This window comes from Pinus tabuliformis, chromosome 4_1, assembly GCF_031772625.1.
Source record: "Pinus tabuliformis cultivar Carrire ecotype Pingquan chromosome 4_1, CPIR1, whole genome shotgun sequence".
In the NCBI taxonomy this organism is placed as follows: domain Eukaryota; kingdom Viridiplantae; phylum Streptophyta; class Pinopsida; order Pinales; family Pinaceae; genus Pinus; species Pinus tabuliformis.
In genome coordinates this window covers 758376475-758520653 of record NC_142303.1, presented here as the reverse complement: position 1 = coordinate 758520653, position 144179 = coordinate 758376475, and the positions used below count along the sequence as shown (strand labels likewise).

Genomic DNA, 144179 nt, shown 5'->3' with positions numbered 1-144179 from the left:
CAATCTTGTTCAATGATTCTCCAATGTACTCATTTTGTGAGATGAATATGTACGTTGGATTTTGAGTCACTTCAATGCCCAAGTAGTATTGGATATGTCCTAAATTTATCATCTCAAATCCTATGTTCAACTCTTTCTTTATGGATGCAATATAACTTTGATTGTTCGTTGTTATCGATAGATAATCAACATATTTTATAAGATATACAATAGTTTTTCCAACTTCCTTGAAAAATAGATTTTCATCATCGAGATTAAAGTGCTTGAAATTAAATTTCAAAAGATGCCTAGTTAGATTGTCATACCAAGCTCGTAATGCATGTTTTAGGCCATATAAGGATTTGATGAGTTTACATATATTATATTCTTGTCCCTTGAAAAAAAAACCTTCTAGTTGAGACATGAATATATTTTATTTCAATTACCCATTCAAAAAAGTAGTTTTCACATCCATTTGATCAACTTTACATCCATTATGTGTTTCCAAGATAAATAGAGTACAAATGGTAGCCTATTTTTTGTGGGGGAAAAGGTCTCCTCATAACTAATACCTTCTTTCTGTGAAAATCCTTTTTCCACAAGCCTTTATTTTTTCTAGTCAAAAGAGCCATCTAATTTGTAATTGTTCTTGAAGACCCACTTGCATCCAATTGGTTTAGTTTTGAATGGAGGGTCCACCAACTTCCATGTCCCACTCTTGATGAGAGCATCATACTCCTTCTGCGTGGCTTCCTTCCACTCACCATTATAAGTAGCTTCTTCAAAGGAAGTTGGTTCAAAGATATTATATAAATTTAATTCACTTGAAACATGAAACATCCATATCATCAACATCATCTAGATCTAAATTATCTACATCACATCCATCTTGTCTAGTGGAACTTCTAGTTCTTTTCTTTCTGACCTCATTAGGATGAACACTTCCAAGTGTCTTTATGAGCTACTTTGGTGGAACATTTTGAGATGGTATAGGTTTCTCCACTAATTGAGATGGTTCTACATCAATGTTCAACCTCTAAATCCTCTATATCATATCATCCAATTGAATTTCTTGTTCCGATGAATTGGTCAAAACTTCTTCATCAAAGGGAGATGGTGCTTCAAAAGGAGATTCTAGAGATAGATCTAAGATAGCCCCCCCCTTCAAAATATGGAATCTCATAATAAAATTTGTGATATGTCTTTACATGAGTGAAACTATCTAGATGATCTTGTTTTTGTTGAACGTTTGTTTTCATTCTTAGACGATTAAAAGGAAATCAAATATCTAGAAAGATTGAGCTTCTTGTTTACCTCATTTCAAATATTATAGTCCCTTATGGTATTTGAATACCGAAAGAAGACACACTTTCAACTCCTCACATCAAGATTATTTATTTTCTCCTTAGGAATCAAAGCATTGTAAGTGGAACCAAATACCTTGAGATGTCACACCAAAGAAATGTAGCCATACCACATCTCATAAGGAGTATTATTTCCAAAAGAGATGAGCACTTCTTTTTCACATAGATTACACATAGGCTTGTATCCCAAAACATAAACCTTACATTGTTGAAAAATATTATTGAAGATACCATGTTCAAAATTCACATATTCATTATTTCTTCTACACAATTTTGCTTAGGATTGCATGGAAAATTGGTTTGATTCTTTATCCCTTGTTATCAAATATATATTTCAAACTCATTTGAAGTATATTCCCCTCCATTATCAATATTGAAAAGTTCCAATATGAGTTTTAGATTCATTTTCAATCCATTGATGAAAATTGTTGGATGTTTCAAATACATGAGATTTCTCTTTCAATAGATAAACCCAACACATCCTAGTGTAGTCATCTATAAAATTCTATTTCCAAATACATATGGAACATGCATGGGCCTAAAAAAATAAAGTCTATCAATTCTAGTTGGTCTTGAAGTGAAATCATGACATGGTTATTTGTTGTGTTTTCCAAGGATACCAGCCCCATATTGCTTCAAACTCTTTGGAATAGTAAGCAAAATAGAAACACCATTCTTTTCAACAAAAGAAGGATGCCATAATTAATGTGTCCAAATCTAGCATGCCATTAAAGACTAGATGAAAATGTACCTCCATCATGTTGAGAGAGGTATGTGGAATTTTATGCATGAGTAGATGTATCTTTCAACTTCATCTTTCATTCCCCATTCCTTTTATAAAAACCATGTTATTGGAAGCATTACTTATTTAAACATTTCCATCAAATATGAATATAGTGGCCTAGTTGTCGAATGGGAACAAGAGATAGAAACCTCCTTTTGTAGTTTTGGAAGATGGAACAAAATATGTAGAATAAAATCCAAGAATTTATTCAATTTAAGCATAATTGTGCCAATTCCCAAAGGTTTGAGACTTGATTTATCTGCAAAATGAAATATACCATCTACAATGTCATTTAAATGTTTAAAGAATTCTCTCTATAAGGTTATATGACCTATTGCACCTACGTCAAGTAGCGATGTATCTCTCCAAGGTGTGAAATATGTATTAATTAGCTCCAATATTACCATTGGGAACCATATAATGAATAATTTTTTGAATTGTTGATGTAGGGACGTTCACTTTATACCCCTTTCATTTGGTCCCGAACCTTGCAAAGTCCATCTTTATAATTTGAAGTGAAAATGATAAAAACAAAAATGCCTTAATTGTGCAATCAAAACCCCTGTCAAAGGTAAGGGTGAAAGCATGAAGATGAGTCACACTTTTGGGCCAAATGTGGCGATGAAATTTCAAGTTTTTCCTCTTTTATTGAATTGAAACCCTCAAAATTCATATAAGCACTGTGAATTTTTATTTGGAGTAAAAAGAAAAATTTTGGAAAAATATTTTTTTGTCCTAATGATATTTTTTGCAAAAATTGTCATATAATATGTCAATTTTCCATTAAATGAAATGCTTCTCCTTGCAATTTTTCACACATCTTAAAAGGTATGTGTGTGTTCACGTAGAATATATATATATATATATATATATATATATATATATATATATATATATATATATATATATATAAGAGCATGATATACAGAGAGAGATAATTTTTTATATTAAAATTTTATTTTTTTATGCAAAAATATATATTTTTATTATTTTTCAAACTTGGCAAAGCAATATTTCAATTGCATTTTGCAAACACTTTTTTTTTTTCCCGTGGAAAAAGTCGTAATTTTCATTATATAAAAGAAAATTACATTTTGCATATGCATAAGCATTACTGTAGTGAGGCATTGCCTGTACCAAAATTGTAAACTTGTAGTTCTCCAAACAGATGGAGCGATCAGAGATAAATCAAAAAAAGATAATGAAGCTGTCATCCTCTTCGCAGAGAGTGAGTAATATGTTCTGTTAAATATGTACATCTATACAAAAAATAAAGTAAACATCAAAAATAGAGCAGGAGCTGGTTTCCACATGCTGTTCATATGAGTTCTGGATCTATAAAGGGCCTGTGATAGTGCTGGTATACAACACCATCCAGTTCCTCGCAAATCAACCAGATGTCATCATCCCGGACCGCTGCTTCTTTGGATAGGTGGTCAGCAACGGTGTTCCGCTCCCTGTAAATATGGTGACAAGTAAATGAGTCAAATGATGTAATAAGTCTGTGAATCTCATCCAAAATATGCTTCAATGTATATGCATTGCAGATGTATTTTTTGTTGATCCAATTAACAACCAGTTTTGAATCCCCAAAAAGTTGTAAGTGTGTGCAATGTTTATGCAATGCAAATTGTATGAGATATTTGGCGGTCAAAAGCTCGGCGAAGTTGTTTGTTCCCCGGCCTAGTCCCATTTGTATTTTATAGGAGTGTGTGTCTGATATGTGTAGAATGGCTCCTCCTCCGCATCCCTGTTCCTGAGCTGAGCCGTCAAAGTAGGCCCATGGGAGGGAATGATCAATGGTTTCTGCCTCAACTCTCCTGATCTGGTTGTGTGCTGATTCTTCCGGGATCATCTGATATTCCGCGGATGCTCGGTTCAGGATGGAAGGCCAGTGGGGGGATTGGTTTTGAAAGATAATTTGATTCCTGGCGATCCAAATCGCCCAGCTTATCACCACTGGTATATTTCTTTCCTTACCGTTGTTTTCCTTCCACCAATTACTCCAAGCATCCTTTATGTTGTTCCCGTGCCATCTGCTAGATGAAGGGAGTGCTGCTAGGAAGCCGTTCCATAGCGCTAGAGTTGCTGGGCAATTTAGGAAGAGGTGGTCAGAATCCTCGTTGCTGTTCCTACAGAGGTGGCACCAAAAAGGCCCCGAGAAGGATCGCTTCATTAAATTCGCACCCGTCGGGACTTTGTTATTGAGAATGGACCACATTAGAAGCTTGGCTCGGGGGGCTGCTCTTAGTTTCCATAGAAGATTCCACCATGGCTCAATGACTGCAGGTTTGAGGGGATCCATAAGTACCAGATATCCGATTTTGGGGGAATAGTGCCCATTTTTTGCATAAGCCCAAATGAGCTCATCTCCCCCCTCCATTATTCTGACATGGGCCTCTGTTAGCACAGATATATATTGTCTCCATAGGTGCTGCCAGGGCAGGGGAATGTTAAGTGTAGCTCCAATTTTCTAGGCCCGTGTTGAATCTTGAAAATGTCATTCATTTCCATTACACTTTCACTATTATGTCCACTATATCACCTCCATTTCATTACTATGTCACCACATTCATCCCACTTTCATTATCATTGGGCCACGTTTATGTTTTTCCAATCTTTATTAATTCTAAGCCTTTTAAGTGAATTTGTGGTTAAAAATTAGAAAATAATGTGCATATGCTTATATCTAACAAATGGGTTGAGATTGTTGACATGTGTAAGTTTAAAGGAGGCTTCTAAAAGACCCTTATGTGGCACTCTAAGGCCAAATTCGAATTTGAGTGGAAAGAATCATGGGATCATGAGGATATGTGTCAAATCTCCTAATTGTATTGTAACTCTAAGAAGACATGTGTCTTATCAGTTCCTATTTTGATTAGGACTCTAGAGGTAGAGGGAGAGATTCATGGACTCTCATTAATGAGATGACTCTCATCTTTTTGTATAAATAGGAGATCTCTCTCCTTCATTTGTTAGCTTGGCTTGGCTTTTAGTTCTTTAGCTTGGAGTTTGTAGTTCTTCCTTGATGGCTTTTGAAAGCTTTGGAGAGCTTTGTTGTACTTTGTAATTTTGAAGAATTTGAATAAAGCTTTGATTTTCTCAACATGGAAGGAGATGTGAAGTAGATGTCATGGAGCATATTAGAATGTAAGGTAGAGTAGATTTCATTTTGTAATTTTGCTTTGATTTCATTATGTCATTTGATTGCTTTCAAGTTTGATAGTTTAGATTTTCCATTCATGCAATTTTAATTCATGTAAGTGTGTTCAACCGGTTGATCATAGATTAGTTTCTTTTCTTTACATGTTTTTGCATTAAATAGTGACATGAGATTTTCCTCTCTGCTGACTTTGCTTTTTTTTTGCTTTTCAATTTTAGTTATGCTTTGATTTCAGTTTTATTTACTTGCTTTGTTAGTTAGTTTAGATATCATATTGCTCATGTCATTTTCAGTTACCTCCTATAGCCGGAGTGAGTCGAATGGTGAGGGATTGAAGTATGAATGCGTAGTTTGATATTAGTTTATTTTTCTGCAAGTTAGATATTGAATTGCTCATGTCATTTTCAGTTACCTCCTATAGCCAGAGCGAGTCGAATGGTGAGGGATTAAAGTATGAATGCGTAGTTTGATATTAGTTTACTTTTCTGCAAGTTAGGTATTGAATTGCTCATGTCATTTTCAGTTACCTCCTATAGCCAGAGCGAGTCAAATGGTGAGGGATTAAATTATGAATGCATAGTTTGATATTAGTTTATTTTTTTGCAAGATAGTTATTGAATTGCTCATGTCATTTTCAGTTACCTCCTATAGCCAGAGCGAGTCGAATGGTGAGGGATTGAAGTATGAATGTGTAGTTTAATATTAGTTTTATTTTCGACAAATTAGATATCAGATTGTTCAAGTTGTTTACCGATAGCCAGAGCGAGTCGAATAGTGAGAGGTCAGAATATGAGTTGATGTAATGTGATTTTAGTTTACTTTCCTTGCAATTTTTTATTTGTTTGAGTGCAGGAGCTTAACTTTTATTTTCAGACAAGCAGCAGAGACAGTGATTTCATGATCAGTATTTCATCTCTTGTTTGATTGAAGTAGCTGCATATTTACACTTTTGTTTAAGTACTAATTCCATCAATAACATGTTTTGAGATCTTTTGAAGTGCTAAGTTTTGGAAGTTACCATTAGGGACATAGACCTTGTCTTGAAATCTCTATCCATACTTGTCCTTTAAAAGTATTCTTAAGACCTTAGAATATGATTTCCATTTACATTAGACACTTTAGGAAACCAACAAGAACAAAACCCCAAAAACAACATAAACTATAAAACAATGAAGTAAGAAAAATGTTAACTAAGCACATATGGTGCACCACACTTCATCAGTTTATGATACCCGGATTGATAATTTATGTAGAGCAATTTAATACGTTAAATTGACTAGACATTTTGGCGCCGTTGCCGAGGAAGTGTAATTAGGAGACCTTATTTCTTACATCTAAAAAAAATTAATAATTCTTGAGTATGCTCTCCTCCTGCACTTTGTGTGATCTGGAGGATCAGAAAAAGGATTGTTATGTAAAAAAAAATAAAATTAATTAATAATTCTTGAGTATGCTCTCCTCCTACACTTTGTGTGATCTGGAGGATCAGAAAATGAATTGTTATATTAAAAAAAAAGGGAGACAAAATAAACTTCATCATTTCAATTGATTAAAAAAAAAAAATGAAACCCAACTGCTTTGATAGGTTCAAATTGTCCAAAATTCACTGGTTATGGTTTGTAGTGGTCCTCAAAATACTATATCCTATTATAATAAGGTTTTACAACTTAGCTGCGGAAAGTGCCCTGATTCCGCAGCTAGTTGAGAATTCCGCAGTTGTTTCAAGGTTTAGCAGGTTACAGGCGTCCAATGAAGAAACCGACCACATGGGCATCTCCAGAATTGTCCCGACATGGATCCTATCCTAGTCACATAACCCAGACTGATAAAATATGAGCTTAAAACCTCAATCAAAGTCCTGTTTTTAACATGTTTTTCTTGAAGTCTTTGCTGCCTGAAATTGAAAATCATTAATTCTTCTTATAAAATTTTACAATTTTAGAGAAGAAAAAAAAAAAAGAAGGAAAAATAATCTATGACTATCTTGAATCCTAGCTTTCACTGTGGCTTCAACAAGAAAATCTGCATCCATGTTCAAGCTTTGGCCTGAAACAAACCTGCAACATAAAAAAAAAATGCACTGTATATGTGAAAAAAAAAAAGAAAAAAAAAAGGATCGAATGTTAAACGATTAGGTAACAATAAGAAGGTGAATGCAAATTTGTAGAATCCATGTTAACTCCATCAAGGGGCCACGACATTTCTTTTTAGAGGCTGAAATTTATTTCAGGTGGATTGAGCTCTTTGTTTGAGGACCGAATCGTGCATTTTTGGAGGTTGATTCCTGTAGGAGGCATTCATCATTTAGTGGCAGATTTCTGGAGTTGATTTCACCTTTGGATAGCTACATTATCAGTCAGAAACAAAGGGTTGAATTCTTAAAGGTAGCTTCTGGTGATCCATTAAATTATTGAGGCCGAGTAGTCATTTTTCTCCAAGGGCGAGAGCATGTAAGCTGATTACATTTGCTGACAGAAGGACATTTCTAAATATTGACTAAACATGAGGATAATAGATCAACGATTGGTTCATTCTTCTGTTTTCATATAACAAACCTGTGACTATTAGTCGCCCCAATTCTTCAACTCTTTCATTGCGCCTGTATAATACACATTACAAAAGAAAAAAATGTGTAATAGCTGAAAAACGTCAAATTTCAAATGCACGATTTGGCCAAACGAAGATGAATCTGAAAAAAAGAAAACATGGGTTTGTTTTCTAGTAGGGTCAATTAGATAACCCAGAAACCGTTTTAAGAAATTTGTGGCGGTCTGGGAGAAATACTCGGTTCTTTGGAGCGCATTTTTTCCTACCGCGAGAGAAAAAACGGAATTTCAATTGATGAACTGATAGTTTAATGTTTGATTTAATTCAGTTATCTGGGGTAGGCAATTCCAATTTGGGTATCAACTGTGCAGTGGCATTCAACTCCTGGTTACACGCCTCCATCCTTAATGAAATCATACTTCATCACACGCCTGTTAACAATAGTTCCAATTTAAGACGGCTCTCCATTACGTGAACTGGTTAGATACGGCTCTTCACAGCTGATTGATAGACATGACATGGAGTAGCATTCAATCTTGATTTTAATGTATAACGGATTCTCTCCTGACTCGTACTTCAGTTATGGCTGATAATATGTATTCAAAAAATAAAAATAAAATAAAATCACATAACTCTTCTCTTTATTTCCACGTTCCAAAATTTTAGCTTTAGTGTGATCTTATGGGAGTTGGCTATTTTACATATGCCACGGAGTGGAATGAATCCCATGCAGGTAAGTTGGTGTTGTTATTTTTCAGAAGTGTCATCTAATATTCCCGGGAATTATCTTAAACATGAGTTGTGGCTCAATACATGCATACCTGGATTCAAAACAACGTAATGTTGCAGCATGAAGCTGCACAAATAGTCCAGTCCTTGCTCAGGCCAGACAACGATGTTATTATCAAGCATGACCTTGGTATCCTTGATTATTTATCAGAATTTATCTGCTGTTTGTATGGGAAGCCCGGGGCTTATTGTGTAGTAACACTTGCATTTTCAGTTAAGAGAAGGGATCAATATCATTTTGGTTGGTTTTGTTTCAAATAAAAATCTCCTTTTTAAAGATGAATCACTTACTTTTAAGGTTGAAGAAACTCCACAGGAAAGTGCGGAAGAGATAAAAAACTATGCACAACGCAAGTATCCAAAATATGCGTAAAACTGATGGTTGGCTGTTCAGTCACTTTCCGCAGCTGGTTCAAATTTCCGCAGTTGTTTTGTTAAACTCTAGGTTGCAGGTGTCATTAAGCAAAACAAGCCACGTGGGTAGCTGGGGGAATGTCAGTACATGGATGGTGTCCTATTCATTTGATCCAATTCGATGAAAAAGACCCCGGTCAAAAGGAAGTCAAGTTGAGTGTTATCACTAAGTCGCCACACTGAGTCGCTGCATGTCAAGAAAAAATAATAATTTTGAATCAATGAAATGAATAAGTTATTTGCTCACTTTTCTGAAGGTATTGATTAATTTTGGACTGATGATGAAAGATGAATGGCTAACTTTGTATTCAAGATTTTTAGCTACAGAACTGTGCACATTCTGCAGCTAAAGTCCAATTCCGCAGCTGAAAAAAACCTCATTGTTCAAATCAGCCTAACTTTCTCATCCAAAATCAGATTTTGATGATTCAAGTACCGTTGGAAAGATCTACACAATGAGAAATCCATCATTAGAGTTTGAAATGGCAAATAATGAAATAAATTGCTGAAAGAAAGCAACATTCAACTTGGGGCACCAATTCCAAAGCAGGTATAAATTCTTTCGATCTTTGAGGACTTGTTTCATTAATACAAATTCTTTTTTTTTTTTGTGTATAAATATCATAACTATAGAGATTGATCACCTCTCTCCTTTGATAATCTTACATTCCATTGCAGAAGAAGTATTAGTTTTTTTGTAGGTTCTAGGAGGAAGGAAAAATGACTACAAGAGAATAGTGTCTCTCTGAGACACCAATTTGTTTCATAAAATGATGATCAGCAACAAAGAGGAAATATGCTGATGCAAAATCAAATCCAAACACTTGAAAAACTTTCAGATACTATTGTCTCCATCACATTCATACTTCATAATAAACCATTCACCTCATTTCACTCCATATTTTCCATTTACATTCACATACACTTTCCATCTCTTTTTCTCCATTCATAATCCACAAATAAAAGCAAGAGGCTCATTCACGTGCTTATTGCCCATTACCATTTCTGCTCTCCACTGCGATCTTCCATTTCTTGTCATTTTCATTTTCACAAAATAAGCCCTGCTTTAATACAAATTATTGAGTCCATAGTCCTTTGAGTCTAAGTTCTTTGTAAAAACACCTTGAGGCTTGCATGCCTTAATGGCAAGTCCTCATGCTGACAAACAATGGGAATACATTAATGTCCCTTGTTCATCAGATCTTCTAGGTGACTCGACTTTGGCAAATTCATTTGTACCTAGCAAGATGTGTTTGGGCATCTTGACTCTCATTGTCATCAATGGTGAGAGTTCTCATGTTGACTAGTGGCATCCATTAATGGCCACTAAGCCAACAATTTCCTACTATGTTCGACATCAGAACATCTTTTCACATAGTAGGAATTGTGCCAATGAGTTTTGAAGACATGAAGACTATTATTTTCAGCATTTTGGAACAGATTCAACAAGTTTTAGTAGAAGCAATAAAAAGTCATCTTATCTTTCTATCCATGACTCCTCTTGTTCAGCCACTTGAAGAAGAATATGATCAGAATTTTTCAGCCACCACATATACAACTCATCCATTCCAAAGGGTAAGTGAAGGTACGTCATTTTCTAACTTTTGACCATAGAATTCCATAAAAAGCTAGAATGATAATTGTTGGAAAAACATTTCTCTTCCTCATTTCATAAAATTGTCAATACCATCAGTTGGGGGGGGGGGGAATACATTCATCTTCATATTTTTCCACATCCATACCATACTCAGGAGCCCACATACTTCCAACATATATTAACTATTACATTGTTATTATGAGCATACAATGGCTTTTGAAAAATTGCTTAAAGGATAAATTGGATACAAACAAAATCATGGTTGTCACATAAGAACCAACCATTATGCAATCCAATAAAGATATACTTTGCAAAAAAATAAATCAAAATATCATTATGCAAAGTTCAAAGATCAAAATAGAATGCAACAACAAAAAAATTGGTTGTAACACAAGAACCAACCATGTTGCAATTCAAGTAAAACACTTTGCATAAATATGAAGTTATCAAATGATATCATGCAAAGTTAAGCCAAAGCTCAAGGATCAAAAGAGTTAATGTAATATATATTGCATGAGGACATGCAATAACTTCAGTTGGGGGGTATGTTGAGTCTTGAAAATGTCATTCATTTCTGTTACACTTTCACTATTATGTCCACTATATCACCTCCATTTCACTACTATGTCACCACATTCTTCCCACTTTCATTATCATTGGGCCACGTTTATGTTTTTCCAATCTTTATTAATTCTCAGCCTTTTAAGTGAATTTGTGGTTAAAAATTAGAAAATAATGTGTATATGCTTATACCTAACAAATGGGTTGAGATTGTTGACATGTGTAGGTTGAAAGGAGGCTTCTAGAAAACCCTTATGTGGCACTCTAAGGCCAAATTCGAATTTGAGTGGAAAGAATCATGGGATCATGAGGATATGTGTCAAATCTCCTAATTGTATTGTAACTCTAAGAAGACATGTGTCTTATCTGTTCCTATTTTGATTAGGACTCTAGAGGTAGAGGGAGAGATTCATGGCCTCTCATTAATGAAATGACTCTCATCTTTTTGTATAAATAGGAGATCTCTCTCCTTCATTTGTTAGCTTGGCTTGGCTTTTAGTTATTTAGCTTGGAGTTTGTAGTTCTTCCTTGATGGCTTTTGAAAGCTTTGGAGAGCTTTGTTGTACTTTGTAATTTTGAAGAATTTGAATAAAGCTTTGATGTTCTCAACATGGAAGGAGATGTGAAGTAGATGCCATGGAACATATTAGAATGTAAGGTAGAGTAGATTTCATTTTGTAATTTTGCTTTGATTTCATTATGTCATTTGATTGCTTTCAAGTTTGATAGTTTAGATTTTCCATTCATGCAATTTTAATTCATGTAAGTGTGTTCAACCGGTTGATCATAGATTAGTTTCTTTTCTTTACATGTTTTCGCATCAAATAGTGACATGAGATTTGCCTCTCTGCTGACTTTGTTTTTTTTGCTTTTCAATTTCAGTTATGCTTTGATTTCAGTTTTATTTACTTGCTTTATTAGTTAGTTTATATATCAGATTGCTCATGTCATTTTCAGTTACCTCCTGTAGCCAGAGCGAGTCAAATGGTGAGGGATTGAAGTATGAATACGTAGTTTGATATTAGTTTATTTTTCTGCAAGTTAGATATTGAATTGCTCATGTCATTTTCAGTTACCTCCTATAGCCAGAGCGAGTCGAATGGTGAGGGATTGAAGTATGAATGCGTAGTTTGATATTAGTTTATTTTTCTGCAAGTTAGGTATTGAATTGCTCATGTCATTTTCAGTTACCTCCTATAGCCAGAGCGAGTCGAATGGTGAGGGATTGAAGTATGAATGCATAGTTTGATATTAGTTTATTTTTCTGCAAGATAGTTATTGAATTGCTCATGTCATTTTCAGTTACCTCCTATAGCCAGAGCGAGTCGAATGGTGAGGGATTGAAGTATGAATGTGTAGTTTAATATTAGTTTTATTTTCTGCAAATTAGATATCAGATTGCTCAAGTTGTTTATGATTACCTCCGATAGCCAGAGCGAGTCGAATGGTGAGGGGTCAGAATATGAGTTGATGTAATGTGATTTTAGTTTACTTTCCTTGCAATTTTTTATTTGTTTGAGTGCAATAGCTTAACTTTTATTTTCAGACAAGCAGCAGAGACAGTGATTTCATGATCAATATTTCATCTTTTGTTTGATTGAAGTAGCTGCATATTTACACTTTTGTTTAAGTACTAATTCCATCAATAACATGTTTTGAGATCTTTTGAAGTGCTAAGTTTTGGAAGTTACCATTAGGGACATAGACCTTGTCTTGAAATCTCTATCCATACTTGTCCTTTAAAAGTATTCTTAAGACCTTAGAATAGGATTTCCATTTGCATTAGACACTTTAGGAAACCAACAAGAACAAAACCCCAAAAACAACATAAACTATAAAACAACGAAGTAAGAAAAAGGTTAACTAAGCACATATGGTGCACCACACTTCATCAGTTTACGATACCCGGATTGATAATTTATGTAGAGCAATTTAAGACGTTAAATTGACTAGATAGCCTGCTGAGACAAAAGGGATTTATCATTTTCCGCAATACGGCTTATGTGAGTAATAACTTGATTTAGTAAGTGTTGTCTCAGGTCCTCTGGTAGTCTGTGCATGTTGCCGCATCCTACTCAGGGATCCTCCCCTATACGAACCGAGGAGCCAGATCGAATTCTCCAAGTAAGGCCGCTTCTTATCAGGTCCATTGCCTTAGTTACCGCTTTCCAGATGATTGAGATGTTCCCATGATGCCCATGGCCTTGTCTGATCCAGTCAAGTGGACTTGTGGGTGAGATGTATTTAGCAGTGACCACCTTCGTCCAAAGACTGCAATTATTGAGGAGCTGCCAACCTAGCTTGGCTGCCAATGCTTTGGAGAAAGAATCTAATCTCTTTATTCCCCAGCCTCCCCATCTCTTTGGCAGTGCAAGGGTTTCCCATTTGGTCCAGGCAAAAATGCTGCCTGGTTGCTTCCCCTTCCATAGGAAGCAGCAACATATGCTTTGCAATCTGTTCAGTATGCCTCTGGGGATCCAAGCTAAGGTCATCTAGTAGACTGGAGTTGCCTCAAGTATAGCTTTTATCAGTACAAGTCTGCCTGCTCTGGAGAGATATTTGTGGTACCAAACATTCAAACGCTTTTCTACTTTGGATATGAGCCATACCCAGTCTGCAATCTTGTAGCCGAAGGGCTTCAGTCGGTAACCCAGATATTTTAGCCCTTCCTCAATGGAGTGAGTTGTAAAGGGGAATCTTCTAAGGGCAAATAGTGTTTCATTCTGAGAGCATCTTGTCAGGTGGATTTAGATTCATTCAGCACCATCCCCGTGGCTTTTTGGAAAATGCCCATGACCTGGTGAAGGGCAGTGAGGTCGCCAAGGCTTCCGCTGAGAAAAATGAGTACATCGTCCACAAAGAGTAAGTGTGTCAAAATAATTGAATCTGATATTTTGATGCCTTTTATCCTTCCCTGCCTATGTTCAGCTTCAACAAGGCGACTGAGGCCTTCCATAATAAGAAGAAAGAGGAGAGGGGACAAAGGGAAGCCCTGTCTGAGTCCCCTCTCAGCATGAAAGAAGGGGGATGCCGACCCATTGATAAGAACACTATAAGGAACATCGGTTATGCAGCTCATTATCCACTTTATGAAGGGGAAGGGAAAGCCCAAGTGAGTTAATAGGATGTGGAGGTAGAGCCAGTTTACCCTATCGAAGGCTTTCGATAGGTCTATCTTCAGAATCATTCCTTTCAATTTCCTGAGCTGCACCAAATGGAGAAGTTCCTGTGCAGTGCTTATCGCCTCATGGATCTGCCTATTGTGCAGGAAAGCAAATTGTTCCTGGGATATATGGAGGGATAGTATGGGCTTGATGCGATTGGCAATGATTTTGGCTATTATCTTGTATATGCAGTTGCACAGGGATATGGGTCTGAAGTCATCAAAGGATGTGGGCTTATCAGCTTTGGGGATGAGTGCAATGAAGGTAGACTTAAACCCACCCTAGATCCTTCCTCTGGTTCTGCTCTCCTCAACAAGTCTAAGGAGGTCCTCTCCCAGGATCTCAAAGAAGGCTAAATAAAATTCCACAGACCATTCGTCTGGCCCTGGGCTCTTATCTTTCTTTAGCCACTTTAGTGTATCTTCGAGCTCTTGTAATGAGACTTCCCTTAAGAGCTCCTGTTCCATCTCTTGATCTACGAACCCAGGGAACAACTGAGTGACCTGCATGACTTCAGCTAGAGTAGCAGTAGCAGGAGCCTTGTATATGTTTTGAAAATGTGTACATGCCAATGTAGCCAAATCTCTAAAAGATTGTACTGATCGTCCCTGAGAGTCTTGGAGATCCCATATAGTGTTAATGATTTTCCGGCCATTTGCAAATTTGTGGTAGAATTTAGTGTTGTCATCCCCTTCTTTTAACCAGATGGCCCGACTTCGAAGTCGCCAACTTTCATCTCTGTTTCTTAGGATTTGGTTCTCTTCAACAGTGCAGCTGTGTGTTTGTCCTTTTGTTCTTGGGTCATCCCACCACTTCCAGGATCTTCTTCAATGGTTATGATGTCGGCTTCCGCTTGTCTCAGGGACAGATCCTCCTCCTCCTTCTTCTTCTTGGCCCATGCCTTGGAGAGTTCCTTCAGCTCCTTCATATTATGGGCGAAGTTATGGCCAAAGTCCCCAGATGTGCCAGGGGAGTTGGCCTTCCAAAACTCTGTCACCAGTTTAATATATTTGTTATCCCGGAGCCAGGTAGCATTGAATTTATACGGGGCCTTCGGTTTGGCATTAATGTCCAGTATCTCAAGGTAAATAGGACGGTGGTCCGAAAGGCCACCCAAGCCCACCCATTGTCTAATTCTAGCTCCTCTACTGATCATGTCTTCCTTAGTGATGAATCTGTCCAGTCTTCGAGCCAAACATGCATCCCCTGTTCTGTTGTTCCTCCATGTGGGTTGCATCTTGGCTAAGGGGATGTCAATGAATTTATGAGACTCCAATAGGTTCCCAAAGAATTCAGACAGAGCGTCTACTTGGGCTTGATTTCCCCAAGATTCCGCATATCCCAGGGAGAAGTTGAGGTCACCCCCCAGAATGATATTCTCCTGTTGTAGAAGGGCAGAGTTAAACAAAGTTCTCCAGTATGCGGCTCTGTCCTGGCAGGGGCCGTAAACATTATAGATTCTGTATTCCATTTCAAGAGTAGGGGAGTAAATATCTGCAGCCAAGTATCCCCAACCATCCCAGACCCTCAGAGCTTTAAGGGAGCAGTTGTTTATGCCCAGGGTTAGTCCTCCCGATCTCCTTGTTGCATCAAGGGAGTGGAAAGTCCAGCCCGGGAGCCATGATTCAAGTAGATGAGAGATAGTGCTGGCGGGACCTAGAGTTTCTTGGAGAAAAATGATGTCTATCGGCTCAGAGGCAAACAGACATTTGAGGGCCAATTTCTTTTCCGGGCTGGCCACCCCACGACAATTGAAGGAAAGTATCTTCATGGAGGGGGGGCTGAGGGCCTTGCTCCGCTCTAAGGGCCCAATTGATAGTTTTCTATTTTCCTGTAGCAATTTCCTCCCCTGCCTGATGCTTAGCCTTGGAAAGGTGGGATGGGCAGCCACGGGACTTAGGAGGGGGAGGAGGGGATACCACCTCAAACCCAATAGTGTCGAGGCCCTGGGAGCGCATCCGAGAGCGAAGGGGATAACGAGGTTCGGGGAAGAGAAGGGAGGAGGCAGGGCCAAGAGGGCCTCCCGTAAGGGAGGGCTGGGGGAAGGAGTATATAGGGGGAGGTGGGGAAATAGTGTAGTGTTGCACCAAGGATGTCTGATAGAGCAACCAGGGGGGAATCGAGGAGGGAGGAGTTGGGAGGATACCCGAAGTTTCCATGGCCCAGGATTTTAGTGATAAGGATGGCAAATCAGGAATTATAAAAGATGAAATAGCAGAAGAGAGAGGTATATTTGACATACCTGTGGAGTGTGCATCCCCAATGGCCACCCTTGCTCTTGTTAAAGGTGGGGAGGGAGGCCAGAGAGGAGCTTTCTCCCGCTTCTTTCGTGAATCCTTCCCTTGTGTCTGCTTTGCTTCAACCGGGCCTTGAGGAGGCTACTCTTCCGATTCCACTGTGGAGGGTGGATTGTCCCGTGGGCGCTCTTCCTGCTCTTTGTTCTCCTCCAGGCTTCCTTTCTTGGTGATTAGGGGACAGTCCTTGTAAACGTGCCCAACCTTGTGACAGCGACGACATCTATATGGGATACCTTCATAGTCCAGTGGCTACTTCCTCGTGAATGATCTCCACTGGATAGTTATAAACTCCTGAAGTCTGCCCTAAGTATCCATATGCACCTGAATTCTGGAAAAAGCCATTTTTCCCGTGGACAGGTAGGATTTGTTTGATTCCATGTAAGTGCCAATAGAATCCCCAATGCGTCTAAAGATATCTTCAGACCAGAAGTGTAATGGGAGACCTGGGAGTCTTACCCATATCGGCCCAACTCCGAGTTGTTCAGTGTTCGGGTCAAACATCGGAGTCCAGCGTTTCAGAAGGACCGGGGCGTGCTCGAAATGCCAATAGGACGAGAGGACCCAATTTGTGTGGTCTGGTCTAGAGAAGCGGAGCACAAACCAGCCTTTCACAAAGGTCTGGACTGTGGGCAAGTCTGCGAGACGGTGACCCCAGACCTCCGATGTCCATGCTTTAATGTGGGCCGCAGTATAGTTTCGGCCCCGGACTCTACCAACCAGCACTCTGTCCGCAAAATCCATAGTATCCCCCAGCCGTATGTCTTCCTCGAGTCGGAGAAAAGTGTCAACCTCCTTTGTGCGAAAGCACTTGGTCTTCTTGCTGGCCCTAGCTTCGGCTTCAGTGGTACCTCCACGGTCAGGGGATCGCTCCTCTTCAGGGGGAAGCAGCAGGGGGGGTAAGTCGTCAGGGAGTGCACCGAATGAGGGGGGAGCGGAAGTGTAACTGCCAGAGAGGGGTGAGGTTGAGCTTGGCGTGATCTGGGGAGTCAAAATGGCAGAGTGAACAGGCGGACCGGAGGGTAAAACAGGTGGAGGAGAGTTAGGGGCGTGACCGGGGGAGGGGGATGGAGGGTTAGGGTTAAGGAAAAACCCTAGGGAGGATGGGGAAAGTGGGAGGGAGGAGAGGGACGACCGGCAGGATTAGTCAGTGATTCGAAGGACCAGAGAGGGGAGGGAGCCTGATGATAGCTTCATGCAGATCATTCCCAAACGATTGCGACCCATACTTAACAGAGCGCGGTGTGGTCCAGATAGAACCCTCCGCTAACGACTCCTCCGAATAGTCCACCAAGTCTAGGTCCATCGCTGTCTAGGGCGGGGAAACGCCAGCTGCCGGAGGTAACCGTCGGGGGAGGGAGCAGTATGTCGGCCAAAACGGCTGGTACCCAAGGTCATTCCCAAACCGTGATGCAGGTAAACGGCTGTTGTAAAACAAAAACCAAAGTAAAAAACCTCTGTTACGGAGTAGGGGTAATATATTATAATAGTGCCTGTTCCAATGTACGTGTGTGCAGCCGGTACAGACAGCTGCGTCGTCGGGTAGCAGCCACACAGGCCTACCCATAGCCTCCTATCCATAGCTCCATCAGGGTTTTCTCCTCAAACCCTCACCTCCATTCCATTTCTAGATCATTCTACATCCGCATTTTGCAGACACTTGTGTTCACGTAAGGTTATTTTAAACTATTTAAATAAATTGAAAAACAAAAAGTAGCCTTTTGAACAGGACTCCTAAACGAAGAAAGTGGTATTTTTTGAAAAAAATTCATTGTGTATATTTTATGATATTGATTTTTTATTCAACCTCTTTAAAACAGTTCAAAGAAATTTCAAGCATTATGTTTAAAAGATATTAGATGAAAAATATCATATCAATTCGAAAATGTCAAACTCCAGGTTTCCCCTCCGTACAGGGTAACAATAATGGATTGGAGATTTTTGTGGTATGGTTTTTGAGATAGTGAGTTCGGATTCCATTGGATAGAGGATTATTTCATGAATCCAACGTGATCGACTCCACCACCTATGAACAAATTTAGCCCTAAGTAAACTAGGGTACAAAATGGTGTTGCAAGAAAATTTGCAGAAGGGGTGTTGAAATAGTGGATTTTAGGACTTAAGAGGCTCGATCGAGCGCCTAAATTTCAAATTCAAACAGTTCGATCGAGGGTTTCATAAACCCTCGATTGAGCTCTTATGCTCGATCGAGCCTCTATAAAAAAATATTAAATGATCTAAAATTAAGTGTTTACCACATTTTTTTTTGTAAGCTTGGTAGGACTACATCTTCATCATGTCCAACTTCTCACCCCAATTGGGGGGGATAGCACAAGATTTTAACCCTAGACTTCCTGTTCAGTGAGACTTCATTTCCATGGCCATTGCCAATTGAGCTACCCTATGCAGGCAACTTTTACCACATTTTAAAATTCCAAATTTTATTATAATGTCTGTTGTCATGTCATGTAGAAACCTTATTAAATTTAATATTAATATTAAAAATATATTATTATTATTATTAAATTAAATTATGAAATGATATCAATATAAAAAATTAATATTTATATATTTTAATGTTAATATAAAATTATTAATTTTGGAATATAATGTTATTAACTTTAATATAATATAAAATTTCTTATATTATAATATATATTAGCACAACCACATTAATAAATGTGGCTGATATACGCCATAGGTGTCAATAAAAGAGTCATTAACACAAAAAGAGTCATACAATCTGACTCAATATGTTAATTTTATTTAGCCTAATTTTTTTATAAATCTACCATAATAAAATATATAATATTTTTAAAATCCTGCAGTAATCATAACCTAAAATTACCTTTAAATAAATAAAACCTAAACAATTTCAATTGGAAGAAATGAAGCGCTCTATGTATCTTTGATGGAGGTAGCTAGAATATTAATATGTTGGAAAATTGTAGATAATATTTCGATGGAAAATTAACATTTTCCTCCAGGTGAATGTACAACACACATTTGAAATCTTCCATTTTAAATATGTATTATATAAATAAAAAAATTGTTGTACGACATCCAATTTTTTTTATTATATTTAAACATAATATTTTAATTGTCAAAGTATTTAAAAATTTCTGAAATATAGAGGGGAGAGAGTGGGAGAGAAGGGTAAAAACGAGAGAGGGGGGCACAAAGATGGAGAGAGGGAGAGGAGGAGAGAATCTCTGAGAAAGAGAGGGAACTTGAGAGATAGATTCAGAGGAAAAGATAGGGAAGGAAGAAGTTCAAGACATATAGAGAGAGAAAGGTGGAGAGAGAGAGAGGGAGTGACAAGGGAGAGATAGAGAGAGAGTGTGTATGTTTGGGGGTGAGATATAAAGACAAAGAATTAGATATGGAGAGAAGGGGGAGAGAGAATGAGAGAGGAAGGGAGATAGTCAATAGACTTACATAACGAATCTCGAGAAAGAGTGAGTGAGTGAGTGATGAGGGGGAGAGACAAAGGGAGGTGGGAGTGAAAGGAAGAGAGACAGGACTTGAGAGGGAGATAGAGAGAGATGGAGTTGGAGGGGGAGAGAGAGGGAGGTAAGAATAAATACATATAGAGAGAGAAAGAGAGGGAGTGACAAGGGAGATGGAGAGAGAGAGAGGGAGTGACAAGGAGATGGAGAGAGAGGGGAGTTTGAGGGAAGAGATATAGAAGGGGAGATAGAGGGAGAGAAGGGGAAGAGAGAGAGAGGGATATATAGTCTATAGATATGGAGAAACAATACATGTATGATTTCAAGGTGACATAGAGAGATGAATAATGAGAGACAAAGGAGATAGAGATATAGATGAAAGGTGGAGAGAGGAAAGAAGATATAGATAGAGGGAGGGAGGTAGAGATAGATAAATATTAAGAGATGGAGTGTGTGTGTGTGTGTGTCTGGGGGGGTGGGATAGAGAGACAAAGAAGGAGAGATGGAGGGAGATGTCGATGTATATGGAGGATGGAGAGAAAGAGAATAAAATTTCTTGCACTAGATGCATTGATTTCAGTGTACAGATGCTGATCAATTTATAATTCTATTTGATTTCTTGCATTAGATGCATTAATTACTGTGTAGATGTTGATTTCTAATTCTACTTTATTGTTTGCATTAGATGCACTAATTTCATTAAAGATGTTAATTTCTAATCTTGCTTGATTGAGTTTGCATTAAATGCATTGACTTCAGTGCAACTGTTGATTCTTAATCCTATTCGATTGCTAGCATTAGATCCATTGATTTCAATGTAGATGTTGATTTCTAATCCTATTTGGTTTCTTGCAACATTAGATGCATTGATTTCAGTGTATATGTTATTTTCTAATCCTATTTTATTGTTTGCATTAAATGCATATATTTTAGTGTAGATGTTGATTTCTCATCCTATTTGATTTCATTAGATGCATGGATTTCATTGAAGATGTTGATCTCTAATTTGATGTAACTAGATATATGGAGTACATTAATTTCAAGGTAATTAAATTAACGTTGTGAACTGATTTCAATGTAAGCACAAAAAAATTATTGATGACATGCATTATGACTAAGCTTTTGTAGATAACCTCAAACAAAATAAAATCAAATAAAACTCATATTTGCAACTTTTACATCTCCACATCTTTTAAAATTGAGTATATAACTTATTTCAATCATATTTAAGTTTTTAAAATTTGAATAAAACTTATTTCCATCATAAGAAATTGCTTGAAATACTTGGATATAACTAGTAAATTTAGGAAAGTTGATAACATTATATAAAATTATAGAAATTTTGTCATATATTGTTTTTTGACCTATATATTAAATTTCAATACGATTGACTTATATCATGTTATGACTAAGCTCTTGTAAATAATTTCAAAATAAATAATGTTGAATAAAACCTATTTGTTGTTTACATGACATCTTTTATTAAAATTGAATAAAACTTATTTCAATCCTATTTTGAGATAAGACATTGATTAAAATACTTAAAAAAGTTGTCCATGGAATGGTATATGGGCGCGTCAAAAAAAAAATTCATATATATATATATATATATGACTTTATAATTCAAATAATTTATTTTTAAAATTGAATTGTAAGAACATACATGTTGATTGCACTAAAAGACACTTTCTACAAGCCGATATCACGAGGGCTTCACTGGGGGAGAAATAACATACCACGTGCATTCATATTGGGGGATATACAATGAGGAAAAATGACATAATATATTGAGCATATATTAGGGGGTAAATGGTTTTTATATTGGCAGGTATAAAAATGGAGCTCAAAGTTAATGAAAAAATATAAAGAGGTATAAAAAATGTTAATGAAAAAATGGATACCTACAATATCTGGTGAAAGTATGGGTTTTTAAATTGGAAAGTTGTATTTGGTTTGTATTGGTAGGGGGGTTAAATAATGTGATTTTTAGAGGTATTTTCCAATATGTTGTCAAATTAAGGGTATTGTTTAGTATGCCATAAATGTGCGTGATATGTCACAGATTCATTGAGTGAAGCCCCCATGGCCGATATGAAGCATGATTGGAATTCTTTCCAAGTTCAATATTAAATTGATACATGATATATTTTAGTTCTTTTTAAGTGTCAAAGTGACTTGCATCATAACTTAATATTGTACTTATTTTCTTAGTCTATGAAACTAGAAATCAAAATTGAACCTATATTTTACTAATAAAACTTATAGTATATAGAAATAATTTTAAACTAGCGAAATAATTTTAACAAATCCATAAACTTTAAAAATTAAGGAACATCCATAAACAATATTAATACAAATCCATAAACTAAAACAGTGAGTATATGTATCAATAAACTATCCATATGAAAATATATGCAAATTACAAATATCACATGAACATCTATAAACTGAAATAATAAGCATCCATAAACTAAAATAATGTCCATGATCTACATCCATAAACTGTCCATGTATGAAAATATACAAAGTTTGTATCATACATGTGAATGTGTCCTATGAAATGAGCCTGAAAATATACATACTATGACACTCTAAGTACCACTAGAACTCCTATGTGAGTTCTGTTGCACAAAGTAAGTGTCCATAAGCTAGTACTACAATATAACACATTTAAATTCAAACTAATTAGATCATTATTTGTACAAAATAAAAAAATAAGGAAATAAATGATTTTAAACCACATTTTTAATTACATATACATGAATCAACTACCCTTAGTCGAGTCCAAATGCAAGTCAAATAGGATGGGGGTTTGATCATGAATCTGGGTTTTATGCTCCCTTGCCTATGGCTCAATGATTGGGGCCTGCATTGATGGACCCACATCATCAATTCCTCTACATCCAACATCCCACTCATGTCTCCACATAACAATGGCATCAATGGCACTCTGCATATGGGCCTGTGTACACAATGGCAAGGAAAAATTATAATTAGTCTACAAATTAATTAGCATATATATGTAACTTAAAAAAAGAAAATGTTGAAATATTAGGAATAATTTTTTTTTACCTCAACTATTGGTCCATGTGGTTGTACATAGTGACTCTCCTCCACATTAGTGAACATATAAGGTGGAGGTGGAGGAGAATCCATGGAAACATGCTCTAGTCGAGGATGGCCTGGCTGATCAACTGCCCCCTCGGATGACCTCATAAGCTCATCCATGTATTTGAGATGTGTCTACATGATCTTATTAATATAAATTCAATCTAATATGAACTATAAATTTTAATATAAATAACTATGCATAATTTGATAATATGAGTCAAAAGTTTCGTGTATATATGTACCTGGTCTGTGTCATGCAGGTTGTACACCCTCCAAGTCTCACGAATGATATCATGAGACATACATGTATATGTCAAAAGTTGGTAAAAAGGTAAACTTGTGATAAATGCATCATCATATAAGGGCACTAGCGGGTCACGAGGCAATGATGGTGGTCTCCTAATATCTCCATCCAATGCAACACGCACACTCGCCAATAACATCTGCATGTTGTCTGCAATAGTCTCCCTTGTCTCAACACCGAGCTGCGACAACTCCTCTAATGTTACCTGTAATGCGAAGCTCTGAGACAATAGTGGAAAGAATCTTGGAGGTGGTAATACATGCCCAGAGTCCCTACGATCCCCCTTGCACTGATAGGTACATCCCATGTCGAGTCCATAATAATGAGATCTGATATTAGTGTAATTCGACCTCATATGTAACACGAACTCTGCATATAAATTCCTAGAAAAATAAATGGCGATATGATCATGGTGGGGGAACTGGCCCCAAAGCCCCAAAAGGGGTTGCATTAACATTCCTAAAATATTTCAATGGAATCAGACCTCTATGTCTAGGAGGGTAATCTAGAGGGATGTTGAATAACTCCCCACGAACATCAATGTCCTTGGTGGCCTCTTTCCCCACCTCCCAAGTATCTGGGACTCTAACCTCATGCCTCTTAATCCTCTGTATGGACTGTAATATGTGGCCATGTGAGCCTAACCTCTAGTATGCCTCGATCAACTTATTGATGTTATCTAATATCCAAGAAAATGCAAGATGAGTTAATGAATTGACAAATATTTTCTCTATCTTTGTTGTGATCCATGTATGATGGGTTGTAACATCCTCTAATGTGATTTGAGTTGTATCATTATCCTACAGAGGGATTGATTTTGAACTCTGATCCTCATCTTCAGCTTGTTGAGGGCCTATAAATCATAAACATAATTTAACATATATATAATTAAAAAACTAGAAGCATGGTAACACATACGTTAAATTCAAACATATTAGTTGAAAACAATTTAAAAATTAAAGACAATTTCAAGACATAAACACATAAGATTTAAAGAGGATTTAAAAACGTTGGAGGTGTACCTGGAATAGGTGAGAAAGGTCCATTAGATGTAGCATGATCATCAATGAATACAGAGGCACTGCCTCTAACACTCTCACTAACGTCAGAGGCAAGATCTACGAGTGGAACATGAACTTTTGGTTTGCTACATCATCTATCACGAGCCTGACTATGGATAGCATAACCCCTCGCACTACGATGGCCTACAATTGGGGTGCGTATATGGGATGCCTTATCATATTACATATAATACATATAAACTAATCCAACAAAAAAAATGTTGACAAAAAAACCATTTCTAAACTCAAGCAGAATAATCTAGCCTAGAGCCTCAAACTTTGGAGTCAATTTTTTGATAATTTATCAACCAAAGTATTACGTTCCATGTAAACACAATCGAAAGAAGTGATCAAATCTACCTTCACACTTTTTCTCGCTTCTAAATAACATATTTTATTCATAGCGCATAAATATATAAATATATATGTTAAAAATTGAAATAAACCTATTTACAAAACTAATAAAATTTCTTGTCAACCAAATACTACAATAGACTTTAAGTTCTTAATGTTTAACTTTGACACATGATATGTACTAGGTGCAAGAACATGAAGACAATATTTCTTGTATGACACACTGCATAATGAAACAATATGGTACAAATTAGAAAAGAGTCTAAATGCTTTTATTCATTAGATGAGATGCATTTTTCATAATGGATTTAATGTAACTATGAGTGATGAAATGTTGAAACATGAACTTATATATATGTGCGTTACGTTTTAAATAATTATGCTATGTTAAATGTTATAGTTATAATTATATGTTATAGTTATGCACAATACATATTACATTGTTTTGTTTTGTTATATATAAATATATATATATAATAGTTAAATTATATATCTAATTATATAGCTATGATATGTTAAATGGTTAGATAACTATGTTATGTTATGTTATCTATATATATATATATATAATTTAATGTTACGTTAAATAGTTATAAAATTATGTTATGTTATATTTTATATATAGAACTATAATATATAGCGATGTGATGTTGTAGTTAAATAATAGTTAAATATAATTATGCTATGTCATACAGTTATATATGTGTGTGTGTGTGTGTTATAATTATATATAGTTAAATATTATATATAACTAAGTTAAATGTTCTGTTATATATAGTGACATGATGTTATATATATATATATATATATATATATATATATATATATAACATTTTTTTTAGATTTTTAATTTTAAAGATTAATATTTTATTTTTAAAACTAGAATTGTACTATATTTCTTATTTTATAAATAAAGGTTTACCATGAGTAGTCATATTGATCATGTCAATCTCAAGCTCCTAATTTGTATTTATTTATTGGTTATAGTTTCATTGTTTTTTGTTTTGGAGTTTTTTGTGGTATGTTTTCTGTCAAATTTGGTAGAAAATTTAAAATGCATTTTAAATAACAAAAAATTAAAAAAAAAAAATGAAAATTTATTCCACAAAATTCATAAAAAAACACTTTAAACCTAAAATAATTAGAAAAAGATGTTTTTACCATTCAAAATTAGAAAATATGCATTTAACAAACAAAACATTGCACGTAAGAAACAAATTTAAAACCTAAGTTTTATTGGTGGTTTCGAAGTGTTTTCTAGGTTGTTTTGAAGGGTTTTTTTTTTATGGTTTTCTAGGTTGGTTTTGCGGTTTTCTAAGTTGTTTTGAAGGGTTATTTTTTATGGTTATCTTCGTTGGTTTTGTGACTTTATAAGTTTTTTTGAAGGGTTTTTTTAGTGGTTTTCATGGTTTCTGTATGGCTGTTTTATTTTTAATTAATTAGTTTTCATGGTTTTTGTACATGATTTTTTTTTAAATTAATTTGTTTAATTGTGCAAGAAAAAAAAACAAGATAAAAAAGATAGAATACCAACCTTCATTTGAGCCTCTAAGACATTGGTGGGGTGGTTGACGAGATTGATTTGAACGCTCCATGCTCCAATTGCTCGATCGACCTCCAATACTCTTGGTCAAGCTACTGTTAAAGTCTCAGTCGAGCTCTTAGTTTACCCGTGGCCTGTGCAAATGGCGCACGCAGGCCACATGACCGATTTTTATAAATAAAAAAAAGTGCTCGATTGAGCCTTAAAGCTCGATCAAGCGTTATAGCTTGATCAAGGATTTTTTTAACCCTCGAGCGAGCTACCTTTTTAGCACCCAAGGAGCTCAATTGAGTGCTTAAACAATACTCGATCGAGCCATTGTTTTTTCCACCCAAACACACCCTCTTTCACCAAAAAGTGTAACTCGGCTCCATGCTTTCACACCATAAAAGGGAACAAAATTTTGTCACCACATAAAAGGTGTTTATTAGGAGTAAATTTTGATTGCTTCTCAGCCAAACTAGTAAAGAGATACCACTAATTGATTATGCAATGAACATAATTTTGAGGGAGGCCAACACTCATTTTCCATGGGAGTTGAATAGGGTTGTGTATGTGCAAAACCTTCCATTAAAAATAAAATTGGAGGAAATTCATGACATATTTGGAAAGCATGGGACCATCAAGTAGATATAGAACAATGTCAGCAAGGACACCAATGGGACTAGTTTCATCATCTATGAAGGTATATATGATGCCAATAATAACATCAATCACCTCTCAAGATTGAATTTCAGCAATAAGTATCTCATCTTCCTCTATTACTAGAAACACAAGATGACTAAGAAGGTTGACCACACGTAGAAGGAGACAACAAATTATGTTAGAAACAATGATATGCATATGGTGGTGATAGTTTCAAGATCAACCTTTTTTTAGAAAAATAAGCCTCTTACTTTTGGAATGACTAGAAATTACCTTAAGAGAAGGCACTCATGTAGCTACTAGTGGGAAAAATATTGACTTCTAGCTATTGTCTATGGAACTATAGGAGTTTTGGGTTATGGATTGACTAACCCACCATCAAGTGAGAATCTAGACAAAAAATTGTTGATGGTTTCTTGAGCACACACATTTAGGGCTTTATGCACATGAGAATGGAAGGGTTATGCCTGAGAGGTAGGGACATGACTGTAGACTACTCATCATAGGGAAAGCATAGCTCATAATGGAAAATTAACATCACAGTGGACAATGTCAAAGAGAGGAGTAGGAGGGGTGTTTATGGAAATGAGGAAGAATCATGGAATTAAATGAACCAACTCGAATACCATTGTTAGGCTAAGGAATAACTCTACATTTAGATTGAATTTCGTTAAGGTGAGCCATGTATTGATAAAAAGAGAAGTGAAATTTGATTTCATCATCCAAGAGGTGCAAATGACTCTTCCTAACAACATATGACTTTGTATTCCTCCTAAATCCATATTTATAAAAATACTTACAATTTACCATAATCCTAAGGATTAGGTATCTACCAAGTTCGAATTGATTAAAAACTCATAGCATTGAATTCCTAATCTGAAATATATTACTCATAGAATCAATCAAAATATCATTCATTGAACCATTGAACACATGCTAAAAGAGTAGGAGAAACAAGCGATTAAGTGAATTCCAAAACGGATAGATTGATCACTTATTTCACACACTTTCACTCATATGCATATTTCTTATCATGGACCTATTTATTATCACCTCACTTCAAGCATGGTACTAGGGAAAACTCTCTCTCTCTCCTCCCAACCTATTTGAAAACCACATGGAATAAAATATCGGTAGAGATAAACTAGTAGAAGGAATATTTAATCATAGTGATCCACAAATTTGATATTATCCTAATAAAATTCACCTTTTACCTCTTAGTTTATTGTATAGAATATTTCAAGAACTTGCCTTATGTTATTAGCAAGGTATTTCCACTGATTACCTAACTCTTAAAATACAACATACAAGTATATAATTATAGTAAATACAACTACTTGTTACTGAAAGAATTGATTTCCTCGCCATTCTCTTCCCTTCACTTCCATATTTATTTTCCTTCATAAAATTCCTCACCTCCATTTATCTTAGCTTGTTCTCTCTTATGAACTATATCAAATGTATCTACTAGATTGGAACAATCAATTAGATATGTAGGCTTGGATGCTAGGTCTTGACTTAGAAATGTATCTATTACTTAATCTACATGATTCATGGTAATATTTAATATGAGTGCCACCTTTTCATTCAATAATTATCATTTATCCAACTATTGACACACCTGTATAGAACTTAGAACTTGTTTTAAGGTTTACTTTTTGCACCAAAAAAATGATAGTGATAAGATACAACATGTCATCTGATAGTTCTAGGTTAAATCAATAAAGAGCATGTTACCACATGGTCATGCTAATTTATCATATACATGTTTAGCACACACTTATACTTGAGGGGGGACCATAAGTAATCAATCATATATATATAGAACATGGAACACAAGATTTACATGGAAACCCTTTCAGGAGAAAACCACAAAACTTCTTTTTATAATTCTTTGTAGGAACCAACCTACTTAGACACCAATCCCAACCACTGCAAATATCCATAGGTTCCAACCTACTGGAGACACCAATCTCCACTGCTGCAAATATTCGTAGGCACTGACCTACTTCACTAAGTCTTATTGCTATGTTTTCCTTCACCTAGTTTTCTTGTTGCTTCTTCCTTCACTAGGTCCATTTGCATATTTTTCCTTCACTAGGTCTGCTTCTCCCAATACTTGTTGTTTTGGCCTCTTCTCAAGAACAAACTTGAACAAAATTCCACATATTCCATTTTGCAAATATGATTTCAAAATTTTTACTTGAGGAAATTCTATATATCTCCTTAGCTCTTTGAAAATTTCATGGCCCCAAAAGTCCTAGAAATTAAGTTACAACAAAAATTCCAAACTAACTTCTTTGAAATTGATTTCAGGAGCATTCAAAAACTCTAACTTCCATAAATAATATCTCTAAAGATATAGAGAACAAAGTCTAAAATTTTTATTTGAGGTACTACTACATGTCTCCATAAGTTTCTTAGAGTTTCACAGTCTAAAACATCTCAGAAAATAAGTTATAGCAAAATTTCAGACTTATTTGCAGTCAATTTCAATATTTTTTTATGGATAATGTCCTTCTGCGGATAGAAGCAAACTCCCTATATCCAATGGTTTGATCTAGAATAACCATAGACAAAAATACTATGCTTTCCTTAGACAAGTTTAGAATATGGAAGAAAGACTTACATGGAATCCAACGAAAGCTCTCCTCTTCTCCTTGCTTGTAAACTCTAACTTCAACTCTAAGTGATAAAAGTGGAACCTGAAAAACAAATAAACAAAGAAAGAGAACAAAAACATACAAATAGCATATACGAATATCTCTAAACAATGAGTCAAGAAGGCATTGTTCTACATATGCATAAATGAAACATAAGTATAGGAAAACAAAACACTTTTTGTATTAATGAATGTAGGAGAAGATACAACCCTTGCAGATATTGACCTTGTAGATGTATCCCAACTATATTTTCCTTCCTTTGCCACAAATCAAGCATTCAATCACTATTAAAGTGCATGGATGGAAAATGGATCCCTAGGCATGAAGTAGCAACATGAGGGAACAACTAAGAGTGTTAGTCCCTATACTACTAGTGTAACCCCTTATTGTTATTAGTACAACCCACTTATTATATTCATGTACCCATGTAGTGCCCATATTGTTACTATTGTGCCCCATAGAAGCCCACTATTTTTATTATTGTGCCCTTACATTATTATTGTTATGTCGGCTCTGATTATGTTATGACCCCTTAGACTCCTATATATAGAAAGGAGGTCTTTTCATTTGTATCATCCAAGAATTGTTCATTTATGTAATGTAAAGGAGGTTTCCCCCTCGAAGAGGCTGAATTTTAAGGTGTTAATCTATCTTTTCTATCTTTTTCTTGAGCTGGTTTCATAACATTTGGTATCAGAGCTTTGGATTCTAGGGTTTCGCTGCTCCAAACAGGTCATCGTGGCATTTTCGCTATAACTTTTTTTCTGCAACGTTTCAGAAGCTAAAAACAAAACCCATTTGAGAAGACATCGCGCTGAAGCTCGGGTCCGAATTTCAGAGTTTTTCACGCTATATTTGCGGAGATATGATCTGAGGAAGTTGGTCTTTTTGCAGACTCCTGAATTACATTCCAAACAGGTGACCTGGGGAAAATCATCATAACTTTCTCTCTGAGCATCAGATTGAAATTTTGTAAGAAGGTACAGAAAGAGGACGGACTGTAGTTTCTTGTATATATTTTTCAGAGCTAAAGGTAAAAACAGGGACACGTGGCACGTCGTACAAGTTCGCTCTGCTGAATTAGTCTATAATCAGGTCACTGTGGGATATTTGGCATAACTCTTCATTGGAGAATCCAATTGGGGTCAGATTGGTGGCATTGGAAAGAGGACACAGAGGGCTACCAAAAATCACAATTTCAGAATTGGATGATTCCGAATTACAAAGATACATCAGAGGCAATATCGAGCTCCTACAAAGTGAAAAAAGGTGTGTAGATTTTTTAAATTTTTGCTTAAGCTTGGTTTGAAAAATTATTTTGAAGGAATTCAAAGGGCATAGTAGAGCATTAGTATCGGTAACGGATGCCCCGAGGAAAGAAAATGCAAACACCTAGTAAGCAATCTGAAAGCTCTAGCATGACTCATGAAGAAGAGGAAGAAATGCTACATGATATATCAAAATTACAAGACCAAGTGCAACAAATTTCACTCTCACAAAAGCTAACAGAAGCTAAGATAAATGGAGTGGAATCTAAGATAAAGGGCGTGGAAGCCAAGATTGACGATTTGAAGATAGATTTGAAGGCAGATTTGACAAATTTTCTACAAGAAATACTTACTAATGGTGAAAGGGGAGGAAAGGAAACTCATGATGCAAAGAAAGGAAATGTTAATCATGATTTCATAGACTCTAATGTTGGATCGAAGACGCACCATATTCCAAAAATCGATATGAGGAAGTTTGATGGCAAGGATCCCGCAACATGGATATTACAGATGGAGCAATTTTTCGATCTCAATAATGTGCAAAACACACAAAAGGTACGTATTGCAACTTTATATTTGGAACCAAATCAGTTTGTATGGTATCAATAGCTTTGCTCTCGTAAACAATTTATCACTTGGGCAATTTTTACGGAAGAATTGATAGCACATTATGAGGATACAAAAAGCAACACTTTTTTTAGCCAATTGATAAGTCTCAAACAAAAGGGTTCAATAATGGAGCACATTGAGGAGTTCCAAAAATTGAACATAAGGGTAAAAAATATTCTAGAGGAGCATAGGATTGATGTGTTCATAGGGTCTTTAAAGGATAATATCCAACATGATGTTCGCCTTTGGGAACCTAATTCATTAGAGAAAGCATTCAGGTTAGCAAGAAAAATGGAAAGCAAAATTATGGCAACCAGGAAGCATACCACTCACAACTATAAATATGGAAGTGTTGTTGCCGCTAGTCTTCCACAACCTATAAGGTTGACACCACAACAATTGGAAGAAAAAGAGAAAAAGGGCTTTGTTACAATTGTGATAGCAAATGCACTAAAGGTCATAAGTGTGCTGAGAAGAAATTATTTTACATAGAATATGAAGAGGAGGAAGAAAATGATCAAGAAACATCAAAAGAAGAAGATATACGCCGGGACCCCACCCCAGAGAAAGAAGAAATGAATCAGATCATATCTTGTAAAGCATTGGCAAGAATTACCACTCCTCAAAATCTCAGGATAGAAGGACATATCAAGAAGAAAAAGGTGCAAGAAGTGAAAGATCACATCGAGAAAGAAGAAATGAATCCAACCATATCTTGTAATTCATTGGTCAAAATTACCAATCCTCAAACTGTCAAGATAGAAGGACATATGAAGAAGAAAAATGTTCAAGAAGTGAAAGATCACATCGAGCATCAAGAAATGAATCCAACCATATCTTGTAAATTGGAAGAAATTACCACTCCTCAAACTCTAGAGATACAAGGACATATCAAGAAGAAAAAGGTTCAAGCAGTGAAAGATCACATCAAGCATCAACAACAAGTTCTCCAAATTTTAAAGGATAACTCCACTTCGGTGCAAAATCAAATGAAACAATAGGTAGATCAACATCGTAGTGAAAAATGTTTTGATGTAGGTGATTGGGTATTTTTACTACTACATCTCAAGCAAGCTATTTATGAGAAGGAAATGTTGGCAATACTACATGCACTTAAAAAATGGCAACCTTACCGAATGGGAAGACTCTTCAAGGATGAGGATGTGGAAGCATTGTTTTGTGCTATTTCTATTATCCAACCAGATTGGATAAACGAAGCAAGGGATGAATGGAAGAAGGACGAAGAAGTATGGCCACTTATTCAAAAGTTACAAAAGATCCAAATTCAAACAATATTACCAGAAATTGAAGACGAAGGAAAAATCATATTGGAACCTGGAGCAGTCACAAAAACAAGAACTCGACAGCTACGAAATCGATCAATTTCAGAGTATCTCATCAAGTGGAAGAACTTACCCGCTGAATATTCCACATGGGAGGACAATAATTTTATACAGAAGCATCAAGAACTCCTCAAGCATTGAGGACAACACTTTTTGAAGGAGAGGGGCATGTTAGGCCCCTATACTACTAGTGTAACCCCTTATTGTTATTAGTACAATCCACTTATTATATTGATGTACCCATGTAGTGTCCATATTGTTACTATTGTGCCTCATAGAAGCCCACTATTGTTATTATTGTGCCCTTACATTATTATTGTTAAGTCGGCTCTGATTATGTAATGACCCCTTAGACTCCTATATATAGAAAGGAGGTCTTTTCATTTGTATCATCCAAGAATTGTTCATTTATGTAATGTAAAGGAGGTTTCCCCCTCGAAGATGCTGAATTTTAAGTTGTTGATCTATCTTTTCTATCTTTTTCTTGAGCTGGTTTCATAACAAAGAGTCTCCAAAATCCAACCTAGGAGGAAGTGAATTTATAGGGTAAAACAAGTGGTTTGGTGATACGAATTTAAACAGGAATGCAACAAATTACATATATAACCATAAATACAAAGATGCAGCAAAAATAACACTTCATTTCATTAATATCAAATATTGAATTTTTGAAATATGCTTACAAACAGAATGGAAATAAGACTAGCTCGGCCGATGGTAGCTTATCTCTGAGAAGATATGTGGCTGCTACATGCCTCTGAACTGTGTTACAATGAGGCTTGAGGGCCTATTGATTATTGAGAATCAATGGAAAACCCCAAATGTCCAAAAACCTAACCCTAAGAGATGAAATGCCAAACTATGGGCCCCGTTGGGGTAAATTGGTACATCAACTTCCCGGGGTCATAACTTTCGCATACGATCTTCATTTGACACATATGATACCTCGTTAGAAAGATTTATCTAAGGAATACAACTGCTAATATCAAATGCCAATTTAGAACTTGTATTCATTGTTGTTTATTTTCACAAAAAAACGTCATTTAGGGCCTCAAAACAGCTCTGGAAGTTCAAGACCCAAAAAATGGCCAAAAATAGTAAATTATGCTACAATTAAGGAAATTGAAAGAAACAATAGTGGGGGTCCAAGTGGAATAGGCAAGTGGCCACCAATATCCACCTAGATCATTCCTCCTCCCTTAGGAAGCAATGGTCCCCATTGTGTTGAGTTCCTCCATGAGATGAGGAAACATCTGCTGAACTTGGTCCCTAGTGAGCCACTTGCCTGGTGAAAGAGTTGGCCTGCTTTAACAACAAGATATAGTTGGATTCTTTTTTTTCGGGTGTTCTTGATCTGTGTATCCATGATCTGATCAGTTGTGGCTACTTCCATGTAGTCTGGACTTAACTCTGTAGGTGTGAGTTGTTCTATAATGTATGATGTGTCCAACAATGGTGGGAAGTATGGTCGAAGGCGGTCCACATTGAAGACTGGGTGCAAGCCAAGGAATGGGGGAATGCTAAGCTCAAATGATTTGTCTCCCAAAACCATGGTAATGGTGTAAAGATCATATCAGAGTGGTCTGAGTTTCTGATAGGCTCCGGTAAGGCATTCCTTCTGCAAATGCAACCAGAATTTATCGCCCACCTGAAACTTGTGTGGCACCCAATGTTGATCATGTCGCTACTTGTACTTGGCATTTGATTTCTCTAGAATGTTGTGAACCTCTTGGCAGATGTTTTGAATGTGTTCAATGAAGTTGTTTGCCTTGTCGACTTTGGACTAGACATGAGTTGAATCTTCCTGAGTAGCTGCAAATGGTATGGCCACATAAATGGGACATAGTGGTTGGAATCCCAAGCCCACCTGAAAAGGGTTGTGGCTAATCGAGCTGTGGAGAGATCGGTTATAGCTGTGTTGGACATAGGGGAGGCTCTCATCCCATGTGCGTGGATGATTTGAGTTGTACATGTGCAGAATGTGTACAATCAGCCTATTGACGACCTCTATTTGGCCATCAATTTGGGGATGGAAAGTTGTGAACTTACTGAGCTTGGTGTCCAGCATCGACCAAAGACTGGACCAAAATGCAGTGAGGAACATCTTGTCCCAATTTGAGATGATAGACTGTGGGATCCCAAAGTGTACCCGCACTCGTTCAAAGAAGAGTTTAGTAGTGGCTTCTGCTGTGATATTCTTCTTACAGGCCGCCATAATGGCCATCTTTGAGAATCTATTGATGCCCACAAAAACATAGTCATTGCCATTCTTAGTAGAAGGAAGACCTGACATGTAATCCATGGAGATGGATTCCCAAGGTCGACTAGGGGTAGGCAGTAGAGTATAGAGGCCTTGCTTCTTGATGGTCGGTTTGGAAATGGTGCAGGCAATGCAGGATCTGATGTACTTCCTCAAATACTATTGAAGATTCAGCCAATAGAAATACTTTTGTAGTAATGCCACTGTTTTCTCGACCCTGAAATTCCCAGTGATGCGACTATAGTGCACTTCCCAAATCATCTTGGCATGCTCGCTTGAAGGAACATAAAGGTGTCCCAGGTGGCATAACAGTGCATCTTGTAGGTGAAAATAAGGAACTTGTTGACCCTCCAAGAGCGTCTGGAATGTGTGGCCGAATTCTGGGTGGCTTTTGTAGAGAAGTGGTCAATCAGAAGTCTTGTGCCCATAAGAGTTGAGCACGGTGGTTAACGCCATGATTGGTGGTCGGTTGAGGTAGTCTACAACATTATTGGTGTTGCCCTTCTTGTACTTGATATTCCAATGGAGCAGTTGCAAGTAGGTGGACCACTTCTGATGGTGGTCATTCTGCAACTTCCCTTGTGTTTGTATGAACTACAAGGGTCGGTGGTCTATGTGGATGACCGTTTCCTTCCCCAAAATGTAATGCTTCCATTGTTGGCAGGCCTACACAATGGAATGCATCTCTTTGTCATAAGTGGGATACTTTCGATATAGTTTGTTAATGCTTGCATGCATGTGACAACTATTATTTTAGATAGCTGAGGATTCACTCATGGATAACTGTTGCATGTCAGTTTTTTCAGAGACCCAGTTGAGATCAGATGTGGGACAGTGTACTATCAAATGCTTGACTATTTCTAGTAATTAGTTTTTGCATGGTTGAGGAACTAGTGTCCTCAAGGATTGAGTAGTTGGACCATTGGTTAATTTGGTATGTTTGGAATTAATAGCATATGCTTTTGCTATTATTTCCTAAGCAAACTACACAAGGACCATAAGTAAAGCCTATATAAACAGGGCTTGGTTGGTTCATGAGACATATCTTCATAGTTCATTGAGAACCGAATAGCTTGAGAGCTAATTCTTTTTGTATTGTGAAAAGGATTCCACTTGATTGATAAAACAGTGTTGGGGTTTTATGCTGGTGATTTCCCCAGTGATATATTCTATGTTATGTGATTGATTCCTTCTTATAACTTATATGTGTTCATGCTTGATGTTGCTCATGGTTGATTAGCTTCCCCAAAGTTTATGGTAGATGTAGATCTAGTATTATTCTTTAGTACATTGCATATATCAGTTGGATCTGTAGGTGAAATTTCTACATGATATCAGTGAGCTAGCTGATTTGTAGAGAAAATTCTACATGGTATCGGAGCACAGGTGATCAAGCAAGAACAATATACTAGCAGGAGAAATTCGAAGTTTATTATTTGGGATATAGCTCTCAAGTTCTTATCACATCTATTTCATCGATGGTGTTCTATGGTTTGAGGCTTGAGTATGCCCTTGATGGCAGCTCAAACTATATAGCTTGGAAGGATCACATGGAGGTAGTTTTGGAAGATAATGGCCTTAAGGATTTCATTGATCAAGAAATTCCTAAGCATACTGACAAGACTGAGCAGGTGGAATGGAGGAAGTGTGTGGCTAGAGCTAGGAGAATTCTCTTGGAGGGAGTGTGAGATAACATTGTCTCGAGCCTCCATGGAAAGGAGACTCCGCATGCAATGTGGAAAAAATTGAGAGATTTATATCAGAATATCGGTGATCAGAGGAAGCTGGCACTGAAGGAAAAACTTCGAAAGATCAACTATGAAAGGGATGAGACGATCTCTATGTATCTGACCAAGCTCATCACATGCAGGGATGAGCTTGCAAGTGTAGGGGTCATGACATCGGATGAGGATATGGTGAGTCTAGTATTCTGTGGCCCTCCTAAGAGCTGGCATAGCTACCAGGACTCGGTGAATGGAAGGGAGAAACTGCTAGATTGGGAACGACTATGGTCAGATTTGATGTAGGAGGAGATCAGACAGAGCACCAGAGACAGTTCTTCATCCATGCATGATGAGGAGAATTGTGCCTTAGCGAGTAAGGCGAAGAAGGGGAAGGAGAAGGTTTCTCTTTCCGAATCCAATTCTTCCAATGATGGGAAGAAGGTTGACAAATCAAAAGTGCGATGCTTTCGTTGTCATGAGGTGGGCCATTATGCTGCAAATTGTCCACGGAGGAAATCCAAGAAGGGATCCGGGGAAGGATCTAAAGGTGAGGCACTTGCTTCACAGTTTGAGTTGGATTTCACACTCTTTGCATGCATGGTTTCATCCATGGTGGGAAGTGGTTGGTTTCTTGACAGTGGAGCTTCTTTCCACATGACCGACGACAAGAGTTTGTTCAGTACTTTGGAGGAGAAAGATCTCTAGATACTCATAGCGATGGGTAATGATGAGAAGTATAGTGTCTCAGGTGTAGGCACGATTATTTTTCAGAGGGAGCATGGATCTCGCCTTACCTTGACCAATGTCAAGTATGTACTAGGACTGAAGAGAAACTTGGTGTCGATTGCGATGCTAGAAGACAGAGGCTATGATGTAGTCTTCAGTAAGGGAAAGGTTTTCCTTAGACACATCATCACTAGACAAGTGAAGCAGATTGGTTCACGTGTTAAGAACCTGTATGCTCTTGAGGTTCAAGATGCATGCAAAGCCTTGAGCAGCAAGGCAATTGATGGAGACTTGGTGGCTGAGAGGGAGGGTATATTACCTCTCAACATGCAGAGCCAGAAGAAGTCTCAGACGATCGTGGAGGAGCCACGATTGGTGAAGCAGCTTCAGGAGGTTGTGGAGAAGCCACAATAGGGGAAGCTGGGAGGAGATCGAGTAGAGACATCTACTCATGCAGAGACCTCCAGTAGGGGTAAACTTCGAGCCAGGTGGGCTGAGGGATCACATGCAAACATACCTCTAGGTAGGAGGTGGGGCGATATAGAGTGATCGTCCCAAGGAGGAGGGGCAGGATCCTTGAGGTACCCAACCTCTTGGATGAGACCTTGCTACGGGAGCCCCGATGTGGAGTAGCAGGAATTGACTGATTGGGTAGAGACAGATGCGGATGGAGCGACAGAGAGAGTGACAATGCAGGGAATCCCAGGACAATGCATAGCTAACAAGCTGCAACAATGTGAGAGGCACAAGTGTTTTGCACAGTGCTAGGTGGCACAGAGAGGTGTGCAATGGTGCGAGATGCATGGAGATGTTGCAGTAGCACAGATGTCAGAGAGGGAGCACTTGTCAGCAGCAGGTAGAGCTTAAGCATTAGAGTATGTTCCTAGCCCAACAGAGTGGTCAGTTGGGAGTGTTTTTGTTCCAAGTGTTGTTGGAGCAAGTGGATCGAGTAGATTTGTTGCATTCAGAACATTCCAGAGTTACAGGATCGGGTTCGAGAGAAATCCTTTCTTGTTGAGAGGGAGTGTTGAAAAATGTGCAACAAGAAATGTTAAATTTAGAATGTGCTAAAAATAGCATGTCTAAAAATAGCCTGTCTAAAAATAGCAGTTTGGCCAGTGAGGTCATTGGCCATATTGGGTAAGAGGTGACACTGCTAAAAATAGAAAGTTATAAAAATAGCATGTCTGAGTCCCTTCCTATTTATAGCAGTCTCTAGTCTATTTATAGGAAGTAAAATTAATTTTGGTCTTAACAGCAGTTGGAAATATTAATTAATTAATTCAGTTGAGTTAATTAGTTAAGGAAATTCGAATTTGAAGTCTTTGTGAGCATGCACATGAGTTGTCCCACTAATTGAGGAATTTATCCTTAATTTCCTCCACTGATTGAGGGAATAAGTATGAGTTCTATAATAAGAGAATCAGTTGACTTAGTTCTAACTAGTCAAGTCCAGTTAGATTATTTTAACAAGTTGTTAAAATAATAAAATATAGTTTGTTAATGCTTGCATGCATGTGACAACTATTATTTTAGATAATTGAGGATTCACTCATGGATAACTGTTGCATGTCAATTTTGTCAGAGACCAAGTTGAGATCAGACGTGGGACAGTGTACTATCAGATGCTTGACTATTTCTAGTAAGTAGTTTTTGCATGGTTGAGGAACTAGTGTCCTCAAGGATTGTGTAGTTGGACCATTGGTTAATTTGGTATGTTTGGAACTAATAGCATATGATTTTTCTATTATTTCCTAAGCAAACTACGCAAGGACCATAGGTAAAGCCTATATAAATAGGTTTGGTTGGTTCATGAGACATATCTTCATATCTTCATAGTTCATTGAGAATTGAATAGCTTGAGAGCTAATTCTTTTTGTATTGTGAAAAGGATTCCACTTGATTGATAATACAGTGTTGGGATTTTATGCTGGTGCTTTCCCCAGTGATATATTTTGTGTTATGTGATTGATTCCTTCTTATCAGTTATATGTGTTCATGCTTGATGTTGCCCATGGTTGATTAGCTTCCGCAAAGTTTATGGTAGATGTAGATCTAGTATTATGCTTTAGTACATTGTGCATATCAATTGGATCTATAGGTGAAATTTCTACATGATATCAGTGAGCTAGCTGATTTGTAGAGAAAATTCTACATGGTATCGGAGCACAGGTGATCAAGCAAGAACAATATACTAGCAGGAGAAATTCGAAGTTTATTATTTGGGATATAGCTCTCAAGTTCTTATCACATCTATTTCATCGATGGTGTTCTATGGTTTGAGGCTTGAGTATGCCCTTGATGGCAGCTCAAACTATATAGCTTGGAAGGATCACATGGAGGTAGTTTTGGAAGATAATGGCCTTAAGGATTTCATTGATCAAGAAATTCCTAAGCATACTGACAAGACTGAGCAGGTGGAATGGAGGAAGTGTGTGGCTAGAGCTAGGAGAATTCTCTTGGAGGGAGTGTGAGATCACATTGTCTCGAGCCTCCATGGAAAGGAGACTCCGCATGCAATGTGGAAAAAATTGAGAGATTTATATCAGAATATCGGTGATCAGAGGAAGCTGGCACTGAAGGACAAACTTCGAAAGATCAACTATGAAAGGGATGAGACGATCTCTATGTATCTGACCAAGCTCATCACATGCAGGGATGAGCTTGCAAGTGTAGGGGTCATGACATCGGATGAGGATATGGTGAGTCTAGCATTCTTTGGCCTTCCTAAGAGCTGGCATAGCTACCAGGACTCGGTGAATGGAAGGGAGAAACTGCTAGATTGGGAACGACTATGGTCAGATTTGATGTAGGAGGAGATCAGACAGAGCACCAGAGACAGTTCTTCATCCATGCATGATGAGGAGAATTGTGCCTTAGCGAGTAAGGCGAAGAAGGGGAAGGGAAGGTTTCTCTTTCCGAATCCAATTCTTCGAATGATGGGAAGAAGGTTGACAAATCAAAAGTGCGATGCTTTCGTTGTCATGAGGTGGGCCATTATGCTGCAAATTGTCCACGGAGGAAATCCAAGAAGGGATCCGGGGAAGGATCTAAAGGTGAGGCACTTGCTTCACAGTTTGAGTTGGATTTCGCACTCTTTGCATGCATGGTTTCATCCATCGTGGGAAGTGGTTGGTTTCTTGACAGTGGAGCTTCTTTCCACATGACCGACGACAAGAGTTTGTTCAGTACTTTGGAGGAGAAAGATCTCTAGATACTCATAGCGATGGGTAATGATGAGAAGTATAGTGTCTCAGGTGTAGGCACGATTATTTTTCAGAGGGAGCATGGATATCGCCTTACCTTGACCAATGTCAAGTATGTACTAGGACTGAAGAGAAACTTGGTGTCGATTGCGATGCTAGAAGACAGAGGCTATGATGTAGTCTTCAGTAAGGGAAAGGTTTTCCTTAGACACATCATCACTAGACAAGTGAAGCAGATTGGTTCACGTGTTAAGAACCTGTATGCTCTTGAGGTTCAAGATGCATGCAAAGCCTTGAGCAGCAAGGCAATTGATGGAGACTTGGTGGCTGAGAGGGAGGGTATATAGCCTCTCAACATGCAGAGCCAGAAGAAGTCTCAGACGATTGTGGAGGAGCCACGATTGGTGAAGCAGCTTCAGGAGGTTGTGGAGAAGCCACAATAGGGGAAGCTGGGAGGAGATCGAGTAGAGACATCTACTCATGCAGAGACCTCCAGTAGGGGTAAACTTCGAGCCAGGTGGGTTGAGGGATCACATGCAAACATACCTCTAGGTAGGAGGTGGGGCGATATAGAGTGATCGTCCCAAGGAGGAGGGGCAGGATCCTTGAGGTACCCAACCTCTTGGATGAGACCTTGCTACGGGAGCCCCGATGTGGAGTAGCAGGAATTGACTGATTGGGTAGAGACAGATGCGGATGGAGCGACAGAGAGAGTGACAATGCAGGGAATCCCAGGACAATGCATAGCTAACAAGCTGCAACAATGTGAGAGGCACAAGTGTTTTGCACAGTGCTAGGTGGCACAGAGAGGTGTGCAATGGTGCGAGATGCATGGAGATGTTGCAGTAGCACAGATGTCAGAGAGGGAGCACTTGTCAGCAGCAGGTAGAGCTTAAGCATTAGAGTATGTTCCTAGCCCAACAGAGTGGTCAGTTGGGAGTGTTTTTGTTCCAAGTGTTGTTGGAGCAAGTGGATCGAGTAGATTTGTTGCATTCAGAACATTCCAGAGTTACAGGATCGGGTTCGAGAGAAATCCTTTCTTGTTGAGAGGGAGTGTTGAAAAATGTGCAACAAGAAATGTTAAATTTAGAATGTGCTAAAAATAGCATGTCTAAAAATAGCCTGTCTAAAAATAGCAGTTTGGCCAGTGAGGTCATTGGCCATATTGGGTAAGAGGTGACACTGCTAAAAATAGAAAGTTATAAAAATAGCATGTCTGAGTCCCTTCCTATTTATAGCAGTCTCTAGTCTATTTATAGGAAGTAAAATTAATTTTGGTCTTAACAGCAGTTGGAAATATTAATTAATTAATTCAGTTGAGTTAATTAGTTAAGGAAATTCGAATTTGAAGTCTTTGTGAGCATGCACATGAGTTGTCCCACTAATTGAGGAATTTATCCTTAATTTCCTCCACTGATTGAGGGAATAAGTATGAGTTCTATAATAAGAGAATCAGTTGACTTAGTTCTAACTAGTCAAGTCCAGTTAGATTATTTTAACAAGTTGTTAAAATAATAAAATATAGTTTGTTAATGCTTGCATGCATGTGACAACTATTATTTTAGATAATTGAGGATTCACTCATGGATAACTGTTGCATGTCAATTTTGTCAGAGACCAAGTTGAGATCAGACGTGGGACAGTGTACTATCAGATGCTTGACTATTTCTAGTAAGTAGTTTTTGCATGGTTGAGGAACTAGTGTCCTCAAGGATTGTGTAGTTGGACCATTGGTTAATTTGGTATGTTTGGAACTAATAGCATATGCTTTTTCTATTATTTCCTAAGCAAACTACGCAAGGACCATAGGTAAAGCCTATATAAATAGGTTTGGTTGGTTCATGAGACATATCTTCATATCTTCATAGTTCATTGAGAATTGAATAGCTTGAGAGCTAATTCTTTTTGTATTGTGAAAAGGATTCCACTTGATTGATAATACAGTGTTGGGATTTTATGCTGGTGCTTTCCCCAGTGATATATTTTGTGTTATGTGATTGATTCCTTCTTATCAGTTATATGTGTTCATGCTTGATGTTGCCCATGGTTGATTAGCTTCCGCAAAGTTTATGGTAGATGTAGATCTAGTATTATGCTTTAGTACATTGTGCATATCAATTGGATCTGTAGGTGAAATTTCTACATGATATCAGTGAGCTAGCTGATTTGTAGAGAAAATTCTACAGTTGGGTTTATAATATTAGTCCCATGGATTTAATATTATTCCCTTGGGTTCATAATCCCTTGGGGTTTTCGTATTAATACCTTAGTTTTATTATTCCTTGGGGTTTATAATATCAATGCCTTGGGTTTATTATTCGCTTAGGTTTATAATATCGATCATGGTCAACCATTGTCAATCATAGGCAACCATGGCCAACCATGGTTGAATGTGACATTGTGACAAGGATTCTCTCACCATGAAAATAAACCATGTTTATTTTTGTCTTTCTAATATTTATATTAGGGTTTACCAATGTTGGGTTTATAATATTAGTCCCTTGGGTTTAACATTATTTTCTTCGGTTCATAATCCCTTGGGGTTTTGATGGCAAGGTTACCCCTGCTTACACCCACAGTATGCATGTAAAATGCATGGACACCTTTTTTTCCCAGGAATTTAACTCTCTAATGAGTCAAATCTTCAACCATGAATGGTTAAGGCCCTATTCATCAGTTCCTTTATATCGGAACTCAATCACCCCGCTTAAACCTCCTATCGGGACTTTAAACCTCCTCATAACCTTCATTATCTCTTTACCCGCATATATATAACCTTTCCTTTCTTTAGGCTTGGTTAATATATATTTATCGCATAAAATCTTCTATCGGCACTATTTTCCTTATAAAACCTTTTACAAAGGAAATGCCACAAAACATGCCTTTTTGCTTTATACGGCCTCTGCACGTCTTTCGAGGTTCCACCTTTATCGCAATCGGGTATCGGCTCCTCCGCGGTTCACAATAATACACACCTCCTCCACACCCGATATGCGATTAACTGTCGGACTTCACAAACGCGCCCATATAACCCTGTCGGAGCCTTTTACACTATCGGGAGCATTAATCTTTTGGTTTTCCTTTAAAAACCCTCCGAGACAACAAAATATCGAAAATACACAGAAATACGGGAAATTCAAAGGAAAACTCCGCCAGAACACAAAGCTGGATCTTAAATATTATGAACCCGAATCTATGAATCGTCGGGTCTGCACCTTTGTTACTTTTCCGCAGCACTCCGACCTCCGAAACCTCCGATCCCCGATCAGCGATCGCTATCAGCGTATCGATATATCGCATATCGGCCATCGGAGTATCGAGCCATCGGCAATCAACACTTCCTTTAGCCAGACCCCTTCCACTTGAATGCGTCGATCCCCGATTACCTTACGGACCCGATAAGATAATCGATTACATTTGATAAGGTTTCAGGTCCAGCTCCCAAATCACATATCACTCTTTCTTCTGGGCAAGGTTCATTTCTCCCTTTGGATGATTGCAATGTGACATTCAATAATAATATTAATTATATTATTATTATAATAATTATTATATTTGTATATTTGTGTATTATTATAATAATATAATATTATTAATAACTATATAAATATTAACAACCAAATTATTTCTATATATTATTATATAAATATTATAATAATAATATAAACTCGTAATAATATTATAATAATATAATAATATTGATTATACTATTATTTAAATAACAATTATATTTGTATCTTATTATAATAATATAATATTATTATAATATTATAATCAAATATTATTATTATTATTTTATATTTTATTATTATAATTATAATACAATATAATTGTTATTATTTTGTTGAATTGAGGCTTTTATGATCCATATCGTGTGGTTGGTTCGAAACGCGTCGACAAATGAAATATCATGTGATTTATGCCGAAAAATCTCTCATAAACTTGTTATTAATTTTTTTTATAATTTTATATTATTAGATTATTTAAATAATATAATGATAATCTAATATTATTATAAGCTATTCTTATTATTAATTAATATATATTAGGAGTTTATAATATTAATATAATATTTATAAAGTAATATATATAAATATTCTGATTGTTAATATTTATATAATTATTAATAATCCTAAATACTGATAATAATTAACCCTATATATACAAACCTTAAGATAAATATTAAAAATACTAAAGCCTAATAATAATCATAATATTATGAGTTTATATTATTATAATAATATTAATATAATAATCATAACTATATAATTATATAAAAATGTAGTTGCTATTATTTGTATAGTTATTAATTATCATAAATAATCGCTGATTGGTTTTTATTGTTCTTATTATAATAATATATTATAATAATATTGATTATATTATTATTATAATAATAATTATATTTGTATATTATTATAATAATATAATATTATTATAATATTATTATCAAATATTATTATTATTATAATTATTATAATAATAATACAATATAATTGTTATTATTTTTTTTATAATTTTATATTATTAGATTATATAAATAATATAATGATAATCTAATATTATTATGAGCTATTCTTATTATTAATTAATATATATTAGGAGGTTATATAATTATTATAATCTTAATATAATATTTATACAGTAATATATATAAATAATTTGGTTGTTAATATTTATATAGTTATTAATAATCTTAAATACCCATAATAATTATTAATGTGGTTGATATAAGCCTATCGACGTATATCATCCACATTGGAAAATGTGGTTGTATATATGTTTCATATATGTCTATCGGCGTTTATCAATCACATTGGTAAATGTGGTTGTGCTAGTTATATTGGGAGATCAATATAAAAGTGTACTGAGAGTATAAATTCCCAATTTGTAATGATGTTATCACATTAAAAGAGGTGGCTGGGATGGTGTATCCACAGCCAGAAATAGATATGCCCTGCTCAATCCAATTTCAATCCTTCAAACTTTTCTTCGTTGGTGTCTGTGGCACAAGTCTTTCTCATCAATGTTGCTGCTTATTGATATACTTTGTCTTCCTTGCAATCTCCGAAACTTTTGTCTGCAATTAGTTCAGATCTTCATACCTTCCCTGGTGATTTGGGTATATGGTGTCATCTCCAATCCAAATTGACTCATCATCAGCAACAAAGGAGCAGTGATGGAGTCAGAAACTGTGACTATGGCAGACTTTTCAATTTTTGGAGCAGAGGGAGTAATTATGAAGCCAGGTCTAAAACATTTGTACCTAGTTTCCCTTTTTATCAGACTTGCAGTCAAATCAGATGCTTGTTTCTTATTCAAATCAAATGGACCTTTACAACAACTCAGTAATGCCAATCCATCCAACACAGTTTAGCAGAGAAATATATGATATGGGGAGTACCCAATATAGCAATATGCCATTTTCAACCAATCTAAATCAATGTTCCACCAAGGTTCCGAGATGAGGGGGCGAGGGAGCAAGGATACACCGGAGCAGTCTATGCAAAAGCTCCCTGCCAATTTTTAGGAAACGTGGGGGGATGTCAAGGTCTTAAAAGCTCATAAATATAAAATATAATTTATAAATTGAGCCCACTATGACAATTGGGTTTGAATTGAAAAGCTGCAAAGCATGATCATTGATATGAATATCATTATCTAATATCATATAAATTTAAAATTCTAATTTATAATCATACATCATACATTATGATTAAAGTTTAAACCATATTGATGTTCCACTTCCTACTATGAACATTGAATACTGAACAGTGAATATTGACATAAAATTATAAAAGTCAAGTCTGATACATCAAGAGTCAAAATTTTATAGAGTCAGAATAACATAAGAACATCAACATATCGAAAGATAAATGAGCATAATTTTGCTCAAGCCTCAAGGTAATGCCCTGCTAGTCTCTGCATCTAGCTACTGCATGAATAAATAAGGATCAACCATATCACCATCTGAATCTGAATCACTAGCATTCTCAAACATGCTAAGTGGCACACCAACCAACCCCATCTGTCTCTCATCAAGTCTCTCCTCCATATCTACCTGTGCATCATCCTCTGGATCAACATCCCATTGTGTTGCTGGTCCCTTCAAATACTCAGGTGTCTTCCTATGCTCAAGACGTAGGGCATTGTGCACAACAACTAACTTCTCCGCTCTTTTAGAGGTAAGCTTGTTCCTCTTGATAGAGTGGATGAAGCTATATGTGGACCAATTCCTCTCTGCTGTAGAGGAACTAGGAACGTCTTGCGAATGGAGTGAGGGGCCAGGGCGAATAATGAATTAAATTTATAAGAAAACGAATTGAAACCCTAAAGTATTAAAACTAATGTTAAATTTTAATTATAAACAAAAATTTATTTAAAAAAATCGGGCCCCTCGACCCCCCACGTCCCCCCTCGATCCCCCACAACCCCTCACAACCCCCTTTTCGAAAATGACCCCTCAGCACAAGGAAACATCCCCCTGGCACGTCCCCCTACATACCCTGTGTTTTGGGAGCATAGGGAAATGACCCCTTCTCGTCCCCAAGTCCCCGGAGCGCGGGGTAGATAGGAAACTAAACCCCTAGGGTTGGGGGTGAGTCCCCGTGGAACACTAATCTAAATGCTCCTGGGGCTAAATCTGAAGTGCCCACTGAGAGATCATTGCCTATGTCGGTGAACAAGGGGTGCAATGGGGAGACTATCTCACACTTTGGAGCCATTCAACCTCTTACAAAGCAGAGAAGCAACAAGTTATAGAGGAGAGGAAGCAGAGAAGGATGTTGTCTAACAGAGAATCATCAATGAGGTCTAGTCTCTGGAAATAACATCACTTGGACCAGCTGAGGGCTGAGGTGGATCATTTGAGAGCAGAGAATTGGGAGATATTGAAGAAACTCAATATTATTTCACAACATTATGCTCATATAACAGAAGAGAATACCCTGCTGAGATCAGAGGTGATGGAGTTGAGTCACAAGCTCTAAAGATTGCAATACACATTAAACTCTCAACCTCATGGTGTCTTTGAAACTATGGGTGTTGAAACTAGGAATTGCAGTGCTGCGCATATGAGCTCAGCATATGGCACCTTTCCTCACTCCTTGGTTTCTCCTCACCTCTGGTTTTGAGGCCAAAAAGCAATTTACATTGTGAAATACTTTGAGTAACTCACCAGAACCATGCCCTATATTGTTTTCTCATTCATGTAGGAACTTGATATTGATTTGAATGGTGTAAAAAGTTGTAATTTTTTGATAGAATTTGAACTTTGGAGGTAGCTATTAACTTTTGCTATGAAATTATGTAATGAGAGTTTTCAATCCTTTAAAATAATAAATGAAAGGAAAAAATAAATTTAGATATTCATTAACCCTTGAGCCATAGAGCAATCAGAAGGTCACTCGCATAAGAAGATTGAAGAATAACATTGAATTGCTATTGGAATAACCTTTTGTAAAATAATTACATAAGATTGCGCTGCTGCTTAGATGTGTGAATTGGGTCATGACACGTGTTTTGAATATTAATTATGCACTGATTATCAATGGACACTCTACTCGCTTTTTCAGGGCTGGACGGGGACTGCGTCAAGGCTGTTCGCTATCCCCCCTCCTATTCATCTTGGCTATGGATGGCTTGAGTTTGCGGATCAAAAAAGCGGTGGTGGATGGCCAATTTCAGGTTCTGGTAATGGGAATCAATATCAAAATTTCACATGGTTTTTTTGTTGATGATGTGCTCATCATGGGTATGCTAAATCGTCTCTCATGGCTAAATATTTTTCATATATTTAAAAAATTTGAAAATGCTTCTGGTTTGGGTATGAATTTGCAAAAATCAATTGTATATCATGATATGGGGGATATGGAAGTCATCCATTATATTAAGAATCTATTCAGTATTGAGGCGGAGTCGATGCAGAATGGTTTGCAGTATCTCGGTTATCACATTAAACCAAACTGCTATAGAAACATAGATTGGCAATGGTTGGTTGATCGGTTTTCAAACGAATTTATGGATGGGAATTCTGTTGTTTATCTCTGGGTGGACGTGTGACTCTCACACAGGTTGTTCTTACACAACTGGGGGTATATTGGGCACATTTATTTCACATTCCTATGACAATCATTAATAGTATAAACTGTATTATTGCCAATTTCATATGCGCTTGCGGCAATAGACAGAACAAATTCCACCTCACCAAATTGTCACATATTGCTTGCCCAAAAAGAATGGGGGGTTGGGGTATTATGAATCTTAAATCTTTTGGAGCTTCGCTGTTGATGAAATCCTTATGACAAGCTATCTTTGGGTCTGGTATATGGTGCAAGGTGATTAGACAAAAATATATGAAAGATCAGGATTTCCTATATTGGTTTCGTAGGCACAGTATTGACATTTCATGTGGATCAGCCATATGGCGCAATTTACAAAAGGTTGCAAAATATTTTTTACAACATTTGGTGTGGAATATGGGTATTGGTCACTCTATCATTATTGGGGTGGATCAGATTCAAGGAGCTGGTGGGGATCGCTGTCTATCTGAATCTTTACTTGCTTTTTTATATCGAAAAGGCATAATATTTTGGAACCAACTAATCAATACATGGCGGGAAAGGTTCCCCATATGGAAAACACCACAAGATCTGGGGATGGTTGGTAATTTGGCTATGGAATGGATACAAATTTTTGCTGGCTTAAAAGCACTGGGTATATGCAGGGAGGTACAATGTGATAGACTAATGTGGTCAGGCAAAATGAAGTCCGAAAATGTTATGGTGGCTGATGTATATAGTAAGCTGTGTGGTAGTGATGGCAGGTATATGGAGGATCCGACAATGTATGCCCTTTGGAAAAATCACATTCCTATCAAAATCATTTGTTTCTCATGGTTAGTATACCACAACAAGATTCTCACATGGGAGAACCTGAAAAAGCATCAATGGCACGGGCCAAGTATGTGTGTGATATGCAAGCAGGAGGAGGAAAACAATGACCATCTATTCCTCAAGTGTCACAACGTAATCCAGGTATGGGAAAAATTAGCTTTGCATTTTGATTTCCCTTATAAACAATTTCTTGACATTGCAGATTGTATGGGGTGGTGGAGTAAACAAAAGCCTGCCTGGAGGAATATTCTGCTCTTTCTTTTCTGGTCCATATGGAAATGGAGGAATAAATTCATTTTTGAAGACTTGGCTGAAGACTTTGGACTGATACATGAGAAGATCATATCGTTATACTCACTGTATCCTGTTCAAGACATTGTACCAAAAAAAATCAACTTTCAAGGAGAAATTTCCCTCATATGGTGTTCCCAATTGTTTTCTTCGATGGTGTGGCACAAAACAATGTTTGCGGTTGTGGTATCTGGTTAGCAATGTCAAATGAACTATAATATAGAGCACACTGTAATGCTAGTATGGGATCAAATAACAAGGTTGAGCCAATGGCACTATGGGGTCTCTTATGGCTTATAAATTTTCTGAACATCCCCGAGATTGATATATATGGGGATTCTAAGATCATCTTGGATCATGTAAATAGCAAGGCACAGATCAAACAACCAACTCTTCCTAGCTGGTTAAGGAGAATTGATAGTCATTGGCCTAAGCTCGGGAGTCCTCGAATCAACCATACTGGTAGAGAACATAATCAGATTGCGGATGCGCTCTCAAAGAAAGGATTGCAAGGAAATGTGGGAGAAGTGTAGATGGACATAATTATGGAGAATACTATGGGCACCATGGAGTTCATGTTTCTAGGATAATATTGCATATAGATTTTGGCTTTTTTGTATAACAAATTTTACTTTTTTGTATGACAACAATAAAAAATGAACTCAAGATGATATGTTTTCTTATATGTTTCACTGTGAATATGGGATTATGGTTTCATCAAAAATTTTATATTTGATGAAATATCTGTGGTGACTTTCTTTCATATCTGCTATACTCCATATGCAGCTCTTACTTGTATTTTCTCTCACTGAATGTACATGATTGTATATGACCTGTTTAATGGGGTTGATTGTCATAACAACCTGGATTATTTGGTTTTATGATGAACCATGCTAAGGAATGTTACTATGATGTATGTGATCCAACAGATGAATATAAATATAGCTTTTTCATACTGAAAAAACTTTTGTAAAATAATATTAAAAATACATAAGTCCCCCAAAGGTTAGAATCTCGTGATTTTGCTGGAATCAAAATGCAATTCTGTTTGGCTACAATATTTACTAAAATTGTTTGTTTGTTTTTTTTTGTTTTTTTAACTCCAACGAATGTTCCGAAAAAAAGAGCTCCATTCCTGTGATTATCGTTACATTATCATTACAGTTTGAATATTATTTATTTATTTATTGAAATTTGCGATATATTAAATTGATTTGGATTAGTTTTAAATTTTAAAATACATTTATTATTCTTTAAATCAAATATAAATATTGAAAAATACGTATTTATTTGTCTATCTTTAATAAAATAAAATAACTATTTTAATAAAAAAATAAAAAATTTATTTCTCAAACATTTAAACTATTATCCTTTAATTAATTTATCTATATAACTATATTTACAACTAAAAATTTAAAACAATAACTAACTTTAATACAATCCAACTCAAATATATTTGATTAACTATATTATAATGATAACAATCACCAAAATAGCAATTATCTTATATTTTTTGATTAGCTATTATTTATTTACATATGGGCTATTCACCGCAAAGATTTTAAAAGGCTAAGAAATCTTAGCAAAATTGAAATCAAATATTTTAGTTAACATAGATGCAACTATGTTGGATGGTTTGAAAAGTTAATTACTATAAATTTATTCGTTAAGACATAAGTTTACAACTTCAATTTAGATTTAAATAATGTTTTGTTTTAAATTTAATAGATAATTTATTTAAAAAATATTAAATATTAATTATGAAATTTTTTAATAAAATTATTTTACTTATATTATATTTTTAATAAATAAATTTAGGTAAAATTTTTAAACTAAATACATTTTTGTTGTTGTGTTTAGATTAACTTATTGATGTTAAGATTAACAATTTTTTTTAATAAATTATTTTCAACCTGACAAATAAAATTAATTGTATTAATGTAGATTGTTACAATTAATTGCATTAATGTAGATTGTTACATGGTATGTTGTAAAGGTTTTTAAAAAATTGACCAATATTATGCATGAAAGCTACCATCACAACCATGTATTACCATACTACCAAGGTAGGTTAAGTTATTTTATAAAATAATATTTGTTGTACCTTCAATACATACTTGCATTGGGGTATCATAATCTATATATGGGGCACCATGATAAGGTTTAAAGAGATATATCACATTGAACTTTTCATTTAAAATTATATATAATGTACCACACACATACAAGCACCAATGCTTTGTATTCGACTTTGAGCACTTCTTTGTCTGGTGTTATTGAAATGTTATATTTCATTATTCCTTATATTCCATAATAGATTTGATTTCCTTTTAGAATTTTGGAAACCATATAAATCTATAGTTTTCATCTACATAGATACCATGTCTCGTCGTATATTCATTGTTGTTTTCACTAGCTAAACATTTAAAATTAGACTTCATTTCTTTTTTGTTCCTTTTTCTTTTAAAAATTTCTTAGCAGTGTGAACTTGGAATTCAAACCATGTTAACTCTAAACATGTACACAACTCACATCAATGAGCAAAACTCACTAGCATTTGAAGTGTATCAAATAGTCATATATGAAATGTGCATAAATTTACTATGCTCTTTGGTACATTAACAAATGTATGGGAGAACTTATTGCAATACTCCCAAATGATAATGTGTATCATACATCTTTGATAACTACACTAAATGAATGATATGTGCATATTGATGGACATCGGACAATTAGGGTATAACAAAGTAGGCGTTGCTACTTTACTAGAGAAACACACCACCATCCCAAATTTTTCTTTTTGTAAGTCATGTAGTGCATTTCCATGTAATAGTATCACCTCTTTTAATGATACCAGGGATGCCTAAGTGTGTCATTAATGGTGCTTCTCATTCACATAAATACATTAAAGAACTAACAAACAACATTAAAATGAAAGTTAGCCAAAAAAAAACAATCTTCTAAAATAAAACAAATCAAAACATAAAATAACCCCCCCCTACCCAGACTAACAAAATAACACTAAAAAAAAATTATAACACACAAAAAAATATAAAGAAACCTTTTCTTGGTCAAATTAATGATAAAAAAGAAGAAGAAGAATGATTACTCAACTTTTAAGTTTCAATTATTAAGCCAAAGATATAAATAATGGAAAAGGAAGAATACATTTGACCAATTAGTTGGTCTCTTGGTTGGCTTATGTAATTATCTAGATAAAGACTTGGATGCTCCAAACTTCTATAGAGATATGCACAAAATCATCACATGGCATTCCTCAAACCATTTATAATATAAAGTATTAATGATATTAAAACAAGAACACTTGTAACTAACTAATATTAATTAATATCAAGTAATTAATTTCTCTTCTAAATCGTGTAATTAATAATTAAATGAATTACAACATAGTTTCTTTTGGGGGAGAAGAGATACCTTCATGTGTGTGTGCACGTGTGTATGTGAGTGCGTGCGGGAAACACTTGATATACTTCCAATGCTTTCATCAACAAATCTTGTGTTCCTCCTCACCTAGACCGCTTATAGACTTCAAATTTAATTATAAATATTCATTATATGTGAATGGGAAAACCAATAAGGGATTATATCTTAAATTTGAGCGAGAGAGTAAACTTTAGAAACAAAGGTTTGAGTAGAAGGGAACAACCATAAAATCCAAGGTTAAATTTTCAACATAATTCTCCAACATAAAGGTACCAAAATGGTCAATTCCCCCTTCTCCAACACATATACCTTATTTATACTCCCATAAGTTGTCTAAGTTCATTGGAAATAAAAAATAGGCATGTGTAGTGTAACAACCTGGTAACTTGCACTCAAGAGCATGCAATTAACATGGATCTATTATTTTTTCTAATGTTTGGAATGCATACACACCTAGCATGAAGAAAAAGTGTATGATATGTGTGTTTCCATAAGGAAAAGATTTTATACTTGGTAACAGTCATATTTTAACTAATTTCAGTGGAAAAAAAGATATTAAACTAGATATATCCTTGTCAAGGAGTCATTAATGACCAAATAAATGTTATAGTAAATGTCGTCTAATGTATGAGGTCAGATTCAGGGAAGTTGATGGTTGAATTACATTATAATACTACAAAAGATTCATATAAGTGTAACCATGTGAAGTCCAACAACCACAAGATCAAAACATTACATTCAAACAAAACCAATGTATCAAATTACTGTCTTCCCCAAGGAAATCATATCCATGTTAAGATGAAAAGGTAATCATGGTCACCAAATCAAGTACGATGAAAATCCATGAAGAACATATAGAATAAAAAATCGTAGCCATGGAAAATACATAGTGGAACCATGCCAAATGTAGATCATAGCCATGGGAAAAAAAATAGCTGATCTATGTCTCAATGTATGTCGACAAAGAAAACCAGAACTCGAGTAAAAGTAGGAAGTAATTCTCCAAAACAATATCACTTTCAAATAGATAGGTAGTCTATATGTGAAACTTGAGGAGTAGCATAAGAATGAGAAACTATTAAAACCCAAGGTATTCAATTCAAATTTATAAAATATACAAATCTAAACCATTTGAAGAAATGGCATGGTATGAAACATGAGCCGCCAAGGTGTAGATCATTGGGAAAATCATGTTATGTAAAAATAATGAGGTCCTTGTTTCAAAAACCAACTTACATGTGTCCATGTTAGGAGCAGGTGTGTACACCTAATTATTATAGTGGTAACACACAAAATCAACCTTGTTTCATGTAAGGACAAGACTGCACTAGTTGTTGATTCCACTAGTCACAAAAAAATGAAGATAACATGTCAAACATGGGTGAAACCACTTTTTTACCAGCCATTGATGTATATTATAAACAAATGCGAGACCACGCACCAATAATGAAAATTAATGTCAAGGTATATAGTACATTTTGGCAAGTGTTAATAGATGTATTGACGTCAAGGACCTATAGAATCTAACAATCAAGGGAATATGATGTATTCCCATTGTCAATAGTTAGGGAACCTACCATTGATGACTCTAAGTTGTGAGGTACTATAGCGTACTTTAAATTATGTTCCTAGAGCAATCACACTAGTGTTGATAGGAAGAGATTTGTTGGAAGAAGGTCATTAAGGCATACCCCACGAACCAATATAAGAAGGTATTACAAAAATTATATGATTTCAAGTTCTAGGACAAAACTAGAATGAACACACCACCTTGCATGTTTCTCACATACACTAGATGAAAGTAGCACACACAAGTACCCTCTAAAAAACAACTAATAACAAAAGCTGCTAACATCGGTGAAGACTTGCACCAATGATGAAAATGGAAACGAAGGTGTAATATGAATCACACACTTGTGATGATATGACTTTTTTCAAACATAATGGAAATCACTTAGTCTATGACCAATAATGAGATGTAATCTCCTAAGCACAAGGTGGCTTACCAATGATGAAAATGAGTTCCAGGGTGATAATGGCTCTAAGTCAATCTCCTAAAGTAATGCATTATAGTCGATAGGAAAAGAATCACTAATGAGAAGGGAATAATGAGTCATCACACAATAAAAAAAGAAAACATTGGTTATGTTAATGAAATGGGGAACAACTTGACAATAGAGAAGGACAACATCAACATCTAAGAAATTTGAAGAAAGTTTGACATTGATTTAACTACACCCTCTGAACACAAATGTGACAAAATCGTGACATAGGGAGTATTTAACAACAAAGGGGACTAATAATATATATATCTATAATGCACAAGGCATTGGAAATTTCTTCATAATAATGGAAAGAATAACCAATTGGAGGAGTATTAAACTAAAAACTAATAGTTCAACTCCTAAGGCAATACTAATACTCAATTTATCAAGGATAAACTTGATGAGGGTATTGAAAGAATATTTTTTTCAGAAAATGCCCAAAATATAGCCAATTAGTCAAATTTCGCCCCTAAAATTTTCCCATGACACAATTTCTTTTTTTCAAAAGTGACATCACTACATTATTGCCACATATAAAATTAGTATAAAGATCTCAATCATTTTCTCTTTTCTATTTATAATATTTGATATTTTTATCTTTTTAATATATTAAATCCCAGAAAGAATAAAATATTGATAAAACTATAGTGGAGGAAATAAGTATAGCAATGCATGCACCAACATTTCATGTGCACAAAACATACCTATGCAAAACACACACACAAAAATATGCAAATATGTGTACACTCATTGGCTTGTTTCCTCCAAGGATATGTTTTTTTAATCTTATATTTTTAATACAAGTCTGTTGGTTTTTTTTCTTGCTGAATTAAAAAAATAAAATTAGGTGGCTTGGTGCATGCCCCCACACTGTGAATGTTTATTGTTTATTTGGCATTTGTCACCTGTGCCACATGCTCAGTACATGCAAACACGCCCTGCCAAATCAAAATGGATTTGTCTTCTACATTCCTCCTCGTTGGGAGGCGTGTTTCTACCACTCAACCGAACACTTATGAAAACAACTTTTTGTGTTTTACACGTAGTATTGTAGAGACATGCGCCCCTAAAAAAGGAAAGAGGCGGCTCATTTTATCAATTTTAATTTTGGAAAAATTATTGATTTTTGTTATGAATAATAAATTAGAAGGGAAAATAAATTTAAATATTTATCAACTCTCTAACTCCTAAAGAGCTAACATAAAGTCACGTGTGATATATGGGTGATTCGGATGAGCTTTAATGGAATAGGTGATATATGAGTGTTTTGGATTAGCTTTAAACGGGTTATTATTATTATAATATAAAAATAGTATTTAATATTTAATAACTTATAGGTTAGTTATATTAATAATTTATGATTTAGTAATATCCATATATATTTTTTTGGGTGAAATTTTAATATAATAATTTAAATGTTTTAATATAAAAAAAAAATTAGGTGGAGTACAAAATTTGTTTCTCAAATATTTAAATTATTACTTTTCAACTTATTTATTTATATCATTATAAGTACAATTAAAAATTGAGAAGAAGTTCAATAAAATCTATTTCATATGTATGTTTGATTAATTATATTATAATCATAATAATTATTTTATATAATTTGAATAGCTCTCATTTATTTACATTTACTTTTCACTATAACAAAGATATTAAATGGCTGAGAAATTTGAGCAAAATTGAACTTAAATATTTTGGTTAATATTAATTATTGTGTTTTCAATTAGGGTGTTGGAAACATTATTATACTAGTGGATGGGAAGGTCGCCTCCCATTGCATGTAAGAGGGTGGGATGGCATGGTTATGCCACCCCATGCAGTCACACATGTAAATTGTCTTCATATGCCTTTGCATTAAGATGTTAGCTCTTCATGTCGTGGGCTTTTTTATTGTTCATCATGACTTCATGTTATTATGTAGTCTCAATGGTGTTTCTTGGCTAGGTAGGATATTTCCACCATGATGTTGGCTTTGTGGAAGATTTAGCACATGGAGGTCCTCGTCCCCTGGAGGTTAGCCTTCATTGTACATCCCGGGTTGAAAATTCAAGCTTGGAATCAAGACATTGTGGCAGTGATAGGGAATCTTGGGAATTTGGAAGTGTTTGTAGCAAGGGTGAGAGTCAAAACGGGAGGTTGTCAGAGACAAAACACGTCTAGTCTGTAACATCTCAATGTCCGATGGACAGACAATTATGGGGTAAATATTTTTATGTCCGTTGTAGCAGCTGCAACACCCTCCAAAATTTTGGCTTGCACTCAAATTTCAGAGCCTTCCTTGGTCTTCCCCTTGGTTGTTGCAAACACTTAAGCTCATTTCATGAGTTTTCCTAAAGTCCTCTGACCCCTTTTGCTTGTTGGATCAACTGTTGTCTTTTGGTATGTGTGACTGATATGTTGTGTTTGCGAACTTTTTTGGTGGTTTCGAAGGTTGGTCTTTGTGTATATGAGTTGTCCTAGCTATGTAAACACATGTCACACTCATACACAAAGTCTTGAGCACTATCGCACAAGTATTGTCACGATCATCCTAAAGTCCATCTCAAGTGTCGCACTTGTCGCTTCTTGTTATGAGACAATCACACAGAGGGAATTTCTCTCTTGTTGTTCCGGTGGTCTATGTTGTCATGTCGTCGAAGTATGCTAAGTGTGTGATCACAAGTTCAAGCTCATCACAAGTCTACCTCCCTCCCACACTTGGCCACTTTTCGAAAAATATTGACGACCAGGCAACCCAACTGCACTAGACCCTGACTAAACTACGCATTGTGTAGTCTCATCCCTCAATGTTGTGACCTTGTTGCCTAGAACTACGTAGTGCACAGTCACTGTCCTCCAAGGAAGTTGCACTATGCAATTCCAAAGCCTAGCAGTCTCCCTTGACCTCTAGAATTGCGCAACAGTTCCTCCCAGTCTGACTTGAATTATGCACTTCGCACTTCCAGTTCTCAAGCTCTTCCCCTTGCCTGTTGGAACCCCACAATGCGCAGAGAAACCAGCCTTCCTTAGCCTCTAGAACTGTGCAGAGGTGTTCCCCAGTTTCCTTCCTTAGCAGGAGGTCACTAACCTTAAGAACTGTGGATATTTATCCTCCAGGTCTCTCTACTACCTAGTCCTCCTTACCTATCAAAATTGCACTGATTTATCTCTCAGGGTCCCATCCCGCATCAACCATTGTCTTCCTGAACTACGCAATCCTGACTCCCAGTGGCCACTACGCAATTTTTCTCCCTAGTGAGGACTATGTTAAGAAGTTCCTCAGTCAAGCCTGAGTTGCACTTTGCGTAGTCTCAATGATCGACCCCTCTCCCTGTCACTTGGAACTGCACAATGCGCAATTACTAGGCCCTCTCTCCCAGCGTGTCACTGGTCCCAGACTCAGTTCATGGATATCAAGGCATCATCTTAGATTAGGGAGTTTTTGAATTGACGTCATCTCGTCATGAGTGAATTGCAGGAACAGGTACACGGTCAAGTCATGGCGAGATGATGAAGAAGAAGAAGAAAGAGGAAGCATGCTTAACGACTCACTTGTAGCTGAATGGATGAATGAACCTACCTAGAGCAAGCAAAAGGAACACAAGTGTGCAACCACCTTCCAAGACCAAATATCATTGAAGACCCTGCATCATTAAGCTATGCAGAGGAGAAGAGAAAGCACATCCAAGAACACATCTATCACTCAGTAGCAGTAGTGGCTTGACATTGCCACATCATCAAGCCATTCCATGTTAGTAGTGTCATGTCAAGTCGTGTCATGAGTCTTCACCTGCCACATCACTATTATGGGCCATGTTTATTCTAAATCAAATGTATTGTAAAGTGAAAGTCTAATGGACACACATGAATATGAAGAGTCATGTAAGTTGAAAAGCCAAAGGAAGTTGAACAATCATGAGGGTAGTCAAAGCATCACGAGGGGTAGGCATCACCCATATGGTTATATATACCCCCTCATTGTATGAGCAAAGGAATTTTCACCTTGGCTCCTCCCGCAAAGCATTAGAGAGATCAGTCAATTCTTTGAGGGGCAAGGAGCAACTCCAATGTCCCACTACTGAGGCTAGTGATGTACAATGTAAATATGTGTCTTGGAACTCTTTCTTAATTATAAAAGCCTTTTCTGGCTGACACATTTTCATGCATGACTTATGGATGTTTGTAAGAATATTTTGTGAATGTTTGTAGTTCATGTTTGCTTTCACATGTACTAATATAGTTGAACTATTTCGGTTATATTACTACTTATCTTGTTAGGAATGTGTTGTATTGGTTGTCACTGCTGTCTCATCCTTGTGGACTATTCCACGAGATACTAGACAGACCTTTCCTTTCTTATCAGTTATAACGACCATCACATCCATTATGGACTATTCCGCTGGATGGTAGATGAATCTTCTCTTGTTCATTGGTTTTAACAACTATTGCGTCCGTTGTGGACTCTTTCACTAAATGTTGGACAAGCATTTCCTGTTCGTATGTGTCTCTTCCTGGGTGGTACTATTACCCCTCACTTAGAGGCTCATTTTTCTCCCCCCTTTTGCAGTAAGAGAACCTATACACAGTTGTGTTGCACACTCACTAGACATTCTCACCTTTATTTTCGAAGATACCATTGCATCACTCTCTTGTGCTGACAGCTAGAGCCGAGGCAAATCTTTAAGTATTTGGCAATCGAGCCTTCATACTAGATGGGAATCCTACACCAAATAGTGTGAGGTCTGATTGGGACTTCATATCGGGGAGATCCTGTGAATGTTGGCGTGTCGAGCATTGTCAACATTTCTAGTGCTAGAAGGAGGGAAACCAGTATTTTATGGCTTATTGTCCCACCGATCCCACTAATCCATCATCTGGTCAAGGAAGTAATGTCCACTCCCTCTCCCCTACTCGCAACTATGAAGTTGGTAACTCCTCACCGCCCAGGCCTGAACGTGAAATCCCATACCATAAACTTCGGGTTGTCTACCCCATCACCCGTTAATTTGAAAAATTTGTTGGACTAATTCTTGGAGTAATTGCTCTTCCATATTCTAAAAAGAAGAACAAGACAACCCCCACAGGAGTAGTGGTCTCGTCTATTGAAGGCGATATTCTCGCCACTCTTCAAGAACTAGCAGAAGCTATGGAAAGGGAAGAACAACCTACACTCTTTCAAGGAGGAGAAGGAGGAAACCCTTTACTCTCAAGTTCAAATTCTAGTGGGGGAGGTGGAGAGGAAGGAAACGAAGAAGAAGAAGAAGAGGAACCTTCAGATTCTGAAGAGGAAGACAACGAAGAAGAAGACAATGCAATGAAGAATCTCAATTGATTGACTCAAGGCCCATTGGTACTTCTGGGTGTCCTACACAAGCTACCACGACATGTGGAGAAGCTCTTAACAAAATACGATCCTGACAAGACAGTGAAGGATGAAGACCACTTAGAAAATTTTTACCTACACCTGCAAACACTTGAGGTACATTATGATGATGTTGCATGCAGACTTTTCCCATGTACCTTGGATGGTAGAGAAGTTGTATGGTACCACAATCTTCCCCCAAACTCCATCCATAATTGGAGGGAATTCAAAAGAATCTTTCTTGAGAAATTTACTGAAGATAAGACCTCTGCCATGTTATTGAAAGAGTTGGGTAGTCTTAAGATGGAATAGAAAGAAAAGGTTAAATATTTAAATCAGAGGTTCAATCACATATTGAATAAGTTTTCAGAGGACACAAAACCTCATGACTCCATCACCATCGACTACTACACTTCTTCCTTGCCAACAAGTATTGCGTAATTTGTAAAGCGAACTACAATACCAACTTTAATAGAAAACTATGAAGAGGCTATTGTCGTAGGGAAAACCTGTGCACTATTAGAGTCATCATAGATGATGAACCTACAAAGGACTCGAAAGGCATGGGTAGGAGGTCTCAAGCCTCTGTAAGAAAGGCAAGGAAAAAGAATCAAACGATCTTGAAAGCCTTACTCATCTTGTCAAGTCCCTGCCCACTGAAATGACTGAACTTAAACAAGAGACAAGTGAGACTACTGTGAATAGCAGGTCCCTTAGGTTCATGTATAGAAGAAATGCATCTCCCAGCAGTGGCAACAATCGGTCGGTAAAATTTGCGTAGAGTTCCAATGTGGTTCTGAATAGTGAAAAAATTGGCATGGACTCATAATGCACGTTTCATACTGAGCATCATTCGGAAAAGACGGGCCCATAGCCGAACCAACTTGCAAGCAGAATAACTGCACAGTTTTTGGATGCAGTCATGGTCAAGGATTAGGTTGAGCCTGATCGAGAGGAGGAAGAAGCTACTGCAAGTGATGAATCTCCAAGCACTAGGCATGCAATAAACATGTATCATTGTGTTCTTGCAGCACAAAAAAGTACTGCCGATAAGGAACCTCCGATAAGTGGTAGGTGACTCTGAAATCGTGGTACGTCAGGTACATAACACTATAAATTGTGTGTTACCTCGTCTTAACAATTATCAACAAGAGGTATGGTGAGTCATATCTCACTTCCAAGATTTTAATATTATTTCGGTACCAAGAATGCGTAACATAGTTGTGAATGCCTTAGCAAACACAATTGCTAGGATGTTACCTTTACGGGACTACTTTTCTATTGAAATACTGTATAAACCATATGTCCTAGATAACATAACTACCTTACGCTTTTTTTATGACGACCAATAGGGAATGTACTTTATGGCCAACGTTGACGTATTCAAAGATGTAGCAATTGATGAGGACGAGCACGAGCAGACACTGCATGACGCAGCCAATGCAAGCAAAAGAAACCTCATCCCTAAGGGTGTGGTACCACTGGAAAAGTTCTATGATATGCATAACCACCTCCGGGGACCTGTGAATGCCAAGATCCATAGTTCTATGTTGTCACATGAGAAAATCAATTTAGGAACTGAGAAAAATACGAAGTATGTTAATCTTGGTACTTGCTGCACACCACAAGAGAAAAAAGTCTTTATCCTCCTATTCAAGCAGTACCATGATGTATTCACTTGGATGTACGATGATCTCAAGACATATGACACGTAATAATCCAATGTTAGTGCCTAGATTTACCTTAGGCTGAAAAGGTAGGATCCAGGGCCAACATCAAACCACGCTCAGCCTGGTAGCTAGCCCTACCAGGTCAGGAGAGGGCTCTCTCCGGGTCAATCTCAGCAAATAATGATCTATGGGGCTTGAGATGACTGAAATATCTTCTGATTTTAGGCTAGGTATATGTGCAAGAGAGTTTGATTTGATAAAATGATGATTTGTTGGCTCAGAGGGAAAGGCACATTTTGGGGTTGCGGGGATTGAGGCTCAGTTCTGCAGAGATCTCAATGGGGCAAGGTAGGCAATCGTTTTGGCACTTAAATTTGAGTGAGATGGAAGGAATAGATAGGTGAGGTGTTGAAGAGGGCAAGATCAATCATGAATCCTCCCCAAACAGCTGAAAACATCAAATAACTAAAGCAAACTTCAAGTAGAGCACTGCACTTTCAATGGATTCTACTTACACTCTTGTTTGTTTAGTTCAGAAGAAATAAGATAGATAATGGCATGCAATCACATAAACAAATTCACAATTACAAAGAGAAGCATTGTACCAAGACAAATTGCCACATGAATCCCAAAGAGTGCTGCAAATCCTGGTCTCAATTCCTTAGCCAAAATGAAAATATGAGTGTACAATGAAGCTCAATGCTTTCTCAAGAGTCCAACCATGCTAGTGATTGAAAAACAACATAATATAGACAAACATAGCTCATCCTTGCTTCTAGGGGTCAAGCTCACATGTTTAGGAGCTGATCCAACTGATTCTAAACTGAGAACTAGAAACTAGGCAACATAACAACATGCCTCTAGAAACAAGGGAACTGATTCATTCAGTTTCAAACAACCTCTAAACTGATGAATCTACCTCTACAAGTGAAAATCTAACATATTTACATCATAATCCATCAATTTTCATCAAATTACATCATAAACTTTCCATTAGGAAAGTGAAAAAGTCAAACTAGGCGAAGCTAGGCGAAAAACAGAGCAAAACTTGGTCAAACTGGCAATTTTTCCTCTATGTGCCGCGCCTGATTCTCTATGTGTAGTGCCTGTTTGGACCCACTTTTGGAGGCCTTCCTGATGTCCAAATGAGCTCCAGGTGTGCTTGCTAGAAAGGTATGCCTGTCTACTTTCCAACCCAAGTGGAATTTTTCAATTTGGCCTCCATTTTCTTCTCCAAAAGTCCATTCTCCAAACACTTCTTCCTGTGTGTCAAAATAGGGGTAGTGAGGTCATTTTTTGAGTGTTTTTGACCTTTTTGAAGGCTCAAAACCTGCCCAAATTTCTTGGCCATAGGTAGGAAAGTGTAATTTTGCATGAAAAATCCAAAAATGCTGAGTTTTTGAGATTTGGAGGCCCCTAGCAAAAGCGAGCGCCACGTGGCGTGGCACATAGGGCAGAAAAACCTGTTTTTTGTGCCAAAAATTTGCAAAATGCAAAAATTGCTCCAAATTTCTTGAAATTTGGGCTGAGTCTTCTCTATCAAGTGTTGTGATGGGCCAAGGAAGCCTCAACCAAGATCTGAAGTCCTTCATCCTCTTTTTGCCTCCTTGATGCTCTCTTCAACTTTGCTTTTAAACTCCTGATTCTCGCTTGGCACACCAAGTTCCGGGACAAGTAATGATATGACAAGTTTCTAAGCATATTCTTCTCATTGATTGCCTTCTCCAGCTTCCTCTCCAAGTGGATATTGACTCTTTCGAGCCATGACTCCCTATTGGCATTGATCTCTTGCTCCAATGAAGTAAACTCCACCCTCCTCCTTTGGGCAGCTTGGCGGTTTTGCCGAATGTTTTGCAACTCCATAACCACCTGCTGATCCTCAAGCTGCTTATTCCTCTACTCCAAGTATTGTATAGTCCATTGGGCTCTATCCAAGTTGGTAGACAAGGCATCAATGTCTTCCTGCTGCTCCTTAATGATTTCTCTAAGATTTGCGCTTTGCGAGCCCATATCGGTATCATCACCCTCAATGAGGATGAAATTAGTCTCCCGCTCACCTGATGGTCCTTCATCCTGTAGTGACCTCTTGCCTCGGTCCTGAACCTGCTGTGCTGATGATGGAAGCGAGGCCCCTTCCACCCCGGGTGGAGATAACACTTGCTTTGCTACTGCAAACAACCGTTTAGTGCCCTTCTGATAGGTGATGAACACCGTCACACTAGCGGTCTCATGGCCCTCATGCTGATAAGAAGGTCCACCTGTCTCTTGCCCAGCCTTTGAAGGTCCCTATGAAGCTCTACAAAACTCACGGGAGATGAAGTCATCCCAAGTGATGCCCTGTAAACCAAGCTGATGAACGACCACAATTTTGACGAGAGCAAAATGATAAATACTGTTGAACTGCTACTAAGGGGTCTTGTGCTGCACAAGAGTGGTCATCTTCTCTATGTTTCAGCATATGAAGTAAGGAATGTTCATCATCCGTACCCGAGTAAAATGCATCAGTAGCCTGATGTGATAAGCATACAAGCGGGAGAACCGGCCCTCACAGGTGAAATACTTCATGATGAGTTTCATTAAAGGAGCATATTCATCCTTGAGGTACCGAAAAGGAAACACTCTCTTGAGCTGTCTCAAAAAGCCGGGCTTGATGTACGGTTCATAGTGCTACTGGTCAATTTTCTGCCTCTTGTTCCATGGTTCTCCAATGTTTGGTATGCCGGTTGCTAATGAAATGGTTTTTGGTGTTAATGTGAAAGTGACACCAGCAAGAGTGGCTTGATCACCATGTAAATGCAACACAAATAAGCGGGCCAACTCATGATGAAACTGAATATTAGCAACCTTCTCACAAAATTCATAACATGACTGATGCTGGAAACAAAAAATGGCAAGAGGGAAGGCTTGTAATTCAGTAAGAGTGGTTGGTTCCTCTTTGATATGTCTGCCACCTCTATGAGGCCTCTTGGGTGCATGTCCCTCCGTGGGTGAGTCACTTTGGGTCTCCTCTTCATAATCATATGAAGGATCAGATGCCATAGCTACTGGTAGACAAATTGCCTTGGAGAAATAGGTGCTGATGTGTCAAACTATGTTGGACTGCCTTTGATGATTGTTTGACCTCTACCACCAAGGGAAAATGGTGAAATGAGGGACTGTAAGGGAAGGGAAAAATAGTGGGGGATTAGGGACTGTTGGGATAGATTTAGTTAGGGAAATATGGGATGTTTTGGGAGTTTATGTATAGGATTAGGGTTTGGGATTTTACAATTGGGATTTTGGGAAAGGGAACTTGGGATAGGGGATTAGTGAATTTAGGGGGTAGGGGAACTTAGGGAACAATGAAATCAAGGGATAAATGGGATAAGGGAGTGATGGAGGGATGATAGACTTGGTAGCAAAATAGTTAATCAAACCCTAGGCAGCAAGTTTCTTGGAATTTCAAATGGTAGGGTTTGATTTTTTTTAAACCATTACCATTCATCAACCACCATGATATAAGCACAAACTTGGATAAAAACAATGATGGAGGCTCTACCTACTTGTCACAAGGCAAATCTGTGTGATTTTTGGCGATTTGGAGCAAATGCTAGCAGTTTCGGGCTCTCTGGCTGTGTGTGCTGCACATACAGCCCAATGCGCCGCGCCCTTGTAAAATAACACAGAATCCTGAGGCCCAGTGCGCCGCGCTGGTTGATTTTCACCCAAACTTGTCACTTACTCACCCAAATCGTCTTGCCTTGCTTCTCTTTGCTCTTGGAGTACAAATGAACTTCAAACACTTGGAGAAATGATTTATACATGGAGCTTTTAAATTTTATTTTGCCAAAACCCACTTTCATAATGTTTTGCAAATGACTTTATCTTCAAACTCTATTTTTTGCACTTTTTCACTTCATTTGAGTTTTGTGATGAACTAAATGACCTGAGCTTTGCTTGTTTTGCAGGTGATGGAGCTTCTGGGGCTAAGGAAGGAAACCAGGATTACAGATGAAGAAATTTACAATGAGGAAAACAAAATTTTCATGATTTTTTACAATAAAAGCTAAATACTCTGTTTTTTTGCTTATGGGGCTAAGGAAGGAAACCAGGATTACAGATGAAGAAATTTACAATGAGGAAAAAAATAAATCATGATTTTTTACAATAAAAGCTAAATACTCTGTTTTTTCCTCAAAACAGAGTTTTGAGGAAAAACACATTTTCGAACACTTGGCGATGAAATTTATTGATATTAAAACCTCCTCATGGCCTGCTGGTAATTATTGGACACTTTAAAACATTTTTTGACGAAACCCTAATGAAACCCTAGACCTAATTGACCATGAAACCCTAAAGACAACCTTTGCAATTTGCAAGATAAAAAGAAGACTGTATATGTTTTTTTTAATGAACAAAGATGAGCCAGGAGGTAGATAACATGAGGGAAAATGGAAGAATGCCACTACCGTCAGATGATGTATGTGCCTAATTGAATGCAAATGACTGGATGGGACACTTAATATGAAATGCAACAAGAGGATTTGATCTTTGACGGAGGGATGAAAATACCGATTCTAACATCCAACATATGATACCAATCAAGGAAGGGGCCAAGCCTTTTCAACAGAAATTAAGAAAACTTCATCTAACACTTGAGCCCCTCATACAGAAGGAATTGAGAAAAATGATGGATGCTTAGATCATTTACAAAGTGTGACATTCAACATGGGTATCCAACGTAGTCCACCTGCGCATAGATTTCTGCAATCTCAACTGCGCCTCGGTCAAGGACAATTACCCAATGTCGTCCATGGAGTAGATATTTCAAACAATATCTAGGGCTGAAAAGTTCTCTTTTCTCGATGGATTTTTGGGTTACATCCAGGTTTTGATAGCAAATCTTGATATATTAAAAACTACATTCTGCACAAAGTGGGGCACATTCACATTCCAATGAATGTTGTTTGGGCTGATCAATGTTGGTGCGATGTTCCAACGTGCAATGGGCATCACCTTCCTTGGGCTTATTGGACAAAGTGTGGTGGTATACCTCAAGATGTGACAATATTTTCCAAACAGAGGTCAAACCACTTGCGCCATTTGAAGAATCTTTTTGAGCAATGCTGAAAATATGGGATGTCCTTGAATCCCAAGAAGAGTATTTTTGTAGTTTCTGACGATAACCTTCTTGGATACATCATTGATAAAAGTGGGATCAAGGTAGATCCAGATAGGGTTTGAACCATCATGCATATTCTGCACCCAATGATCAAAAAATCCATGTAGCCTTTCCTGATGAAGATCAACTTCCTTAGAAAGTTCATCTCTGACTATGCTCAGACTGTTAAACCAATACAAGAGATGATCAAGAAAGATGCAACCTATAAATGGGATAAAAGGGAAAAGGATGCATTCACCTGTATTAAGAAATCTATAGCAGAAGCACTAACGTTGTACAACCCAGACTTTAGCAAAGACTTCTTGCTCTACACTTTCACTTCCGACAACTCTCTTATTGCGGTTCTCACTCAAAAGGATGAATTGAACAACGAACGACCTATCTCCTTCATGAGTGCAAGCTTTCAGGGACTAGAGCTTAATTACCCCACCGTGGAAAAACAAGATTATGCAGTGTACAAGGCAATAAAACACTTCAGACCCTATCTGTTGAAAAACCATTGTATTATCTTTGTTCCACACCCAGTAGTCAGATCACTGCTTGTTCAACAAGAGTTGGGTGAAAGAAGGGTGAACTGGATGACTAAATTATAGGAATACGATCTTGACATCAAGCTAGTTCACACCATCAAGGGTCATGGTATTTCAAGTTAGCAGTAGAAGTAGTCAACGCAAAAGAGGAAGAAGAAGAGCTCGCAAGATGGGAGAAAGAGATTGAAATGTACAACGTTGAGCGAGCCTCCCTCACTTTGGACAAAAACTCTTGGTACACAGATGTGCACCAATACCTTGAGCATGGCACCATGCCCTCTCACTTCTCTATGTGGTAGAAGAGGGCACTCTGACTCAAAGCACTGTCATATTAGTTGGTGCATGGGGTGCTATTTAGGAAGCATCATAATGGGATATTGCTAAGGTGTTCGGAGGCACATGATTCAAACAAGGTTTTACATGATCTCCACAATGGACCAGTCGGGGGACACTTCGTAGGTAACACTACAACACACAAGGTCATGCAGGCCAGTTTCTACTGGCCAACATTATTCAAGGATGCTCATGCCTATGCCCGCAAGTGTCTAGTTTGTCCGATGTCTGCTGACAGAAATTATAAGTTAGCAACCCCATTGTAGCCCGTTGCAGTAGAATAAACATTTCAATAGTGAGGCCTGGATATCATTTGGGAAATTTTCCCTCACTCATCGAAGCAACATCATTAGATCCTAACTGCTACAAATGATTTTATGCGGTTGGCGGAGGCAGTTCCGCTGAAAGAAGTGAACGATAGATAAGTCACCAAATTTCTGTAGCAAAATATCGTCTCTAGGTTCGACGTTCCTACGTCACTTGTTTTTGACAATGCAACATATTTTTTCTCATTAAATATTTATGATTTTGCATTGGAAAATGGTATCATCTTGAAATATTATGCTTATTAATATCCACATGGGAATGGTCTTGCTAAATCCAGGAATAAGAACCTCATTTGTATCATGAAAAATACCATATGCTCTGAGCAGCGAAACTGGCACTCCACTTTGGTGAATTCCTTATGGGTCGACCGAGTCATGCCTAAGCCTTCTCTGAATACATCCCCTTACTTTTTGGTGTACGGAAAATAAGCCATCCTCCCGCCGAACATCTACTTTCCCACTCTCCAACTGTCCAAAGAATCTCGAGGCAAGTTGTGTCTCTTAGTTCACCATAGGATGGACACTTTGCACAAGCTACAGGAAGGAAGGATTAAAGAAAAAGAAAGTTTTACACTTCATCAAAGTCATATCAAGATATGGTTTGATAGAAAGTCTATAGGGAAGAATAGCTTTAGTGTGGGTGACTTAGTCTTGAAGTGGGACAAATCCCAAGAGGAAAAAGGAAAACATACTAAGTTTCAGTCCCTATGGATTGGTCCTTACACAGTCCACATAAATTTTCCCCAACACACGTATCGTCTTCAATCACTTGAAGGGAAGATTAACTCTCTCCCTATCAATGACCAAGACTTAAAGCAATATTTTCAGTGAAGATCTGGGGCTGCGCGCCGCACTATTTACATAGTCCTTTTGCTATTTGATGTTTATGTTTTACTTTAGTTCATTTTGTTTGTCATGTAAATACGTGTTGTGCCTTACTGCATTGTGGCTTCCAAATATGTGTGTGGCTGAAGTTCAAAGAGTCTTTTGACACTGCAGCACTTGACTAGCCCCTTTGTCCATCTTCCTTGTGTTGATTGTACCTTTTGGCCGATGAAGTTCTAACGGAAAATATGATCTGTACATAGGGAGAGTTTTGGCCCAACCATGAACTTGTGTCCAGTCCGAAAACCTCATGCCTATACTCAGTTTTCTACTTTGGTGTTTTCAAGCTTATCCAACTAGTAGAAATGGAGAAGGGGAATATCTAAACGAGAAAACCTAAATCAAAGGTATTTGCATGCTTCTCTGAAGAAAAAAACCTCTCCTACTCTCGATAAGTCGGGATCCCTCTTCCTCCCCAAAAGAAATAAGTGTTGATGCACAATTCTCCTTAAATAAATAAATAAATGTAAAAGAAGAGAAAGGCTTCCTGCATAGGGAGGTGAAGCAAGCAACTCCACCGGGGTACTATCCAGGGAAGCTGACAGTGGAAAAATGCTTGTGTTCCTACGCAACTCCACTGTGACATTCTCCAAGCCTACTTGCAGTGGACCAACACTAGAGATGAAAAACTATACTCTGAAAATCTTAAGCTCACGAGCTACCCTTCCCAATTCAAAACATTGTGATCATGTTGAATTTTATGTTGTGTTCAAATGAGAAGGAACACAGGGGACCATGAATTCCCATGGGGTAAGTGGCGAATCCAAAGTAATATGCACGATGAATCAATATTCCCTGAAGGAACAAGGCCTTGCACATAAGAAAATAACCAATACAGAGAAGCTGGATTTCAACCACTGTGTCACCAAGTGTTGTAACGACTGTAACACCCTCCAAAATTTTGGCTTGCACTCAAATTTCAGAGCATTCCTTCGTATTCCCCTTGATTGTTGCAATCACTTAAGCTCATTTCATGACCTTTCCTAAAGTCCTTTGACCCCCTTTTTCTTGTTGGATCAACTATTGTATTTTGTCAAGTGTGACTGATATGTTGTGTTTACAAACATTTCTGGTGGTTTTGAAGGTTAGTCTTTCTGTATACGAGTTTTCCTAGCTATGTAAACACCCGTCAAACTCATATGCAAAGTCTTGATTAGACTCGCACAAGTGTCATCACGGTCATCCTAAAGTCCATCTCAAGTGTCGCACTTGTCGCTTCTTGTTATGAGACAGTCACACAAAGGGAATTGATCTCTTGTTTTTCCGGTGGTCTATGTTTTCATGTTGTCAAAGTATGCTAAGTGTGTGATCACAAGTTCAAGATCGTCATAAGTCTAGCTCCCTCCCGCAGTTAGCGACTTTTTTGAAAATCTTCCCGATCGAGAAACCCAGCTGCACCAGACCCCGACTAAGCTACGCACTGCACAATCTCAACCTTCAGTGTTGTGACCTTCCTACCTAGAATTGCGCAATGCACAGTCACTGTCCTCCAGGGCAGTTGCAATGCACAATTCTAAAGCCCAGTAGTCTCCTTTGACCTCCAGAATTGTGCAGCAGTTCCTCCCAGTCTGACTTGAAATATGCACTTCTCACTTCCAGTACTCAAGCTCTTCCCCTTGCCTGATGGAACCCTGCAATGCGCAGAGACCCCAACCTCCCTTGGCCTCCAAAACTACGCAGAGGTTTCCTCATGTGTCCTTCCTCAGCCAGAGCTCATTGACCTCAAGAACTGCACAAATTTTTCCTCCAGGTCTCTCTGTTACTCATTCCTCCTTGCCTCTCAAAACTGCGCAGATCAGTCTCCCAGGGTCCCATCCTGCATCAGCCACTGTCTTTCTGAACTTCGCAATCCTGACTCTTAGTGGTCATTGCATAATTTTTATCCCCAGTGAGGATTATGTTTAGAAGTTCCTCAATCAATCCTGAGTTGTGCTCTACGCAGCCTTAGTGATCGATCCGTCTTCATATCACTTGGAACTACACAATGCATAGTTACTAGGCCCTCTCTCCCATATTGTCACTGGTCCCGGGCTTGGTTCAAGCATATCAATGCATCATCTTAGATTAGGGAGTTTTCGGATTGATGTCGTCCCATCATGAATGGATTGCAGGAACATGTACACGGTCAAGTCATGGCGAGATGATGAAGAAGAAGAAGAAAGAGGAAGCATGCCTAAAGACTCACTTGTAGTTGAATGGATGGATGAACCTACCAAGAGAAAGAAAAAGGAACACAAGCGTGCAACCACCTTCCACGACCAAAGATCATTGAAGACCTCGCAACAAGCTATGCGGAGGATAAGAAAAAGCATATCCTAGAACACATCTATCACTCAGTAGTAGTAGTAGCTTGACATTGCCACATCATCAAGCTAGTCTATGTCAGCAGTCTCATGTCAAGTCGTGTCATGAGTTGTCACTTGCCACATCACTATTGTGGGCCATGTTTATTGTAAATCAAATGTATTGTAAAGTGGAAGTCTAATGGACACACATGAATATGAAGAGTCATGTAAGTTGAAAAGTCAAAGGAAGATGAACAATCATGAGGGTAGTGAAAGATTCACAAGGGGTAAGCATCACCCCTATTGTTATATATACCCCCTCATTGTATGAGCAAAGGACTTTTCACCTTGGCTCCTCTCGCAAAGCATTAGAGAGATCAGTCAGTTCTTTGAGGAGCAAGGAGTGGCTCCAATGTCCCACTACTGGGGCTAGTGATGTATAATGTAAATATGTGTCTCAGAAATTTTCTTAATTACAAAAGCCTTTTAAGGCCAGGATGTTTTCATGCATGACTTATGGATGTTTGTAAGACTATTCTATGAACGTTTGTAGTTCACGTTTGCTTTCACATTTACTAAGATAGTTGAACTATTTCGGTTATTTTAGTGCTTATCTTGTTGGGAATGCGTTGTAATGGTTGTCACTGTTGTCTCATCCTTGTGGATACTAGACAGACACTTCGTTACTTGTCGGTGATAATGACTGTCACCTCTGTTGTGGACTATTCCGCTGGATGGTAGACGAATCTTCTCTTGTTCATTGGTTTTAACGACTATCGTGTCCGCTGTGGACTATTCCATTGTATGTTGGACATGCATTTATCCACCCTTTTATAGTAAGAGAACCGAGACACAATTTTGTTGCACACTCACCAGGCACACTCACCTTTATTTTTGAAGATACCATTGCGACACTCTCTTGTGCTAATAGCTAGAGCTGAGGCAAATATTTAAGTATTTGGCAATCGAGCCTTCATACCAGATGGGACTCCTACACCAAATGGTGTGAGGTCTAACTGGGAATTCATTTCAGGGAGATCCCCTGAATGTTGTGTAGGTTTTAACCCCCATACAGAAATTACCTGCATATGAATTCTAAAAAAAACAGAAAATAAACAATGGCGAGAGCATAACACATAAACAAATATACACAAATATTTTCCCTTGGATCCCAAAATCGGGACTACTAGATTGATTTTTTCATTTTGTTCCTTTCAATGTTACAATACATATATATACATACCCAAGAATCCATAAACCCCAATCCATTAACCCTGGATTAGAACATAACTGTAGTTACCTTGACCAGATCTACAAAATAAAATGGACTGAAAACCATCGCGTCGAAAACCATCTGCAAAAACCATGCACAATACCATAGGTAGGTTCACGCACCTAATATAGCGTCCAATTTTTTTTTCCTAACATGTTGGTGGGTCTAGCACCATCAACAATGTCCAATCTTCAAAGAATTCTTAGATTGTTTGTATTTGTATGGTGGAATATGGTTTATGGTTTGCAAGGAGTCCTAATGTGTGGAAATTAATTGGTGTGCCTTTGGTTTTAGGGCTGCTTGGCCCTGCTTGGAGTTACTCTTTGTTTTCCCCTCCTCTACCATTAATAGATAATTCCATTCCCAGGTCAACCTGGAAGTTAAGCATAAATAGTTTCTGACTTTGTCTTGGTTCCTTTCTATTTTCCTCACCGGTCTACCCCTCTACTGGAGGGTGTCTTTCACTAGGCCTATCTTTCCTTTGAGCATTATTCCCCATCAACATATGCACTCTTGACGAGGGTTTGGATTTCTAAGCCCTCAGGGTAGACCTCAGGCTCAAACACAATCTTAGACAACTACAAATGTTTTCCATACCTCAACTCCAAAAATCCAAGAGGAAATATGTCAATTAGAAGCCTTAACCACTAATGATCACCAATCCTAATTTGACTCTGAAATCCATACTAAAGTAGCTAACTAGGTTTCAGACCCTGGCCATACCAAGGAAATATGGAGCCAATATCTCAATTCCATTACCCTCCATTGGCAAATGAAGACACTCCTAGGAAGGGTCCTTAAGGAAAAGCATGAGAACCAAAATGAAATTATAGCATGCCATAGTGAAATCCAATGAGTCCAATGCCACCATTACTCTTGCTTAGTCAACCTTGTCACATAGAAGGTCATCTACAATGCGGCCTCAAGTGTCTAACTCCATCAAACACAAATGCCCAAGATCCAGTCGTAATCACATCCTATGATACTTGATGTTACCCTAGCCTTTTGGCCAATTATGTTTTTTACATTTAGTCAATTAGTTTCCTTTATTAGATTTATAACCAATTACAACCGGCAATTGATATTTTGTATATATGTCCTAGTGAATGTGAGAAAATTGGATGCAAACTAGTAATATTTTTGGATGATAAACAATAGATATCATTGTCGATAGGTCTAGTTTCCCTTGTGGTAGACGACAATAGTGTTCAAGCCTAACAATGAACTCTAATTTTGTATAGAAGTTATTTTAAGCCAATAGAAATTTAACTAACAATATATATATATATATATATATATATATATATATATATATATATATATATATATATATATATATATATATATATATATATATATATATATATATATATATATATATATTACTTTCAACGTTCTCATTAAGATTGAACACACTCACACACCTAATTTTTTGCTTAATGTATTTTTAATTAAAAAAAATAATGGAAATTAGTAAGGTTTTAGCAAACATATTTTTGTTGGTGTGTTTAGACCAACATATTGATGTTGAGGCTAACAATTTCTTCTTACTCTTCTTTTAATTATTTTAATTATGACAAATAGAATTAACGACATTAATGTCAAGTGTTATTGCATGTTGTAAAAGGTTTTGAAAAACTATTATCAATGCTTTACATAAAATATACCATCACAACTATGTGTCACCTTACCATGTGCACCAAGGTAGGTTAAATTATTTTATTAAAAATATTTATTGTATCTTTTGTACATATACATGCATCTACGTTAGAATACATGATGCACCATGGCAGGGTTTGAAAAAATTATCAAATCGAACTTTCATTTTCCACACAAATACAAGAACCAATGTTCTATATTCCCCTATGAACACTTCTTTGTCTAGTGCTATTGAATTTCTAGATTTCTACATTCCTTGTCTTCCATAATAGATTTGATTTCCTTTTAGTAATTTGACAACCATGTGGAATCTTAGTTTTCATCTAAACCATGCATCCTTGGCAAAGGAGACTAGGTAAATTCATTTTCATTTTCACTAGTTAAACATTTTAAAATTAGCCTTCATTTATTTTTTGCTTCCTTTTCTTTAAACAATTGTTGCTTGTGTGACCTTGAATTTCAAACCACACTAACTCTAAGTGCCTACATGGGCCGCATTAATTAGAAAAAGTCCCTAGAATTTGAAGTGCATCAAATAATAATATATGAAAGGTGCATAAATTTACCATGCTTTTTAGTCCATTAACAAATGTATGGGAGTATTAATCAGAATACTCCTTGGATGATAATGTGTATCACACATATTTTATAACTACACTAAGTGAACGAGGTGTGCATATTGATGGACATGTGAAAATGTTATCCTAATGGAGTATAACGCACAGGGTGGGTGTTGCTACTTTACTAGAGAGGCATGTCATCTTCCCAATTTTTTTATTTTGTAAATCATGCAATGTATTATCATGTAATGATGACAACTCTTTTATTGTTACCATGGATGAGTAAGTGCACCATTAACGATGATTCTCATTCACATAGATGCATTGAACCACTAACAAACACCAGTAAAAATGAAAGTTAAAAATAAATAAATTATAAGTATAACAATATTTAAAAAGAAGAAGAAATCAAAACATAAAACAACCTATACTCACAAAAAAAATAAAAATAAATAAATAAATTCAAAAATACTTACAAAATACATAGGAAATTTTTGTGGGGTGGTTTGATATGGGACAATCCCCTATTGATTAGGGTCAAATCAATGATTGAGCAAATATAATAAAAATTACTCAACTTTCCAAATCCAGTTGTTATGCCAAAGATATAAATAATAGACAAGAAAGAGTACCTATGATTGGTCCCTTGGTTGGACCTTGTAAATGTCTAGATAAAGCCTTGGATGCTCCAAACTTCTTTAAATTTTTTCACACAATCATCACACCACATTCCTCAAATAATTTAAAACATAAAGTATCAATGACAAGAAAATAAGAAAACTCTTAATTAATACCAAAGTAATTAGTTTCCCTTTCAAATCATGTAATTCATAATTAAATGAATTGTGACATAGTTGTTTTTTAGGTCGGGGTGGGGAGGGGGGGGAGAATAGATATTTTCACACACACACGCACACACATAATATGTAAGAAATACTTGATATACTTCAAACACCTTCATCACCAAATCTTGTGTTCCTCGTATCCTAGATGACTTGTAGACTTCAACTTTAATTAAAACCCATCCTTATATGTGAATAGGAAAACTAATAAGGGACTAGATCTCAAATTTGACCAAGAGAGTCAAATTTAGAAACAAAGGTTTGTGTAGAAGGGAATGACCATAAAATCCAAGGCTAAATTCTCAATATAAAGCTCAAACATAAGGGTATCAAAATGGTCAGTTTCCACTTCTATGATTGATGTAAAACTTATTTACAATTTCATAAGTTATTTAAGTTCATTAGCGATAGAAATTAGGGCCGTGTAGGTGTAATAAACTAGTAATTTTCACCTACGAGCATGTAATTAATGTGGATCTATTATTTTTTTGCAACTTTTGGAATGAATACACACCTTGCATGAAATGAAAGAGTGTATGATATGTGTTTTTCCATAAGGTAAAGAGTGAATATCAAGTAAAATTCATTTTTGAACTAATTTCAGTGGAGAAAATATATGAAACTAGACATATCTTCGCCGATGAGTCATTAATGATCAATGATGACTAAATAACGCTATAGCAAATTCCCTCTAATGTATGAGGTTAGAAGGGAATTTAATGGTTGAATTGTATTATAATACTATAAAAGATACATATAAGTGGAACCAAGTGAAATCCAATAAACACAATATCAAAACATTACCTTAAAAAAATCAAAGTATCAAATTACTATCTTCCCCAAGTCAAACATACCCATGCTGCACTGAAAAGGTAAGCATGGTCACCAAATCAAGTACAATGAAAATACAAGAAGTATATATAGAATGTAAATTCATAGCCATGAAAAAACACATTGCACCCATGTCAAATATAGATCATAGCCATAAGAAAATAAATAGTTGACCTATGTCTCAACAAATCAACAAATCAATTGGATCTTGAGTAAAAGTAGGAACTAGTTCTCCAAAATGGTATCAATGTCATTTAGATAGGTAGTCTAATGTGTGTAAATCAAGGAGTAGTGGAATAATGAGATATTATTACAACCTAAGGCCTTCAATTCAAATCTATCAAATATACAAACCTTAACCATGTGAATAAATGATATGATGTCAAACATGAGCCCCCAAAGTGCAGATAACTTGGAAAATCATGTTATACAAAAATTAGGAGGTCCTTGATTCAAAACCCGAATTACATGTGTCCACTATTGAGAAATCAAGTACATAATGTAATAGCATTATTTCTAAACTATTGATAATTATTTCTGAATTTATTAGATCTTGTTTGCAATTTTATTCTTCTTCATCAAATAATTACACTTCAGAAATTCAACCAATAGCAGTAAAGAAAATAAGAAGAGATCACATTGCACAAATAACGAGAGACACCAATGTTTAGTTCATAGACCATATTAAAAGCCCACAAGGAGGAAAAGCCAACCACATATTTCTTAGAGAGATCCTTCAATAGTACATCAAGACATAGACAATACTAACCCCAAGATGGCATCCACAATTGCTAAGTCTCCAGTGTAAGTGTTTATAACTCAATGTCGACAAGCTGTCCAATAAAGTGTCCAATGAGTTCACTATCGAGAGTATATCCTATTATCATATCACAAAAGACAGTTAGATTAGAACTTATATATAGGCTTAGATCTTAGACCTAGACTTTAGATCATTATAGTAATAAGAAGATCTCATACACTAGACTTCAGATCACAATGATAATATGAATATCTCGAATACCAGACTTCAGATAATTATAATAGCAAGCTATTCTCAAACCTCTGACTTTAGATCATAAATATTATGAGAAGATCTTGAACCTCTAACTTTAGATCATAAGTATAATGAGCAGATCTCTAATCACTGATTTCAGATCATAAATGTAATGAGTAGATCTACATATCTTAGACCACTTCAGATAGGAGAGAAAATGAGTAAGGTATTTGTGTTCCAATTTCATAAAACAAAGGGCAGATTAAATTCTCTATATAGCCATCATGTGATCCAAATGAGTGAGTTTCTAGGCAAGAAAACTAGCCACCATGTGATCCAAATGAGTGAGTTTCTAGGCAAGCAAACTAGCCATCATGTGATCTGACTTAGCACTTGTGGAGCCACTTGAAAATATAAATAAAATAATAATTTTCTTCTCTCCAAAGATTCATTTTGACCAAATCAAAAGCATGAAGAACATATTAGAAACAATAATAATTTTGTTCTTTTCAAGTACAAATATAATTTATGAAGACCAACCATGGTTACACATTCTTCAACACTCCCTCTTAGCTAGGGAGTTATTCATAATCATAGTCAAGATGTAATACAAGTTGAAATATTCTCAAATAAAGGATCAATATTAGATCAACATCATCAATGGACTAATAACATCACCACCCAGTACCAAATAATTATAGTACCCTTCATGCATGATCTCCCCAAGAGACATCAATCAAATAGTGTCTCATAACCCTAGTGCCATTATAATTAGCTAGCACTGCAGAATTAGAGTACTTCTTTATCCATTCATGGTAATAATGATCTCCCTCTGAGATTAGAGATAGATTTTTGGATGCTCCTATCCAACCAGGTAGTCTCTGACCCCAGTTATCCGATACAAGTCATTGTACCTGACTAAAGGACAACATCCCTATCTAGTTCACAATACAAGACATGAGAGAATGCCTATTTTCCCATTTAGGTTACTTGTTATAGTACAAGTTGCAGGAAAATGTTTATTTTCCTATCCAGTTCAATGTACTTGACACAGGGTATTTAATCCTTATAAAGGTAAATGTACAAGAATCAGGAAGATGCTCATATTTTTATTTAGGTCAATGTACTTGATACAAGGATGTTAAGCCCCATATAGGTCAAAGTACAAGACATAAAAAGTTTCTCATAGGACCATTCTCCCTATATAGGCCAGTGTACAAGATTCATGGTAATAACCCTACACAGGTCATAGTAGAAGACATAGGGAGAATGAATGTCCATGACGCTAATCAATCTATCAAAACATTCTTCCTATACAAGTCACATTGAAATAGGGACTACAACCCTATACATGTTAGTGTGACATAAGAAGAATAACATGATCTAAGAAGATCATTGCTCCCTCTCAACCAGAGAGACATTCTCCACATGTTACAACTTATCTTTAAAATATACTTGCTTTCCTTTAGGGAGGAGATTTATCAAAATATCAATTGTCTGTTCATAAGTGGAGATATACTGGAGATTTACCACCCCCTCCTACACTATGTAATGAATGCAATGATACTTGGTGTCCTTTTTTTAGATTCTCTGACAACTTCATGTAGTTTCAATTATCACAGAATATCATTGTGGTCTCCAAAAACTTCGACAAGCAATATCATAAGCCAAATTTCTTCTTGAGTCATTGCACATGTTTGTACTCATTCCACCTCAGCAGAACTATCCAAGAACCATAGCAGTAAAAAACAACCCCAGGTTGTATCATTAGTACTTTTGACTTAGTCAAAGAATCCTTGCAACCTGATCATCATTAGCAACATGCAATAGTCAGGAGTACCGTAAAGGTGTTAGCTATAATCCAACACAACAAATACATCACAGAGTCAATCAACTTCTTGTACAAAAATGAATTAAAAGAGTGAGACTCAAATTATCTCAACTTCATTATCATGGATGTTCTAATGAGCTTGCATTCCAGCAACACAACCCTTTACAAGATCTTGATAACAACCTTCCCTTTCTCAAGGGATAATTTATCAGACTTATAACCCAAGATCCTTCATATACAGTTCAAGAGCCAACTCCCTCTTTCATTGAAGAATTAGGTCTTCAAAACCTTGATAGAAAAGCGTTATCCATACAAATAAGGAAAGAAACATGTTAATCCTTCAAAATCTTGACATAAAAGTTGGAAGCAGCTCCATTGTGCCTGTTAGATAAGAACTAATTAATTTCATGAACCAATTAGTGGGTTTCATCAATTCAGTAGCGGAGCTTCTTCAGGTTCTTCATCATGAAGATGTTCATGGACATACAGTCCACCATGTAGACCCAAGATTCTTCATCCAAATTTTATCATAATTAGCTCATAGAAGGCTGATATGGATCAAAAAAAAGAATTTTGTTTGTTTGGTCCCTCTGAATACATTGCTCATCAATCTTGTTCTTCCATTGATTGTCATTGCCTTGACAATTTTATATTCCTATAATTCTCATTAGGATACCAAGGAAGAACAAATACAACCAAGAAAGATATATAGAGACAAGAAACCCTTAGTGAATTTCTATCTAATTTCTCACTTGATGGTGGGTTAGTCAATCCATAACCCAACACTCCTATAGTTACATAGACAATAGCTAAAATTCAATATTTTTCCCACTGGTAGCTATATGAGTGCCTTCTCTTAAGGTAATTTCTAGTCATTTCAAAAGTAAGAGGCTTAGTTTTTTGAAAAAAGGTTGATCTTGAAACTACCACCACCATATGCATATAATTGTTTCTAACACCATTGGTTGTCTCCTTCTACGTGTGGTTGACCTTCTAGGTCATCTTGTGTTGGTAGTAATAGAGGAAGATGAAATAATTATTGGTGAAATTGAAGCTTGAGAGGTGATTGATGTTATTATTTACATAATATATATCTTCGTAGATGATGAAAGTAGTCCCATGTGTATCCTTATCGACACCATCTATATCTACTTGATGGCCCCATGCTTTCCAAATATTTCATGCATTTCCTCTGATGTTACGTTGAATGACAGGTTTTGTACATACACATTTCTATTCAACTCCCATGGAAAATGAGTGTTGGCCTTCCTCAAGATTATGTTCATTGCATAATCAATTAGTGGTATCTCTTTACTAGTTTGGCTGACAAGTAATCAAAAGTTCCTCCTAATAAACACTTTTTATGTGGTGACCAAATATTGTTCCCCTTTACCTTTGAGAGGGGTTTTGGATGCACCATTAAGGCATTGTTGTTTTTATCATTTTTCACTTCAAATTATAAAGTTTGACTTTGAAAGGTCCAAGACCAAAGGAAAGGGGTATAAAGTGAAGGTCCCTACATCAACAATTCAAAAAGATATTCATTATATGGTTTCCCATTGTAATATTAGAGCTATTTAATACATATTTCACACTTCATTTACTTCTTGGAGAGATGCATCACTACTTGACATAGGTGAAACATATCACATAACTTTATAGAGAGAATTCTTTGAAAATTTAAATGAAAATGTAGATGGTGTATTATATTTTGCAGATAAATCAAGTCTCAAACCTTTGGGAATTGGCACAGTCAAGATTAAATTGAATTGATCCTTGGATTTGCTTCTGCATGTTGTGTTCCATATTCCAAAGCTACATTCACTTTTGATGGAAAAGTTTAAATAAATAATACTTCCAATAACATGGTTGTTATGAAAGGAATGGGGGATGAAAGATTGTTGAAGTTGAAAGAGACATCTACTCATGCATAGAATTCCACATACCTCTCTCACCATAATGGAAGTACATTTTCATCTAGTCTTTAATGACATGGTAGATTTAGACACATTAATTATGGCATCCTTATTTCATTGAAAAGAATGGTGTTTCTATTTTTCTTACTATTTTAAAGAGTTTGAAGCAATATGAGGCTTGTATCATTGGAAAATACAACAAATAACCATTTCACGATTCTACTTCGATAGCAACTAGAATTGATGCACTTTATTTTTGTGGGCCCATGCATGTTCCATATGTATTTGGAAATAGGTATATAATAATTTTAGTGATGACTACACTAGGATGTGTTGGGTTTATATGTTGAAAGAGAAATTTCGAGCATTTTAAACATTCAACAATTTTCATCGATGGATTGAAAATGAAGCTCAAACTCATATTGGCACTTTTCATACTGATAATGGAGGGGGATATACTTCAAATGTGTTTGAAATCTATCTTTTCTAATAAGGTATAAATCATCAAACCAATGTGCCATGCAATCCTCAACAAAATTGTGTAGAAGAAAAAATGAATAGGACACTTTGAACATGGTATGTTCAATGTTATTTTTTAATGTAAACATTGTGTTTTGGGATGATAAAACTCTACATGTAATTTATGTGAAAAATAAGTGTTCATCTATTTTGGAAACAATACTCCTTATGAGATGTGGTATGACTACATTCCTTTAGTGAGGCATTTCAGGGTCTTTGGTTCCACTTACAATGCTTTGATTCCCAAGGAGAAAAGAAATAAGATTAATGTGAGGATTTGAAAGTGTATCTTCTTTGGGTATTGAAATACTACCATGGCCTATCATCTTTGCATTGAGGTAAACAATAATTTCAATATTTCTAGACATATGATTTTCCTTTAATCTTCTAAGAATGAAAAAAGTTGTTGAGCGACAACATGATCATCTAGATCATTTCACCCATGTAAAGACATATCACAAATTTGATTACAAGATTCCATATTTTGAAGGGGGGACCCCAATCTTAGATCTATCTCTAGACTCTCCTTTTGAAGAATCATCTCCCTCTTATGAATAAGTTTCGACCAATTCATTGGAATAAGAAATTCAATTGGATGGTATGATAGAGAGGATTTAGAGGTTGAACATTGATGTAGCACCATCTCAATTGGTGGAGAAACCCAAACCATCTCAACATGTTCCATTAAAGTTTCCCATAAAGACACTTGGTAGTGTTCATCCTAATGAGGCTGAAAAGAAAAGAACTAGAGGTTCCATCAGACAAGATGGATGTCATTTATATGATTTAGATTTAGATGATGTTGATGATATGGATGTTTCATGTTTCATGTGAATTAAATTTATATAATATATTCAAACCAACTTCCTTTGAAGAAGATACTTCTAATGATGAGTGGAAGGAACCCATGTGAAAGGAGTATGATGCTCTCATCAAGAATGGGACATGGTAGTTGGTGGACCCTCCTTTCAAAACTAAACCAATTGCATGCAAATAGGTCTTTATAAAAAATTACAAATTAGATGGCTCTTTTGACAAGAAAAAATCAAGGCTTGTAGCAAAAGGATTTGCACAAAAAGAAGGTATTAGTTATGAAGAGACCTTTCCCCCCACAACAAAATGGACTACCATTTATACTTTATTTGTCTTGGAAACACAAAATGCATGTAAAGTCAATCAAATGGATGTGAAGGCTACTTTTTTGAATGGATAATTGAAAGAAAATTTATTCATGTCTCAAATAGAAGGTTTTATTGTCAAGGGAAAAGAATAGAATGTATGTAAACTCAACAAATTCTTATATGGCCTAAAACATGCATTATGAGCTTGGTATGAAAATATAACTAGGCATCTTTTGAAATTGAATTTCAGGCACTTTAATCTCAATGATGAAAATCTATTTTTTAACAAAGTTTAAAAACTATTGTATATCTTATAAAATATGTTGATTATCTATCAGTAACAGGGAACAATGAAAGTTATATTGCAAGCATAAATAAAGATTCAACATAGGCTTTGAGATGACATATTTGGGATCTAGTAATACTTGGGAATTGAAGTGACTCAAAATCCAAAGTACATATTCATCTCACAAAAGTACATTGGAGAATCATTGAAAACGTTTGGCATGGTTTAGTGTAACCCTCTCTATATTCAAATGCAATAGAATTTGGAAATCACATTAAAAACAAGGGAATGAATTTGAGGATGTAACCAACTATAAACAACTTGTGGTAAGACTTATCTACCTTACCACCAATAGACCAAATATTTCAATGATTATTGTGATTCTTTCTTGGTTTATATAAAACTTTGTGAAGGACATTGGTCTACTACAAAAATAGTTCTAAATACATGAAGGGAACTTAATACTTTAGATTCAAGTATTCTAAGGTTGATGATTTTAGCCTAATTAGATATTCTGATTCATAATTTGATGGGGATAAAGAAAATGGAGTGTTTTCCTTAGGATATCACATGAGGCTTGGATCAACAATTTTCTCCTAGAATGCAAATAGTCTATTCCAACAAATGCCACAATAGAGGTGAGATGTGTGGTAGTTGCAGAAGCAACAAAGCTTATTTTGTGGATCAGGAAAATACTTGAAGATTTGCAAGAGAAATATGTAAATTCTCCTCCTTGTTGAAAAATACTTTTGCAAATAAGTTTGCCAAGAATTATGGATTCCATGATCAAACCAAGCACAAAAAAACACTGCTATCTAATTTGATATCATGTAGAGGCCAAGAATAATTGTTTGGGACATTGTTTCAAAAGTGATAAAGTTACATAAATTTTTGTTAAAGTGTTTGGAATTTAAATTTTTGAAAAGTTTAAATGATGCTTTGACTCACAAAAACCCTTTCTTATGAAGGTGGGGAACGTTAGGTACCTAATAATTGGGATTATGGTAAACTACAAATATTTTTCTAAATATTAATTGAGGAGCATGAAGGGTCATAGTTAGATAGAAAAAGTCATCTAGAAATCTTGGAAGATGAAATCAAAGGTCATTTCTCTTTGTATTAATTTATGGCTAAGCTTAATGCAATCCAATCCAAGAGTGGAGTTATTCCTTAGTTTGAAAAAGCTTACCTCATATCTCCCTTTAATGTTTTATTGTGGAATTCACGGGGGTTAACTAAATTGGTTAATCTAAGAAATGTGAAATCGTTGAAAGACCCAAGTTCAAATCCCCGTTGTTGTGACCCGGGCTATGGGGAGGAGGACATATCATAGCCCTGTAGAGGTTTATTGGTAGCTACGTATTAGGTGGGTTGTTGGGTTCCTCTGGTTCACAAAAAAAGAAGAAGGTTTTATTGTGGAAGAATTGAGGAAACTCATGGAAATAAAAAGTAAGAAATATTCACCCAATAAATTGCTTCAACGCCAAAGAAATCATTTACTTGTGCTATGTTGACAAAGTAAATTTGTGTTGAGTTCAAGGGGTCGTTGTTGAATTACATCTCAAATAAAATATAATGAAATCAAGAATTATTGTGACACTTATTTGAATAAACAATTATAAACAAATTAATGTCAATGATATGAAAAAATGTTGAAAATATTGAACTAATTAGAGAAACTAGCACAAAAGTATTTGCAACCAACAATCATGTATCATACTTCATTAAATTTGGGTTATTGTATGTTCTCATTCAATTGGTCAAGAAAATTATTCAACAATAAGAGATGACATGAAAGTGCATAACGGATTGCCACATAGTTATATCCATACCCAATAGCTCTTATAAAAGGCAAAACAAAATTATAGGAAAGTTAGTAGAGGAGTTGAAATTAAGAGTAACCCATATAATAATCTTTATTGATTACAAAGAAACTTATAATGAAGCTTAGATTTTGGCTATTGATGCTTAGATATGATACTGCGATGGGAGCCTACTCGAGGACATATATACTAGTAAGAGATGGAAAGGAAAGTATTATGGGAACAATGCATGCACAATGTGATGATATTTTATTTCTTTCCCATGTATATCCACAATATTTTCTAGTTGGGACTCCCACTAGGTTTCTTTTGTGTTGGATTTACTAAAATTCCATTTTAACTATACCTAGGGGTGACATGATATGATAACTTGTGCCAATGTGCATATGCTCAAATGAGGGGTGCATCAAATGTAGGATTAGGGTCCTTGGTTTCCTCCTCATCAATTGTATCCAAATTCAAGTAATGAACCATAATCACATCATTGTCATCAACTCCACACAAGGCTAGGCCCAAAAGGGAAGAAACTCTAAATTGTGACTTGGAGGAGAAATGAGCAATATTTATTCATATAGATTAGCTAGAACATTACTTGTTGAGACCTGACTATGTTCTTAACTTTCTTTTTGATATTATGGATGGATCACATTTGATCTTGATGTTTGAATTAGAGAAGATATTGAGAGGAGGCCTTCATGTATTATCACTACAAAGAAAATACCTTCTTGTGGTTTTTAATATTATAAAATTGGAAACAATTGTCAAGAAAACATCCGCTAAAACATCTGTTTATGATAGTCGATGTTTTAGTGGAGGTTTTAACAAAAATTCATCACAACAGAAAAAATCTGGGTGGCCTAAGGTTTTAGCGGATGTTTTTTTTTTTTGCGGTGCACTTAATAGAACAAGTAGCACCAATGCGCTACATATATAAAAGGACCAGGCGACATACATAACTAAATGCACTGAGGCATTGAATGTAAATAACACCGGTGCATAATATATACCATACTGGTGCTAATAGATAAAAAATCCACAGGGAATTATTGTAAGGAATGATACCGGGGCATGCAAAAAATAATTGTTGTGTCAATGGCTTTTTTTTTTACTTTCAATGCCGATGCATATCATTTATACAAATGCCTCGCTGCATTATTTATACAAAAGGACCAGTGATTTTATTTTTCATAATGCACCGGGATGGAAATAATATTTTGTAGGACCTAGATGTTAGTCATATGAAAGCACTGGTGCGTTAAGAATTTGAATGCACTGGGGTGTTAATCTCAAATAAGATCGGTGCTTGAAGAGACAAATGCACCGATGTTGTCGTTTTCTGAAAATTTACCGGTCATACAAAAATATGCCATCACGATGATTTTATATAACATAATGCACTGGTGCATTTTTATGTTATCAACACACCGATTTTTTGAATGAGATTTTCTCTTTTTTGGAAACATCGACCAATGACAGTGCAGTTATTGTAATTTTTTAAATATGTTATTCATCGAAAAACCAATATATATCTTATAAAAATATTCATATAAATTAAAATTTGATTAGTGAATTTGTATATGATGTTTGGATTAATTTGTTATATTATCAGATTTCTCATCTCTTCATTATAATATTTAATCATCCATATATTTAATCAGTGGTGTAACATTTCACAAACATTAGATAACACAATATAATAAATTAAAATGTATTTTATTATATATCAATAAGAGTCTCTTTGTCATACAAAATGGTATTGTTATTGGTAACCCCTTGTCTTTCAATTGGGACACTACGTCCATTACACTAAACAAAATGTCTGACTTTCGCAAACAATTATTTCAAAAATGCAACAGGTTGCATCGATATCCAAATAGATCATCATTCTTTGTTGGAACTGTTGTTAGTGCTCGAGCTGCTTCCATGACTTGGGTTATTTGGAGGATTTTTTTTTTATTGCATCGATTGTTTTCAAATTCTTGATCTTGCAGTTCTATCCGCAAACATAAAAATAAAGTGTAATGGGTGTATCTTCATTGGTGAGAATAATGGAAACTGAAATAAATAATATACATCAATGTAAATCGAATAGAAATGCACCATAGAAAGAAGTGACTCATAAACTATGCACATGGTTTCAAAACCAAGTCTCATGCCTTGTTGCAACAAGTCTTGTGCTTGCGTAGTTCCATACTTTATTTCCTGTATGTTTTAAACCCCATTATAAATCATAGATTTAATATAAAAGATTTTTTGTTCTATTAAGTATATACTCGGAGAAGTAAAACAACATAGATACTTACAAATTCCATAATTAATTTTTGATATGCCAACATATACTCACAACCCTTATTTAACCCAATGCCAATCAATTTTTCCAATGACACTTCTTTATATGTTAACACCTATTTGAAGACATTCAAGGATGGTTGATGTTAAAACAACTTAAATTTACAAAAATGAAAGCTTAAGTTGTTATAAGGAAATACTAACAATTACTCACAGACTTTGAAATCAACCCTTTTCTTCCTTGTCCTGCTTTATGTGCTGAATGACTTCCATCTTGTTTTCTTTTCTGCAAGAAAATACTTGAAAATTAATATTTAATGCTAAATGATTTTTTTATATGTACAAAGTCAATCATGATTACATACATTTGAAGCACGTTGTTATTGAGATGGCTCCTCCTGTGATGCAATTATGTTTATTTCTTTTACCATCTCCTTGTACATCTTTTTGGACATTCCTACTGGGCCCATGTTTCACATATCAACGTGTTGATCATTTCGAATTTTTATAATCTTTCGAAAAAAGTAATAAAATATTTTTATAATAATATATGAAAACTAAATATAACAAACTTGATATCAATAAATGAATGGTTTGTCATAATATATACATATAATTCTAGAAAATCATTTTATATAATTAGGAATATTACCATTTGAATGATTTTATTTTATTTTTTATTTTTTCGTGTTTTTGCTATTGCAAGTCTGACATGTCACATGGACCATTGCTTTGGAAATGATTCCTATACTTTAGATATAATTTGGTTCTTAGAATCATTAGATTGATTTTTGTATTGTAAGTGGAAATGATGTCTATACGTTCATTCCACTAGATTCCTCATAGTTTTGTAAAAATCCCCCCCCCCTTTCATTAACCTCCAACACCACTCCAAATGAGCTAAGGACCAATTCATTTTCATTTACATGTTCTATAAATTTTCTTTTCTTAGAATGATATTGATATTTTCCTTCGTTGTTTCCCCCTGTAGAACATTAAATATAAATGAATTAATAGATTGTTTGAAATATGTTATCTAATATTCTTAAGTATATTATTAATGAAAATTCAAAAAAAAAAACTCATATTGAATAGTGTTTTTCATTCACGAGATTCATCATTCTACAATTTTTCTATCAGGGTTTTATGCTCTTCCACTGTTAGATTAGAAATAATCTTATTGACCTTGTTCGTTTTGTGAATTTGCATAACACACACCAACCAATACATATTAGTCAAACTTACATATAGTTCAAACATATAAATTTTGTAAAGAATTTATAAAGAAATTTCTTTCTCTACGTTTTTTCATGTGTTATCATTGTGTCGATTAATATTTTTGTTACTTAAGACCTTTTGAGACATTTTTTTTATTACCAATATACAACCTGTACCATTCAATACAAAAGTCATCAAATATATTTTACAAATAATCAAATAATTTTCATCCAAAAAAAATATCTGGTAACTGGTGTGTCTATTTGCATCAATGCACCGGTGCATTTATAACATTAAATGCACCGGGTGTTTAATTGTTCAACACCATCATGGAAAATTAATTTTAAATTATGATAGTGCGATTGGTAAGGATAAATGCACCGCACTGATTTAATGATGTTATTTGGAAGAGGCGAGCTAGTGCGTTATATTAAATCGGGAGCAACGATGAATAGACTAGACAAAATCAGAAGTATTATAATATACTGGTGCGTTGTATTACACAGGGAGCATCAATGCATTATATTACATAGGGAGCACCACGAAGCATATAACCATTGTTAAAAAAAACGGAGAGAGTTGGTAGGGTTTGGAACTTATTTAATAAGTGATTTCCCCACTTTACATACCAAACACCCTATATATAGTAAGTACACAAACCTATTAAATCTAAAATGCCTAAATTGAAAAGACCTAATTGTGAAGGGGTAGAGGAAGTTCAACCCTAAGGTGAAATTTTGCAGGAAGAAAAAAGGGTTTAAGGTAAGCACTGATTTATTTATTTATTTCTATCTTATTTTTTTCTGAATTTTAATTAAATTTAAATAGGAACAAAGATTGTAAAATTTTTTACTAGTAAAATCTATAGTAAATTTTTTATTATATAGGGTTTTTAATATTTTTCTTAATTGTGAATAAACCTAACAAAAATTTTAAAATGTTTTAACAGTAAAATTTAATGTTTTTTCTATTCAAGGTTTTGAGTGAATCACCATACCTTTCAACTTCTGATCTTTCGATGGATCCAAAATATTTTGTAGCTACACAGTGCTATCAATATGTCTCTCTTGAAAATTTTTAATTAAACCCTAACATAAATTGTAAAATTTTTATCAATAAAATAAACTATAAATTTTTAAAAATTTACTATGCAAGTTTTTGAGTGAATCACCATATCTTTCAACTCCTGATCTTTTGAGTAGTTTTGTTGCTCCAAAGAATTTGTTGTTGCACAATACTCCTGGTATGTCTCTTTTGCAAATCACTTCCTTGAAATTTTTGGTAAAATAATAAAATGGCGAATAAATTTTACTATTTAAAAGACTTTATGAAATTAGATTTTGAAAAAACAATTGCCGCTCATTTTTTAATTAAAAAAAAATCGTGTTTTTTGTTTTTTTTTTTCAATTTCTCCACACATTGGTGTTCAATATTCAAGTGCACTGGTGTGTTTATAAAGCAAGCACATCGACATTTCCAATGTGCCAAAACTTTTCAACACACTGACATGATATCTATCTATCTATCTATATATATATATATATATATATATATATATATATATATATATATATATATATATATATATATATATATTCAAAACCCCAAAATGATGCGATTAATATTTTTAACACAACGATCTAGTTTCTATTTCAAAGCATCAGTGCTTTAATTGTTATAAGAGCACCGAGTTGGTTGAATTAGTTTTTATTTTTTAAAATCCCGAAATAGGTGCGTAGCAGTGCTGTTTTTTTAACCCATCGGTGTGTTTTTGTAGAAGAGCACTGATATGATAACATATTTTTTTTTGAAATGTTGGAAACCGATGCAAGTATTATTTGAACGCCCCAGTGTTGTTATTTTTTTAAATGCATTGGTGCGCTTTGTTTTGATAAGCACAAAGTTATCTAAAATTTTAATTCACATAAAGTGGCATATTAATATGAAATTATCCTTTAGGATGAATCCACATGAATTATAGTACTTCATAGCATACATTTTCTACTTAAAGTCACCTTATTCATGAAAAATGGTTTGAAAACTATATTGAAATTCATATTGTGGTTATATGGTTCTCGAGATTAGTTTTAGATATGCACACAAAATTTTATTTCTGATTTTTCTCAAATACAAGGACAAAATATCAATAATATAAAATGGCAAAGTTTTAAAATTCCAGCTTGTCCCATATTGCTAATCAAATTCCTTCACAGAGTTCTCCCTTTCCATCTTCAGTAAGTTTATATTTTATTTATATTTCAATTATCTAATTGATTTTGTTGTTTTAAATCCATGCTAATTTGAATAAAAACATATCCAAATTTGCAGGATCCTGATTTAGAATCGAGTTTAGATGCAAAAATATTCCTCCATTTCAAAAATGTCGGAAGCTCTTATCAGGAGTAGCATATTGCAAGCAGTTGGTAGATGAAAATGGACAACCTCTTCACCCTGCCAATTGGAACATGACATCTTCTAGCCACAATCCTGGATCAATGATGGTAATAATTGTTTGGTATAATGTAATTTAAACAAACCAATTGCATTAATGTGATTACTAATATCATTGATATTGTACTAATGACGTTCAATATTTTTTGAAATTATGATTCTAGTGATGATGAGTGACCCACCTACCATCTTCCAGTGCACCCCACTACAATGTCAACTCAAGAGAAGGTTGCATTAAGAGAAAGACTTGGAGAGGAAGCATACAAAGAATGGTTGAATCAACCACCTATTCAATTCCCACTATGTCCAGATTCACCAATTAGGAATGACTACAACAATATTAGTTCTTCATCACAAGTTGGAAATGGAGGCAATCAAATAGAGGTTGGTATGGATGATTAATTACGGGATACGACTGCCATGGAGGCAATGTTGTTAGATGCATTCCAAAATGATGATCTAGGGGATGATTCTCATATTAGTATACCTTATTCGAAAGCTTGAAATCTACTTCCACCACCCCTCTCTTTGGACCTGGCGTCGAGTCAAAGTCTACTTAGTCCGGGACAACGATGTTGTTGTACAAAGTGAAAGCAAAGTTTGCCATGTCGAATGCATGCTTCTCGATAATATTGATGTAATTGACTTGCATGATCGATCAAGTTCCTTATATTCGGTCACACAATCAAAATTAAAAATGGTCGATTTTATGAATGTTAAATATTGACATTGTACAATTATATTCCCTACCAACTGTAGGATATTCAAAGATAAGGTTCTTCCAAGTGATAATGTCTTTCCAGGTAGCTACGAAGAGGAAAACAAATTGTTGAAAATGTTAGGTGTTGTGTAAATATCATATCATGCATGCCTGAATTATTGTATTCCATATAGAGGAGAATATGTAGACAAAGAGATATGTCTAAAATGTGGGCATGATAGGTATTGTAATTAAAAAAAGGGGTAAATCATATGGTCCTCCCCATAAGATGTTGAGGCCCATGCTTATAATCCCAAGGATTCAAATACTCTTTTGTTGCAAAGAATTAGCTAGGTTGTAGGGATGACATGCCTCACACAGAAGTGAGTTAGGAGTTATGTGAATCCCTACATATTCAATAGCCATGAAACATATAGAGGATACATGGCCTGAAAAATTCAAGGATGAAATATGAAGTCTACGACTCAGCATAGCCATGGATGGCATCAACCCATATTCCCTCCAAAACACCAACTATTCTATTTGGCTTGTAGTATTGATCAATAAAAATACCCCCCCATGGTTTTCCATGAAGAATGAACATATTATGTTGTCTCTCATAGTCCCTGGTAGAAGATAAGTAAAGAATATGGATGTATACTTACAACCATTGGTAGATGAATTGAAGGAATTATGAGACGGGATAGATGTGTATGATGTATCAAGACCCATCACAATAGAGAATAGTTTTACATTGTATGGCATATATGCTTACACCATACATGATTATCTAGGCTTAGGAGTTTTCATTGGTAAATTGCATTCTCATGGTCATTAATGTGTCAACTTGTATACAATAATTTCGCAGGTCTTGTAATAAAAGTGTATCATGGATGTAAATGTTGTGGATCTTCTTTGAAGGCTAGGTGGTCCAACCACCTATGAAAGCTAGTGTATGACTGATCCAGGGTATTCCTCCCAAAATAACACCCTTATAGGAGAGCAACATCTACTTTCAATGGTAAACTAGAGAGAACCCAAAGTCCTGCAATAATGACACCAGCTAAATGGCTTAGATAATATGAGAGAGAGAAGGAGAAGGAGTTTGTAGAAATGTTCGATTCAAATGGGGAGCCTATGTTCGATGATCCAGATATTCTTCGACACCTATGTTGAGAAATTTCCCATTGGGATGAAAAGGAAATTTGTCTTTTATGAGTTCCCATAACATCTTAATATTTCCCACTTACTAGATCCAATGCATATATTTAAAAATGTTTCATCTTCTTTATGGAGGCACATACCATCGAAAGAAAGTGATACATTGGTTATTAGGAGAGAACTTATTTCTTCAAAAACTAAAAATAAACATTAGAAAAGGCAAGAAATTAGAGGAGAGTCTGGTCCCTCTTGGTCTTTCAAAGAAGGTGATGTCCCATGGATTTTAAATAAAGATGAACTTTCTTTGGTAAAGGAAGTTATAATGAATGTGAGGGTGCCTTCTTTCTATGGGTCTTCACTATGACGCTGCTTCACTGTGGAAGACCTTTTGTCGGGGTTGAAATCGGATGACCATTTGAACCTTCTAAGAGTATGTATGTCAAAAACATGATTTTATTATTTATTTTCATTTTTATGTAATGGTATATTTTATAATTAATTTTTTTATAATGTTTTATTTACCGTACAGTGCCATTATCTTATGCTCATGCACGGGTGTGTGAACCATGACATCTCCCAAGACCTATGACGTGCCATATCTAAATTATTTGCATTTGTAAATTAGATAACATCAAAGGAGATTCATATGGCTAGCATTCCACAATGGAATTAAGAGATAACTGATATTGTTTGTACATTTGAGAAGGAACCGCTGACAAGTTTCATGGATTTCCAGGTTCATCTTCTAGTTCACCTAGTAGATGAGGTTGAATTAGTTGGAGTCGTTTCTTATTGTTGGATGTTATTCTTAGAAAGGCACATGAATAAGTTGAAAGGTTTTGTTTGACAAAGGGTAAAACCCAAGGGGTCTATGGAAGAGGGGTATATATAGTATGAGTTTTTCTATTATGCCAGTGAGTACATCAAGTAGATCAACAACACACCAGGTGCGACGATTTGTGACGACGAAAGGGATGAAGAAAAAATATAAGGGGAGATTTTTAAAACAAATGGGAAGAGGCACATGATAAAGAGTAAGTATGGGATCATCATTTGTCAAATTACTACACAATAACTATTCACACTGAATTCATATTAATGCATATTTTGATCTCATACATACTATATATATATATGTTGGTTTGATTTTATCAACAAATTTAGAAATTGAAGCCATCAACAAATTCATTCTTTACAATATGGAAGTGACACAACCGTGGGTCACATTGTACGAAGAGAAGAGGAGGAAATGGGACAGTGATAGGAAAGAGTTCAAACAGTTGAATGGTAGAAGTATGCATTACATTAATCATTTAAAAGAAAATATTCCAACGACATGCCCTAATAGTTGGGTTGTTGATGAAGTCAGAGATAAATATAGTGCATCTAGTCATTACCTACGTGTTGAAGAGGATGTGCTAAACATAGTGATTAGGTACAAAAACTTGGTAATTATATTATCTTTTTGTACAATTTTAACTTCACACTACACCTTTGAATTGTAACATATAATGATGTCCATATTTCCACATAGATGGGAATAAATTCACCTATAAAAAGGTGAAAAAAACACAGTGTCATGTGTCTATATATATATATATATATATATATATATATATATATATAGACACATGACACTGTGTTTTTTTCACCTTTTTATAGGTGAATTTATTCCCATCTATGTGGGAATATGGGCATCATTTTTGCACAAAGGATGCCAATGATAGATGCATGACACAATACTGTGGAGTGGAAGTCAAGTTCGACCAATCTAGTCGTGCTAACCATCATGATCAAAACCTAATCCAAGGGATGTTAGGTTACATTGGAAAGGTAGAAGAAATCATTCAATTTGATTTATTTTTGTTCCATTGTGTTATTTTAGGTGTAACCTTTGATCAAAATAATGTAAAGGAATATCGCGATAGTGGGTTGATATCTATCAACTCTTGAAAGATGTGGCGTGAAGCTAGGGAGCCTTATGTTTTCCCAAAACACTGCAACCAAGTGTTTTTTTACCCATATGTGTTGGGGATTGGTGGTTCGTATTAAGACACGACCCTAGATCAAAACATATTTTTGAGAACAACAATGTTATCATGCCAAGCAAGGAAGATAATTAGGTTGATGACAATGGAGAGTGATATGTACTTTTTTTATTTCATCATTTATACTATTGTTGTATGTTTTTTTTTTGTTATTGTTTCACTAATTATATTTTTTTTTATTCATCTTGTTGGCATTTTATAATATAATTGGTAAGATTCACTAATGCAATATCTATGATAATAAGGATTCAAGGTCACAACCCTTCTCAAATAGGAAAATGAGAACAAAATAGTGAATTTATAAATAACATTGACGATTTAGTCTCATTTAGATACTTATTGGTTTAGTCACATGTTTTTTTCTTCTTTTTTAGTTCAAAATAAATATAAATAATCATGTAGTGATAAATCTATGATGACTTTAATAATGAATAACATGTCATTGAAATTCATGAGCCTAAGCCATATACATCATGTCGCCAGTTCGAAGGACATCAATTGTACGATACAACAGTGGCGTGAAAGGCATGCCTGTAAGTTTTCACAGTGTTTGGTGTGTGAATGATAAGACCCATGAAACCCTAATTTGATATCTTTTCTCTGTACCACTTCCTTCTAATTTCACTCTTATTTTACCATTTGAACTGGCAATGCTTAACAAAGTATAAACTTTTCACAATTCCATTTCTGAAATCCATGGCACCATGGCAGTTTGTAGCAGGGACCTCTAAGATCTAGGTAAGACACCTGGAGTTTGCATTGTAGGAAAACAATTAGGTGTTCTCCCTCTCTCTAGGCCCCTATGGTCGGACCATATTGTATGGATCAACCATTTTCTCCTGCTCCCTCTGCTGACATCTTTGCTACATGATTGACATATAAAATACATTAGCCTCATACATGAAAGACAATTTATTATTATTATTATTTAAATAAAAATATATTATTAATATGGAAACATAACTTTTAATTTTAAAAAAATCACCGGTGCACCCAAAACACAGTCATGCACCAAATCTAGTGCGTTGTAAAACACAACCGCATCGGAATCGGTGCATAAATACCTATGACGCACCACTATTCGTTCACAAATTTAAATTTTCATAGCGGTGCGTCAAACTTATACATCGATGCGCACGTATAACATTTTAGCACCAGTACAGAACTTTCATGTTATCGAACACACTTAACTATGACCATATGTTTAAATATTATTTGCGTGGTGCATTTGATAAATATGTTCACATCGATGCGAGAGGAACATATCAAGTGCACCAAATTTGTGATGGTGATTAAGAGGCATTTGTTTGACTTTCAAATAGACTTGGTGATGCATTTTTGTTTCTTATTTAGATTATGTGAAATAATTATCTATTTTTAATGTACATATAATTAAATGATTTAAATTAGACATGTCTTTATCATTGTGAACATGATGTAATATTAGCTAGGAGAAATGTGAAAAACATGAATTTTAGTGACCATCTCGTTATAAGCATGTGGAAAAAATAATATTGTTTGAGTTGTTCATTACGAAATAATCAAATATATTATTTGTCAAAAGTTTAAATCTAATATATTATCATTTTTGTATTATTTAACTCATATTTATTATTAAAAAGAGATAAATTTAAACCAATACAATAGAAAATAAAGAATCAAAATAACATCAAAATGTTATATCTTTATTACTAGAAAAAAATTCACTTGCCTTTTTAAGGGAGAACTTCCAATAGAGAAAATCAGCAACTACAAGTAACTTCACATGAAGCCTTATGTTACATTTCTTTATCCTTCTCTTTAGAGAGAGAAATGTTTAATTTAAATGGGTAAGAGTTGCTATAAATATTAAATTTAAATTGGTTGAAAATCTCATAACTTTAGTAATAAATTAATTTCTATAAAAATAGTTTTTTTTTAAGTTATATTAGATCTAAATTAATTACAGTGCTCTAGAACTCAGTATGGGAGATATGTTGTCACGTAACTTTACATTTAAAAATAATAAAATAATAATTTAAATTAACAAGTTAAAAATAGTAATAATAAAAGAAATTAATGTAAGTCATATCTACAATAATTTACACCTTGATCTTATATGACTTTATATAGAGATATAAAGTAAAAAAATAATAATTTAGCTTTTATTATGAGGAAGAAATGTAATGAGTAAAAAAAAATTAATACTACAAGGAAGAAATATTTTTTTTTTCGCATGACAATAAGCAATATTATTGATATTACATTATATGTAATTCATTTTATGTTCTGTTTACATATGATATTTAAAACAAAAACTATTTTTACACGTGATATTTAAAACAAAAATTATTTTTACTCACAACCATCATGGAAGGGGCTAATATTCACAAGTGGACTAATTTTCCATGCTTTTTTCCAAAAACAAGATTTATTAATTTTCATTTTTCATCAAAATGATTATTCTAAATTTTATAGTATACAGTATTTGAAAAATCACCACAAAATTATATAGATACTATATAAAATTATTAGAAATTTGAATATTTTTACAAAAATATTATCAAACATTTTACAAATTGCATATTATGGATTAGTGAGATTCATCAAGTTTCTGAAATGGAAGATAAATTTCTATCCTTAAAATTTTCTCTAACAACCATAAGTAAAATATTTCAATGTCCATATTAAATAACATAATTTTATATATACTTTATATAGAAAAAAGTAAAGTGATTTAAATTGATTGATTGATTGATTGATTGATTTATTTATTTATTTTTTAGTGAGAAATATTGAGAGAATTCTTATTCCATTACTAGTTGTTTTCTAATTTAATGTATGAGAGATATTTATAAAATTTTCAATGTTTAAAATGTATTTGATATGCAATATCTTAGTAAATATAAATAATAAAAATAATTAAATGTATACATAGAGGAAAAAAATATGAGAGGGCATATTTTAATATTTTAATGTGGAGAATGTGAATTATAAATAAAATATTTCAATGTCAACTACATATATATTATACCAGTCTAGCCATCTTAACTCTGGCACATAGAGGGATCAAATATCTTTTCACTTTAAAATATGTTTTCATCTCAAGAGATTTGATCTCTCTCGATCCAGAGTTAAGATGGATCTAGGCTGCAAGTTATAAAAACTTGTGACTTAAGTTTTTTAAATTTAACAATAGATTGAATTTTATAAACCAATATTGAATTAGTTAAATTGTATTTTTGAATAATTTATTATTAATAATATTTTATATTAAAAATTGAATGAGTTACACATTTTCGTCTTATTAAGAACTAACTAAATTATTTTACCTTTAATTATTTTTTCCTTGTGAGTATTGAAATATTTTACTAATTAAGTTAGATTGAATATCAATGAACTATCTAAGTAATAGAAAAATATTTATCTTAATTTTACAATCATAGCTTCAACCATACTAAAAATTGTAATTTATAAAAATATATTTGCATTTTTTTTTAAAGTAAGTCGTTTTACATGCAATTTCATATATACAAATTTGATATAAGTTAACTAATACATAATCTATAATACATATTATTTCATAAAAATAAACATCATGATGATAATCATCTAACAATCGTAAACATAATCTAAGATACGCATTTGAACTCACTACCATCATCTAATTATATACACCTCTAGCACATATAAAGATCATTAGCTATCACACAAATATAATAATCTAACAAGGCATCATCATCGTGATCACATCTAACAAAACACAAACATTGTTATCTAATATCATCACCACACACATCCTCAAATTAACATAAATCTCATGTCAAATAATTGTTATCGCATACACATCTATCTATAAGCACATTAAATGAACATATCTAACATGACCTAATAATATACACATCAACATGACCAACATATAAATTAAGTACATAAACATGAACAAAAAAATGTATATATATATATATATATATAACAATTCAAATAACTACATCAAGTCAAATAAGTGCAATCAAATGTCCGATAAAATAGATGTATTGCTAGCCTGGTCTACAGTAGAAGACGACTACTACATGATCAACGTCTGTCAAACTCAATTGAGGTGGAGGAGAAGGTCGCTAGTCTATAGTAGAAGACAATGGATGGTCAACCACTGTACCCTCAATGTGGTCTAGCGAACTATGAGGTTGAAGAGGAGGTGGTTGGTCTGTTATGTCAAGAGAAACATAAGGCACATCCTCTAGCTCTGGAATCTCATCATCAGCCACTGACGATGAGGTGTACTACTAGAAGGATCATCAACAACTTGACGACCATGATCTCATGGGTTGGTACTACCAAAAGCATCATGATCACCAACCTCATGATCATCACCTAGATCATCATCATCACCACCCTCATTTGATGCATCTACAGTTGCATGATGTCGACCTGCATCCCTCATCGTTGCTAGTGCCCTATTAGATCCGATGATATGCCACGTAAGAGGCATTATCTCGCGTGGACAATACTTGTAGAGATCTACGAACATCAGATATGTGCTGATATCTCAAGGCCTCGTAGGGCAGATTCCCTCCTGAACCAGAACTCTGGCCAATCTGTTAGAGAAGTCCATCCGAAATTACACACCAAACCTACAACCCAAGACACCCATGCCCCCTTGAGGATGTGCTTCACCCTCTTGGGCCTCGTCCATCTCCTCATATCCTCCATCCAGTGGTGGAGGAGGAGGAATGTCCCCATCAAATGATCTACAAAATATATAGTACACAAAAATAATTAGACAATTTCATTAAACAATTAAAAAAAACAAGTTAAAGAACATGTTAGAATAAATTTTATTCTAATTCATTAAAACAAGAAAATGGAACTAGATTAATTTTTTAAAAACATTAATATTACCTCTATCACTTGGAGGCTCAACTGCTGTGAAGAGGATGTTGGGACACCCTCTCCAATCAATCCCTGTGTATGAAAACGCCAAAGTAATAAACGTATGGTCATTCTCACTGGCCAGTAGCACCAGTGCCTCGGGAGAAATCCTTGTCGAATATTTCGACATGCCTCTCTTGGGCATCATCTACCCCCACATGTGCATCTGGACCTCAGTGATCAGCTTAGGAGGGTGACAATCAAATGTAGGACTCGTCTTTGGAATCCTCTCAAAAAATAAACAAAAAAGCTCGGAAGCGAAAGGAAAGGTCTCCCTCCCATGTCTCAACGCATGAAATCTATCTAAAGGCATGCAAAACTACCTCAAAAAATGGAATACCATCTGATGCAACGTGGCACTTGAATCAAAGAATCAACATAACACAAAAGAGGGAAACTAATGCGTTGATAACTACTAGAGTGTGTAATGGTGGTGACTAATAATGAGAGGCACACAACCTCCTCTACATCAAAAGAAGAAATCTGTAGTTATTCACCAAGGACCTGGAAATTTGATGGACGGATTGCATGAGGCCCAACATATCTTTTAGTATAGGCAATATAACTCTCAATTGCAACTCATGGGGGACATCCGGGAATTAAGGAAATTCCTCTCTCTCCTGTATAGGCTAGTTATAAAGTATATGTCCTCCTTAGTGGGCCTATCCCATGCCCTAGGACCGACACAAAAAGCCTTCTCCTGCGCACTTCATTGACGGATCAGATGCACCAATAAGACAAAGTGCGCATTTAGGGTTGTATGCTCCTCATAGTACTTGGGGAGGCCTACATTCCTTAAGAGAACTTGGGTTTCTACAATAATAGGGTGAGGGTATAAATCTCTCTCCCTGTCTTTGGCCTGCCATGTTCATACCATATTGTATGGGTTCGCCCATTGCTGCTGTTCCTATTGCTGCTCTCTCTGCTGACATCTTTGCTACATGTTTGCCATATAAAATACATCAGCCTCATACATAAGTTACCTTTTATTATTATTAATGAAACATGTATTTATAAATATGGAAACATAAATTTCAATTAAAAAAAAAAGAAATCACTGGCGCACTCAAAACATAGTCATGCACCGACGTTGGTGCACTTTCAACTATAACCACACTAATATTGGTGCACACATAAGTATGACACACTGTTGTTGATTAAAAATTTTAACTTTTGATAGTAGTGCGACATGCTTGTGCACTGATGCGCACGTATAACCTTTTTGCACTATTAAGGAACGTTCAGGTTATTGAACGCACCAAGCTATAGCTATATTTTTAAATATTATTTTTATGGTGCATTTGGTAAATATAAATGCACTGGGTGTGATGCACCGACATACAATCTATCACATCTTTCCCGGTGCATTTTCATTTACAAAACACACCACAACAATGACGGTGCATTATGATTACACATCGAAATGTGGTGCACCCTGTAAATTTATAAGGCACACCACTATCGGTGCGAGCCTAACATATCGAGCGCACCATGCGGTGAATTTTTTTCTTTTTCAAAAATAGTGGAAAATTTAACCTAATTTGCAATTTCTAATCCGCTAAAAATTAAGTTAGAAAGAAACATAAACATTATTTGGATATGGTCATTGAAGAGACATTGTGGACACATAATGGAGAATTTTTTTTTTATAACACGGTTTGAAAAAATTGGAAACTCAAATAGTAAGCATGATACAGAAGGATGGTGAGCAAGGGAAGCACTGACGCCAGGGTGCTTACATGTAGCAAGAGTGGCACCAGTGCTTCAGAGCTCTCCCACACTTTAGATGGTAAAAATGAAAATGACGGTCAAGAGGGTTTTCTTATTCAACCCTCCTTCGGTGCATTTCTCTAACTGCACTAGTGCGGGATATATCCAAAAGCACTACATTTTTTTTTAATTAAAAATATCATGGTGGTTTTCTTGAGACGCCCCTGGGTGTTTCTATACATATACCGCATTGATGTTGTGTTTTTACTATAACACCACTCTTTTTTTACAAATTAAAAACTTCCTAGCGGTGTGTTTTAGAAGATGCCCTTAGGCGTTTTGTTAAGCTTACCACATCGGAGCATCGTTGACAAATAAATGCATTTTTCTGAAATTTAAAACTACAACTGTGCTCCTTAGTGGTATGCACCGGGACATTTTACTATATGAAGAACACCATTGCTATCAAATATTCTATTACTGGTGCATTGTGTTATTTAGTGCATCGTGGTTTTTTTTAGTTTATAAAAATAAATTTTCCATGGTGCACCATGTTATATGAAGCACCGATGCTTATATGGATAGTAAAACACCAATGTGTTTGTAGATTCTAGACGCACCATCCAAAAAACATCCACTCGCCCACCTCCACTAGTGACCTCTGTTACAAATAGTTTTTTGAGCTATTTTTATAAGGGCCTCTAGAAAAACCTCTGCTAGAAAGTATTTTCCTTGTAATAGATGCCTCATGACCTTAAGGCTATGGAATTTGAATGCAACAAGGTGAGGGCGAATAGAAAAAATAATCAACAAAGAGAAATGTAGTCACACCAAAAAAAACTATAACTATACGATACAAAAGTGACAAATAATAAAATTAAATAATTATCAAAACTCAAAATATTGGATAGTAATTGTTTTTCATACCTCTATTTAAGTTAAGATATTTCTTAAATAAACACATAAATTAAAAAAATTTAAGTTAAGATATTTCTTAAATAAACACATAAATTAAAATAATGATTATACCTCTACTAGATACTAGATAAGGCTATCCCACCATCATCTATCCCATGATCAATTTTATTCAATGTCATTGACATATTCAACTTGTAGCTTAAATTTAAAAGCCACATATTATAAATGACAATATAACAAGTTCATTTGTTTATCAGAGATTTTTCGGCGTAAATCACGAGATCTATCATTTGTCGACGCGTTTCGAACCAACCAGAGTGGTTCATTGTCAGGACAAGTTGAACCATACTAGATGATTCGAAACGCGTCGACAAATGATAGATCTTGTGATTTACGCCGAAAAATCTTTCGTAAACCTGATATGGATCAGAGAAACCTCAATTCAATAAGTTCATTTGTTTTAATATAATATTTAATATGAATGTAAACTCAAAACAAAATACTATATAGTCATTTATAAGTTTTTCACATTATTTACATTGACCGAACTACTCAAGGATAGAATATATGAAATAAAAATAATTGTTAAATAATTTTTATTTTAATAAAAAAAATTAATATACAGTTTTAGAAACTTTGAAATGTTTCTGGAAAATGAATAAATTAATATGAAATCAATACAAATACAAATTAACTTTTTGAGTAGACACGGACCAATAAACAGAAAGGGAGGATCAACGAAGTAAGCGGCTGAGGTTGGTGGTTACTCAGCCAATGCGAAGATACATCCTTACAGCTTTTTGGTTATCAAGGGAAGGAGACCATGGCTATGCATTACGAGAATGATACGTGTATATTATTTATATATAAAAAAATAATAGTTACGGTTTAGAGTAGGTGATCATTAACCAATGTTTACTTTTTGTTATTTATAGGGATAATTATAAAATTATAAAATTATAAAATAAGTTAAAATTTAAAATTAATTACATAATTTTTAAAATTTAATTATTAAAAGTGTTTTTTAATTTAATATGGAAGATATATTGTAATTTTATTATGTTATGTTATATAAAGAATTTGATTAATAAAAATAATAAAATAAAATAATATATATAAAATTAAGAGTAGATTCATTTTAACTAAGGATGTATAGTGGAGAGGGATCAAATTTTTAGAGGTGCATTTTTTTATTTTAAATTTTGCACTAAAAAAAGGTTGTATATTGAGAGATTTGATCTCTCTAAATGCTTGATAGATCTGGTATTAAGATAGATCTACATTAGTTTATAAAGTAACATTTTTTTATCATACTTATTTTGTCAAATTAATAATGGAGGTAATCATTATTACTTATTATGACTCATTATTATTATTATTCAAAAAAACAAATATTAAGTGGAATAACTATATCATAATTTAAAAAAAAATAGATTTACACTTTCTGAAAAAATATAAATTTACACTTCTACTAAATGCCTTTAACTCTAAACTATTAACCTATTTCCTAAACTAACTTTTAAGTGAACAAAAAATTTACACTCCTACTAAATGCCTTTAACTCTAAACTCTTAACCTATTCCCTAAACTAACTCTTAAATGAACAAAATCAATTTAAATCATACCCTATAAAATTTAAATTACTTTTTACCATCGAAACAAAAACATCTTAAAATCATACTCCATGACCTTTATAAATTGAATACTTTTACCCACGATCAAAACCTTTAGCCATGAGGAAATTTTTCTACGACATTAGATTTCTAATACTTACATCATTTTCTTATCCACATGGTTGGTGAAATGTCGACCTTGGTTAATTTAGGAGGAAAATAAATAGTTGTTTACTTGAAAACGGAACTATCCGAATTCAATGGTATCATGTCATTAACAATTAATTAAGGTCATTTGTATGGGTCAATAATGTCTATTTTAAGTGGTTAAGAAGATTTAATGATAATCTCTTCATCCAGATTCTATTTGTATAACATATTTATGTTAAAAATGCACGTGAGTGCATGTTGCAAAGGTCGGGGCGGTTGGTTTGCTCACCCCCGAACGGAGCTGCATGCTGTAGCATATTTAGACTCATGGCGAATTATCAAAAAAAAAAAACGATATAACGGTTGTCAGCCGAGTTCTGACACGTATTGTAATATATGTACTAATAAAAAGGTCCATAATGCTTTTATAGGGAACTAGCCCCGCCCATTTTTAAAAACATATTTATATTAAAAAAAAAAAATAAATAAATAAATCTATTTACCATTTCTATAAACCAAAATTTCATACATACTCAAAAATAAAAAAAATAAAAAAAAATTACCCGCATTAGGAGATTGAAGAATAACATCAAAATCCGATTAGAAGAACTCTTTATAAATTAATATGAAGAACACATCAATAGATAAAGCAGTCGTAAGAATTCTTCACAATGAAGGTCACTGCTACTTTGCTGGATTCAAAATGCAATTTCGTTTGGCTCTATTCAGCAAAGCAGCTGTGACTAAAAGACATTTTTTAAAATGTAAACGAATGTACTAAATAAAATAGCTCTATTCCTGTGATTATCGTTCACATTTTTAATACGATATTTATTTATTTATCCGAATCTGTGATTGGTTAGAGTAATTTGGACTAGGTTTATATTAAATATATTAGTTATTAGTAAGAATAATATTCCAGTGTTAAAATATTTGTAATTTATGATTCTAGTAAGAATAGAGACATTTAATAATATATATTTATTGTTATGATAATGACAATTATGATAATGATGATGGGAGTTACAATGATAATGATGATGATGATGCTAATGACATTGGCCATTATTCCCAATTTTTAAATGTTGTCATGGTCATAATCATAATAATTATCTTTGGCGTCATCTTCCAAGTCATCATCATCTGATCATTATTATTATTATCATTATTTTCATCTTGGTCATCATCAAGAACAATAATGGCATGAATGATGATTATGATGTTCATGATGAAGATGACAACATTTATGATAAAAAATATATTAGTTATGATGATGGGGATGATGACAATTATAATGACGATGATAATGGTAGTGATGATGATGATCATCGATCATCTCTAAAAAATAAAGTTGTTATTTTTCTTTCATATATCATGTGTCCTAACAACCTTTTTCGAGCACTCGTAACATTTTTTAGGTTGATGATATTTCTTATGATTCCTATAATTATGAACAATTGACGACAACTTCCATAATCATGATGATAATGATGATGATGATGATGATGATGATGATGATGATGATGATGATGAAGACATGAATGGTGATTATGACGATAATGAAATTATGACAAAAATGATGACGGTGATGGTGGTGATGATGGTGATAATGAAGATGATGGCCCTCCCTCTAAACTATGGAGGTACTCATAATGAGACAAAAAAGTACTCTCAAGTTGAAATATTCATATAAGAAGGGATCTGGATTGATAAGCAGCAATGATGATTTACATCATCATAGTCAACATTGTCAAAATAGTAGGGCCTTGACTAACAATTTTATCTCTCCATTAGATCAGAGCACAATGTTGGGAGGCATAAATTTGGACACCACTGCCTCTCTAGGCACTTACCCCACTAGGATGTTCACAAGGTATGTCCTCACATGATCATTTCCTAATCCACTATCATAATATTTGACACTAGGAAATGTCAATCCTCATGACTATTGTTACCTTGGATTAATGTACTTGACTTATGGCGATTAGTCCCAGTCAAAGTCCAAATTTTCAAATAATATTGGTCCGAGATGTTTATCCAATCCACCATTATCCCTACTAGTGTCTTTACTAGGATTACGATTGTTAGTCCTGGCCATAGTACATCACACATGGATAATATGGTGTCTACCCTCACTCCCTCTCAACCAAAGAGGAGACATCCACAAGCATAAGATTCTCTCAAGAATACCCATCATTTTCATAGAGAATAACATCATTAATTTGTTTTCATCACATGACACCATCATGATTAAGCATTCATAGATTTGTGGAAAAATATTTCCCCTTTTGTCATTTGTGATGAAATAAAATAAAAAAGTGAAAGACAAAATCATTAAAGATACACTATATTGATTTATCTAAGTCTAAACTCTAAAGTTGAAGTGAAAATTCATGTAAATATTATATATATGAGTTGTTCCAAACTTATGAAAACCTTATTCCCTAAGTCCTTTATATAAGAAAATGGAAAAGAAAGAAAAATAAGGCCCAATGAATGGTAACTCATGTCTTCACTCCCTCTTTGGAAAATATATAAATATATACACTCCTAGTCACACTTGATCACATGTTTGTGATGGTTAAATCATGAATTCCTCTATTCTCCTTGCATTTTCACTTCATCATTTAAGCACCTAATTGAGGATCTAGGGAATGTTTGTTGCCTAAGGTTTTCATGTCTACTCTTGGTTTACTTATGTCACACTACTGTCAACTTATGTGACAGGGTGAAATACATAAGTTTGTGGAGTTATTAGAGCAGTGTATTAAGTTAGTCACCACACACACATGTATTACATCTCATTGATCCACATGTGTGGGTTGGAGACTCATTGCTTGACAAATTTAATGGAGACTACTTTATGGCTTTAATGGTATAGCTTACAAAATATCTTGTTAAACATTGTGATTCATCCTTTCTTTTCCTTGAGACACTTGATAATATTGAAGTCACTCCCAATAATCCATGGAGATGGGGAGTATAAATTACTTGTGCTAGAAATAGAATTGAGAAATAGAGGTTTTCCATTTGAGATATTGGAGTCATAGACATTGGATACATGGTAGTAGTCCTCGATGTAAATTAACTAAAATTGTATTGTCATAATGCGAAAAGAGGTAAACATATTGGTAGCCTTGATGTCTTGATCATTTCAAATAATAACCATTCCACCCAAGTATCTCTAAGCATCAACCACTACTACTTGGAAATTCCTCCCCCATTTTCTAATTATATGAGGTAGAACCTCACTTAATATTTTTGCTTCTTATATCAACATTATTGATGGGTGCTTTGCGTACCATTTTTCTTTTATGAGTCTTTGTTTTCCTTTACTATTGAGGGCCCTCATGTTCCATGAGACTATTTTCATCGAGAATTTACATAGAAAGGAAGTATAATGTGACTAAAAAAAAAAACATGTCTCAATATTTAAGTGCTTGGACAATTCCACTCCATGACTCCTATATTTCCTTAACCTGGGGCCGAATGGTGAACTTGATGGCCTTAAGGGAAATTGACCAATGAAAATCTAAAAAATAGGTGACTTTTGACTTTATCACATACAATTTAATATACTAAAAAAATATCCAGAACAATTTCATCAAGCAATGAATCATTGCATTACAAAATACAATCTATAAACATTTTGGGAACATTTTTCTAAACCATGCTAAAAAACCAACATATTTAATATTAATATTTAACAATAATACAGACAATAACACATTTTGATAAATTAAATAACATATTATCAAGCCTAAAAAATGTCACTAACAGAAAACTATAAAGCATGCACCTAATGGAAGTGACCACTCAAGGCCACCATAAGACAATTAATCTATTAAGACCAAGATTAATGGGGACAAAGATCTACAAAGGACAAAGGCAAACTTATTTTAACTTTATTGTTTTATTAGCCTGGTTCAAGATGAACATTTCAAGATATCATGAAGAACATAACTAGTTTTATCGCATTAAGAAAACCCAAGCATAGTCTATAACTTAGCAAGGAAGAGATGTATAACACCCATCTCAACAACACAACACATGTCATTAAGTTACTTTTTTATATATAATCTAAACTCCTATCATAAAATCACAAATTTAGCATGAATGGAATGTTTAAAATCCATTTTTTTTAAAACAAAATACAAATTTTCTTATAGAAAAAGAATACCAAAAACTAAATATATTTTTTTAGAAAATCAAAAAATACTAAAACTAAAAAAAAAAAAGAAAAAAAAAAGAAAAGAAAAGAAGCAAACTAGAATTTGAATTTGACACTCTTGTTCACTTTTGGAAACTCATATGGTGGAATGTGATCTCTTTATCGTCATCTTTAGCTTTTTCCTAAAAAATAAAAGCATACAAAAGCAAGAAAGAGCCATAAAGCATGGGGAAGCTTTTTCCTAAGCACAAAAGCATATAAAAGTGGAAAAAACCATTTTTATATGAGGAAACATTATTCACCCAAAAGGTTTTTCCCAAATTGAACTAATGAGGAATTTGGGAAATCTTCATATCCTTCACTTTCCTATATATTGGAGGCTTGGCCATTGAAAAAATCATGGGAATTCTCGTATTGTCACGCTGCTTAGATCTATCTTGAGAGGGAGAGTTTTGGAGCTACGATTTGGGGGAGGTGATGTTGCAACTACATCTGATTGTTGTAACTTTCCTCCAACTCCTTTATTAATATAGATCAATTGTTCTTCCTTCCATATATTTCTATTCATTCTTTACTTCTTCTATTTAACTAATGGATGTATGGGATTTTGGCTTACATTTATTTATTCAATAATATTTATATGTTTCTGATAGTTTTGATTATCAAGATATTATGCTGTTAAGGTTGCTTTATTCTCTCTCTTATGTGTAGGACCAAGCTTTGGAGCTAGCTAGGAGTGTTTCCTAGCTATACTAAAAACTCCAAGAAGACCTGCATGTGAGGACTCACAAGAATTCCTTCTCTTTTTCGTAATCTATACTCTACATCTTTATTTACTAAGAATCCTAAGCCTTAGAACAACCTTTCTCTTAATTAGTTTGTCCTAGGTTTTCGGGATAAATTGAGAGGGTTTTATTTTCATCTAATCGTGCATTAAATCCTACAACAAAATGATATTTAGAAACTTTAATATATTTCACTATGTAAATGAACATAGTAAAATGAACCCATAGAGGGGGTCATAAATGGAAATAAAAGTATAACTCTAAAGAAGAAACCAAAAGTGGATTTAACCATGGATGCAAAATTGGGAGTAGAATTGGATGTTAAACAAACCATCAAAACAAGATGCAAACAATGACACAAAAAGGGTTTTAAAGTAAAATTAAAAAAGGGTGCAACACTAGACACAAAGAAAGGAACAAAATAGGGCATATGAAAGGATACTGAATTGGGCACAAACAAAGATGCAAAAATGGACACCAAAATGAGGATGCAAAGAATGGTGTAAAATTAGGATGTAAGAAAAGACACAAAACAAGATGAAAAATGGGACTAAAAAAGGGTGAAACCAAGGATGTCAAAAATGATGCATAACTAGATGAAAATTCAAACTAAAATCTAGGTGCAAAATGAGATGCAAATGTGGACACAAAATGTGGCAGAAAAAAGGATGCAAATTTAGAAGCCAAATAGGATGCAAAATTAGATACCAAAAATGATGCAAATTTGGACATAAAAAATGGTGCAAAAATGGGCATAAAAATGGTTCAAATTTGGATGCAAATTGAGATGCAACATCGGATGTAAAATGAGGTGAACTTGGTGCAAAAATAAATGCAAAAGTAGACGAAAAAATGGCTCAAAATTGAACATAACAATAGACACAAAATGGGATGCAAAGGTGGATGCAACATATGGTTCAACATAGGATGAAAATTTAGATGCTCAAAAGGATGCAAAATTGGATACAAGAAACGGTGTTAAAAATGATGCTAAATTGGATGCAACAAATAATGCAAAATATGGTGCAAAATAGGATGCAAAAAAAGGAGACAAATAAAATGCAAAAGTGGATGCAAAAAATGGTGCAAAAATGAAAGAAACATTTGGCACTAAATCAGATTCAACATATGGTGCAAAATTAGATGGAAAAAAAGGTATAAAAAAGGCACAAAAAGTGGCACAAAAATAGATGTAAAAATAAGTACAAAATTAGAAGCAAAAAATGGCATAAGACCAAATGCAAAAATTGGCACAAACTGGATGTAAAAAAAGGCACTAAATCAGATGCCAAAGATGGTGTAAAACTCGATGCAAATTATGACACAAAACTAGAAGCAAAGAATGCCACAAAAGAGGAAGCAAAAAATGATGCAAAAATAGATGCAAAAAATGGCACAAAACTAGAAGCAAAACCTGTTGTAAAACCAAATGAAAATCTTGGTTCAAAATATGATGCAAAAAATGATATAAAAATTGGCGTTAAAAAGATGCAAAATTTGGTGCAAAAAAGGACGCTTTAAAAATTGTACAATAGAGCCAGATTTAGCGCCAGACTGCTCATCCCAATTGAGAAAAAAATGTACTAAAATCTGGTGCTAAATCTGGCGCAAATTGCCTGTTTTGTTGTAGTGTATATTTTTATCTTGCCAATTTTAAGAGATTCATCAACATATTCCTTAATTTCTCTCCTTGCACTTTTACAACCTTTGTCATACCATGGGTTGGTTTTTCTATTTCCTTTACTAATTGAAACTTCAATTGAGAACTTGTTAATAGAATATGAGAGGGTTGTAGTAAAATTATGATAGAGGTCTTCTATGTTGTCTATACTAGATAAAGAAAGCAAATTAGTTTTTAATTCATTTAGAAAGAGATCGTTTTTATTTCTATCAAAGATTAACTTCTTTTGGCTATAAGGATTATCTTCTATGGGATCTATATGCATGACAAAATTGAGAGTTATAAGTAAAGGCCTATGATTAGAGTTAGGCTCGTGGTCATTTAAGATGTCAAAATTTATTATTTCGTTGTATAAAGGGAGATTGGAAATAACATAGTCTATCACGCTGCTACCAAGCCGATGGATGCAGGTCATTTGGCTAGAATTGGACCACTTCTTTAGACCGTTTCAAATTATGAGATCCTAAGCACTATAGAGCTTTACTAGCTCCGACCCAAACAAATTCTCCCCGAGGTCTTCAGAGCTCCTTTTGTACCGGCTAGCTAGAGTAAGGTTTTCGTCTAACCAAAGAGGATTAGGGTTGGAATGATTGCTTAGAAGAATAACTTGGTTGCTTGAAGTTCGAGCATTAAAGTCACCCATTAAAAGGATATTACCTTAATTCCTTAGGCTAGAAATATCATTCTCTAAACCATTGTAAGGACTATTTTTATCTAGATACTTTTTCTTATAGAAGTTCAAATTGATGGGGGGAAATAACAGATTACTATGTAGGTCTTTTTATCATTAATGTCAGTAATCTCTATCCAAATATATTGGTTGTAAGAGTCATTTTTATAAATCCTAGCATGGGGGGTGATGTTCTTCTTAATGCAACAAGATATACCCCCAATGCCTCTACGGGAGGATCACTTATTCCAGGTAGACCATAGTGCAAAGCCATCTATGTTAGGGACCTTAGATTCTTCATGCTCCCAGGTTTCAACAAGCAATGTAATATCAACATCATTCGAGATCCAACTTAGCTTGGGGGTTTTGTTCCATGGAAAGTCCCGACAGTTCCAAGAAAGAATCCGGAGCATGTTGAATTGTTATTTATTACTATCTTTTTGGTTTCTATCTCGAATAATGGCTTTTCTATTTCTGATTATTGCCCATTTTCCTTCCTTCCTAGCTTTTTTTTACCTTTTGAACCTCCTTTCTTAATTTTGCTTGATCTTCTAGAATGAGATCTTCATTTATAAATATTCCCGTTCCTTTTAGACCTTAGGTTTTATTAAGTATGTCATACTTATGGTTAGTAGAGCTCACCTTTATTCGGATTAGCCTTCCTTTATTCTCGGTTAATTTCCCCAACCTTGTTTCTTCTGTGAGACATGTTGTTTCAATTTGTAATCTATTATGTAATTCTGTCTGGGCTATGGCTAAAGTATCCTCGTCTACCTCCTCTTTCAAACCGAAGATTTTAAGGTTCAAGGCCCTTTTGTTACACTCATGGTCTAATTCTATCAATTTTTTCATTTCATCGTTAATTAGTTTGATATCTAATTTACCGGCCACACTATTATAATGATAATATAGTTGTTTTACACATTTTGAATAGTTTTTATTTTTTACATACAATATTTTTATCAAAGCAAATATCATAAATGAAAAAGAAATTTTAACAAAATTTAATTTAAATAATATAATTATCATAAAGACATATTGGATAATTGTGAAAAATTAATTAGAGTGAATATTTTTATTTAGATATAAACTTATTTTCAATTTAGTTTTAAATAATGTTTTGTTTCGAAAATGTATTATAAGAAAAATATTAATTAGAGAATGTTTTAATAAAGTTATCTTTATTTATTGTATTTTTAATAAAAGTTTTTAAATAAAAGTTTTATTATTGATTTTAGGTCTTTATGATCCATACTGATTTTGATAATGTATTATCTATTATATTTTTTTTGGTGTGTTTAGATCAACATATTGATTTTGAATTTATTATTATTTTTTTTTTATAGAAATAGAAATACATAGATAGATTGGTGCTAGTAGAGGGAATTCCAATAGAAGAACTCCACCTCTCCTGCATATACCTAACTAAAATTAGTTACATACATAGTAAGATTTGCAAAAACATTGCCCAGTTGGGCTTACAAGCTTCCCACCAGATATACACAAGAAACCCAAGAGACATAACATTTTCAAATCGACATACAAGTGGCCAAAGCTTGCTCTCAAAACCAACACAACAAGAGGAATTATGCATTTTGAAACTATCAAAAGCAGAAAACATTACAAACAAGGAATGCGCAACCAACATCAACACTGAGCTGCAACACCATACGTTGTCATGATCCCACTAGAGCAATGCCCATATTGGGCCAAAGTGAAGCAAGAGGACCACCACCTAGGAATTCGACCAAAACTAACCATCTGCATCCCTTTGACACTACTCCTCGTCAAACGAGGAAACAATAGCCAGAGCACGAGCTCTAGAACCCAACAAGTCACCGTGGTCACCACCTTTTGATTCATAAAGTACATGGCTTTCAACATGCCTTAGGCGGACATCAATTCTGCCCACATAGAAGCACAAGTTCCTCCACATTCTCTTGAAATCCTCCAGGGATGCAAAGAGGTTGTATTTTTCAACTTGTTTGTCTCTGAGAATTAAGCCCAACAATGTCTTCATTTTCCAATGAAGGGCCACTAAATTCAAGAATTGTTTCTTTCTTCCTCTTTTGTGTCCCGGATTTGGAACCCATCCACCCAAATTTTCAAGCAATTCTGAATCAGACAACGACTTCCTTTCTTCTCCCACCTTCACCTCCAATTCTCTTATTTCCATATGCACATCAAGTTGGGTTGCGTTGAAATAGGATGCCAATCATTCATGAGCAAATGGCATCACACCATTGTGACTAGGTCGAGTAGCACTTCCACCACCCCTTATACTTCTTTGACATTTCCTTGGAGGAATTCCAGAGTCGTCGAGGGGTTATATTATCTCTTTATTGGGATTAACCCTACCTGCAAAAGGATGGACAAACCAAACTTTATCTCTATTTACTAAGTCAGGACACCAACACACTGAATCATCATAATAGCCTTAAATGAATTTACTAAACTTGGAAAGTAGACCACCTGAACAAGCAGGGGGTGACACAAACTCCACAACAGGATTTAAATCCTCCACCATTTAACCAAGAAGACACCCCTTCCTGACACCATACCAACAACAATCCAGAACCAGAGGTCCACGACACAACGCTTTTTCCCAAGCTCAACACCATGGAAAGCTAGCGTGACCCGCCACAAAATATTCCCATGCACAACAATACAACTAGCCACGACACCACACAGATAGTGTCAACTAACAAACTCCCAAACCCAAGACCAAGCATGAAGAAGACTCACAATTCTAGAGCTATAAACATACTAGGGATTCCCAATTCACTAGCCCATAAAGAAGAACCCACCACCCAAACAACCAGTGAAATGCCAGAGCACCACCTTCACGTACCACGCGAGGGATAACCTCATCTCATCTCTCCTCCTCAAGAAAATACCCCCAAAAAAACATGCCAAGAGAGCCCCCACGAACCATTACTTGAACGATTTGGTACAGGAGGCCGAGGAATAAACCTCATCTCTCACAATCTCGTTCTTGCTACACGGTATCACTTGAAATCCTCTCCTTAGATTTAATAGCATGCTCGTGCATGGGAAGGAGACGCCACGTACTCCCACATTAAATGGGAGCATGAGTTCCCAAGGATGGTGGGCAAAAAATCCAAGGCCCCATCCAATCTGCATTAACACCCCCATCGAGGAATCAACATATTGATGTTAAAATTAGAAACTTTTTTTTTTTTTTTTCAATCTATTGAATATAATTAACCACACTAATGTAGGGTATTACATTACATGTTGTAAAGGTTTTAAAAAAAAACTAATGTTATGCATAAAAGATATCATCACAGCCATGTGCCACTCTACCATGTGCATCAAGGTAGGTTAAGTTATTTTATAAAAAATAAATAGTGTACCTTTCTTACATATATATGCATGGGTGTGTCAGAATACATGGCGCACCATGATATGATTTAAAAAATATATATTAAATTGAACTTTCATTTTCCACATACATACAATCATCAATGTTATGTATTTCCTATGAGCACCTTTTTTTTTTTTAATGGTGTTATGGAATTGTTAGATTTCTCCATTCATTTTCTTTCATAATAGATTTGATTTCCTTTTAGAATGATGAAAACCACACTAAGTTTATATTTTCATCTACACCATGCCTCCTTCATAAAGGAGACTAGCTAAGTTCATTATTATTTTCACTACGTAGACATTTAAAATTAGCCTTTATTTATTTTTTCTTTGTTTTTCTTTTAAACAGTGCTTGCTACTATGACCTTGGGTTTCAAACCACATGGACTCTAAGTGTCTACATGGGCTACATCAATTAGCAAAACTCCCTAGAATTTGAGGTGCATCGAATAGTCATATATGAAATGTGCATAAATTTACTATGCTTTTGGGTACATTAACAAATGTACGGGAGCATTGATCACAACATTCCTTGGATGATAATGTGTATCACACATCTTTGAAAATTGCACTAAGTGAATGAGGTGTGCGTATTGATGGACATGGGACAATGTTATCCTATTAAGGTAAACACATTGGGTGTTGCTACTTTACTAGAGAAACACACCACCATCCTATTTTTTTCCTTTTGTAAATCATGCAATGTATTGTCATGTAAGAGTAGCACCTCTTTTAGTGTTACCATGGATGACTAGGTGCACCATTAATTGTGTTTCTCATTCACATAGATGCGCCAAAAAACTAAAAAAACTATAAGTATAATAATATCTAAAAAGAAAAACCAATCAAAACATAAGATATACCCTATCCACATAAAAAAATAAAACATACAAAATACATTGAAACTTTTGGTGGAGTGGTTTGATAAGGAGAATTCCCCTATTGATTAGGGCAAATCAATGATGAAGAGAAGAGAATATAAATTACTTAACTTTATAGATTCAGTTATTATCCCAAATATATAAAGAATGTGTTTGACGAGTTAGTTGGTCCCTTGGTTAGATCTTGTAATTGTCTAAATAAATTCTTGGATCCTCCAAACTTCTTTAAATATTTGCGCACAATCATCACACTACATTCCTCAAACCATTCAAAACATAAATTAACAATGACAATAAAATGAAATAAAACTCTTGGTTTTATTTTATTTATTTTTCCATTAATTATTTTTAATTTACTTTATCTTATTTCCATTAATTATTTTTATTTATTAAATGATATTGTCTCGATTAGGGTCTTAACTCCTTTTTATAATTTTTGACTTCCCTCCGTGTTTAGAGTTTGACTTTGATTTTTTTATTCTTGTTAGTTTTTTTTTTTATAAATTAATTTAAATATTATTTTTCAAAAACTAACGTTTAATATAGCTGTTACTTATTAATATTTGTTTTTAATAAATTAATAAACTAATATCATAATTTAAATATTATTTTTCAAAAACTAGTAATATTTGATTTTAATAAATAAATTTATCACAAACTAGCCATTTAATATAGCCGTTATTTATCAATATTTGTTTTTAATAAATTAATAAATTAATATCACTATTTAAATATTAGTTTTCAAAAACTAGCCGTTTAATATAGTCGTTACTTAATAATATTTGTTTTTAATATATTAATAAATTAATATCATAATTTGAATATTATTGTTCAAATATAGTTGTTACTTGATATTATGTCTTTACATTGATCTCTATTTAAGCCTTTGCCATGGTCTACCTCTTCATCTAAACCTGATGATGAACCACACTTGTTGGTTCGAAACGCATCGGCCAAAAATTTCTCTTATGTGATTTCTACCGAAAGAATTTGCTTAATTCATTATGGATCACAGAAGCCTGAATACATAAACTTGTAACTAAGTAATCTTAGTTAATACCAAGTAATTAGTTTTTCTTCCAAATTATGTAATAAATAATTAAATGATTACAACATGGTAACATTTAATATACTTCCAACACCTTCGTCACCAAATATTGTGTTCCTCCTTTCTTTGAGCATTTATAGACTTCAAATTTAATAAAGACTCCTCATTATATGTGGATGGGAAAACCAATAAGGATTAGATCTCAAATATAAACCAGAAAGTCAAATTTAGAAATAAAGGTTTGTGTAGAAGGGAATGATCATAAAATCTAAAGCTAAATTCTTGATATAATGCTCCAACATAACAATATCAAAATGGTTAGATTCCCCTTCTGTAACTAATGTAAATGTTATTTATACTTTCATAAGTTGTTTAATTTCATTGGAAATAGAAATTAGAGTTTTCTAGGTGTAAGAAACTAGTAATTTTCACTTAGAAGCATGCAATGAATGTGGTTCTATTATTTTTAGCAACTTTTGGAATGCATACACACCTTGCATGAAGCGAGAGTGAATGACATGTGTGTCTCCATATGGAAAAGAGTGTATACCAAGTAAAAGTCATTTTAAAAGTAATTTCAAAGGATAAAAGATATTAAACTAGATATACCTTGGCCAAGGAGTCATTAATAATCGATGATGACTAAATAATGCTATAGAAAATGCCCCCTAATTTATGAGGTCAAAAAGGAAGTTGATCGTTGAATTACATTATAATACTGCAAAAGATTCAAACAAGTGGAACCAAGTGAAGTCCAACAAACACAAGATCAAAACATTATCTTCAAACAAAACCGAAGTATCAAATTACTATCTTCCCCAAGGAAGGCATACCCATACTAAGGTGGAAAGGTAAGCATGGTCAACAAATCAAAATTACAATGCAAATCCATGAAGTATAAATAGAATTCTAAATCATAGCCATGAAAAATACATGGTGGACCAATGTAAAATATAGATCATATCCATGAGAAAATAAATAGTGGATATATGCCTCAATGTACATAAACGGATCAATAGGAACTTGAGTAAAAGAAAGAACTAGTTGTCTAAAATGGTATCAATGTCACATGGATAGGTAGTCTAATGTGTGTAAGTCAAGGATTAGCATAAGAATGAGATATTATTACAACCCAAGGCCTTCAATTTAAATATATCAAATATACAAATCTAAATGATCCAGATTTAAGCAGGAACGCAACAAATTATAGAGATAACCATATACACAAAGATGCAGCGGAAATAATACTTCATTTCATTAATGGAAAATACTGACATATGCTTACAAACAGAAATGGCAATAAACTAGCTAGGGCGATGGTAGCTTATCTCTGAGAAGAGATGTGATGGCTACATGCCTCTGAACTGTTCTGAACTGTATTACAATGAGGCTCGAAGGCCTATTTATTGTTGAGAAACAATGGAAAACCCTTCACATACCGAAACCTAACCCTAGAAGATGAAACGCCAAATTGTGGGCCCCGTTTGGGTAAATTGGTACATCAATTTCCCGGGGTCGTAACTTTGGCATACGATCTCCGTTTGACGCGTACGATAGCTCGTTAGAAAGATCTATCCGAGTACTACCACTTTGGGAGGCAACATAGGGCTCGGTCGCCCCAGAATTCCAAAAAAACGTCGTTTAGGGCCTCAAAACGGCTCCGGAAGTTCAGGACCCGAAAAACTGCTAAAAATAGTAAATTGTGCTACAATTAAGGAAACTGAAAATGCCGAGAAAGACAATGGTGGGTGTCCAGGTGGACCTGGCAGGTGGCCACCAATATCCACCTGGATCACTAAACCATGTGAATAAACCATATGATATCAAACATGAGTCCCCGAGGTGCAAATCACTAGAAAAATCATGTTATGTAAAAATTATGAGGACCTTGGTTCAAACAATGACTTACATGTGCCCACGTTAGGAGCATGCATGCACACTTAGTGGTTGTAGTGGTAGCAAATGAAATTGACCCTATGCCACGTAAGTATAAGACAACCCCAATTATTGATTCCACTTGTCACAAAAGAAGAAGAAGAAGATATGATGTCAAACATGGGTGAAACAATTTGACTACTAGCCATTTATATATATTGTTGACAAATGTGAGACCATCCACCAATAATGAAAATCAATGTTAAGGCACATAATACATTTTAGCAAGTGTGAATAGATTTATTGACATCAAGGACCTATAAAATCTATCAATCATGGGCCTTTGATGCATTTTGATTGTTAATAGTCAGGGAACCTACCATTGACAACTCTAAGCCCCAAGGTATTGTAAAGTACTATAAATTGTGTTCCCAAAGCAGCTGATCTAGTGTTGATAGGAAGATATCTATTATGAGGAGGGAAAAAGGCACCCCCCATCAACCAATATAAAAGGCATAACAAAAATTATATGATTTCAAGGCCTAGGATAAAACTAGGATGAACACACCACCTTATATGTCTCTCGCATGCACTGGATGAAAGTAGTACACAAAAAAGACCCTTTGAGAAACAACCAATAATTAAATTTGCTAACATAGGTGAAGAATTTCACTAATGATGAAAATGGAAACCAAGGTATAACACCAATCACACTGTGTGACTATATTCCTTGTTGTCAAACACGGTGGAAATCACTTAGTCAATGATCAATGATGATATGTTATCTACTAAGCATAAGGTGACTTACTAATGATGAAAGTAAGTTCCAGGGTGTGACTGTCTCTAATTCAATCTCCTAGAGTAATGTATTATAGTCAATAGGAGAAGACTTAGTAATTATAAGGTAATAATGATTCCTCCCACACTAACATAAAAAAACTGTTGGGTTGTGTTATATTCTTTCCACGACTAGCTCACCTAGTTAACGGGTTGGGGGGGGGGGGGGGGGGGGGGGGGGGTGGGGGGGGGAGAGGGTGGGGGGGGGGGAGTTCCCCCTTGTTGTGTCGATTGCGCAGTGGGGGGGGGGGGGGGTTCACATGGCGTTTGAGGGGGGTGGTTAGCCCCCCTCTACGGGGTTCGGGGTAGCTCCCCGGGGAATTTTTTTTTGGACCCTATGTTAGGTGGGTGAACCTACCTATGGTTTTGTGCATGGTTTTCGCACATGGTTTTGGGCGCGATGGTTTTCGATCCATGGTATTGTATGCTTCGGCATGTATATATATGTATTGTAACATTGAAAGGAACATAATGAAAAGTCAATCTGGTAGTCCCGTTTTTGGGATCCAAGCGAAAATCTCTGTGTATATTTGTTTTATGTGTTATGCTCTCGTTATTGTTTATTTTCTGTTTTAGAATTCGTATGCAGTTAATTTCTGTATGGGGTTAAAACCTATATTTGGTATCAGAGTTGTTTTGGCTTCAAGGGGACGCCTTTGTTGCTAAGGGGTTTTTCTCGGGCCTGTGGTAGACCCTGTTCAGTGGGAGATCTACGGGATCGATTTTGGTGGTGAAAGAAGATGACGAGCAGTGGAAAGATAGAGATTGAGAAATTTAATGGTCAGAGTTTTGAGTTATGGAAACTCAAGATGGAGGATCTGTTGGTAGATAAAGATCAGTGGATCACGGTAGATCCGGGTACTAAACCAATGAGAGTGTCCGATGAAAAATGGAAGAATTTGGATCGGAAGGCAAAGGGCACCATACGATTGTGTGTCTCAGATTGAGTATTGTTTAATTTATCAGGGGAAGCTACGACTAAGGCTTTGTGGGACAAGTTAGGGACTTTGTACCAATCTAAGTCTCTGGTGAATAAACTGTTCCTATGGAAAAATCTATATAACCCGAGGATGAAAGATGGAGACTCGGTGATAGAGCATCTGAACGCATTTAATACTATGGTAAGTCAGTTATTATCTGTTGATCTTAAAATTTCAGATGAAGATAAGTGCATCAGTTTGTTGTGTTATCTACCAGATTCGTGGGATAGTCTGGTTATTGCAATAGGTAGCAATGCAACTGCCTTGGAGTTTGATGAAATACTCTCATCCTTACTGACGGAGGAGATGAGATGGAAAAATATGGAGAGCCAGAACGGTGATGCCTTGTATGTACGAGGTAGGTCCCAGAACAGAGACAAAAATAAGTCATCGAGTGGGAGATCTAAATCTAGAGGGAGATCTAAATCTCCAAGAAAACATGTAAAGGTGTGCTGGAAATGCGAAAAGGAAGGGCACTACAAAAGGGACTGTAAATCTAAAGCTCCTAAAAAAGGAAAGGGATTTGATGATGCTCCTTTTGCAGAGGTGAAAACCACCTCAGATGAAGGTGTGGATGTGTACTTGGCTTCTTCAAGTACACAAGTAGATCATGAGGCATGGTTGATTGACTCAAGTGCATCCTTTGACTTCACTCCCCATAGAGAGTGGTTCTGCGAGTATGAGAAATATGATGGTGGTGATGTCTTCTTGGGGGATGACAAGAAGGCTAAAATCATTGGTCGCGGAAAATTTAAGTTGAATTTGCAAGGTGGAAGGATTAGAACACTTCTGGGTGTTTTGCATATTTCTGCTTTAGCGAGAAATCTGATTTTTGTAAGCAAGCTAGATGATGCAGGTGTAAAAACAGTGTTCGAGAAAGATACCTGAAAGATGGTTCGGGGAGCACTGGTATTGATGTGGGGAGTTTGGATTGGAACTCTATAAAAGCTGCAAGGTAGCACTATTGTTGATGGGTGCAATAGTTCCATGGTTCTTGAAAGTGGAGTAGAAAATCTAGTGGTCTTTGGAGAAAAGACCATGATATGGCATCAAAGGCTTGGACATATTGGAGAGAATGGCCTTCGAATACTTCATGGTAAAGTTATGGTAAAAGGTATGACTAATAGCTCTCTAGATTTTGATTTCTGTGAAAATTGTGTATATGGGAAGCAGAATCGGGTGAGTTTCCCCTCTGGTGGTAAGAGGGCGAAATAGATATTAGAGCTTGTGCATAGTGATGTGTTTGGACCTGTGAAGGTTCCATCACTGTGTAAGTTTGTGTACTATGTATCATTTAAATATGACTTCTCAAGGAATACATGGATATATTTCCTTAAGAAGAAATCTAAAGTCTTTGACAGGTTTAAAGAATTTAAGGCTCTGGTGGAAAACCAGATAGAGAAGAAGATAAAGGTGCCGAGGACAGATAATGACGGAGCGTTTAGAAAGAAGGAATTTGAAGAATTTTGTAAGAAGTGTGGTATAGCACGACAAAAGAATACTCCATACACTTTTGTGAAAAATGGAGTTGCAGAAAGAATGAACAAGACGTTGATGGAAAGGGCAAGAAGCATGCTCAATGATGTCGAGTTAGGACAGGAATTCTGGGCAGAGGCAGTGGAGACAACATGTTACCTGGTCAACAGATTACCTTCATCAGTGTTAGAGGATAAGATTCCACAAGAGATATGGACTGGTAAGAAACCCTCTCTTTTACATCTGAGGGTATTTGGATGTAATGCATTTGTAGATGTTCCAAAGGAGAAAAGAACAAAGTTGGATAGTAAATCTGAAAAGTGCATATTTATTGGGTATAAGGATGGTTTAAAGGGTTATAAAATTTGGAACCCAGCAACAAGGAAGGTAGTGTACAGCCAATGTGTGGTGTTCAGAGAGGTGAAAGATGTTATTAAACATGAAGTCCAACCAAAGGAACTTGAGAAGATAGAGTTTGAGCTTAAGGAAGAAGAATCAGACTCTACAACAGAAGAGGAATCAGAAGATGAAGAGCCACAAACTCTGGTTGTGAGAAGATCAGTTCGAGAAAGAAGGCAACCAAAAAGGTATAGTCCATCTTCTTTCTGTTCAAATTTTTCTTTATCTATTACTGATGATAATCCCAGAACTGTGAAGGAAGCAGTAGATTCAGAGGATGACAAACTTTGGAAAGAGGCCATGGTTGATGAAATGGCGTCTTTGCACAAAAATGAGGCTTGGGATCTGGTGGAGTTGTCGACTAGAAGGAAACCCATTGGCAGCAAATGGGTGTTAAAGAAGAAGACAAATGCAGAAGGAAAGGTGGAGAAATACAAAGCTTGGTTGGTAGAAAAAGGTTATTCCCAGGTGCTGGGAATTGATTTTGGTGATATTTTTTCTCCTCTTGCGAAGATAGCTTCTATTAGATTACGTTTATCTGTTGTTGTTGCTTTTGAATTTGAGGTAGAACAAATGGATCTGAAGACAACATTTCTTCACAGTGATATGGAAGAGGAGATCTACATGAAGCAACCTGAAGGCTTTGCAATGAAGGGTAAGAAAAAACTGGTATGCAAGTTAAAAAAGTATCTGTATGGGTTAAAACAGTCACCAAGGATGTGGTATCAGAAATTTGATACATTTATACGGGGACTTGGCTTCACCAGAAGCAAAGCAGATCACTGTGTGTATTTTAAATTAATTGGTGACCGTGTTATTTATATGGGCTTGTATGTGGATGATATGTTGCTGGTTGGAAATGACAAAAAAATTATCCAGGATTTAAAGACCCAATTGTCCTCCAAATTCGACATGAAAGATCTTGGTGCTGCAAACTATCTTTTGGGCATGGAAATTAAAAGAGATCTGGCAAAGAGGAAGCTCTGGTTAAACCAAAGGAAGTATATAGAGACAATACTGCAGTGGTTTAATATGCAGGATCGTAAACCGGTGAAGGTTCCTATTCTTGTAGGTGTAAAGTTATCTGTTGAACAATGTCCCAAGACACAAGAAGAGGAAGAGTACATGTCCCGTGTTCCATATGCAAGTGCAGTCAGTAGCCTGATGTATGTGATGGTCTGTACTAGAGCAGACATTGCACATGCAGTGGGAGTATTGAGCAGGTTTATGTCAAAACCAAGGAAGGAGCATTGGACAACAGTGAAGTAGGTTTTCAGGTATTTGCATGGCACTAGTGATTATGGTTTGTGCTACCAATGAAGACCAAGATTGGACAAAGTTTTGGATATTCGTGGCTTTGTTGATCCAGACTGGGCTGGAGATCTGGATCAGAGAAGGTCTACAAGTGGGTATGTGTTTAGCCTATTTGGAGGTGCAATCAGTTGGATGAGTAAGAAACAATCTGTAGTGGCAATATCAACTACAGAGGTAGAATACATGGCAGCCAATCATGCAAGTGTTGGGCATGGAATCGATCCAAGATATGTTTTGGGGCTCAAAGCCCAAGTTTTGACCCAATCTTGTTGTAAAGCTCCGCGAATTGCGGGCATGGGGCGCTAAAGTATGATAGAGTCACAAGGTTGTCTGCCCTAGTTTTGTAATGTAATGTCGGCCTACCCATGGTCTATGGACCATGGGATTGTATAAATAGAGTGAGGCTCTAGAAAGAGAATGGTAGAGAAGGAAAAGTAGTGGTTGAGTCATGAGTGTAAGGTGTGTCTTTGGGTCGTAGAGTAGGAGAAGGCTCTGCAGCTGAGTGCGCGGACCCCTACAGCTGAGTGCACAGGCGAGTCGAGTCTGTAACTGAGGAAGAAATTAATAAAGAGAAGTTTTATCATAATTTTTTGTATGTGTTCTTGGGATAATGCATGTTTGATATGATTTGCAAATATACTGTTTATTTACTACGCGCACCTGTATGAATGGTTTATTTTGTTAAGTATACTTAAAAGCACTCAGGTAGGCAAATTTAATTAACTATCATTGGAATACCATTGAGGTCTTGGGTAATAACACAGAGCGCGACATGCAACCCCTCGATAGGGCTGCGCGGAGACAGTATATCAGGCTGCGAGGTAAGGAAAAGTGTGCATAGCGACTTGCGTGCAGGGTCAAACCACAGACCACTTGAACTCATCAGACATCTCCAGGGTGCAGAAACCTGGTTTTAGCACCCTCCCATACTACTTCAAGTGAGACCTTAGTCCGCGCTCCACAGAATGTTGCCGAAAGGGCCAGTAGTACCAGGATTTGTTTGGCTAAATCAACTCTGAACCTGGGTCAGGCCCCAATAAGCCAACAAATGGTTCTGTTGTCGGGACCAAGAACTGCATAGAGATGTATGATGTCATATCATTGGAATCCAATAAAGAAAGGAATTGAAGAGTGGTTGGACAAGAAGATTCACGAGTTTGTGACACAGGAAAACAGGAATCCGCGATTATCGAAGGAAGAGTGGTTAGATTGCTAATTATATACGAAAATCCAGGAAATTTTCTTTGTATCCTTCCCCCTTAAGTTGTACGAGTGGATCGTGAAGCTAGCAGACAGTCAAGGAAGATGTAAGCTTGACAAACCTATTTTGTGGACTCCAGAGTTGGTGCACAAACTGGAAGCATCAGAAGATAAGATCGCACACGTTGTGGATCACTGGCTCGATTGAATTATAGGGAGATTTATCACCGAGTTCGCGGTATATACTCCAGTCAGCTATAGCGAGGCAGAACGACGCTTCCTTAAAGGACCGCGAGGTAAGTACATTAAATCTCTGAACACTTGGATTAAAATGCTACCGTGTGAAAAGCGGGTGATGCAAATAATTGATGTTTGGGGCTACGTGAAGTGGGAGGATCTATAGAAATGAAGGTAGTGCAAAACTAGAAACTAGCCCCTTGATTTCACCTCCACAAGAAAGAGAGGAAGAGCTCACGAAGGTCTCACCAAGAAGTGTGATCAGTTTGATAAAGAAATGAATTCCGCGCATACCACTTCCACCTACACCACTGCCAGTTTCACCATCTTCACCCCCGTCTTCGCCCACACCACCTCCGCCACCACCACAGTTCAATATGGCAAGCACGATAAAGTTGTCGGTGTTCAAAGGAGTAGGGAATGAAGACCCGGACCAGTTTTGGTTCATGGTAAAGGCTGTATGGGAAGCGCAGGGAGTCACAGATGATAATATAAAGAAAGCAAAGCCGGTCAGTGCTTTGCATGATCGCGCATTAATGTGGTACATTAAGCACTCTAATGACAATCCAAACGCAGGGATAGCGGATATCCAAGCTGCGCTAAACAGGGAATTTAGCAGGCCAAAATCAAAGACACAGTCGATTATTGGATTTAAGGAAATGGCAATGCTACTAGGCGAGAACCCCCTGGGAGCTGGATCAGAGAGTGAAGGGTATGATTCGTGAAGCCAACATGACCTTGACGGATGGGCAACACCGTGCATGGTTTGTAGCATCACTAACGCTGCATCTAAGGAATGTGCTACCACAATAGAAGCTATCCACTCAGGATGAGGCCTTGGACATCTCAATGAGACTACATGAGACCTCGATACAAGATACTAACCTAGGAGTTCAACAGATCCATGCACAGTTGAAGAAATTGTGTCTTGAGATGCAGAGTTTGAAACAAGACAGGACAACTTGCCCAGAAGCGCACGAAGAGGTATGATGCGTAAAGTGAAAGGGCCAGGGACATGACAAGGACCATTGTCCAGTCTTCACGAACTACCTAGCGGGAGGAGGACCAATTCCATTGAGATTAGAGACACAAGCAGGATCGAGCATGGTGCCTAAATTATGGTGCGCGATTTGTCAGATAGGAGGGAAGCATGCTACAGATAACTACCACCTATTACAAAAGTATATGTAGAGTTCCCACAGTTGTTATGTAATTTCTGTAGGTCAGTAGGCCACGATGAGCGTACCTATAGAAGTTATGAACTGATGATGGATCAGATTCCTACCTACAGAGTTTAGATTGAAACACGAGCCCTCGATCAAAATGCAGGGATGGCACGTACTGGATTTCAGGGGCGCAGACGAGGTCGAGGTGGAATGGGACCAGGAAGAGGTAGCATCCAATTGATTTGTTAAAATTTCAGAGGGCCAGGGCATTATTCCTGTGATTGTACAAACCCTACGAGAGAATCATGCTTATATTGTACTCAGTTTTATCATGAGATGGAGGACTGCCCCACGCTGATAATGAGGTTGCACGATAAAGGAACACTCCAACTTCCCCCGACTTAGACCCTGCAAATGATGAGATCTGAGCTGCACGAGGATGGCCCAAATGTAAATATCGTGCTCCGAAGTGGTATCACAATAGGAGATGAAAAAGGAAAGCAACTCGAAGAGAGTGCCTAGGTTTGCAAGGCTCCAATAAAGGAACCAGAATTTGATTTGGAGAGCGCTAAGGAGACATTCATGGAAGCTAAGAAGGGCTTCGGGAAGGCTACCACTTCAGGTAGTAAATACAAACTGGAACTGGAAATAGACCCATCAATGCTCACTACCTTTTTGGAGACATTTATGAAGTTGCTGCGCAACAGCAAGGCTGTGAAGGGGCTATAAAAACTCATCACTAGATGTGCTAGGACCGTGCCAGGAGATCCGCGCGTAGTCCAGAAGCTTGGGAAGCACACAACAAGAACAAGAAGAGAGATGAGATTGACCGCGCAAATCGGGGAATATGAAATGGATCAAGTAATTTTGGATTTAGGATCGGACGCGAACGTCCTGCCAAAGCAGACATGGGAGCGCATGGGCAGGCTTGTATTGCAATGGTCTCCTATTCGATTTGAGAATGGAAAATCAACAAAAGATCCTACCTATGGGAAGATTGTAGGGCTTAACGGTAGATATTGAAGGTGCGAGCATGCTTGCAGATTTTGAAGTGATAGAGATTGTTGATTACAACAATCCCTATCTCGCGCTACTAGGAATAGATTGGGCCACTGACATGAATGGAGTGATAAATCTAAAGAAGTGTAAGATGATTTTTGAGAAAAAGTCACTGCGCGTAGTGGTACCTTTACACCGTGCGGAAGGATCGTGCTACACAGAGCCAGTGCGCGACTACGAGAGCGACGCCAATCTAGACTATATCTACAAGATAACCACACGGGAGAAGGACTGGGTGAATCTAACAGTGGATGGCAGGATTTTGTGGAAGCACGAAAGCTCCTACACCTCAGATTCAGACGAGGAGATAGAACGGTGGCAGAACTAGTTACACAAGGTAATTACGCTCAACTGCAACATGATGATAAGGTCGTTGCACTGTGTGGAAACAGAGGTAAGAGATCTGCCTGTGTATGATGGATTGACTGAGGTGGATGATTTCCTAAATCAATTTGAAACAGAAGTACCAGAACAACAGTGTTTCGACACTCTAAAATGGGCATTGCCTGCTTCGCCCGCAAGATGGTGGGGTACGCATCAAAGAAGTTTTGAAGACTGGCGCGAATGTAGAAGGATGATGGTCATGCAGTTTGGAAAGACTTAGATACGGATGAAAGCTGGGTATGGCAGACGAAACAACCCATGCACTCACCTCTCCAGATGGGTACAAGTGTAGTTTGCACAACCTACACGAACGAACACCATCCTTGCGATAAGAAACATGACCAACAAGTAGGAGAGGGAAATACGATGGCGTGAACGATGATTAGGAAGTATGATAAGACCGAGTGCGCTGAAGATTATCTGTGTAGAAGCCTTTGAAAAAAGTGTGCAAAGTACTGAATGGGGTCCACAATGCGAAACACATTGACTGGGACCTACGCGTACCAATGGCTCTATGGGCATATAGGACCATGTGCAAGAACCTAACTATGCAGGTACCGCCAAGGCTAGAATATGAGACGAACATTGTAAGCCCTCTAATACTTGAACAGCCTAATCCAACACTGGTAGGGATGACAGTTCGCGGAACCTTGGAAGCCGAAATCCAACAGGGAAACCTGAGACTCCAGGAACTTGAAGAAGACAGGGTACGGTTAAGAAATAAAAGCGCGCTGGTGGATGCGGAAGTCAATAAGTTGGAGGACGAGATAAAGGAAGAGTTTCTCACTGAAAAACTAGGATGGTAATACAAGGTGCTTACGATCATACTGACAAGTTTGAGAATTATCGCCGTGAATTGATTAGTCTGATGCCTTGGCTTGGACCGCATATTGCTAAGCATAGTGACCAGGGTAGCGTGTTGCAAATGGTGAAGTGCGTGATGCCGACCATAACAATAAAAGATGGGGATTCTCCAGGAACCATGAGGAAGGACAGGATGGAACTCCACACGGGTGGTGTGGCCACCTGACTAGCCAAGGGAAGGAAAATCTTAGCGCTCCAAGCAGTTGGAAGGGAGCGCAAGACTATAAACTATTCTACTCGGGGGCTGCGTGACATTGGAGATGCGCGCAGAAGCAAAGAGTCACAAAGACCGCAACCGCACAAAGGGGGCTGCGTTGCCGTGCGAGGTGGCCAGAAAGTGACCATTGAAGTCACTATTCACAATGAGATGCTCTACTTGAGGCCAAATGGAACAGGCAGTAGGCATTTAAGACACGATTTATGAGCAAGATTTGGGAAAATCTACAGCCAAGAAAGAATTAATGAACCGGAATTGGGGGAACAGTCGAATTCAAATTCAAAAGCGCTATAAAATACAAAGGGCTGCCTAGCAAACAACACTTGGTCATTTGCGAATTGAGCAATTGAGCAGAGCCCTAAGTATTGTGAGCCGAGCATTGATTAATCCCATGAATTCATGAGTGATAGATTGCTACACAGCTACAATCATAGCAACTAAGGATGGTATGGGGATAGAAGAGGTGATCACCAGCGAGGTCGCGCAGGCCCTAACTGTGGGGGATGTTCCAAAATGTGCCACAATTGTGGAAGAGATCTAGAAATCACCTCGCACGCCAAGGCCCAAGAAGGATAAACAAGTAATGGCTCCCATACGCGTGTCCTCGCAGAACCCACTGCCAGAAAACTATCGATGGAGGAGAAAGGGAAAGCTGTCACTATAGAAACAGACGAATAAGACAAAGATTTGCAAGCCCTTATCATCATAAAGGAAGAAGACGAAGGCATGGAGGTGGATACTCAACCTACGCTCTCTGTGACAAAACTGCTCGCCTATGTCCCCCCGCGAAAAGGGAAGGCCAAAGTGCCCAAGGACCTGGATGAGACCAAGAGTTCGCTCCAGACCCCGCTCCTCCTAGATGGCATTATGTTTGAAGGCACGCACCTAGGCCATGTGCCGACCATGTGATTTGAATATTGGGACCTCGCTGACCGCAAGAAGTTCCCTCACCTGGAGACCAGAAACCTAATGAAGAAGAACACCGCGAGTGTGGTGACAACATTAGATCCGCGGAAGTGGTTGCATGGTGTGGAAAAGGCCAGGCTGCTGAACCTACTTTGCGTGGTGCATTTCCACCGCCCCCCAATAACCATTTTTATCATCAGGCAGTTGCTCTTCTTGGTGCATGATGGGTATTTATGGCTGGAGGAGCCCATCCCCATCACAATAGAATTGATTCATCGCATTTCTCGGCTTCCATACAAAGGAAAGGACCCCACAACCATATCGGAGGGAAAGGGTAGTGATGCGGCCCTTGCGGAGGCCATGAAGAAAGAGTATAAGCTAGAAAATAAGAAGAGGGGTTACGCCATCTCCAGCATCAAGGACAAAACAGTACACGTGGCAACCCAAATCCTCGCAGGAAAATTTATGCACAAATTCTACGCAGACAAGGTACTTGCACCGGTGGTCACACTGGCCGAGTAGTGCGCAAAGGGGGTCCAGTTTAATTGGTTCGAATTCCTCTACACAGAATTCTTAGAGAATTGTTGCGAAGCCTAGGAGCAGGGTAAAACCTTCCACTATGCATGGCTTTTGTTGTCCATAGTTCTCGTAGCTGGGGAATTTCCGGAGGACTGTAAATTCCCCATAATTGACAGAGATTTACCGGAGGCCACGAAGTACGCTTTTCTCTGGGCCACGAAGGATGCTATAAGGATACGCGACAGCGAGATCTTATGGGTCCTCACGGAGATGAACATCCGAATGTGGCTCAACTGTAAGCCGCAGTTGTCGCCCACGGTTTACAACAGTCTGTAGAGTTTTGCAGAATTCAAGGCAGACATGAACAACATCTATATCAGGGTGCACAAGGATCCGACGAAGCAGTGGATGAAGCTACCTTGTGTAGCCAGTGACGACGTTATTTTCAATGTCTTGGAGGCATGGCCTCTGGAATGGCACACCCCAGACATTGCAGAACTTGAGAGGTTGGCAGCACAAAAGAAGAAAGACGATGCCAAGATGCACATTGCACAGTTGGCTGAGAAATGACAGAAGGAAACAACAGCAGCAGAAGTGCGGGCAGCACGGGAAGAGGCACAAAAAGCAGCCAAGCAAGAAAAGGCTGCAACAGCAGTAGCAACAGAAGTAGTAGTCGAGAAGGCGGGTGAGGTCCAAGCAATGCCTTCGTAGGGGCAGGAGGCAGAGGAAGCAGAAACAACAAAAGGAAGCACGAACCCACAAACTGCGTCCACACAGCTGAAGCGCCAACACCCAACAGAGCGGGTAGGGTCGTAGAAGAAGGTCAAGGCCTCAAAGTTGTCCATTGACGAGATCACCCTAACCGAGGGTGATTTGCATGCCATTGACATGACAGTGCGCGATGTCACAAATAAGACTCTTCAGGATTTCATGCAAGAGCACCAGACTGTGTTGGGGGTCCTCAGAGCATAGTTGCAGGATTTATAGGTGCGCCACCCTCAGGTTGGTACCCTTTCAACCAACCTCGCAGTTGGATCCATGATAGTAGAGCAGATGTTGCGCGAGCGAATGATGAACATGATAGTGTTGCCGGAAGGGGCTCTAGTGACATCAAATGACGCCGAAAGATTTTTGGTTAGCATGATGAAAGGTCTCGATGTTAATCTAGCTGCCCTTCCACACGAGACATTATATCTATTGTAGGATGGGATAACAACAGAGCTGTGCGCTAGGGAGAGCCGCACACTCCAAGTCCTCAATGGGCAGAAGATAAATATGGAACAACTCAGCTTGTAGCACAACGAATTGGTGTCACAAAATCAACAACCAGTGTAGGTGATAGACGACACTTGTTGAAGCATCCTAGAGCTTGCCATCCCAATATATCTACCAGTGGAGGTGTGGATCCACAAGCTCCCCGCAGGAGTCCGCGAGGCCAAGGAAGAAACGACCAAGGTTCAACTGGAGTTGAATCTTCAGATCGTTGAGCTGCGGTTAAAGGCGCAGCCATCCACTCCCCAGAAGTCAGAGAACAACATGCTAGCATTATCACAGCAGGATTAGAGGAAATCGGAGGTGCAGTGCGAGACTGCACCAACGTGTTGGAAGAATCACTTGAGGTCCTCACAACTCTACAGGAGGACCCCAACATTCAGTACTTAGACACAGAGGTGCAAGAACTCCAACAACAGTATGACAATGTCCAAGGAATTGCGCAGACAGTGGTCCTCACCCAGCGGCTTGTGAGGATGCAGCAAGCTAAATCACTAAAGGAGCAAGTGGATGTGGTACGACATAAGGATGCAGTCCTAAAAGCGCGCGCCGAGCCTTGGATCGACGAGGCCTTCACCATCACGACAAACATCGAAGGCAAGCTCGCGAACATATAGGGGATGCACACATTGATGCAGAGAAGCACTCCAGACACAGAGGTCTCAGAACAACGTATGCTATAGATCCATTAAGCAACAGCTCAGTGCGCTGCTGACCTCCGTGCAGTTCGAGAACAGTTGGATGGACTGCGTGCAAAGATCGCCGCGTTGACCAAGTGACTCGAGGGCGAGTCATGATGTTTGTGTTGGGGGCCTGTTGGGCATGGAATCCCCCCAAGGCATGTTTTGGGGCTCAAAGCCCAAGTTTTGACCCAATCTTATTGTAAAGCTCCGCGAATTGCGGGCGTGGGGCGGGAAAGTATGATAGAGTCATAGGGTTTTCCACCCTAGTTTTGTAATGTAATATCGGCCTGCCCATGGTTCGTGGACCATGGGATTGCATAAATAGAGCGAGGCTCTAGAAAGAGAATGGTAGAGAAGGAAAAGTCTAAGTGGTTGAGTCACGAGTGTAAGGTGTGTCTTTGGGTCGTAGAGTAGGAGAAGGTTCTGCAGCTGAGTGCGTAGAGGCCTATTAGTCTGTAGTTGAGTGCGCGGACCCCTGCAGCTGAGTGCGTAGAGGCCTAGTAGTTCGTAGCTGAGTGCGCGGACCCCTGCAACTGAGTGTGTAGGGCGGAGTTGAGTCTGTAACTGAGGAAAAAATAAATAAAGATAATTTTTATCATAATTCTGTGTATCTATTCTTGGGTTAATGCATGTTTCATATGATTTGCAAATATACTATTTATTTACTACGCGCACCTGTATGAATGGTTTATATTGTTAAGTATACTTAAAAGCACTCAGGTAGGCAAAGTTAATTAATTAACGTTGGAATACCATTGAGTTCTTGGGTAATAGTATAGAGCGCGACGTTCAGCCCCTCAGTAGGGCTGCGCGGAGACAGTATATCAGGCAGCGAGGCAAGGGAAAGTGCGCGTAGCGACTTGCGCGCAGGGTCAAACCACAGACCACTTGAACTCATCAGACATCTCCAAGGTGCGTATTCCTGGTTCTAGCACCCTCCCATACTACTTCGGGTGAGACCTCAGTCCGCGCTCTGCGGACTGTTGCCGAAAGGGCCAGTAATACCAGGATTTCTTTGGCTAAATCAACTCTGAACCTGGGTCTGGCCCCAATAAGCCAACAACAAGCAAGGAAGCAGTTTGGTTGCAGAGATTGTGTTCAAGTATGGGGTTATATAGGGAGCTATAAGGATAGACTGTGACAGCCGAAGCGCAATTTTCTTGGCAAAGAACCCTGCTAACCATTCAAAGACAAAGCACATTGACGTTAAGTATCACTTTGTGAGGGATATGATAGAAGACAAAAAGGTGTTGTTGGTAAAGGTGGACACTTTGAAGAATACTGCAGATGCATTGACAAAATTTGTGAGCTTTGAGAAGTTCTCTTGGTGTATAGAAATAATGGGTGTTGCAGGGCTGGATAAATGACTAAGCTCTCTTGTGAGCCCTTGGAAAGAAAACAAGTGGGAGAATCTTAGGTTGTGTTATATTATTTCGTTGCGCCGATTGTGCAGCGGGGGGTAATAGGGGGTTTGAGGGGGGTGGTTAGCCCCCCTCTACAAGGTCTGGGGCAACGCCCTGGGGAAATCTTTTTTGGACCCTATATTAGGTGGGCGAACCTACCTATGGTGTTGTGCATGGTTTTTGCACATGGTTTTGGGCGCGATGGTTTTCGATCCATGGTATTGGATGCTTCGACATGTATATATATGTATTGTAACATTGAAAGGAACATATTGAAAAATCAATCTAGTAGACCCGGTTTTGGGATCCAGGGGAAAGTCTCTATGTATATTTGTTTTATGTGTTATGCTCTCGCTATTGTTTATTTTTTGTTTTAGAATTCGTATGTAGTTAATTTTTGCATGAGGTTAAAACCTACAAAAACATTAGTTATATTGATGAAAAAAAGGATAAATTAATAATAGAGAAGGTCAACATGAACATTTAATCAATCTGAGGAATGATTCACATAGATTTAAAGACATCCTTTGAACATAAGCGTGAAAATATGGTGACATAGAAAATCAAGAAAAACAAAAAACACCAAGGATATATATCTATAATGTGGGAGGCATTGACAAATTATCCATAATGATTGGAAGAATAACCAATTCGAGAAGTATTAAAATAACAAATAAGCCTCAGTTTGTGAAGGATAGACATTGGCACAAGTAAATTGTTCGAAGGTGACATCACTAGACTATTGCCACATATACGATAATTATAAAGATCTTAATTCTTTCCTCTTTTCTTTTAATTTTTTTCTTTTTTCTTTTTAATATTATAAATCTCAAAAAGAATAAAGGATAGATAAAATAACAATGGATGAAATTAGTGTAGCAAGGCATGCCACTACATTCCATGTGCACAAAACATACCTATGTAAAAACACACACAAAAAATAAAAGTATAAAATATTTGTACACCCATACATATGTTTCCTCTTGGGAGAGGGTTCTTTAATGTAGAAGTAATAAATGTAAAGGTGAGTGGAAAAAGAACGAGTAAGTGGTAAGCTAAGGATAGTAAACTACAAAGGATGTCATTCTACAAATTACAAGAAACATATGCAATGAAAAATGCAAATTGAAACCCATAAGGAATGCCCAGAAAACAAGTGAAGAGAGACAATGCAACTTCAAATACTATGTCATGCTAGAGATAAGAGGGATCCCAACCATATGTGAAAACTCAACTTTGGTACCAAAATGTGAATAAGGTGCTAACTAAGGTAGCCCATGATAAGTAGTCTCCACCATTCAAGTTTACGACACATATTAATGAAAAAGATGTTGAATGTCACAAATTGGTGGATTTAATCCTAAGGAAAAAATGAATTAGAAATTAATAATGCATAATGCAAGGTGATGATATGTTATCTAAATTCCATATCTGATTCAGTCATCTAAAGACTCAAAACAATATGATGTTTAAAAATCAAATTGGGTGTCCTTAAAACTTCCTTTTACCTACAAAATCCAAAAAGTATTATCACAAAACAATATTAGTCCGCCATAGGTTTCCTTCAAAATTGAAAGGAATTACAACATTTACAGTACATGTGGTTGCATCATTGATGCATTAAGGTCAATGAATGCGCCTAGGGAGGTCCAAGGCATAACACATCAATGATAACATGTTTAGTTGTGTGCGTGTCCAATAAAATAACATGCATGTCATATCTCTCATTGATGCATTTTGTTTGATGTGATGTAATGCTATTTGTGCTTACTTCATGGCAACAATGCTAGTCATATGTTGGTGCACTATCTTCACACTAGCAATGGTACATCTAAGAAACCACAAAGCATCATAACATCCAAATGATCCATGGTTGCTTTAGTGCTACTTTAAGGCTACATATACACATTGTTGATAGTAGGGGGGGCATAGTGCATCGATACTAACATACTAAAATGCATGTCCATATGTTCAAATTAAACACACCTTAAGCTCAATATGTGTAATGGTTCATATTTGGCAAGGACATTTGTGCATGTTTGTTGTATTATTATAGTGCTTCTACCAACAATTATAAGCATCATTTTATTACAACCAATGTGTGCTCTATATATACATATATATACACACACAAATCGTTGATAGTAGGGGGGCATAGTGCATCGATACCATGGAAAATTTTGGGGGCTAATATCCCATGATTTTTCCCAAAAAAAATTCGTCAATTACCATTTCTTATAAAAATGATTCGCCTAAGTTTTATAGTATAAAATTATTTTACCCTAAAATTGCCAAAATTATATGGACTCTACCTATAAAATAATTAGAAATTTGGATTATTTTATAAGCATATCAACAAATTTTTTATAGCTTTCATATTAGACATTAGTGATATTCGCCAAAATTTATAAACTTTAAAATAAATTTCCATCCTTAAAATTTTCTCTGATCGATACTAACATACTAAAATGCATGTCCATATGTTCAAATTAAACACACCTTAAGCTCAATCAAGATATGTTCAAAGTTGTAATATGTGTAATAGTTCATACTTGGCAAAGACATTTGTGCATGTTTGTTGTATTAGTATAATGCTTCTACCAACAACTATAAGCATTATTTTATTATAACCAATGTATTCTCTATATATATTCCAAAAACATTAAAAAAAAAAAATTAAAGTAAAAACTAAAAAAACATAAAAATGTAAAATAAAGAAAATCAAATAAAATTACTTATATTTTCAAATCAATTGAGAGAATTTTAATCCATTATAAATAAAGAATAAAAACCAAATTTAATAACTCAAAAGTTCCGCTGAAAGATGATGAAAAGAATGACTAGAGGTAAAAGTGATAAAAACACTTAAAAAAAATACTAAAATACCAATTTAAATATAAATATAAATATATATTAATTTATTTAACCTTTACCTTTTATTTTGATGCATCAATACATCATTTCATATAATACATCATTACAACTTATTGAAGAATTTTCAAAAAAAACCCTATACCCGCCTTCTTCTCTTGGTCGTAAATGCCTCACTGAAGTAAAATTAAATGAATCTTAAAAAACCAAAAATGGTTGAAACAAAATAATACAACATTGAATACTATATAAAATTGTTCAAAAATTTTCTTCAAAATACTTAAAAAAACTGCAACCATAAATATGGTAATTATAAGACATTTAATAGATATAATCCCAATCTAAAAATTCAAAATTAACCAAAAATCTCTAATAATTAATTAAAAATATTACCACATGATAGTGATCACCACATCACGTACGGATGAGAATGCAAAATAAGGAAAAAAATGGTCTTTTCTTGTACAGTCTCTTTCTTCATTATGCCCATATCTTTTGAAAACTTTTTCCCTTAATTTGTTGTCGAGACTCTCCTCTTTATGTGTTTTACCCCTCTTCAGCACGAAGGGAAATAATATCACCACCTTTGTTACCTATCAGTTTTGTTTCAAATCTATCTGATGCCCCTTGGAAGTAGGTTATGGATTTTTTTTTCTATTTTTTGACTAATTTTAGTTGGAGCATTTTCATTTGTTTTTTTGTTCAATCCGCTGGAAGATCTTGAAGGAGAGACTGATCACTTAATAAGATCTTGAAGGAGAGACTGATCACTTAATAAGATCTTGAAGGAGAGACTGATCACTTAATATAAAATAATAAAGATGAATAATTAATTCAAGACATCGTTTAAATTGAAAACATAAAATTAATAATGAAGGAAAACTTGTCATAATAATAAGTTTGGGTTTTCATTTAAATTGAAAATATATAGTGTGATTGGAAAAATTTAATCTAATGACTAAGAATTGATAAAGTTAACAAAAGGAGTAGCTACAATGTAACATAGTCTTTACTTCTATCACTAATTAAGCGGGATCTGTATTTCACCTGCATTTCTGTCTCCGCATATGCTTGCTTTGCACAACTTCCTCTGCACATGCTTTTTCCGCACACGTTTCCTCTGCATACACTGCCTCCACACTGCTATCTCCACAGAGCTTCCTTTGCACACACTCTGGGCTAGACTCCACCAACGTATTCACGGTTGTCAAAATGCATAATTTCCTTGTGCATAGCTTTGTTGTGCAGAGCTTTCATTGTGCGGTGAAAGCTTCCTCCACATAGTGAAAGCTCTACCACCATGCTTGTATGATATTTATTATTAGCCTATTCATTGTTGAAGAGATTTCATGCTCGGTGATGAAAGCTTTTCAATTTCTTTGTTCTACAAACAAAGTTCCCTTATTATAATCTTCCATATTACAAAAACTATGGTTGATAGAAAACCAATTTAAGAGCCCAATTTTTGCATCTAGAATTATACAATAAATAGTGATGCATCTAGGTAGACACCTAAAAAACATGAATGCTTTGTCAATCTGGTTACATAAATCATATACAACATATCATTGTCATTCTTTAATGTATTGTAAAACAACTATAATGTCATCTTTCATAAACCATACTTTAATTTTCTCATTTTTTTAATGAATTATGCACTTACCCATGATGTTTTCACCGTTTTGACACATTTCTGTCAAAATGTTAGCCATAAAATATTTAATTAAACCATTTTGTGTTTTCACCTTAGTTTTCACACATTTTTGTCAAAATGTTAGCCATAAAATATTTAATTAAACAATTTTGTAGGAATTTGATTACACTGTTTGAATACCATTAAAACAACCTTTAAATGCTTGTATATGATAAAGATCACCATGAGTGATACACCACAGGAGCATATATATGTTAGGCATCTTTTAACTCAAATCAACAATGTTTCGAATCAATTTTCTAATCGCTGATAATTATCGATAAATTCTCAAACAAATAAAGCACTTGCGTGAAAGTTCGCTTATATTTTATCATGTAATTGTGAAAATGAGTTGACTCTTGAAATTTTTGTAGTGCGTTTTAATTTCACTATAATTAAAGAATATGTTCAAGTTCCGTAGACATGATAAAATTTATATAGATTCTCTGCGAGTGCGGAGCTTTTCTTGTACAAAACTTTCACTGTGTGAAATGCTCCACAATTTGTTTGTCCACACAAGAAAAACACCACATACTAATTGTCCCTCGTTGGAGAAATGGTGATATTTATTCTACGATTTTACAAATTGGCTCCATCGTAACCTTTCCAACTACCTTCTTTATGTCAAATTGAGCAATTATTTCTTTGTTAAATTATTTTCTTGTGGGCTCCCTCTTTGCTGACCTTGCTTAGCAATTTATGCTAGACTTTTAAGGATTAAGCCACTCCATCGTAACTCTGCCAACTACCTTCTTTATGTCATATTGAACAATTATTTCTTTGTTAAATTATTTTCTTGTGGGCTCCCTCTTTGCTGACTTTGCTTAGCAATTTACGCTAGACATTTAAGGATTAAGCCAGAGAGTGACGTAACAAAGTGAAAGCATAATAATAATGGAATTTTCAATTTTCATAATTTTGGTCAATATTGTAACTTTGTTTAATTTCTTTTAATGTATAAATATATTTAATTGAAAATTTCAAACAAAAATGTTTTAAAATATTTACTAGACTTGTGCGGACCTTTGCTTATGCGGAGCTTCACTCTGCAGAAATATCTGCACAAGTAAAGCTCCTGTAGTGATGTTTTAATCAATCTTAATTGACCAAGACTGCAACCATTAATTGTCAACCCAGGGTAGGTCTTGTTGTTTTAATGGAGTTTTCACTATCTGTGTCGATACACTACAACCAAGAATGAAAAATAGAAAAAAAAATAGTAAAGAACGTCGTTGAATCAATTACAAAAATTAAATCATTCATGCAAAAATTATACACTCCACAGAAATGAAATGATACTTCACAATTACCAGAGCAAGTGCATGCCACACAACGAACTAATGACTACACCAGCTGGTCACTACCATTTTGTTTAATCAAACCAGTGTAACAACATACTTTGAATGACTTACTTAACGCAGTTGAATCCCAAAAATGATATCTAATATAATGCACTGCGAAAATCCCCCATACTTAAAAACATAATGTAATCTAGAACTAAAGCGGATGTGTTTTAGAATTTATACAACAACAACAGAAAACCATACAACAATGAAAAAACAATAATATACAACTACTTCTACAACTGCAGTCCCTGCTAAAGAGGAGGGCCCTTCCTCCCTAGTAGGGGCGTAGGAATAAACATGATATTAGTTAAAGAATCAGATGAGGAACAGTAACAACATCACTGTAATGCCTTCAATATTAAAAATAATTAAAAGTTACAAGATCAGAGTAATAGTGCTTTTCTCTATGCCGTCTCATACATGAGAAATCGAGTTTCTTTTATAATTATTACATACCCAAAATTAGGAATAGATCATTTATGAGAATCTCACAATTCTCATGTTGATCATAAAAACAAAATTAATTATAACCTATTTTTAAATACAAATTCTTCTCAGATACATTGGTTAAGATCGCAACCGTTTGGATTTGTTACTTCTAAATAAACAATTCATAACTCCCGACAGTTGTTGTGTGGAATAGTACCCACGACTTTGCCAGCTACGGTGCAACAACATCCTACGGTCAAATGACGGTTCGAGATGTAACATCAATCACTGGGTAACAACATCCTTGGTGTAATAGCGGTCATATTTAACAGCATGTGGTGTAACATCAAACTGTAACAACATACAGGGTGTAACAACAATCTGCTCTACCCTGCTCTGAAACCAATCAGCGCGGCCTGTTCACTCCATAACCTCATCCCTGCAAGCAACACCTAAAAAAGAGAAGAGGGTCCAAAATACTTCTCCAATGCTCACCCCAATTAGCCACAAAAAGGAATATTGTATCGTAATATTCAACAAAACATGGAAAAATAACATGACGGTGAAATAGGTTGTATAAATGAGAAAAAGGGTGATTAACATGTGAAGTTTCATGGGCCTTGTTAGAGTCGATCTGGTCATCCCTCCGTCAGAGATCAAAACTCTTTTTGCATTTCATTTTTAGGTGTCTCGCTCATTTCACTCAGTTGCATTCCGCTAGGGGCATGCCATAAACTCTGTCGGAAGGGCTTTTGTCATTCATCCCCCTCATGCTTTGCACTGCTGGCTCAGGTCTGTTCATCAAAATCAAGTTTTCATGTCTTTTGAACAACAAGAGTTATTTTCAGTCACTAGGTCTAGGGTTTCACAAAATGTGTCTTCATAATGTCCAATAAAGTCAGTAGGCCAGAGGGAGGTTCATCGTCATATGGATGGATTATGACTTTTCTTCAAAACCCTGTTTTGAAGACAAGTCGACATTTCATTTTTTGTAATAATTTTCAAAATTTTTCAGTTCTTGAATTCTTCAGGCACAGCCCTGGTCTCCTTTGCCAAATCCCATGTCAGCTATTCCTGCAAAAAATTGCCAAGAATTTCATCATTTCAACCAAAAAATCAAGGAGGAAACAAAAAGACAGAGTTGTATTAATTGTGAAAAAGTGCCAATTTCAAAACATTACAAAAATGGGTTTTGAAGAACCAAAAATCAAATCAATGTCTTTATAAAGGTTTTTCCATGAAGATCAATGTCATTCTGCATGCCAAGGTCAAAGAGAAGCATTTCAAAGTGAATTGGGTGAGCAAGTGCGTGTTTTGGGGTGAAATTGCTTGCAACTAGCCAGTGCAGCGCACAGAACAGGTGGCGCGACGCACTGGGAGAAATTGTCCAGTGTTATTCTGAACGAGCGCGACACACTGGGAGCACACGGTGCATTGGGTTCTTGGCGCGGCGCATACAGTCCACAGCCCGAATTTGCTTGAAATTTCTCCAAGTTGCTCATTCCTTGCGTGGATTTGCCAGGTAGAGCCTTCTTCTTGATGTTGCATCAAATTTTGTGATAAGTGATGGTGGTTTATGGGTGATAACGGTTGAAACAAAAATCCAAACCCTACATCTAAAGTGCCTTCAAAGGAAGATTGTTGTGGGTTCTTAAATCTTTGATTTGTCACCAAGGACTCTCCTCCTTCCCCATTTCTCCCTTGTTTCATCATTTCCTACCCCCCCACTAAGCTCATCAATCCTACATTTTCTTTCCTACATTCAAATCCCAAAACCCCAAAACCCTAGCCCTTATAAAAATCTCCTAACCCTATACATAAAACCTCTCAAACCCCCCTCATTTCCCTAATAAAATTTATTCTAATATTCCCTAATCCCTTACTGTTTTCCCCTTCCTAACAGTCCCTTGTTGCATTTTTTTTCCCTTGGTGGTAGAATCCAACTATATTGCATTACAACATAGCAGTTTCATACATCATTAAAGAGCAATCCAAGCACAGTTCTTATACAGCAACATCTTTTCTTCAAGTATTTTGTACAGTAGTCAAGGCATCTGAGCATTCATCGGACTATGAAGTGGAAACCCAAAGTGACTCACCCTTGGAAGAACAGGCACCCCGGAGGCCTCATAAAGGTGGTAGAAATGTTAGGGAAGAACCAACCACCCTTACAAAATTGTAGGCCTGCCCTCTTGCCATGTTTTGTTTTCAGCATCAGTCATGCTATGAGTTTTGTCAAAAGGTGGCTAGTGTTCAATTTCATCATGAGTTGGCTCACCTTTTTGTGCTGCACTTAAATGGAGATCAAGCTACCTTAGCCGGTGTCACCTTCACGCTTACACTAGAATCTGTCTCATTAGAACCCGACATATCGAACATTGGAGAACCATGGCACAAGAAACAAAAGATTGACCGGCAGCATTATGAGCCATACATTAAAACCAGTTTCTTGAGGCAACTCAAGAGAGTGTTCCCATTCCGATATCTGAAAGATGAATATGCTCCACTAATGAAGTTGATCATGAAATATTTCAGCTGTGAGGGACGATTCTCTCGTCTCTATGCTTATCACATCAGGTGCTCATGCATTTCACCCGGGAACGGATGATGAACATTCCGTATTTCATTTGCCGGAACATAGAGAGGATGACCATCTTTATGCAGCACAAAACCCCTCAACAGCAACTTAACAGTGTCTATCATTTTTCTCTTATTAAGATTTTGGTGGTTCATCAGCTTGGAGTACAGGGCATCACTTGGGATGATTTCATCTCTCGTGACTTATTCAGAGCTTCACGGGGATTATCAGAGGTTAAGCATGAAGGTGGAACTTCTCATCAGTATGATCGCCATGAGACCGCTAGTGTGCCGGTATTCGTCACATATCAGAGAGGCACTAGACATTTGTTTGCAGCGGCAAAGCGAGTGTTATCTCCACTCGGGGTGGAAGGGGCCTCGCTTCCTCCATCAGCATCACAAGTATAGGAAAAAGGAAAGAGGCCAATGCAGGATGAGGGGCCTTCAGGTGAAAGAGAGATTGACTTCATTCTCATTCATGATGATGATACAGATACGGCCCCACAAAGTGCCAAGCTTAGGGAGATGATCCAGGGGTAGTAAACAGAGATCCAAGCCTTATCTGTTGACTTGGAGAGAGCTAAGTGGACCATGAAGTACTTGGAGCAGAGGAAAAAACAGCTTGAGGATCAGCAAGCAATCATGGAGCTACAAAACATTCGCGAGAATCGCCAGGTTGCACAAAGGAGAAGAATTGAGCTCACGTCATTGGAGCAAGAGATTAATGAGGATCGGGAGGCCAATCTCGAGAGAGTTAACATGCACTTAGAGAGGCTGTTGGACAAGGTCGACAAAGACCATGCATTGCTGAGACACATGGCTTTCCACTACATGGCACGAAACAAGGTCTGCAAGGCCCGAATCAGGAATTTAAAGGCAAAATTGAGAAAGG

General features: G+C 36.1%; 1 protein-coding gene across 1 annotated transcript; it reads right to left on the bottom strand.

The window, feature by feature from the left end:
• Positions 1–15107: 15107 nt before the first annotated feature.
• On the bottom strand, positions 15108–16133 carry LOC149178367 (uncharacterized). Its single transcript, XM_089422063.1, has one exon. The coding sequence runs from the start codon at positions 16131–16133 to the stop codon at positions 15108–15110; it is 1026 nt and encodes a 341-aa protein (XP_089278189.1).
• Positions 16134–144179: the final 128046 nt, after the last annotated feature.

Bases quoted from the DNA above. Each gene is read 5' to 3' on its own strand.
- LOC149178367 (XM_089422063.1), bottom strand. From the start codon at position 16,133: ATGAAGATACTTTCCTTCAATTGTCGTGGGGTGGCCAGCCCGGAAAAG.